General features: G+C 34.2%; 3 protein-coding genes and 3 long non-coding RNA genes across 6 annotated transcripts; 1 reads left to right on the plus strand and 5 right to left on the minus strand.

The window, feature by feature from the left end:
- Positions 1-16449: 16449 nt before the first annotated feature.
- LOC128173788 (uncharacterized) lies at positions 16450-22586 on the minus strand. Its single transcript, XM_052839459.1, has 4 exons — positions 22321-22586; positions 17074-17177; positions 16688-16854; positions 16450-16560 (listed from the first exon to the last, which is right to left on the minus strand). Exons 1-4 carry the CDS (start codon positions 22387-22389, stop codon positions 16451-16453), a joined length of 450 nt encoding a protein of 149 aa, XP_052695419.1. The 5' UTR covers positions 22390-22586; the 3' UTR covers position 16450.
- Positions 22587-22673: 87 nt separating this feature from the next.
- On the minus strand, positions 22674-24923 carry LOC128173786 (uncharacterized). The gene is made up of 5 exons (XM_052839457.1): positions 24801-24923; positions 24209-24494; positions 23299-23402; positions 22913-23079; positions 22674-22785 (listed from the first exon to the last, which is right to left on the minus strand). Exons 2-5 carry the CDS (start codon positions 24275-24277, stop codon positions 22676-22678), a joined length of 450 nt encoding a protein of 149 aa, XP_052695417.1. The 5' UTR covers positions 24278-24494; positions 24801-24923; the 3' UTR covers positions 22674-22675.
- Positions 24924-25408: 485 nt separating this feature from the next.
- LOC128173776 (E3 SUMO-protein ligase ZBED1-like) lies at positions 25409-28318 on the minus strand. The gene is made up of 3 exons (XM_052839442.1): positions 27948-28318; positions 27570-27819; positions 25409-27252 (listed from the first exon to the last, which is right to left on the minus strand). Exons 1-3 carry the CDS (start codon positions 28096-28098, stop codon positions 25728-25730), a joined length of 1926 nt encoding a protein of 641 aa, XP_052695402.1. The 5' UTR covers positions 28099-28318; the 3' UTR covers positions 25409-25727.
- Positions 28319-28488: 170 nt separating this feature from the next.
- LOC128173797 (uncharacterized) lies at positions 28489-92095 on the minus strand. Its single transcript, XR_008242567.1, has 5 exons — positions 91961-92095; positions 67657-67710; positions 35135-35206; positions 34753-34893; positions 28489-28574 (listed from the first exon to the last, which is right to left on the minus strand). It is a non-coding gene; the product is annotated as an uncharacterized LOC128173797 (long non-coding RNA).
- On the plus strand, positions 29381-33531 carry LOC128173796 (uncharacterized). Its single transcript, XR_008242566.1, has 4 exons — positions 29381-29915; positions 30379-30448; positions 31046-31121; positions 31687-33531. It is a non-coding gene; the product is annotated as an uncharacterized LOC128173796 (long non-coding RNA).
- Positions 36768-38445, minus strand: LOC128173801 (uncharacterized). Its single transcript, XR_008242572.1, has 3 exons — positions 38304-38445; positions 37466-37587; positions 36768-36886 (listed from the first exon to the last, which is right to left on the minus strand). It is a non-coding gene; the product is annotated as an uncharacterized LOC128173801 (long non-coding RNA).
- Positions 92096-143788: the final 51693 nt, after the last annotated feature.

Here is a 143788-nt window from a genome sequence, read left to right on the forward strand (position 1 = left end):
GTGAAGCTATTTCTACAATCCACTTAGAGGATAAAAAAAGTTACATGTTAGTTCTCTTGGCTATTAACATTGTCAACAGAGAGGATCACAACATTCACAACATTTACACATTAATATTTACATTAAGAGTATATTTCCCTTCATGTTTGCAAGGAAAATTTGCAATGTTCAATCTCATGTAAGACACACCCTATTAGGTAACGCAAATACATGCTAGGGCCTACATACACGAAGATGGGTGGATAAGGCGTGTAAAATGTCCATACATGGTGGGACAGGCTACTAAAAAATTAAAGGGTCAATAAATCTGATGGGTTATTTTTTAAATCATTATATAACAGTATATATTTAACGAATCATTGATTTTTAACCTGTAGGTATGTTTAATACTTAATTGGAATATGTTGACTCAAACAGGCTTATACGTATCAAAACCTGCAAATACTGTCTTTTTTTAGAACTTTAAGGCATTTTCTTTTATAGAGTGGGTCTGTGCTCCATATTTTTTTCAAAGTCTAATTAAGGTCTATTTGAAAACAAACCGATTTCAATTAACAAAAACGTGGAGAGATGACCCACTATACATTAAAAATATCATTTTGTATCCCAACAATTGAATGTTTTGAAAAAATAATACAAGTCCGGTAGTTCGTGTCCAAAGTCACACATAATATTTAAAAAGCCCACTTTGTTGTGTCTGAAATGGCTCAGTGGTTAGAGTACCTGACATAAGCTATCCTTATATTCCTAGGGTTTTTATGTTCGATAAATTTTTTTCCCCTTATATTTTGTTAAATGTATTAAAACTGACAATAGTAAGAAACTTTGCTTTTGCAAACTTGTATTATAATATATTTGAATAGATTTAATTGGGGGAAAATAAATTCAAAATTGTATTTTACTACTAAACCGAATGGGCATTTGCGCCATCTTATTCCCCCATCTTCTTTCTATTTATTTGGAACACCTCTAATTATACTGTAGATTTAATGTAAAAAATAGAAACTCTTAAACAAAATACATGAAGTCTGCTACAAATATTAATGAGGAATTTAAGTGAAGAGAAAATGGGTGATTATTCAAAAGCAGATTTTGATATCAATTTTGATGATAAGGGCATTCCATAAATGTATGGCTCAAATAACTGTAAGATTCACTGCTCCTTAAAATAATTGAGAACCAAAACCTTGGCTTCAACAAAAAGAGGTATAGCACCTTTTTCTCATTATTTCGCCTACACCTGTGTTTGGACATAAAGTACCTGTTTCTAAAAATAGCTTCAGGTACCTAGCTGTCGCAATATAATTTTCAGAAACAGGGATACACTGTACTGATTTTATAATGGTGTCAGAATTTTAGCTAAGTGGGAAGACACCTCTGTAACAACTGATTTGTCATAAATTCGGGAAACTCTGTACAGTAAAACACGCTTATAACGAAGTCCCAGGGACGGCCAATTTAACTTCGTTATAAGCGTAATTCGTTATATCCGTCAAGTTTACAACATGATATAGGGACTTGGGGAATGAAATTCACTTCGCAAAATGCGTCAATTCATTATAAGCGTGTTCGCTATAACCGTGTTTTACTGTATATAACAGTAGTTTGAGTATTCTGAACCGTGATAAGTTCAAGCCAAATGCAATGGATCTAAGTGTAAATAGAGAACATGTATAGTGTTAATGAAGAGATCTATATTTTTATATATATATATATTGGGTGTGCTCATACTCAGTCTGAATTAAACATGATAATTTAAAAAAAACCCAGAAGAATAGATACATGTAACTTAACCTCTCTATTCTGTTCATGTTTCAATATAAGTGAAAAAAAGATTATTACTTAGTGGATTCAATCCAGCGACCATAAAATTAAAAAGACCTCTGCGTTACGACTAGGCCACGCATCTAACATTTTCAGCAGATGCATTTTCAATATATATATGGCTATATACATGATTGGAATAGAAAAGCCACTAATTGAAATATTTGTCTAATTTTCAGTACGAAGACCACATTAAACCAAAACTAATTCAATCTAAACGTGTACTATAATACCTGTAAAACATACATGTAATTTTAATCAGATGTCTTTGGTTTAGAGTGATTCAAATATTCAAATATCCAATTTTTTATCGTATACTTACTACTTTCCTCTATATCCCCAACAAAACAGGAATATTTTAATGATGTCGTGTAAGATAATTAAGACTCTTAGAGCATAGTGATTGTGTAAGTGTGCTATACCTCTTTAACTAAAAACCAGAACAATCAGAATCTTGTGAACAGTCACATGCAAAGGTATTAATGAAACTTGCAATTTATTAAACATGTTAAAATGTTTCACTATGAGAAACATAATAAATCATAGTAATATACTATATAAAGAAAATAATCAGAACTAAAATGTAGAAAATAGGGATAAATTAGGCAAAAAAATGATTAAATAAATAATACATTTAAACATTTATTATTCCTTTGCACAAAATAGAATAGAATAATGAAATATTACACCAAATTTTTAACAAGAGGCTAAGGGCCACATCACTCACTTGAGCAACAATACTAAGAACTCTGATCAAATCAGCAATACGGTGAGTAAGTGCCTAAATCAAGCAGTATCAAAACCAATATCTCTTGACACTTAAGAACTAAAATAGATCTTGCCCAGAAAGTTAAAAATGTGCCAATTTTATTGACTTTATCGTAGATACCCTTTTGTTGCTTTAGTAATTGAGAAAATTCGTCTCTATTCCTTTGAAAAAAAATCCTGCGTTTCTGGCTACACTTTTCTTCAGGTAATCATGGCTTGATTAAACTTAAATTTAATATGAACAACCTGTATTTACACACAAGTTTGAGCTTTTCTGGTTGAATGCTTTTCCAGACAATTTAAACAAAATATTTCTATATTTTCCTATGTAAAAATTTAACAAACTTGAATCCTTTCCCCAAGTGATACTTTGTACCAAGTTTGGTTGAAATCGACCCCGTGGTTCTGGAGAAAATGAAAATGAGAAAAATTTACGACAATGACAGACACAGAGATTCAAAGCTCTAACAAATGAAGAATGGTGAGATTCTTTGATTTGAGCTCTAGACAAAAACAACTTCAGGTAATGTGAGCAAGCTCACAAATGATACCCTCCGCTAAGAAAAATCATAACTCAAAGTTTTTTTCTATTATAGAAAATATTGGATTCTCTCTATTTCACCGTCCATATTCTATATATAACAACTGCTTTATTTTTAAAAATTGTTACTGCTAATAATATGAGTACACAAATTAATTTCTTTTCTTTAAATTCACTTTTATGTAAACTTAATTGTAAATGCATGAAGACATCTGCATCCTCTTGAAAATAAATATGACTGGAATCAAACGTTAATCCACATGTCAAGCAGCCATTAAATCTTTTGAAATTTTGGAATACCGAGCCATATTTTTTCTCCAAAAAAAAAGAAGCATTTTCAGAGAAGTGGGCAGGAGTGAGAAACTAAAAATTAATTTCATGAGCCAAAACATATACAAGCTTTGTGTCAAATTTTAGCTTCTTATCATTTCCCTTATTACAAAACAAGACACAGACAGCTGGAATTATGCATTTTTAAAAACATGATCTTTAACTTGCCTAAATGCCTTGGGTCAACGTCATTACACAATAAGCAATATTTGTATGAAGTAATAACTTCTAATGTTTCTCCATAAAAAGAAACACAAGTGTTGTACTTTTCCTATCTCTGACCTTGCCCTTGCCCTAATGACCTTGCGTCAAGGTCACCCTAAGGTTATGAGTAATTTTTGTGTTAAGTAAGAACTTCAATTTTTTCTCCATAAGAAAGATACATACTGGACACAAATTTTGGACTTTTCCTGCCAGTGACTTTGACCTTGCCAAAATGACCCTGAGTCAAGGTCATGACACACTCTTTGGTCTTTAGCAATCTTTGTGTGAAGTAAGAACTTCCAATTTTTCTCCCCCCCCCCCCCAAAAAAAAATATGGACCAGACATAAATTTTTCACAGACAGATGGACAAGGTGATTCCTATATAACCCATCAAACTTCATTTCCAGGGTGTATAAAAAAAAACTAAAACAGCATGGGAAATGATGATTGTTCAAGATAAATGTGTTTGCTGCAATTTGACATTTGTATAAAAAGCTTTAAGAGTCAAGATTTTTTGCACAAATTACACAACAAAACACTAGACTCCGAAAGTTACACAATGTCAATTTCTAAAACACAAATCCCCCTTTTAAGATTGGAACATGCAAACAAGAAGTTCCATTAGTTCTCTAGGCTAATTATACATTTTACTAAAAGGATCACAACAGTTTAACTTTGGTATCCTATGCTATTGGTACAATCCACTAAGAAAATCACAGCAGTTGCATCACATAATACCCTAATCAAATGATAGTTCTCTGATGAGAGGGTCAAAACAGGTAGCCATAGTATCATATGCTAATTATACAGTCAACAGAGAATATCACATAAATACCCTCAGCTATTTATACACTATCAGTCCATCTATAGCACATAACAGTTACCGGTACATAGTTTTTGGTACTACACTACACATAAACCGCAAACGTTAACTTTCACCAGTCTTCCTTGGCCTGAGATGATCAAAGGTTTAAATTCACACACTACTGATACAGTCGCCTGAGAATATCATAACAGTTACAACATATAAGTACCTAGAGCTGGTGATACAGTTCCTTTAGATGATAACAACAAGTTAACATTAGTTCCCTAGGCTAATGATACAGTCTACTGAGAGGAACAGAAGATTTTCTTCAGATAAAACCCGTTTAAGGTGGCTCTATACACCACTTTTTGATGACGCAGTACGCAAAAAAGTAAATCTGGAAGCATGCAGTTCCGGCACTAGCTGATTTAAACTGAGGCAAATTGTATGGGGACCGCTCTTTTAAAAAAAAATGTTAAATGAATAGTTTTTGATTTAATTTAATTGGAAAAATCATTACTTACAAGTAATGAGACACCTTCACGTTTTGTCGCATTATTTATCGTAAAAAACAATAAAATCGGAAGTATAATTTTTTTAATAGTTTCTTTCCGATTTTCAGTATATTACAGCGTAGCTCAGTGGGTTAGTGGGTTCACTACAAATCTGAAATCATATACAAATCAAATTTGGTCATGAGCTCGAATCCCGTTCAGGACAAGAACATTTTTAAACATATTTTTTGGTTGAATACTCTAAAAGAAAGTTCTAAACTGGTGAAAGTATTTTAATTATACTAATATACTTTAATTCACATTAATATTAACAGATGTTCCTAACCATCATAAGGGGATGAGAGGGTGGCTTTGAATTTCTCTCTGGTTGGGATACATGAATCTTATTAGTTTATTTTCCCCTTTATTTATTTGACTTGGGCCTTTGGACTTAGGAACGATTACTCTTACCTGAGGAACTTTCATACCAAATAAAATTTTAATTATTTTTTGGGTTTATTTGCAATGATTTTTATTCAAATTTTCTATATCACAGTTATTAAAATACATTTTCTTATCAAGCAGCTTTTTCAGATGATTTGTCAACAGAGTAAGAAAATATGAAAATTTATATTTTAGGGAAATACTAAAAAAATTGCAATAATGAAATTTTTGAATGTTAAGAAGTTTTATATTCATTTTTAGGTGTCCGAAGGAAATATCCATCATATGACAAAAACATTTCTCTCAATTTGATTTATTTATTATTTTACAAAAACACAAAAAAAACTTTGGAAAATTCTTTTAAAATACCTATAGCATCCCTATCATCATTTTAATATTTGATAAGTATATGTTTTGTGATCTTCTATTAAAAATTGGAATAAACTGTGGGTGTATAGAGCCACCTTAAAAGATAATAATTTATATAATACTTACTTGCAATTGTTGGTAGTGGTACCACTGGGTAGTGAAAAGTGTCTAGAGACATGGATCGACCTATAGACCTACTGTCGCTGCTGGCTAGTCTTCTTGACTTGAAGAGGAAGGGGGCAGGGTTTCAGATTGCCGTTGGTCGTCTGCCATTTGCTGATAAAAATTGAAAATGGCAGAAAAAATATAAGAAAGCAGCCAAAAAGGCCTATATTTTAGATACTGATTAGAAATAATGGCTGATCAAATTCATCTTCTAATAGCCAGCTATGCTAGGACTATGTACAATGTAATATTTTTGTTACATTCCGCATCTACAGATTCGCCAGTCGATGAAAGTTGCGCATTTATTATTAATCTTTTGAGCGCTTATTTAAATCACATACTAATAATATGATATACCAAATGATAGCTTAGAATAATGTCCTCAAAGAAAAAGATAGTGATCAAAGCTGGCAGTAGCCAGCAAATGCTTTTAAATTTTTTCAATTCAAAATTAAAAAGCGTGTCTATTACCAAGTGTGACAGTGAGGAGGATGCTGGAATAAGAGGCCCATGGGTCACATTGCTCACCTGAGCAACATTAGACATTATAAAATCAGCTTCATTGAGTCATATACAAAATAAATATGGACAATGTAGTCTAACAGATCCTGTATTAAAAAAAATCAATTTTTCCCCTGGATATTCTGTTTATCATTGATCCCTTTTTGTCAAAGTATTGTCATTCCACATATTGAGCTTTACGGTTCTCAAGAAGATCTAAATCAAATGGGATATAAACGTACATCAAACTTGTGAAGCCCAAGAATTGTCCAGGGGCCAAATTCTTAACAATTTTAAAGAATCAACAATATGTTGAAGTGATTGCACATCATTAAAACCATAAATTATAACATTTGAGTTTTGGTGAATTTAAAATGTTTACTTTTGTAAAATTGGACCCCCCATGTGACTCCACCCTACTACTGAAAAATATAATTTGACAAATTTGAATCTACACTATCTAAGGTTGCTTTCACTAATGTTGCACCTTTTTTAAGAAAATGGTTTTTTTTTAGAAAAAGATTTTTCTCAATATATTCCTTTGTAAAGATTTAACCCCTCCCCATTGTGCCCATACCCTTCCCCCGGGGATAATAATTTGATCAAACTTGAATCTACCCTACCTGATGATACATGTACCTCACACAATATACAGCTTTTCTGGCGAGTTGTGTTCTAAGTAGAAGATATAAAATAAAGTTTCTCTTTATATTGCTATGTAAACATTTGACCCCCATTGTGGCCCCACCTTATCCCCATGGACCATGATTTGAACAAACTTAGATCTGCAATTTTTTAGGATGCTTCCACACAAGTTTCAGCTTTTCTGACCTAATGGTTTTGAGTAGAAGATTTTAAAAGATTGTGGCCCCACCTTACCCCTGGGGACCATGATTTGAAAAAAAAACTTGAATCTGCACTATCCAAGGATGCTTCCACATGTTTCATCTTTTCTTGTCAAATGGTGTATGAGATGAAGATTTATAAAGATTACCTCTATATACTCAGATATAAAACTTCGACCCTCTCCCCCCACCCCCAATTGCGGCCCCACCTTACCCATGGTGATCATGATTTTATCAAACTTAAATCTACACTATCTGAGGATGCTTCCACACAAGTTTCAGCTTTTCAGGCCAAATGGTTTTTGAGAAGAAGATTTTTTAAGATAAACTCTATATACACCAATCTGAAAATTCGAACAACCCCCCCCCCATTATTAAGGCCTGACCTCACCCCCGGGGACCATGATTTTAACAAATTTTAATCTACACTATCTAAGGATGTTTCCACACAAGTTTCAACTTTTCTGGCCAAATGGTTTTTGAGAAGAAGATTTTTGAAAAATTCACCAAATTTTCGATAAATCCTCATTATTTCCCCTTAAAATATGGCTTGGCCCTTTAAAACAAACTCCCTATAACCCAATGATGCTTTGTGCCAAGTTTGGTTGAAATTGGCCTAGTGGTTCAGGAGAAGTCGAAAATGTAAAAAATTTACGGATAGACAGATCAGAGATCAGAGGTGAGCTAAAAATACATCAAGAGTCTGAGACAATCACACGTATGACACACAAAAATTTCAAATGGTATGGCTCAGTCTATATCATTGGCTATGCTATAATGAGAACACCAATACTATGACATGTACCAAGACAAGTTCCTTAAAAGATCATATTTAATCATAAGACCATCAAACAGCTATGATTGTTCCTAGTCTACCAGAAAACTTGAAAAAATCACAAGACAAACAACTGTCTGGAAAACACAGTGCAGTTACAATTGCATTAAAAACAATGTATTGGATGGTGAAAGAAGGTTCAGCTTTGACAAAATTCAGATCTCCTTTAAACTTTTTTAAAGTAATGGAGTTAAAGACCTAGAAATGCTGTCAATTTCACCAGCTGTAAATTATGTAGGATAGCTCTTTGTACCAGCAGCAGAGAACATCCCCGCAATGAAGGAATATCAGGAATTGCTCACAAGTCTCTTCTACTACTTCAACTATTCACCATACCCAGTAGATTCACAGGATGTACTAGAATCACCTCAGTTGAAAGTAAAGGAAATACACTTGGTTCGATAGCTTCATTTTTAACTGCTTTGGAGACAGTGCACAAGTAATAAAAAGAAGGTAGCAGATAGATGACATCCTAGTACTGCTGGTTTATAAACATTAAAAGTAATTCATTCATTAGGATCAATTTACTGTACGTAAAGGCATTTATGGAATACAAATTGATAATTTATTTTCATTTCATTTTGAATTGTTTGAAAGGGTGTTGTGATTTGTTTATTTATAGATGTTTAATTACCTTGTTGAACTTTGCACAGACAACCCTATTTAACCCAAAAGTTAAGATTGAAAAAAAAAGGTACTGTGGTTTCATCAATATTTGTTGAATACCAATTTTCAGGAGATTTCGTTATTATGTTCTTCCATGAATGAGTGTTACTTGAAGTGCAATTTCTAATAACATTTTGTATTAATAGCGTCATTGGCCACGAATTTGCATATCCTTGAAACTGTGATTTTTACTTTATCCACAAAAATTGATACCCTTGAATATTAACTCTTAAACTGCGTAAAATTTATCTTTGTTAAATAAGTCGTGATTGGTCAGAAATGAATTCGTCACCTGATCAGAAAAACTAATGAGAGGGACAGAGAGAAATGTTAACTCAACCTATTTATAGCATTATTTCCCATATATAGCATTGGAAATCCCCTAAACCCAAGCTTAGAAGTGTGATAGATATTTTGAGCAAACAACACATAGTGAAGATGGCGGACAAAGACAGCAAGAATAATTCAGAGTTTTCTTGGGGATTTTTTGAGAATACTAACGATACTTTTGATGTTCCCCAAATTGGAATACATTTATTTCTCCTGTATCTACACAAGATCTTTCACTCATAAATTTGAGCTCAAAATCAGACAGTGCAGACGAAGATCTAGCATGGCAGCCTTACTTGAGACAAGTGAAAAGCTGTCAGCAAACCAGTTTTTCTTTTATGTGAACTGTATCCATAATCCATGTCAACCCTAAATTGATAAACATTACCTAGCATATCCAGAGAAATGGAGAACCCATAATCAATATTTTGCCCAAAAATGACAAAGTTCAAAAGCTGGTACTTTTTTCATAAATTATCAGAAATCAAAATCCTAGCAATATGCACACCTTTAATGATTGTACAATTGATCTGCAAAAGAACAACTTCTTATCTTGAAAACTGTAGGAGGATTTATCCATACAATGAGGATACCCTTTAACCAGCTGCCCACCCACCCGCCTGCCATTTTCACAATGCATTTCAATAACTGGAGTTTTCTGTTGGAAAACCTGGTTTAAAACCAAACAAATCGTTATTTACGGAGGCAGTAGGTGCAACTTATGAGCTCGGACTGTGAAAAATCAAACTTGATTTCTTTGTTAAATTCTTTACTGAAATCAAAGGCCAGAACGGCCACAAAGGCGTCGAGCTGACATTTTCTTTTATATAGAATATATATGATATCAATAATTTGAATTTCTCCAGTTCTCTACTAATAGTCGTATATCAAATAGTACTAGAATAAAAAAGTAAATGAATTATGTTTTGTGCTGCTTTAAAAACAAAAATCAGTATATTTCCTTATAAAATAGGTAGTGATGCGTTTATAATACAATAACTCATCATGGATACAAATATCAAAGAAATTTCAAAAGTTCAAAAAAATATTTTCTTTCTGCTTTAAACAGTCTTTAAACAATTTTTACAGGTTAATAATTTGAATAATTAACAGTGTGTCCCTAATTATAATGATAAAACATACTTTTATTTATATCAATTCCCGTTTGAAACAAGATTACCTATGGTATGATTGTTTACAAACAAATCCACAACATGTGCTATCTAAAATGCTCGACCAAACCAACTGCATTATCGTGTTTTCTTATTGCAACAAAATCACTGGATAATTTTATCGCCTACATTTATTTTGGAGACCGTTTTTACATATCAAATTTTATTTCTATCGGGCACGGTCTCCAATTAAAATGTAAGCGATAAACTTAATGACTTTTTAGTAAATGTTACCTTATTGTATTCATCCGCAATTGTTTAGCTTCAGCAAATACTTATGAAATGAGTTGTTAATAACCAGGGAGGCAAAGATGGGTTTTTGTACACAATTTAGTTGAATAAATGGAATAAAATTCTTGTAATACGTTTAATACTTAAAGGAACTTATTTCTTGTGCGCATTTTAAAGGCGGTGCAGAGCATTAATTTTTGGATGATTGCCAATCCAGACGATCGCTAGAAGGCTGCTGAGCAATAGCTCGACGCCCTAAAAATTGTTTGAAATTTTGGTGAGAGAAACCAATGCATATGCCGCGAGAGTCATAGAAACCAATCCCGACCATCAGTGGAAAGATGTAGAACTTGAGGAAATGAAGGCATTTTTGGGAATTTATATGTACATTTCCGTGATCAAAATTCCAAATTATTCCATAGCATGGACTAGTATGTGGGCATTTTGAAATCCATCCATCTCTGAAATTATGACTAGATCCAGATTTGAACACATCAGTAAGCACTTTCGCTGCAATGATGTGTCTCAAAATCCCCTACGAAGAGCTCCAGGCCATGATATTCAGGCAATACCTACCTGCCTAACCCACAAAATTCGGTATCAAAACAGCTATTGCCATGAGTTCCAAATATATACTGGAAAAGTAGAGGGTGGAATACCAGAGAAAGGCCTATAGGAGCAAGAGTGGTGAAAGACTTTACTCGAAGGAAAACAACAAGTCAAAGAGAGAGGTCATCAATACCAACTGTCTAAACAAGCCTGATGTTTAAAGAAAATTCTGTATTGAACTGAGAAACAAATTTAGAGTACTAGAAAACCTCGAGCAAGAAGAAGATAGCTCATTAGAAAATCAATGGAAGAATATCAAACAGGCCTACCAACAAACTGCTGAAAAAACTTGTAAATACAGAAAGAGAGCCAGGAAATGGTTAACCAAAAACACCAAGAACACTATCGAAGAACAAAGCTGAGAGAGAGAGTATTAACATCTAATCTGCATGAAAAAGAGAACAACTTTAACAATCTTATCTAAAGATTTTCTCTATATATTCCTATGTGAAACTTGATCCGCCATTGTGGCCCCATCCTACCCCTGGAGACCATGATTTGAACAAACTTGAATCTACACTACCTGAAGATGCTCCCATTTTAATTTGAGCTTTTCTGGCCTGATAGTTTTTGAGAAGAAGATTTTTAAAGATTTACTATATATTCCTTTGTAAAACTTATCCCCCTTTTGTGGCCCCACCCTACCCCCGGGGACCATGATTTGAACAAACTTGAATCTACACTACCTGAGGATGCTTCCATTTTAATTTGAGCTTTTCTGGCCTAATAGTTTTTGAGAAGAAGATTTTTAAAGACTTTCTCTATATATTCCTATGTAAAACTTGATCCCCCCCATTGTAGCCCCACCCTACCCCCAGGGACCATGATTTGAACAAACTTGAATCTACACTACCTGAGGATGCCTCCACATAAGTTTAAGCTTTTCAGGCCGAATAGTTTTTGAGAAGATTTTTGAAAAATACCAACAAATTTTCAATAATTCTCAATTATCTCCCCTTTAAAGAGGGTGTGGCCCTTCATTTGAACAAACGTAAATCCCCTTCACCTAGTGGTGCTTTGTGCCAAATTTGGTTGAAATCTGCCCAGTGGTTATTGAGAATAAGATGAAAATATGAAAAGTTAACGACGACGACAACGCCGACAACGACGACGACAGACAACCGACAAATTGTGATCAGAAAAGCTCACTTGAGCCTTTGGCTCAGGTGAGCTAAAAAAAACTTTGCCTCAGCTTTTTTCATGTACATCTTTATATTAATTTTGAACACATCTCTGCCCTAAAAACTATTTATTGCTTTGATAATTTAGCTAAAATAACCAAGGATAACTTTCATCCATGCTGTCAATCTGCACTTAGAAATCTTTAAAACGCTTTGATAAGTGGTGTTTTCTATTGAATTGTTACAAGCGTTTTTTAAACTCTGATTTGTAAAGACTCTATTGTTTAAACCAATTACGGTTGATAATCTGGATTTGGAATAAAAAGCGTTAGGGTCGGCGCATAAAAAATAGGGTCGGTCGGGAAACCGGAAACACACATATTTTTTTGTTTTGGCCTAATTCCCCCCAAAAATGAATACATAATTAATGGTTTAAGACTAATTTTAAAAATTTCATTTGCAATGGAACTGCAGCACTTTAAAATATTTATAATGTGAATGATTGTTGGGCCTATTTAAAGACTTACGATGTCTGCAGTCTCCACACCCAGAAATATAAAAAAAAAAAATTGCCTCTGCTTTCTTCTTGTACATCTTTATATTAATCTTTATCACATCACTGCCCTATGAAACTATTTATTGCATTGATAATTTAGCTAAAATAACCAAGGATAACTTTCATCCATACTGTCAATCTGCACTTAGAAATCTTTGATAAGTGGTGTTTTCTATTGAATTTCTATTGAATTGTTACAAGCTTTTTTTTAACTCTGATTTGTAAAGACTCTATCGTTTAAACCAATTACGGTTGGTAATTTGGATTTGGAATTAAAAGTGTTAGGGTTTGCGCATAAAAAATAGGGTCGGTCGGGAAACCAGAAACAGACATATTTTTTTTCTTTGGCCTAATTCAGTGTGACAATTCCATTAAGTAATAATTTTCCTAGCAAATGAGTTCAAATTAAATATTGTAGGCCTAAAATAAGGTGCCAAAAAAGGAAGAAAGAAAAGAAATTGCCTCTATTTATAAATATATGGAACTACAATTGACTAAGTTCAGTTTAATTGGCTATTTCCTTGTGCAAGATTTTTAGATCTAAGCCTGGGTGAGCCACTTTATTTGACTGACCTCAATACTGATCCTCCAACAAAAGAAAAAAATAACAGTAACCATCAAATCCTTGACATCAGGAAAAGCAGCAGGCATAGATAGGATTAAGGTAAGGTTTGCGGCTTGCATTTTTTAGAGGTTGTACCAAAGTTACATACCATTTGGTTCACTATACTAAAGTCTTTTTTCTCATGATATTCAAATGAATTTTGCCCATCCTGTTTTATAACTACAAAAGGTCAAAGTTCATGATTTCCAATTTTCATTTTGATGAAATGTAAACAATTTCGTGAAAATATGTACATTTTATATGTGACTATTATGGGGGTTATTTATGCTTAAAATGTTCAAAAATAATATCACTATTAATATCATGATTCACTTTTATTAATTTCTGATGAACTATCTAAAAATAGAATAAAATGCAACAAAAGTCTTAATTTTGGACTACTATTATGTAAACGAAAACATCTTATTTGAAACCTTTCCAAGTCCACCGATTTCAGGAAAAATGTATCTTAGAATATGTGTAATCTGATGTTTCTAAAACACTATTCAAAACCATATGATGCGGATTTCCTTTTCGTGGAAATTGATAAAATGCTTGTGTCCTCTTATTTTTTCATTGAAACTAAAAAAAAACCGCGAAATAAAAAAAACTGAAATCAATTATGACATCATATAATTTTTGACGTCATAACTGAAAAAAAGGGTAGTTGGTGTTACGTCACAATGAAAATGTGTGAGTTGTCTCCCTGTAACCGCAAACCTTACCTTAAGGTAAAACTCTTAAAGGTTGACTTGACATAAGCAACCAATAGTCTTGTAATATAATTCTTTTTTTATGCATTTTTACAGAAACAAAAGAATTTATGATATAATTTATATTTACTTAAAACAAGGGTTGTATTTTAATTGAGTCTGCTTTTTTTCATGTGATTTGATCTCAGGCTGAAATTTACTTGGCAATCGACTAAGGTGTGATGTAATGAAAACAATGTTAACAAATTGTACGCGGAATCTGTATCTGCGTATTTATTTATTTAACTTGTATTTATTTATTTAACTTGTATGTAATATAATTTGTGTTTTTTTTTATAGAGAGAAATTAATTTACGTTAGCTTTTATATTTATTTAGAACAGAGTTGTATTTCAATTGAACCAACTATTTTCCATGTGATTTGATCTTGGGTTGAAATGTTCACAGCGATCGGCTAGGGTGTTCATGCAGTAATGAAAACAATATTAACAAAACAGAGAATCTATAGATCATTTAAGTACATAATTTTTATTAAAAAAATTTAGCTGGTCATTTTTATACATTCTATAAATGATGCAGCGATGATTTTACAACCCAACATCTGTCATTTTAGATCAGAAAAATAACGCCTTATGCGGTTTCTAAGAGATAATTGATAGTAAACATACCTACCCCTAAGTACACGTGTGTTCCACATGTTGACAAACAGGCTCAGCACCATCCAGGAAGTTGTATCATGCGCATCTAAAAAAAAAATTCCATTGAAATTAGTGTGACAATTCAAATAATTCTCCTCGCCACTGAGTCCAAAATCAATACTATAGGCCCTAAATAAGGTGCCAAAAAAGGAAGAAAGAAAAGAAATTGTCTCCATATATATGGAACTATAATTGACTAAGTTCAGTTTGATTGGCTATTTTCTTGCGTAAGACCTTTAAGACAACTTAAAGTTTATGAAATTTAATGAAATTTGCAGAAAATGTCTAGTAGGTATCTATCTCTTATATGCTAGTGTATGAAAATCTACTTTTGACCCTAAGGGCTTAAAAAGTAGGAGATACTCTTCTTAACAGATTGCTGAATTCTGGAGTAAATTTCTGTTAAAATTCATCTACAGTTCATCTTTTCAAAACTCAATAAAATTTAATTAGTGAGATATTGAGAAAAGAGGTTGGAATGAAATGAAACCTGAAATGTTAGAGTTTATGTGTATGTGCTTTAAAAAAAATTCATCTCTAATTAATAGACATTAATTAGCTAAGAAAAAAGAAAATGACTTAAATATTGGAATTAATTAGCAAAAAGTTGTTAATTTCAATTCTAAGACAAAGACAGAGACTAAAAAAAATGGTGCCAGAAGAGTCTTAAATAATGTACCTTGGAGCTTAACGGTGGTCACTGATTAATGGCTAGTGATAAAGATAAGAGGTTCTTAAGCAATGGGGGGTGATATGAGGCTTTTCAATCAGTCATTAAAGATGGGGTTCCTCTTAGATGACATTGCGGCTCTAAAATGATGAAAGTTTACAATACTTAAAAATTTGCACCACACACAACATCATTTTATAAGAAAAAGTCTACAAGTGTACAGTTCAATATAAATCATGCCAAAGAAAGGACCAAATTGGCTGCATCAACATCAGTACAAAAAAGGAAACATTCCTCACAACAAGGGCCAGAAAAGTACAGGGACCACCAGCCCAGTACAATGTCTATGTCCTATAAGAAGGCTGAGTAAAGAAGAGTTTCAGGACGTCGTACAGCAGCAGAAGGATGGAATATTCACAATAAGCGATACTGAGCGTAGAGGCAGTCAAATGAAGATTTTGCGACCCGGGCCAAGTGAAGTGCAGCTGGTAGACTCCTACATGGATGCAGAGTCACCGAACCCCAATTCCAGACTTTTCAAAGTGCTCCATCAAGAAAAAACTGCTTAACTATGGAACCATGCATTTAAAGAGCACTCACAGAATTTCCCGGACTGTGACGGTTCACTGGACTGGAACCAGCATGGGGAGGAAAAGAGAGGCCTGGCATGGATCCTTTCAATTCGATGTAAGAAGTGCCATTGCACCAGTCACCGTGAAAAGCTGTACGAGGAAGTCAGTTGATCAGGAAGGGGACGGAGAGCCGCACAGTTTAATGTTGCCATGGCTGTCGGCCACTTGGGTACCAGCCTTACAACAGAGGGCATGCGTGGTATGCTTCTTTGCGCAAACATCGAACCAGCATCAGCCACCAACATTCATCAGACCTGCAACAAAGTAGGCAAAATCATCACTGATGTGAGCAAAAACAGCATGAATAAAATAAGGCAGGACATTCAAGAGCTTAACGAGAAATGTGGACTTGCCAATACACCTATAAGAGCGGAAGGAGATGCCCGGTATAACAATGCCACCTTCAGTGCGATAGGGAACACACCATTCCAAGCTGCCACACAAGTTACATACACATTAAGTGAAAATGTTACCAAGAAGAACAATGTTGTGGCAGTGTTTTGTGGCAATAAACTGTGCAACAAAGGCACCCATCTTAGAGCCAAGGGAAAGGAATTTACTTGCCCCGGTCATGAAGGCTGCACTGCAACCATTCCTCCAGAGACCACCATTTAAGACAAAAAGAGATGGGCTGCGGAATGCATCAGTGAGCTGCAAAGTGATGAATGTCCACTCATCATTTCCCATTTCACCAGTGATGGAGATAGTGCTGCTGCTTCCAGTGCATCTGAAAAGCAAGAGCATATGATTGAAAACCTCAAAGACCTGTGCCACTTATTTGAATCTCAGAGAAAACAGACTGCTAAGGCTCCATTCAGCAGCCACATGTTTCCTGGAAGAACAAAAGCTATGAGAGAATCCATGCAGAGGAGATTTGCCCTGGACCTGAAGCTTAGATGCAGGACGGAGTACGAAAACTGCTACAAACACTACTCCAGTGACTTACCTTTGATGAAACGGGCCATGTAAACTGCTGTCCGTTCCATCATCAGCTGCTACCAAGGACAGTGCGGAAAGTCCTGCCAACTTCATTCCTTCTCCTGTCGCGGACTGAAAAACAACAAGTGGAACTCTTCAGTGTTGCCTCGTGACTTTGAATTAAGCATGACAGAAGAAGACATGTGCTTGTTAAAAGACTGTGTAAATCTGACTTTGGGACCTAATAATCTTGATAGAATTTAATATCACACTTGTACACAAAAATCTGAATCTATTAATAGGGCATATTTAAAATCAAATCCAAAATGTATTACAAGTAGTAGAAATTTTGAAAGTAGAATACATAAAGTTGTGCACTCACTCAATCAGGGTCATGGAAATTCAACATTGGAACTTTGTGAATCTGTAGGGGCACCTGTTGTAAAAGGAAGTAGAGTGGTCCATCATCTGAAACAACAGCAAAATAGGCAAAATTACTTTAAAATGAAACAAAAACTATTAAAATATAAATTCCAAAAATTTTTTTATAGATCTAAAAGATATCAGCTCTATGATAAAAAGTCTAAAGACACTTATAGTAAGTCACTAACAGATCCAAAGTTAAACAGGAAGTAGCTAAGTGGGGGGGGGGGACCACCAGCCCAGTACAGTGTCTATGTCCTATAAAAAGGCTGAGTGAAGAAGAGTTTCAGGACGTCGTTGTGACAATCACTGTTCATATCGAACACACCCGATTTTATTTTTCACATAATTCTTTGCAACGTGCTTGGCCGACCCTAACAATAGGCGCTAAGTTATACCCGGCCGAGCTGTCCAGCGATTAAGACGTGCTTAGTGTTAGAATGGGGTATCGTGGTAGAAGCCTGTGTGGCATGTTTTAGTTTCACAAGTTCAGCATTTGACGCGGACACGGATAGCTGACCGTGGTAAGTATTTATTTAGTTTGGTGTAGTTTATTTGTAAATTTTTGCCTTTTTATTAGTTTTACACAGTCGTCCTACAAAGTCAACTTGACCATTGTTCACTGTAGAGTTACCTTGTGTTCACTGATGTGTGACTTTAGCGAGAGTGTTTAAATGGAATTCGTCTTTTTCTATAGTACAGTTTTTGCTATTGCTGTATAAAGAAACGGTGATTTAAAGGGTTATTTTCTACGCGTTATTTTATTTTACAATTTATTGTCACTTTTTCCACTTAACTACTTGGGCGGAAGTGCGTCACCGGAAGTTTCAGACGCCATGTTGTTTACTATAAACAAATAACTTAGTTACCATATACTTTCAATATTTTGAGATGTTGCCTTTAATATAATACTATTTATACATTATCATAGTTTGATACTATCAGTGAGATACTTATATAATGTATTATACAATATTGTTTTTATTATGGTGTTATGGTGTCACTTGTACACTTATTGTAGTGTCATATTGTTGATGTTGAGATGACGATGGTGATGTCGATGACGATGCGATGGTGATGTTGATGACGACGATGATGTTATGGTGATGTCGACGACTACGATGATAATGATGGTCATGTCGATGATGATGAAGTAGATGATGTCGTTCATGGTCGATGACGATGTGATGGTGATGTTGATGACGACAATGATGTTATGGTGATGACGACGATGATGATGGTCATGTCGATGATGATGAAGTAGATGATTTTGGTGATGACGATGATGTCTATTATGATTATGGTGTTGTAGGCGATGATGTTGACAATAGTGTCGACGATCATGATGATGGTGATGATGATGATTGTGGTGACGAAACTACTCTAGTTGTGGTTGTCCGTAGTTGGTCCAGGACTACAGCCCCGGAGATTCGGACACTCTTCTAATTTATTTTTGGTCATTTGTATAAACATCATATTTTTTCTTGTTGAGTGAAAGGTGTGTGAGTGTTTGTGTGGGTTAGTGTTTATATTTCTATCTTTTCTTTCTTTCTCTTATTTTTTTGTTAATAAATTTTGTTAAATTTAAGATGTCTTGTTGTTGTTTGGAGTAGCCTCCGCTCATCCCGTTACAGTCGTACAGCAGCAGAAGGATGGAATATTCACAATAAGCGATGCTGAGCGTAGAGGCAGTCAAATGAAGATTTTGCGACCGGGGCCAAGTGAAGTGCAGCTGGTAGACTCCTATATGGATGCAGAGTCACCAAACCCCAATTCGAGACTTTTCAAAGTGCTCCATCAAGAAACAAGAGGCCCAGGGGCAACATCGCTCACCTGAGCAACAATTGCCTTAATTCTGATCAAATTAGCATTACAGTATCAAAATATCTTGACAACTGAGTACAGTAGATCTTGCTAAAAAAAAAATTGAAAATCTGCCAATTTTTATCAACCTCTTATTTTTTGGTAAATACCAAGCCCCTTTTGTTGTTGTACCTGTAAGAAGATTTTTCTCTATTCCTATATACCCCCTCCCATTTCATGGCCCCATTTTTCTCTAGGGAATCATGGTTTCATCAGACTTAAATCTGCATAACCTTTGCTTTCACACTAAGTACTGAGTTTTGAACCGAACACTTTCCCAGAATAGTTTTAAAGATTTTCTCTTTATATTCCTATGTAAAAATTCAAACCGCCATCACGGTCCCGCCCTACCACTAGGGACTGTGATTTTGCAAACTTGAATTTACACTACCCGAGGATGCCTTTACACAAGTTTAAACTCTTTCTGGCCAAAAATTCTTTGAAAAGAAGATTTTTAAAGATTTTCTCTATATATTCCTAAGTAAAAATTCATCCCCCATTGTGGCCTCACCCTACCCCTGGACTATTATTTAAACAAACTTGAGTCTATATGACCTGGGGATGCTTCCACTCAAATTTGGGCTTTCCTGGCCTAATAGTTTTAAGAAGACTTTTAAAGATTTTCTCTATCTATAAAAATTCATCCCCCATTGTGACCCCGCCCTACCCCTAGGGACCATGATTTGAACAAACTTGAATCTACCTAAGGATGGTTACATGCCAATTTGAGATTTCTTGGCCAAATATTTTTAAGAAGAAGATTTTTAAAAGATTTCCTCTATATATTCCTATATTAAACTTGATCCCCCAATTGTGGCCCCACCCTACCGCCGGGGACCATGATTTGAACAAACTTGTATCTATACTATCTGAGGATGCTTCCACTCAAATTTGAGCTTTTCTGGCCTCATAGTTTTTGAGAAGAAGATTTTTAAAGATTTTCTCAATATATTCCTATGTAAAACTTGATCCCCCAATTGTGGCCCCACCCTACCCATGGGAACTATGATTTGAACAAACTTGAATCTACACTACCTGAGGATGCTTCCATTTTAATTTGAGCTTTCCTGGCCTAATAGTTTTTGAGAAGAAGATTTTTAAAGATTTTCTCTATATATTCCTATGTAAAACTTGATCTCCCAATTGTTGCCCCACCCTACCCCCGGGGATCATGATTTGAACAAACTTGAATCTACACTACCTGAGGATGCTTCCATTTCAATTTGAGCTTTTTTGGCTTAATAGTTTTTGAGAAGATTTTTAAAGATTTTCTCTATATATTCTTATGTAAAACATGATCCCCCTATTGTGGCCCCACCCTACCCCCGGGGACCATGATTTGAACAAACTTGAATCTACACTATCTGAGGATGCTTCCACTCAAATTTGAGCTTTCCTGGCCTAATAGTTTTTGAGAAAAAGACTTTGGCTCAGGTGAGCTAAAAAAGGTTAAGTTTACAATACAATAAGTTGTTAAAGTTGGTTTTTGGAAGAAGAGACTTTGAAAATTTTCTTATTAAATATTGACAATTTTTTTTACTTTTTTAATCTTTAGTTTTTAAGATCTGTGTACAAACATAGAATTGTAAGCAAATCTCTGTATCTTGCTTATAATTCGAAGCTTAACACTCAAATATGGTTAGTAAATAGAAATTGTAAACAATTAAAACACAAGAAACATGCACTATAACAAATAAAGAACACAAGTTATTTTTTCGAAATGAATCATATATATACATGTACATGTATATACCTACATATTTCCGACAGCGATATCAAACTCTATAAAAACTGAATAAACTTGAGAAAATGCCGAGCATCTCAACAAAACCTATTGCATTAATCTACCATTACGCAAAATATAATGCTGAATTACCGATAGAATGAATTGTATTTCAGTACTTTTTTGATACATCAGATTTTGCTTAATTTGCGCAGGTAAACAGTTAACTGTTTGATTTACCGAAGTCTCTGTTTGATTTGATACGTAAAAATCACGAAATACAGACCAAGTTCCCAGGTTACAAAGCATAAATAATGAAAACAAAACGAAAATCAGAACAAGCTAACACCAACGTCATGTGTGAAAACTGTCAACGCATTGAAATATTTAGCCTCAATTTACTTCACAAAATCAGCACCAATATATTTTGCATGTTTCAAAAATTTCCCTTCATTCGCGAACTGTTGCACAACAAGCAAATTCATCATAGTCAGATCGACCCTTTTTCGTATAATGCCATGGCTGCTTTAAACAAAGAACCTCGTTTTAGATGTATGGAATACGAGTCTTGGTAAAATGGGTTCGCAAACCTGGGCCGTGGCAAAATAAAAGCCGGGGCAGATCGGCAATCGTCAATTCCAAATACGCATTATTTTGCAGCAATATTAACAGCAAATACAAATATACTGGTCCATCAAATATCCTGAAATTTTAATGAGATTGGCAGATTAATAACTGCCAATCTTTTGTTTTGCCCAGGCCAAGTCTTGTCTACCCATTTTACCGGATGTCGAATCCGAAGCTATTAAACTGATTGAAACACACCTTTCCTTTATTATTATTTTCGTAATAACTCAGATTTGAAACAGAATTAGACCTTAATTTTTGCAATTTATATTTACCTTCCCATAAAGACAATTTATGCTAAACTACGTTGAATTGGAATCAGTAGTTCTTGAGAAGAAGATTTTTTAAAATGCACCCCCCTTTTTCTACAGTTTCAAGGTTTTCTCCGCTTTGAATACGGATCGGACTTTTATTTCTGCAATTTATATTCGCCCTCCCATAAGGATGCTTTGTGCAAAATTTGGTTGAAATTGGATAAGCGGTTTTAGAGAAGAAGTTCAAAATGTAGAAAGTTTACAGACGGATGGACGGACAGACGGACGACGGACAAAAAGAGATCAGAATAGCTCACTTGAGCTTTCAGTTCAGGTGAGCTAAAAACTGCTAAACTTTGGAACCATGCATTTAAAGAGCACTCACAGAAATTCCCGGACTGTGACGGTTCACTGGACTGGAACCAGCATGGGGAGGAAAAGAGAGGCCTGGCATGGATCCTTTCCATTCGATGTAAGAAGTGCCATTACACCAGTCACTGTGAAAAGCTGTACGAGGAAGTCAGTCGATCAGGAAGGGGACGGAGAGCCGCACAGTTTAATGTTGCCATGGCTGTCGGCCACTTGGGTACCAGCCTTACAACAGAGGGCATGCGTGGTATGCTTCTTTGCGCAAACATCGAACCAGCATCAGCCACCAACATTCATCAGACCTGCAACAAAGTAGGCAAAATCATCACTGATGTGAGCAAAAACAGCATGAAGAAAATAAGGCAGGACATTCAAGAGCTTAACGAGAAATGTGGACTTGCCAATACACCTAAAAGAGTGGAAGGGGATGCCCGGTATAACAATGCCACCTTCAGTGCGATAGGGAAAACACCATTCCAAGCTGCCACACAAGTTACATACACATTAAGTGAAAATGTTACCAAGAAGAACAATGTTGTGGCAGTGTTTTGTGGCAATAAACTGTGCAAGAAAGGCACCCATCTTAGAGCCAAGGGAAAGGAATTTACCTGCCCCGCACATGAAGGCTCCACTGCAACCATTCCTCCAGAGACCACCATTAAAGACAAAAAGAGATGGGCTGCGGAATGCATCAGAGAGCTGCAAAGTGATGACTGTCCACTCATCATTTCCCATTTCACCAGTGATGGAGATAGTGCTGCTGCTTCCAGTGCATCTGAAAAGCAAGGGCATATGATTGAAAACCTCAAAGACCTGTGCCACTTCTTTGAATCTCAGAGAAAACAGATTGCTAAGGCTCCATTCAGCAGCCACATGTTTCCTGGAAGAACAAAAGCTATGACAGAATCCATGCAGAGGAGATTTGCCCTGGACCTGAAGCTTAGATGCAGGACGGAGTACGAAAACTGCTACAAACACTACTCCAGTGACTTACCTTTGATGAAACGGGCCATGTAAACTGCTGTCCGTTCCATCATCAGCTGCTACCAAGGACAGTGCGGAAAGTCCTGCCAACTTCATTCCTTCTCCTGTCGCGGACTGAAAAACAACAAGTGGAACTCTTCAGTGTTGCCTCGTGACTTTGAATTAAGCATGACAGAAGAAGACATGTGCTTGTTAAAAGACTGTGTAAATCTGACTTTGGGACCTAATAATCTTGATAGAATTTAATATCACACTTGTACACAAAAATCTGAATCTATTAATAGGGCATATTTAAAATCAAATCCAAAATGTATTACAAGTAGTAGAAATTTTGAAAGTAGAATACATAAAGTTGTGCACTCACTCAATCAGGGTCATGGAAATTCAACATTGGAACTTTGTGAATCTGTAGGGGCACCTGTTGTAAAAGGAAGTAGAGTGGTCCATCATCTAAAACTACAGCAAAATAGGCAAAATTACTTTAAAATGAAACAAAAACTATTAAAATATAAATTCCAAAAATTTTTTCATAGATTTAAAAGATATGAACTCTATGATAAAAAGTCTAAAGACACTTATAGTACGTCACTAACAGATCCAAAGTTAAACAGGAAGTATCTAAGTGGGGGAGGGGGGGGGGGGGGCCACCAGCCCAGTACAGTGTCTATGTCCTATAAAAAGGCTGAGTGAAGAAGAGTTTCAGGACGTCATACAGCAGCAGAAGGATGGAATATTCACAATAAGCGATGCTGAGCGTAGAGGCAGTCAAATGAAGATTTTGCGACCCGGGCCAAGTGAAGTGCAGCTGGTAGACTCCTATATGGATGCAGAGTCACCAAACCCCAATTCCAGACTTTTCAAAGTGCTCCATCAAGAAAAAACTGCTAAACTATGGAACCATGCATTTAAAGAGCACTCACAGAAATTCCCGGACTGTGACGGTTCACTGGACTGGAACCAGCATGGGGATGAAAAGAGAGGCCTGGCATGGATCCTTTCCATTCGATGTAAGAAGTGCCATTACACCAGTCACCGTGAAAAGCTGTACGGGGAAGTCAGTCGATCAGGAAGGGGACGGAGAGCCGCACAGTTTAATGTTGCCATGGCTGTCGGCCACTTGGGTACCAGCCTTACAACAGAGGGCATGCGTGGTATGCTTCTTTGCGCAAACATCGAACCAGCATCAGCCACCAACATTCATCAGACCTGCAACAAAGTAGGCAAAATCATCACTGATGTGAGCAAAAACAGCATGAAGAAAATAAGGCAGGACATTCAAGAGCTTAACGAGAAATGTGGACTTGTCAATACACCTATAAGAGCGGAAGGAGATGCCCGGTATAACAATGCCACCTTCAGTGCGATAGGGAAAACACCATTCCAAGCTGCCACACAAGTTACAAACACATTAAGTGAAAATGTTACCAAGAAGAACAATGTTGTGGCAGTGTTTTGTGGCAATAAACTGTGCAAGAAAGGCACCCATCTTAGAGCCAAGGGAAAGGAATTTACCTGCCCCGCACATGAAGGCTCCACTGCAACCATTCCTCCAGAGACCACCATTAAAGACAAAAAGAGATGGGCTGCGGAATGCATCAGTGAGCTGCAAAGTGATGAATGTCCACTCATCATTTCCCATTTCACCAGTGATGGAGATAGTGCTGCTGCTTCCAGTGCATCTGAAAAGCAAGAGCATATGATTGAAAACCTCAAAGACCTGTGCCACTTATTTGAATCTCAGAGAAAACAGACTGCTAAGGCTCCATTCAGCAGCCACATGTTTCCTGGAAGAACAAAAGCTATGAGAGAATCCATGCAGAGGAGATTTGCCCTGGACCTGAAGCTTAGATGCAGGACCGAGTACGAAAACTGCTACAAACACTACTCCAGTGACTTACCTTTGATGAAACGGGCCATGTAAACTGCTGTCCATTCCATCATCAGCTGCTACCAAGTACAGTGCGGAAAGTCCTGCCAACTTCATTCCTTCTCCTGTCGCGGACTGAAAAACAACAAGTGGAACTCTTCAGTGTTGCCTCGTGACTTTGAATTAAGCATGACAGAAGAAGACATGTGCTTGTTAAAAGACTGTGTAAATTAGTGTTGAATAATCGGAATATTTTTTAAATCGATAATCGGTTAAAATCGGACAAGCATAATCGATCAATGATCGAAATAATCAGTAAATAAATTATTCACAAAATTCAATTTCTGTTTAGCATTTTTTATGCATAGAACAAACTAAGGACAACACATATTAAGTAATTTGAGTTTAATCTCAACATTTCAAGACAACTCTCTGTTGCATTAATAACAAAAAATAACAATAAAGGACTTGGAAAAGAGAAACATTTTTTTCCATAAGAAATAAACTGTCTAAAATGTTTGACTAGATCTGATCTGTTCAAGAATTCATAATGGCATCACACATCTACCAGACTACCAGTACTTCATGTTTTTGTTTAAAAAAATGAATAAGTCCACATTGCTGTGGCTGAGTCTGCATCTTTTCTTAGAAACAATTTGTCCCCCAAGACTAAAAACCCTCTCAGATGACACAGATGATGCCGGGATGGCCAGAAATTTTTTGGCCAGTATTGAGATCCTAGGAAAAAATAGAGAATTTTTCTTCCACCATTCCAACACAGTTAAATTATGATCAACTGCATCAATCTGACAACCTAGGTATCTTTCAATCTCATGCTCTGCAGCACTTCCTACATCTAAACTTTCTCCTACACATACCACATCCTCTAACCAATCATCAGTGTCGGCTGATTTCAGTTTTTTCGCAGCAGATGGCTGAGAAAGATCATGGACTTCATGGCCAGTCTCATTATCAGGTAAGTTTAGGTTTGGAAGAGCAGGAACATTATTATCTTTTTCTGCTGAGACTTCTCCTTCAGGTGCCTCTTGGGTGTCTTTCTCTTTCTTAACAATGGTAATTCCACATACCAATCCTCTCAGGAGAGCATGTGCCTTTTCTCTCTCTTCTGATACAAAGTCTAAGCCTTTTGTAAAAGGATTCAACAAACAGGCCATAAGAGAAATATCTTCTGATTGTGTTCTTTTGCTCATCTCTGCTAGCATTTTCTGTTTTATCTTCTTTATAACTGCTGCATCATCATCTGAAATCTCAGTTGCTCGCATAAGTTTTGTAACTATGGGAAGGACTTTGTGCATGGTGGGATGCTGATCTGCACAAACAAGGGTGGTAGCTTTTTCAAATGGGACAAGAATCTTCACCATGTTTTCAACCAAGGTCAACTCGACAAAATTGAATACAGAGTTCTTGAGAGTTGTACTGGCATGCTTGGGCAAGGATGTATCATTAGCTAAGGCCATAAGAACTGGTGCTTGTTCAAGGAGACGTTGTAGCATGAACAGAGTTGAGTTCCATCTGGTTGCCACATCAATCAGAAGCCTGTGTCCCACTTTACTGTCACTAAATAGTAATTTTTGCTTTTCATGCAGCATATCTGTCATGCTACTGGATTTATGGAAAAAACCTACCAGTGTTCTGGCCTTCCCTAAAACTCTGGTTACCTCAGGAAATGACAGAGAGTTTTTCACTATCAGATTGATTCGATGTCCATAACATCCAAATCTATTCCAACCAAGAATTTCATAAGCCTTTTGTTCATTTGCTGCGTTGTCTGAGGTTGCAGTTGGTTTAGGAAGGGACCAACGATCTTGTGTATTTTTAAGTTCGTTAGCTATGTTCTGACCTGTGTGACTCCCTGCAAGTTTTATTGTTCCTAAAACAGCACTTTGCAAACACCAATCATTGTCAATAAAATGTACAGTTGTTGTGTAATATGACTCTGTGTTCAAGCTTGTCCAGCCATCATGTGTTATAGATATATCTGCAGAGAGCTTCAACTGGCTTTTAAGTTTGTCTTCAACTTTCAACTTTTTTTCTTCTAATCGTTTGATGACAGTTGGCCGGGAAGGTACCTGGTATCTGAAATATGACATAAGGCATAATATTTTACCATCATGATTATCTCAAACATTCAATATTTATTTATTCTTCATATTTATAACAATTTTACAACATTTTTAACATGTTTTATTTTTATAAAATTTTAATGTGCAAATAATTTAATTTATTTTCTAAATTCTTGCACATAAATCATATATATTTATACATACAAGACTGTGATATAATATTATAACCGATATTAATTTCATAAAATCATATATTTAACCATTAGGCATTAGCCATTAATAAAATTTCATATATTTTGGAACATAAACATTCAACAATTTTACACATACCTCGGATCTAAGAGTTCCACAAAGGCCCTGAAGTAGATGTTGTCAACAATGCTCACAGGTAAAACCTTGCCAACGATCATTTTGTTTAATGCATCGTCAATTGTTGACTGCCTTTCTGGACTTATTTTCCCAACAGGTTTGTTTGTTTTGAGGAAGCTATCAAGACGGGGCTGACTCTTTTGTTTTAATTTAGGTTCTAAGTCACCGTAATGTTCGCCATCGATGTGCATTCGAAAATTCGTCGTGTTCCCTGAAAATCGTTATTTTTATAATTAGACATTAATAGTGTGTCATATAATATCAAATTATTTGCTTAAATAAATCGTTTCGTTAAGTGAACTTTACTCTAAATGAACAACGGCTTCGATCCACAGTTACCTTTGTTTGCATACTTTTTCTTGCATACTCGGCAAATCGCCGTAGTCATGTCCAAATTAGCTTTTATCGGTGGACCATCCGTCTTTTTGAGAAAGCCAAAGAACTTCCACACATCAGATTTTGCCTTCCCCGGGTAGGGATATATTTCCATCTCGTTGTTATTATCTCGTCGTCGACCTCGGACGCCATTTTCTCTTGTTTCGTTTTCAATTGTATCATGACTACCATCGTATTATTAATGCGTACGTGTTTGTTTCGTTTTACTCTTACACATGTTTATTGTAGCGACAATCGATCATAAAATTCGTAATCGATAATCGGAATCGGCAGCCCATAAACGATCAACAATCGATCGTCGGCGACAATCGTTTCACCATTAGTGTAAATCTGACTTAGGGACCTCATAATCTTGATAGAATTTAATATCACACTTGTACACAAAAATCTGAATCTGTTAATAGGGCATATTTAAAATCAAATCCAAAATGTATTACAAGTAGAAGAAATTTTGAAAGTAGAATACATAAAGTTGTGCACTCACTCAATCAGGGTCATGGAAATTCAACATTGGAACTTTGTGAATCTGTAGGGGCACCTGTTGTAAAAGGAAGTAGAGTGGTCCATCATCTAAAACAACAGCAAAATAGGCAAAATTACTTAAAAATGAAACAAAAACTATTAAAATATAAATTCCAAAGAAAATTTTATAGATCTAAAAGATATCAGCTCTATGATAAAAAGTCTAAAGACACTTATAGTAAGTCACTAACAGATCCAAAGTTAAACAGGAAGTAGCTAACAGGAAGTAGCTAAGTGGGGGGGGGGGGGTTATCATAGGTGGGTGGGTGGGGGGGGGGGGTGTAGTTAGCATGTTTGAAATGTTTGTTATATTATACCTATCATATGAATTTTGTATTACATTTAATGATTGCTCTGTTTAAGAGGCAGTCTACGATAGAACCATGCAAAATCAAAATTTTATAATGAAGGGTGTAGATTAATTTTCATAGTTTATCTGGATATATCTAAAGTATATTGTATATTTTATCAAATTTTCATGGTTAAATTTATCTGCACCACTGAAATCCCCCATTTCTATTTTTAGCTCATTATTCATGATAAATTTTATGCATGAATAAGGCTAATTTCAGATAGTCATTTAAGTATTAAATAGAGTTTAATCATACATGGAGTCAGATTCACAAAACATCTGATTCAAATACCTTTGATTTGGTGCACAAATACTTTTTAATTCATTCTTTGATTTTAAGCTAGATAATCAAATATTATAATAAGATAGCTAATGTCCAAAACACACAACTTCTCTTAGTAGGATATAAAACCCCAAGAAACGTTTTAAATTTAGAGTTTCTTGGTTCAAACAATAGAATTATCCATAAAATTATAAATTGGAATGGGAACTTGGTTGCAAATAAATATTAAGCTTATATTCCGGTGTTTAAATTCGGGATTTTTACAAATTAAATTATCTCCCTTTGTGGAACTCTCGTGTAAAGAAGATAAAGAAGAATGATTGGAGAAAGCCAAATGTCAACAAAATGGATGGTTTGAAATGTAGTTTTGGTGAAAATTGTAAAGAGAAAGCAGATAATATACTTTAAGATTGTAAGAAAGACACTTCAGCACACTTGAGATTTTTTGAATGTACATCTGAGTCAGATTCGATAATGCCCAACCTTGGTGCCAGGCACATTACTGGAAGAAGAAGATTTTGCACAAATACCAGAATCATTGTGCTGGTGTGCATGGGCTGAGGCTGTCAAATTTCAGCGGGCGTACATGTGCTAAACACAGGCAGGACTGGAATTCAGTGGAAAAGGAAAAGGAAAACATGCTGTAATTCACTACATAAAAAATCTCAATCAGACACAATCCCGAGTGGAATTACATTCATTCAAAGCCGAGAGATATGGATGAAGCTGAGCACACATTTTCCAACTGGTTCTGGTAAGAAAAAATTGCCTTTACCTAATGACATAATTCTTAACAAACCAAAAATATTTATATAACAGTACTCTTTTGTGTACCAGTAAATATTGCTAGGATCTACTACATGTATTTATGCATAAAATAAATGCACATCAATATCAGCTTAAAACTACCCCCCTCCCCATTTGATTAGATATCTATGAAAAGATATACAGTTCATTTTTTATAGTGGTATAGTGTTCTAAACTTAAAATTTACTTGTTGAAATACTCATACAAATTTGAAAACCTAATTTTATTATTCAAGAAATGAATTAGTGCTTTTATAAACCCATGCTTGATCTCAATTTTCTTACCTGTTGTCACTGATAAATTATTGTTTTGATTATGAACAAAAACTCTGTAAAATGAACCAACGTCTAGGGGAAATTAATGCATAATGGACACATCAGAATGATGTTTGGAATTTTACCATTAAATAGGTGTTCGCAGAAGACGCATTGAGAGAAAACTGTGTCAAGATTAATACAGATCTGAAGGAGGAGTTGAAAGGTGTGTTTTTTACACAATTGATTGACTGAATTATTATGATGTTTTCAACTCATAAAACTTTGTTGTACACTACATATGAAACAGAAAATATAAATACAAAGGAGTTGAGGAGTACATGTACTACATGTAAGAACAAATGTTGTCTGATAATTTCACACCAAAGATATGGGGGGGGGGGGGGGGATGCCAGGCCTGGATCTTTCATTGAAGTATTTAAGAGAAAAACAGGTTTATACATGAAAATGTCTTAAAAATCAAAGGGCATTTCAAATGGTCAATGTATTTGTCCCATTAAGATAGCAGTATAGTTTGTATTCATGCTAAAAACTTATTTAGCTGGACAACATTAGAATAACTGATAATAACAATGTTTTTAATGGATCAAAATCTTTAATCATCTACACTTTATATTTAGTTATATTACAATATGTCTATTGAGAGTTCAACTAATCAACATTTGGGATATTCAATTGATACTTGTATATGTACATTAGATATTGTGTATGAAAATCAGAAATAAGATTTGGCTATGTTTTTGTCAGTATATAGACTACATATACATTATATTAGATATACATTAAATGTACTCTTTTGTAGAAATATGCTGTTTATTAGAGAGAAACTACAGATTCTGAAGCAATGGATGCTGATATATCTTTTTCTAACCCAAGAGGTATAACAGTGAAAAAATATATGTTTTACAATTTAATAGAATTATTTTTATTGTCTAGTGTTGTGGCTGTTTATAAAAGTTTTATGTGCGCTAGTTTTCTGTGTACTGTACAAGACGATTAATAACGCAATCTTGGCATTATTATTATAGATTATCATAGATATTCCAAATATGAATTATTTGACCTTTTTCATTATTGCCGCATGGGTGGTATATATGTTTCTTGAACTGTATGGTTGAATTTCAGTTTTACAGTTCAATGAGTTTAAATGTGATTCAGGCACAAGGACAATGCTAAATGTAGATAAAAGTCACTGTGATCATCTTAGGGATCGAGGTCATTCAAAGATTGGCTGCCACTTGAAATGATTATCATATGTGAATTTTACAATGCATATTTTTTCTGAGATGTCATATAGTTGTTATTAAAGCTGTCAACGCTTTACATGTATATTATAGTGGTACATATATGTGTGTATCCAACAGCTGAGTTTAGTCTAATACTTTGAATATATATATTTTAATGAATATACCGGTATATATTTATTTTTATATTTATTTTCAGATTTTGATCTTCTGTCATCTCAGAAAACTGTGGGGTCTGATCAGTCCAAAGATGAAAGATCAGAGCATGAAATCTTATATAAATTGATTATTTTAGGCCATTAATAGACAAACGTGTATCAATTGAGGATGTAAACTAGATAATAGCACTTCATTATTGATTTGATGATAAGAGTTGTCTAACATCACTTGTATGAATTGATGATGTTATTTAGCCAAAAGTGCTACATGTATGAATGTTGGCTAGTAGCTCTACATGTATGAATTAATGATGTTAGTTATTTAATAGTGCTACATGTATGAATTGATAATTTTATTTGTCTAATAGTGCTACAAGAAGGAATTGATAATGTAAGTTTGCTAAAAACATTACATAATTATATGAATTGATGTTGTCAGTTCTCTAATAGCATTTCATGTATGAATGATGATGTTAGTCCTCTATTAGCACTACATGTATACGAATTGATAATGTTTTTGTAATAATAGCGCTACAGGTATGAATTGATTGTTATTTGGCTAATAGCGCTACGTGTATCAATTGAGGATATACATGTAAACTTTATGGATGATTTGATGATAAAAGTTGACTTATAGCACTTGTGTGAATTGATGGTGTTACTTGGCTAGCCAATTGTGCTATACGTTTGAATTGGTGATGTTCTAAGACTAGTAGCGCCACATGTATTAATTGATGAGGTTATTTTGCTAACAGCGCTACATGAATTGATGATGTTATTTGGCCAATAGTGAAACATGTACATACATGAATTAATGACCATAGTTGTCTTAAATTGCTACATGTTTAAATTGATGATGTTATTTGGCAAATAGTGCTTCATGTATGAATTGATGTTGTTTGGTTATTAGTGCTATATGTAGGAATCAATGATGTTATTTAGCTTTTAGTGCAACATGTATGAATGATGATAACAGTTGTTTAATAGCACTACATATATGAATTTATGATTTTATTTGACTAAAAGATAAGTGCTACATGTGTGCATTGTTGGTGTTTGGTTATTAGTGCTACATGTATAAATTGATGGTAATACATGTATTTGTCTAATAGTGTTACATGTATGAATTGAAAATAGATGTCTTATACGGCTACATGTATAAATTAATGATTTTATTTGACTAATAGCACTACATGTATGAATTGATGTTGTTATTTGGCGACAAGTGATACATGTATTAATTGATAATAGTTGTCTACTATTGCTACATGTATAAATTGATGATTTTACATGACTAATAGCACTACATGTATTATTGATGATGTTATTTGGCTAATAGGGATGCATGTATTAATTGATGATGATAGCTTTCTAAATTAAAATTAATTGCACATCTCTGTCTTTTTTTCGTAAGTTACTGAATAGTGAATATTTCAATTCACAGATTTTGTTTCTTTTTCTGAAATTAAAATTCTCTATCCGATGTATTCATTGAAGGTTAAATTTGGTTGTATTGCATATTTTATTTCATAGCTTTGTAAACAATGGCTATTCATATTTCATGAATATAACTGCAACAATTTGGTCTTTGCTTTTTGCTCCATTTGAAGCAAAGGCTCATTACAAGTATCTCTTATAAATGAGTGTTACATGTAGGCTTTTCAGGAGTTTTTTTTTCATATCAGGTAATATATGCACATTTTGAAGTTTATAACTGTATCAAATAATCCATGAATATTAAACAGGTTAATTATTAAGTTAAAGATTGTTATTTGCTGTGTTCTTCTCAGATATCATCTTGACAATATACTTATGCTGTAAACTCTGCTCAAAAATACAAATGTATACGATAAAAAAAATCGTTTGATATGTACACTCATTAAAATTTGAATACATGTAACATGTAATCCATTGTTATTGTATTTTGACAGTTTCATGTCAAAGCGGATGCTTATATAAACTGAGGTGCTGTGGGACATCTGTCGATTTTAATATGGATTAATGTTCATTATAATTGAAATACTTTCACCGGTTTAAAATCATCAAATTTTACATTTTACAATATTTAACCAAAAAGAGCTTTTAAAAATATTTGGAGAGGTAAAAATTGTAAAAACCCAGAGCAGGAGTCAAACTCATGACCTACAAATTCGTAGTACACCCTCTAACCCACTGCGCGTCGCTGTTAGGAGACAAACTTAATGGTCCAAGTTTCCTTTCAATTGCAGCCCCCTCCCCCCCCCCCCCTTCGACTGAGGGCAATTCATAGTAATTCTGTGTGTTTAATTTTTAAGACTACTTATTTCTCCATTACTACTTGTTTTATTTGGCAAGGAAAATCTAAAAAATTATGTAATAGCATTTATCTTACCCTAGATAATAGTGCACCGTGTCCACCCCCACCCCCTCCCGAATCCACCCACCCCCCAAAATTTCCACCGAATTTCATTTGCAACCAAATTCCCTCAACCAGATTAAAGACAAATAAAGACCATATAAGCTGACAAAATATTATATTAATTGATGCGTTTCTTGGGCAGTTATGCCAGTTTTAGTGCAAATAGGTCAAATTTGGTAAAATTTCAGTATTTTCATGAAGTTAAGGCCCACATATCTTTGTGTATTGTGTTTAGAAATTAAAATTCCTTATTATTTAGAATAACTATGGGTTTTCACAATGTGAAGAAATGAGTTTCATTCAATTGCAGTGTGTAATATTTCCAGTAAACTAAAAAGAATTGTATGCTGCCTAATTTTTCAAAAGTTTTATAAATAGAACAAGGGGAAAACCCAGGTGCCACCCGTTTCCATAGTTACTGATGTAATGTAATAAAAATCCTTCTCATTATAATCAAGTTAGGTTATCATGAGTATCTGTGCCAAGTCTCATGAAATTTCGATATACTTCCATTGATAGCCATTTGCATGGTTCTATCGTAGACTGCCTCTTAAATAATGTGCACTAAATGTATGGTAATGTGTGAATGATGAGAGTGCTTAAAATGTGAAATGTCCTTTTATGGGGTTTTCAGTTCATGTAAATATGTTATATTTTTCATTGTTTATCTGATTAAAATGATTGCAAACAATTATCTTGATTTTCTTACCTGTCTGATGTACACAACAAAGAGGACTGAGACGATTGATTGAAATACTGGTATACAGGTGTCAAATTTCACCATTGGTGACAAGACAGCATCCCGCATTGTTTATCCGCCATTGTTGATCTTTAACAAGGGAGACTACTCCTGAAATTCGAAAAAATGTAATTTAAATAAAAGTTCATGTTTCTCTTTAGGTCTCACACAAGGAATTAATTTCACTATATGTTACTATATAGCTTTAATTCAGTAAATTAATTAACTATACTCTCAGCATATAATTCATGAACGAGAAATTTTAGTTAAATGCTTCAAGAAAAATTTTAGATCAAAAAAATAACGCCTTATGCGGTTTCTATGAGAGATAATTGATAGTAAACATACCTACCCCTAAGTACACGTGTGTTCCACATGTTGACAAACAGGCTCAGCACCATCCAGGAAGTTGTATCATGCGCATCTAAAAAAATAATTCCATTGAAATTAGTGTGACAATTCAAATAATTCTCCTCGCCACCGAGTCCAAAATCAATACTATAGGCCTAAAATAAGGTGCCAAAAAAGGAAGAAAGAAAAGAAATTGTCTCCATATATATGGAACTACAATTGACTAAGTTCAGTTTGATTGGCTTTTTCCTTGTGTAAGACCTTTAACACGATTATAAATAAGGTTTATCATGAACATTGTTTATCCTTTCCAATGGTGTATCACTCCTAATGTATCGTGCACGTATAATGTTCTATCGTGTATTAATCATATCTGATAATGCGTGAATCCTATTCTATTGTTTATCTTGTAAAAAATAACTTTGTGGGTATTGAACAGCTAGATTATTGTCAGCCCTGTTAAAATTTAACCAGCCTGGAGAAAACAGTTGACATGTTTATTTTCTTCATTCAGAATCAGGTATTATTTTTCATATAAAACATTAAAAAATCAGTTTTCCATTTTCATTATGTCATAAACTTTTTTTTCTTTTATTGTTTTGTTATCTTCTACCTTTCTTGTCAGGGCTAGTTGACATAATAATTAGTCTGTAACATCATGTCTAAGAACTCTCACATGTCACTTGAAGTTACACTCTACTTGAATTAAATGCTTGTTTTGATAGATGTTAATGACCATTAAAGGAAAGCATAAGTGTGACTAAGATTTAATCAATTAAAAAGTCTTAAATCGCCGATCCCCACATTATATACGCTTTGCAAAAATAAAAAAAATACCACGTTCAGTCCAGTGCTCATATAAACAAATTGTTTGTCCGTGCCAAAAAAAACACTACTCCACTATACCTAAATTTCATAGATTTCAAGATAGCCTTTGACAGTATTCACAGAAACACACTTTGAAAATAGTAAGAGCTTATGAAGTGCCAGAGAAATTTGTATCCTTCATCAAGTACATACACATTTTGTATGTGCAGTCATTCTAACTAACAAGGAGACTGGTTCTCAGTCAAGTCAGGAGTCAGATATAGGGAAAAGCCTACCAATTATTTTCCCATAGAACTCCATACAAATGTTATGACCTCTCAGTACTTTACTATAATAGTTTCAGTCAAATCTTTGGTATCATTTGAAACTTCAATTCAAGACCTTTCAGGAAATGAAAAAAAAAATATAGGGTCCCGTGGCGTTTATAGGTCAAATTTGCAGTTGTTTACAACTTACAGCGATCGGCAGTAAATGTCACTCTACATAAAAAATCAACCCCCACCCCTACAATTTTTCCTAGTGTTGCTATATTCTTTAAAATATTCCCCCATTCCATCATTTATTTTAAAAACTAATAATTTTACTACAAAATGAGAATTGTCACATACCTGAATTCAGCCAATCGCCTAACGCCTACCCATTCATTCCTTATTACAACGTTCTATAACTTTTCTCTGATGTAAACATCTGGGGGTTTGGTACTCTCATTCCTATACTTAGAATCTTACCTACCTCAGAATTAGTCCATTTGCTATTTTTTAAAGACTTTAGACCTACCTGAGTTTATGTATGAAATTTGAGTCCCATGAGTCCAATGTCATGGATGTTGTCACTAGCTCAATTGATGACATCATGCTGCAGATGCTGGCGTTACAGGGAGTGAATGACATTCAGACCTCTGAATCTATTTGTATATAATTAGTGCCTGGAATCAATAAAATAGTTTGTTTACTACTTGTTTTTGAGTATTGGTATTATCTATATGATAAAATGTCAAAATTTTATTAATTTCCTAATAAGGGTATATTCTACCCAGGTTTTAAGAAAACCTCCTAAAATTGATGAAATCCTAGTAAATTAATCAAAATATACATGCTTTATACTGACAAATTGGTAAAAAATGTTCATATCATGAACAATCATCCATTATTGATTCTAATAAGCCAAATAATTCTAATCAGGCCTTTCCTGTTGATTGAGCATGTGCGAACAATATCACCACCCCCCAGTGTAATGCAGCTTACAGAACTAGCAGGTGCCCCCTTATCTTTCTTTAAAACACTATTCTAGCAAACGAAAAAGGACATAATTTTGATATAATATTAGAGCTAGGTACCTGGGGTAATGAACAGAACTGTTTAATTGTAAAATTATTGAAAATTAAATCTAGAAAAGGCCAAGTTCTTGCCAATGTCAAAAATCAAGAGGGGTAACTATTCTAGTGTCAAATCACAAAATGCGCCTCCAAGTACAGAGACAGAAGATAGTATGCTGAAAAGTTTACCTTCATTATATAGAAGAATGTCCATTGTGATGAATCAGATGGCTACCGACTGTCCGACAGCATCAATATGGGGCAAAATGACCCCACCGCCCTGCCACTATCATCTTCCAAAGCTGAGGCGGCTGAACAATGGAGATCATCATAAGTGCACGAATGAGGAAAAATCAGAGTTATAAGTTATTCATTGCACAAAACAATGTTAATACATCAAATTTTTTCATATATTCCTTACAAATAAAATATATACATTCTGATTACACACATAAATACAGAATTTAATGATCTGTCAAGGATGGGGTACTTAAATAAACACTATTACATGTAAATACATGTAATAACATGTAATGCCAAATGTGATTTATGCAGTCACAACATAATTCAAGTAACTCATCAAAAATTACATACAGTCAGTCCAAATAAATAGAATTACATCATGTTGAAATTCTGAATCACTCAGTCAGTTAGTCTAAGGGAAGTAACTCTAAAAACTGCTATCTTGCAATGGACACTGTTGACAGTTTCAAGCAATTTTAACCATGAAAACTTTACAAAATGCCCCTACTAAACTCATAAAACATAATCATTCCAATAACATATACCCCATACTAGGCTGACATGAGTCCAATGTGTCATAACCCCAATTTCCCATTCATGTGCAATAAACATGTGTAACACTCCCCTCCCCGCCCCTCTCTTAAGAGGAGTGGGTGGAGAAAAAAAGGGGGGGGGGGGGGTGAGAGACACTCATTCATGACCATATGTATGCCTAACATGTACTCCTGGCTAAACACTCACAATCACAAATCTAGGGATAAAAAAATGAAACATGGTAACTTACCAGGTGAAGGCACTAGATGTTGACAACTGCGGTAGTTTCAGGGCGTGTGGGTGAGACCGTCTTGTACATCAACCTTACTCAGGTCAAGACCATTTAGGCGAGGGAAAAGACTGCAGAACTCCTCTACGTGGATAGCTGGGAAGCATGGGAGGCAGTATTTGATCCAAATCACTCTGCTGGTCCAGATGCAGAATACCCGAACAATGAAGATCTGCTGAAAAATAAACATTAAGATGACATTAAATTGACATTAAATAGCATCAGGTCATCAATTTGAAAAGAATAGACATTTTTTAATGCATTGCAAATATGATGCTTACAAAAAATCAGAAAAACAAATAAAAAACCTTGTTTACAACATAATTGTTGTCCAAATTCTATTGACAGATGATCAGCAGACCTTAATTGAGCCCATCAATTATGAGTTAAATATGAATTTAAAAATTTAAAAAACAAGCAAAGAACTGCAAAAATGAATTGTTACACATGTAATCAACAATAATATTTTCTAATTTAGAATTCAAACCAATATTTCTTGCTTTTTCTTCTTTCCTGGTCCCTCTAATTTTACTCTTTACACATATACAATACTCCAGTCCCCCTCAATTTTAAATTACAGCCACTCCCATCTTAAAATTTAAATTTAATGAACTAATTTTACTGCAAGTGTATTGAAATGTCAAGTCTGTCCAAATAATCATGAAATATTGACATTTGTTTGACTTTAAAGAAAGAAAACATGAAAAAAATAGGGTCTCTATAGGGAAAAGCCTACCAATTATTTTCCCATAGAACTCCATACAAATGTTATGACCTCTCAGTACTTTACTATAATAGTTTCAGTCAAATCTTTGGTATCATTTGAAACTTCAATTCAAGACCTTTCAGGAAATGACAAAAAAAATATAGGGTCCCGTGGCGTTTATAGGTCAAATTTGCAGTTGTTTACAACTTACAGCGATCGGCAGTAAATGTCACTCTACATAAAAAATCAACCCCCACCCCTACAATTTTTCCTAGTGTTGCTATATTCTTTAAAATATTCCCCCATTCCATCATTTATTTTAAAAACTAATAATTTTACTACAAAATGAGAATTGTCACATACCTGAATTCAGCCAATCGCCTAACGCCTACCCATTCATTCCTTATTACAACGTTCTATAACTTTTCTCTGATGTAAACATCCGGGGGTTTGGTACTCTCATTCCTATAGATGGATTATCTCTGCCATTTTGTTTCTGATTGCCATCAACTGGGTATTGTAGAAAACAAGAGATGAGGCATTACTTGGTTCATAATGTCAATTTTAGAGGACCTCGATTTTGCCGATGAAATTGCACTACTGTCATCTCAACAAGACAATATGCAAGAGAAATCGTAAATATTTAGCCAGTCAAATTGGCCTTGAACTGAATACCAAGAAAACTAAAGAAAAGGGTTCTGAATCAATACTTTGAATCTGAAAAAAACATAGGTAATCACAAATTACAGATAATTTATTGTATCATATACAATATATAATGCAATATTGTATAATTAATATGATACAATAATAACAATTATATCATGTATTGCAATATCATATGAAATAATATCATGTACAGTAATAAAATAATAAATAATACAATATCATACAATATTGTATCATAATATACAATACTATACATAACAATATCATGATACAAACTTATATCATCAAAAAATTGATACAATATCATATCGTATCATATAACTTTTTACAATATAACATTTCATATTATATTGTATCATATTAAACAATTAGTGTATCATATCATAATTCATAAATAACCATATCATAGGAATCATGTTATATCATTTAACCAAACACATCTATCAAGTTAGTTTGAGTAAGGTTGGAGATTTTTTTAGCATCCTCGATAATTGAGATCAAGCGCTGCACCTGAAGCAACCTCTGCAATTCAATTACCGTAATGTCTTGTGTATAACACGCACTCGTGTATAATACGCACCCCCAAAGTTGACCTAAAATTGGTAAAAAAAAACAGCAGGTCCTATGTATAACACGCACCAAAAAAATGACAAAAATCAGCGACCGCCATACCTCCAAAACTATCGATGTTAAATGATAATATTAAAATCCAAGCGTAATTTCTGTAATTTTGTGATCGGAACATGGCAAATACAATGAAAATCGACGGCTGCCATTTTCCTTAGAACTATCGATGTTTAATGATAATTTTATAACCCAAGAGCAATTTTTGTAATTTTCCCACAGAACTATCGATGTTTAATAATAATTTTATAACACAAGCGCAATTTTTGTAATTTTGTGATCGGAACTTAGCCCAAGCGATATTAGTGTCAGTGTCTCATCTTAAAAAAACACAAGCCGCTTTTTATCGTAATGAAACCCAAGCGCAATTACTGCAATTTCGTGATCGGAACTTAGCCCAAGCAATATTAGTGTCAGTGTCTCATCAAAAAAAACACAAGCCGCTTTTTATCATAATTAAATGGGCGGAGTTACAAAATATGTATTGTTTTTCGTTCTTACAATTTTACATAAATATGGGGGTATGACTTACATCGGTATCAAACATCATCTGAGAATTCAATGATGGGTAAAGAAAGAGTTTCCTACACGACGGAGGAGAAGTTGAAGATCATCAAGTATGCTGAGACGAAAGGCAACCGAGCTGCGGGTAGATAATTCAAGGTCAACGAGGTGAACATCAGACAGTGGCGGCTGAAGAAAGACCGGCTTCAACAACTCCCAAAGAAGAAGATGGCAGAGAGACCTTCCACCCACAGATGGAAGAACAGCTCAACGCCTGGATCCAGGACGTGCGGCAGCAGGGGGTTGGCGTATCCATGGGAGAAGTAAAGATCAAGGCAAAGATCATCGCCAAACAGATGAAGATTGCAAACTTCAAGGCCTCCCAGGGATGGTGTTGCAGATTTTTCCGGCGACACAAACTGTCAATGAGAAGAAGAACGCAAATAGCCCAGCGCCTGCCTGAAGACTACGAGGAAAAAGTCACAGATTTCCAACAGTTCATTATACAGCAAAGAAAAAGGAACGACTACGCCCCTGATCAGATCGGGAATGCTGATCAAATGCCACTAACCTTCGACATTCCCTACACCACTACAGTCGCCACCAAAGGAGACAGAACTATCAACATTAAGACAACGGGAAATGAAAAGAACAGATTCACAGTCATGCTTGCGTGTACAGCCGATGGAGGGAAGCTGCCGCCATACGTCATCTTCAAGAGGAAAACTCTGCCTAAAGAGAAATTTCCTGACGGAGTGATAGTTTAAGTGCACGAAAAAGGATGGATGGATGGATGAAGACCTGACGCACGACTGGATCAAGACTGTATGGGGGAAGAGGACAAGACCCAGCGAGCCAAGCCTACTTGTACTGGACGCCTTCAGATGTCACAAGACAGAGAAGACAAAGAAATTACTAAAGAAGAAGAAGACGACACCAGCGATCATCCCTGGAGGAATGACCAGCATACTGCAACCACTAGATGTGAGCATCAACAAGCCCATGAAGAACAGTCTACGGAGAAAATGGAACGAGTGGATACTGAATGGGGACCATAGCTACACCAAAGGGGGAGTACGCAGGAAGCCAGATCTCCCTACCATATGCCAGTGGATTCTAGACGCATGGTTGGAGCTTCCTAAGAAGATAATAGTTAAAGCCTTCAAGAAGTGTGGGATCTCCAACGCCATGGACGGGATTGAGGACGACCTGCTTTGGGATGACAAGAGCGACAACGAGAAAGAAGAAGACGAGGATGAAGACGACGATCCTATCTACGCAGACAGCGATTTCCCATGGACAGAGGAAGAATACGAACATCTATTTGACAGCGACAGCGACTGTGAGAAAGAAGAATTCTACGGATTCACAGAAGAAGACGTGGCATTGGGTCGACAATGAAATAAACAAAATAATTGTTGAAAGCGTATTAACCGTACATGTACATCAAAGCTAGTGCTGAGTGTTTACGAGATACATAATGTTTGAGTGTGTCGTGTATTATATGTATACAATCAAGATATTCCTTGTCTTACCTGTTCTTATTGTGCTATTGTTATTGCTAAATAAACAATGATCAAGTATAACGGTGTTCTATGTGAAGCGGAGCGTATAATGAGTCCCTATCAGTGACACTGTCTATTTAATTACCGGTAAATATTTTAAGTTGAATTCATTATTCAATAACTAAACTCAAAAGAAATCGAACATAAAATGGGAAACACAATTTTATTTGAAAACTTCTTTTACCTTACTTACCAAAGTTCATGTAATATCACTATACTACATTATATCGTCGGGCACGAGACACAAAATATGCTACCGGAAATTGTTGCGTAACTATTGTTCACGCATCAGGTGCTTTGTCAAAATGGTGATCTTGAACATAACACAGGAACACAATAAACAACAAAGTTTGCTAAATTTATTTATTAATGTAGGTTTTTTTAAAGGATTTGTAAATATTCGTTAATAAGATGTTTTAATCTACCCGATCGTTAATAAGATGTTTTAATCGACCCGATCGTTAATAAGATGTTTTAATCGACCCGATCGTTTTGTAAACGGTAGATCACAGTACATGACATGATATGGGTTGTCTTAGTGTAGCTGGGGATAGCTGAATATGTCCTGAAAAAACGGGGTAGAAATTATGTTCTATGTATAACACGCACCCCCCTCTTTCGGGTGAATTTGGGGTGAAAAAAAGTGCGTATTATACACGAGACATTACGGTAGATTATAGTGAAATCAACTATTCAATTCCCTCATGAAAAAAAATTTCTGAAAATTTCCTTAAATTCACTGAAATATATCTGAATCATATCTGAAAAATTGCTTACTACCATTTTGTGCCTCTGAACCAGTTCTGAACACATTTCAGCAATATTGCTGAACTGTCTGAAAAATCTGAATTGTTCTGAATTTGTCTGAAAAATCTGAACTGCTTTGAAAATTGCTGAAACAGTCTGAACTCTATCTGTATAGTGCTAAAACAGTCTGAACTATTCTGAATATTGCTGAAACAGTCTGAACTATTCTAAATATTGCTGTAATACTCTATATTAAGCATTACCATAATCCTAATGTAATTTTTTGTCTGAGACAATTGTTTAAAATCCGTTGGAATTTTGATGCTGATCAATTCTTATAAATATGAAATTTAATGCTATTTAAATGCTGAAATATGTCTGCAATTGAATACCGGCATTCCAAACTGATGCACTTTTCAGAAAAGAATTAAATTTCACCAATATTTCATTTTAAAAAAACAAAAATTTCAAATGGCGCTGAAAATGTGTGAATTCACGTATCAATATGTACCATAATTTTACTAATTTAATAATTAGCTAACTGTTATAATGACAGTTATACCATTATAGCTCCTCTTTGTAACTTAGTTCTCTCTAGCAGATATACAAGTTAATACTACAGTATATAATTTGTTTCAGGAGTGATTGTTTACCTCGTTTATTTAGTGTGCAAGTTGAAACACAAAATTTCGTTTACGAGCGATTGGCATTGCTGTAGCAAAAAACTGATGAGCATTTAACAGACACGTAATAAAACTGTTTCTTGACATTTCCCAAAGGTCCATTCACAAAATCATTCATTTCTTATCTGCAAAAACACCTGCACTCAACCTGCAACTTCGCTCGGACTTTGAAGTGTCCGCCATTGTTAATGAGGTATCGAAGCAATTCGTCACCGTTACAAAACGCTCACTGAACTTCAATACATAAAATCAAAACGAAGATTTTTTTTAATCAAAATTACAATACAAATTATAGCAACAAACTAGGATGCGAACGTTTTGTTTTCAATGTTACCAAAATGAATTAAAAAGAAATTAAACAAAAAATTGGGGAGGGGTGAAATTAAATAGTAACAACTTGAGTACTATTAAACGCCCATTCTCAGTAATAAGGTGCAAATAAGCCTCACAAGATTTCAAAAAATAATATTTCGGATGGCACTTCAACTTATTCATTTTTCGAAAAAGCAAGGTTTCAACAAAATAATTTTAAAATATCAACAACACCATTTATCCGGTCTTTGAGAAAAATTACTGCAAAATAAGGTATCTGTGACATTATTTTTTCTCATTGATACATACGTAACCACATGTTATGTTCATAAATGTCAGAAATTATTTAAACTAATCTGATTTTTTCTTTTGAACATAACTATTAGAACAGTTTTCTATTTTGAATTTGTAACGAAAATATTATTTTACATAAACTTTGTTTTAATTTTACAAATTTATCTGTCATCTTAAAACAAGGAAGTGAAAATGTTAATGTACAGCTACTTACAGAATTATCTGTTAAGCTTAATATATCTTGAAATAAAAAAATATTGATGAAAATAAAAGGTATTTGATCTCTTCTTTTAAAACAATATCATATTGCACGTATCACATCCATTTTATAATCATTATACATTCCGTCAAAAAAGGTGATAAATGGTAACGTATGTATCACCAGGATACAAGACGGTGTGATGTTCGAGATTCAACTGACATGCCTACCCTGGCATAACATTTTTTGTCCTATATATTATAATTAATATCTATAATGATAACTTGAGTCGCTGAAAGAAATTGTTTTTGTAAAAAATTTAAACACTCATAAACTAACACTAAAATCATTTTTTTTTCTGCTTAAACACATATACTTTAATGATATCAGAAGCATTGATGATTATAATCAATGAACTATTACTGCATTTATGAATACAAATGTTCTTTAAGAAAATCCAATATTATTTTAAAGTACCGTTAAAGAACATCGCACTGGACAATACACAAATATTTACGTAACGTATGTATTTGTGATGAATTTTAACCAGTAAACTTTGATTCAATTTTAGAACGGTCAAATTTGTCCAAAATAAAATTTCGTGGTGATTTTCCTGATGGAATAGGCTGTGATATCTCGCACAGAACATCACTGTATGGTACCCAAATCTGATCTTTTCTATTTGGCCAGCGGTACAAATTCTTTGACCTTTCCATAAAATTTACTTCAAGTTCTTTGTCTTCTTCGTCAATATCTGTGATTTGGCCTATATACCAGTGACCACTGTAGGCACAAGCAACAAAACTACCAACTGCAGAAGAAATTGCAGATGATTCTGGTGTAACCACGGCAGGCATTGGTATAGAGGTCAAATCACTGATATTTTCAGGATTCATCACATCATCAAGACTCTCCTCGTGCCTCTCTTGTCTCTCTGGACCCCTTTCAACTGTTTCTTTATCAGCAACAGGAATATTTTCTACAGTTTCCAACATCGCAGTACCCCTGGGACGTTTTGCCTTTCTTTGTAGGGTTATGGAAACCCATGTGTTACAGTACATAACTGCCATGCAAAGTTCACAATAACAACTTGTAACCCTGATAAGTATTGCGTTTTCTGAAATCCCAGCAACAGCATGGAGCTTCATTGTGTCTTTAACCGGTTTGATTGGTTCATTTTTTATTTCAGTTTTCTTTTTCTCACATATGTCCTTTCCAACAAAGACGAAATCGACTTCTTTCATGTTTGACTTGCTTGCCCACTCATAGAAATCTTTCGCATCTTGGATCTCAACCTTTCCTTGCCGCACAGCCTCATCAGCAAGACATTTTGTTGTTCCTCCTAAGCCATCGCAGGGCCCTTTGCCATGACCAGCTTCGAAATAATTCCAAATAGCTTTCATGCCATAAATAGTTTCATGCTTTGCAATAGTTTCGAAAACGAATCTGTTCCTGTACTGACTCGAAGGTGAGTCGGTCCAATAATGAATGTTCTTTACTTGTGTGTCTAATTCTTTAATTCTGGGGACTATAACATCCAAAAATGCACAAACGGTAGATGCAGAATGATTGGTTTCATCTGAAATAATGACCAATGATTTATGTTTAAGTGTCTCATCCTTTCTGTAATACATCACAACTGGATGAAGTGTAACTGCCGTTTGATTCCAATATGCTGTTTGCACCTCATCTAAAGAACGACAGGAAAAATTTTCTGCAAAGTCCATTTGCAGAATGAATTCATGCTCTGGAAGACTTTCCTTTAAGCGTCGTAGTTCAAAAAACTGTTGCTTAACTCTTTCAACGTGTTCAGAGAAATCTGCCATTTCTGCTTGGAACATGAGAGAAAATGCTTCTTTGTCTTTTGTTTCTTCAACTATTCTCATTTTGTGGACACCGTTTTCCAATGGCACCTTCTTCCATACTTTATAAGGAATTTCGTCAGGCAATTTGCTCATGGTGTTACTGAAGTTATTCATTTCTTTTAAAGCATTCTCAGGATTTTTATTCATGTCTGCACCAAGTTTTCTCAATGACTGGACCTTGAGAGCAATGTTCTGATGTCGGATACACTGGCATGCATTTCTGGAAATGAATGAAGCAAGCAGAACATTCTTTGGTCGCATCCTACAAAAGGAAGCAAATGATACCTTTATTTCTGGGTTTTCTGACAAATATTTCGCATGCAGATTGCTCATATAGTCAGTGAGTATAGCTGTCTGTCGTTTATCCCAATTTTCATCTTTTTTGGAATCAGATTTCCCTGGCTGAATCCGACAGTTGTCTTCTCTTTGCAGGAACTCATGAACTGAAACAAGGATTGTTTTTGTCAGACTCTCTCTCTTTTCAATATATTTCTCCAGTTTCTTATATTTACACCTGTAAAGACTGTTTCTGCTGAGGCCTGTAGATTTACTTATTTCTGAAAGTAAGCGATACTTCCTAGTCACACGACCTGCCACGATATTGTGTAGCAGCGATCTTGATTTTCTGGTTGTGCATTTTTTACTATCATTTATTTCTTGTAAAACAGCATTTCCTAAAATGAGTTTTCTTCTTATCTTTCCTTTCCTTCTTGGTGTTAATTGGAGTTCTGATATATCATTGTCAGTCTCTTTTCGTGGAGTTAAATTTTTCTCTCCCGATTTTTTGTTTACTTTTGTTCTCATTCTTTCTATTTGTTTGCTTTTTGTTTTGAGCTTTTTTTTCAGTGATTTAATTTCGTCTTCCATTTTCTTTATTGATTTCCTAGCTCTAGCAAGTGCTCTCTTTTTTGTTTTCTTAAGCCCTAATCCCCTTTTTGTTTGCTTATAATTTGGTAGTTTCACTATTAGTGGTGTGGCGGATGGTGTTGATCGGGTTGACGGTCCTGGATCCGACTCCCTTCTGTCGGATAGTCCATGATCCATAGAGCCATAACCGCTAGTACATACATTGGTATCTGACTCATTTAGTAAATCTATATTTTGCTGTTGTTCTTTCTTTTTCAACCTTGATAATCTATTTCTAAGTTTCGCTTTATGATTTCTTTCTGTTAATTTTCGTTTGTTCATACTGTCTGCAGGTACATAATTACTCTGTGCTCTCTGTCTTTCCTTCTGTAGAAATGCTGGTCCTTTCGCTTTCTGTCGTTCCCTGTACGCCTTTTGAATTTCAGCACGACTTTTGGCCATCCTTAAAGATAATATGTAAAGTAACGTATAAATTGATACCTACGTTACCGTAAATAATTGGGGTTAATAGAATATTATCACGTATTTATAGTTACACACAGAAAGACACTAATGCATTTTATTGTATTCAGTAATTTTAGAATAAAAAATCGAACAAAACACTCAATATTTTTGTGTCACATAGTGAGCTTAGATCAAAGAAGATTTCTCTTATATCTGTTTAAAATATTCGTTAAGATTTGTAAAAATGAGGTCAAATTAAAAGAAATAATACAAAATCATTGCTTTGGAATATTAAAGAAAAAGGTAATGTAAACCAAACATATTGTAACGTTCATTTCATAGGAACAATCTTTACAATATCGAAGCACTAATATTTGTATACATACGTTACCTTATGTAACGTATGTATCCAATTTTTGAAAGTCATTTGTAACAAATTAAACTTAGAAAAGTTATAACAATCATTTGATTTACCATTGTAATGGATTCAAGAACCAGAAAATATATACCTTAAACATTTATCAATATTTTAAAGATATACTCACGTGAAGTCCGAGATAAGGCTATTTCAATTTTTTTTCCATCCAACTAGCGCAATGACCTTCAATTTTCCCTCGATGATAACTTTCACATGACGTAAGCAATAAAATTCAAATCACGTGGAACAATGATGTAAAGTTAGTTTGATTTATATCTGTTAGTTTCGTCTATATGGTAACGTAAGTATCGGTAACGTATGTAATTTTCATACTCTTATCAACAAGCTAACTAATTAAAAATCACTTTATTATTCTATTTTGTATTGATTATAAAAAAATGACGGATGTTAATCACATTATTTATAAAAAACCAAAAAACTTTCTCATTTAACCATCGGTGAAAGACTGGTAACGTGTGTATCACAAAAAATACAACCTTCGTTGTGTGCGCAATTGCCGATAAATAATTCATATTTTTGTATCATTACGCCTTTTTTGAGGATCCAACATGTTTTAGATAGCATGCTAGAAAATTTTGTCTGATTACAGTATAAATTGTACGAACATTACTGAAAGAAATGCAAATATAAAAATGTAGTAACGTATGTAATCGAGACTCGGCGACATCGAAAGTTGCAGTCATAAATAAAAAGTGCAGGTCTACATCTACATCTACATCAGTTCCCTGCATTTCTTTATACATATTCATAAGATAAAAGCAAAGTTTAAAATGACTGATAAAGAGCTTTATCTAAAAGCTCCAATTCTATAAGAAAATACGGAAGCGGCGACAGTAACGTATGTATCGTTTAATATACTTCAACAAGATTTTTTTTTTGTACACCAGACCACTAACTAGGTTAATGTTATTGTAACAAATTAATCACATATAATAGACATTATAAGCGTGTGGTATGTTTGTCCATCTCATGTTTTCCTCACTCTGAGAACCGACGACACTGATTGCACCTTATTACTGAGAATGGGCGTAAAAGACAACTAGTTTCTGACAGTTCTATGTCTGCTTTTAAAGCTATTTGATTCAATTTCCCAGGTGTTTATAATAGTTTTGCATATATTTAAACCAACTGTAAATGATTAACTTTTTTTCAATCCGGAATTATATCGGATTATCATCGAGTTGTTTTGCATACACTACGTCATTTCCGCCCAATGATGACGCACTTTTGATGGGAGCTACAAGCAGACGGATTTGAAAATTCAAGGATTTATACATCAATTGATGTTTTATAGCGGGATATTTCTAAAAGAGGTAGGGTACACTATAAATTAAAAGCCATTAATTGATATATGGAGACATTTATTCATGTGATAAATGTTTTTTTTTGTATTTAAAGATAATTTATAATGATTGAATTGTAAACAATGTTTGTAATCTACACACATTCTAATGTTATGCTACAAATAAGTCTTATGATTGAATGAAATATGCCAAGCTGTAATCTCATGTAATATATGATGCATAGGAACTTTACATTGTATATAGATTGTTTTTTGCACCACTCATAGTTGCTGATCATCTGCAGAAAAAAAATAGGGAAGCTGAGACCTGCAAAAACTGTTCCCAAAATAACGATGATAAAGGTGAGAAAAAAATGGAATGTATATTTATATTGTACATGTATATTCTAATTTGCATGTATAAATTTGCATTAAAGGTTAATAAATCTCTTAATTAAAAAAATAGCATTATGATTATCAGAAAACATGTAAAATCTTGTTAATTAAATCATAAATTCCTGTATTTCTGTTTCAGGATGGTAAAAAAATCAAACTGCACAATTTAGAAGCATTAGGACATTTAAAGAAGTTTCAGGGAGAGGCAGATAAGTGATGTGGGAAAAATGTATATTTAGAAAAATATGAATAAATTTAATTTGCTTGAAAATCCTATTCATTGGTACTTCTTTTCATTTTTGATAGATTACAGAGGTAATAGAATAGTGCTGAAATAGTGATGAATATTCACTGATAAGGTTCTGTAATATTGCTGAAAATTTTCTTAAAAGATGCTGTTATTTTACTGAAAATTTGCTGCAATATTGCTGAAACAGCACTGAAATTGTGCTGAAGAATTATTGATTTGTTGCTGAATTGTGTCTTAAATACTGCTGAAACATTGCTGAGTAATTGCTGGAAAATTTTCTGAACTTTGCTGAATGCTGAAAACTGTCTGGAATGTTCCAAATTCAGACAGATTTCAGAATTGTATTATTTGCTGAAAAAATACTGAAATATTGCTAAAATTTTGGCTGATTTTTTGTTCAGCACTTTCTGAAATCTGTCTGGAATGTTCCAATTTCAGTCAGATTTCAGATATAGAATTCAGAAAAATTTCAGATAATATTCAGAACAAAATCAGCAAGAAATTCATATATGTTTCAGCAAAAAATTTACATGAGGGAAGCTATTATTTATAAAATGTGACCTGTTCCAAAAAACTAAACCATCCAGCATCCGTAACTTATGGCTCAGATTCAGCATTCAAGCCTGTCAGGTGCATCAGTATCATAAGACGCATCACCCATGCAAGTTTAGTGAAGTTAGGACCTGTAATAACTAAGATTTATCTTTTAGCATCCTTGATAATGGAGATCAAGCTCTGCGTCTGAAGCTTCCTCTGCGATTCATTCATATTACAGTTTAATCAACTATGCAAGTTTGAAATAGTACTATTATCTATGTAACATGTGACCTGTTAAAAAAAACTTAACCTCATCCTGCATCCGAAACCTAGTCTGCCTCAGACTCAGCATTCAAGCCTGTCAGATGCATCAGTATCATAAAACGCACCATCCATGGAAGTCTGGTGAAGTTAGGACACATAATAACTAAGATATCATCATCAGAGGGCACCTGTTTCAAAAACTTTCACCAGCTCTTAAAACCTTAACCTCCTCCAGCATCCAAAACCCATGGCTCAGATTCAGTATTCAAGTCTGTCTGGTGCATCAGTATCATAAGACACACCATCCATGCAAGTTTGGTGAAGTACAGACCAGCAGTAACTAAGATATTGCTATCAAAGGGCACCTGCAACAAAAACTTTAACCTGCTCCAAAAACCTTAACCTCCTCCAGCATCCGAAACCTATAGCTCAGATTCAGCACTCAAGCCTGTCTGGTGCATCAGTATCATAAGACACACCATCCATGCAAGTTTGGTGAAGTACAGACCAGCAGTAACTAAGATATTGCTATCAAAGGGCACCTGCAACAAAAATTTTAACCTACTCCAAACACCTTAACCTCCTTCAGCATCTGAAATTTAGGACCCAGATTCAGCATCCAAGTCTTTCAAGTCCATAAGTAGGTCCACATAGCCACATATTATTCTTGGACAAGTAGTAGTTACCCCATATAATATTGTTGGTTATGTGCAGATACCCGATGGGCTTGGTCATAATGACACGAGGGAGCGTAGCTCCCGAGTGTCGTAATGACCACGCCCAGCGGGTATCTGCACATAATCAACAATATTATATGGGTTAAGTTACTTGTACCATAGTTTACGATTATTCATAATATATCTTATTATCATAGTAATATTGGGAGTGCATTTGCCTCTAAACAATACGGTGCCAATGCGTTGGTCTTTATATATGTACATTGTACTGCGTGAATTTCCAACATGACTTTCTATCCCTGACAAAGATTTATTATTCTTCATTTAAAAAAAAATTATAGCCCTAATGAATATATCGACTTCTCATTGTTATATATTTATTCATATTCATTCATTTTCCGACTTATAGTATCGATATTTGCTTCCAAGTGTACGAACAGTAAATTGTGCGATGCTTCTGTTTAAACAATTGAAATTAAATTAAAATTGATGAAGGTAATTAGTTTTTAAAATCTTATTTGATACTCTGTATCAATGTATGTTTTTTAAGTGGCTGAAAAAACATGTTCATATATATTTTGATCAAAATCAATCAATAAGCAACAACAACAAAAAAAAATTATTTGAGAAATGCATGCCACGAAACCGTGAATGGTTAATGTCGAATTCGATTGGCTACCGCTATTCACTCTGTCCACAAAACAAGTTTTCTATTCAACCGCTTTCCTATCACGTGATTGACTTTATATAAAACCTTTAAACGGGATACCCCTATTTCATTTAACACGCGTTTCTCTGCTTGTCCAAACACATGGAGAGGAATATTAAAATTAGAGTCTTTCTGACAAAGCCATTGCCGATATTGTTTTGTCTTGAGCTAAAAATGAGATTTATTCGACGAACTACATGTAAGTTAGTCGAGTCATTTATCCGTGTTGAGTTTTGGCAATTTATATCTGGAGGAAGCTCTTACTGTGGAGTATTATGGACGCCCTAAAAAACAACTTGTTGATGTTGTTTTTTCTCGAGATAGTGGGCGGAGTTATAAAAAAAAGTGTGGGGTATGTATATATAACTCACACTTTTAACAATCGAAAACTCGCAAAGCTATGGTACAAGATGAGTTTAACTACAGGCTAGGTTAGTTTTTATTACAGTTTGGTTAATATAATATTTTTAAATGACAAAAGAACCATTATATAATGTTGGGTCCACATGAACTGCATGTTTTTTTAGAAAAATGGTGTACAATTCATTCAAAAATGATGAAAATCTTAAAAATTTCTTAAAATCCTATGCAAATAAGGGTGTCTTATTAGCACAGTCTTATGAAAGAAAGGGTTAAGAGGGTTAAGACATTCCAGTTGCGTCGTTGTGCAACTGCTCATCGCCAAGGGCTATTAGGTCAGTTCCAAATGAAGTTAGGTACCCAAGGTCAGTCTCACCTGTAGAAAATCATTCTCTTGAGTATGTGTCAAGGGGGCGTCCAGTAGAAAGGTCTAGTAATGCTGTAGAAAAAAATACAGGACAACACCGCAGCCAGGTGCCATCTTGTGGTGTTACTAGTCAGGTCGTCAGTAGGATAGAAGGCGAATTAATTGTTATGTTTGTAAGCAGCCAGGTCACATGAGGTGAAACTATCTGCAAAAATTACCTAACAATTAATTATGCAATCCCCCCAAACCCCACTATTAAAAATACAGAGCACACTGAGCCAAATGTTTCTGTTACACCACCGACCACAAGGGGTTGGGTTACATTTGCAGAAAATCTGTCTGTAAGTGCTGTTTATGTTATACCTTCTGTTCAGTCTGGTAATCAGGGTGAAGGTTCTGGGGCATGGCATGCAGTGTTTTCAATAAGAGCCGGCAACCGGCAAAATTAACCGCCTGTATAATAAAATTTTCCAGCTGAGATTTCCGTCTTTAAAAAATTCTGCCGATATTCTCCCATAGGAGCTTGATTAGCCTAGTACCCGAGGCCTTCCGAGTGCACTCGGAAGGCCTCGGGTACAAGGCTAGAGCTAGTTAATATCAAAATCCTTATCGTTAATGCGTTTGAAAATATGGCATCAAAATAGTAACACGTCAATGACCCAGATCAACGAAGTCTTGGTAAAATGGGTAGGCAAACCCGGGCCGGGGCAAAATAAAAGCCGGGGCAGATCAATATTTTTTAATTTTCTTTGTGAACAATCAACCAATCTCATTGAAATTTTCAGGATATGACACCAATCAGTATAACTGTATTCGCCGTAAATATTTCTGCAAAACAATGAGTATTTAGAAATTTATCGACGATTGTTGATTTCCAAGTTGGTAAAATGGGTAGGCAAACCCGGGTCGACATTTTACGGTTTTGTGGACTTATCTAAGAAAAAAATGAACATTTTACGCTTAATTCCGGTAAAACATAAAAAATACTAATAAGAAATAGTCATTTATTGAACGGAAAGTAATAATTTTTCAATTAATAACAGTTTTTAACCGGGTCATAAAAACTGGATTCGATCACCCCGGACAAGCTTGATAATTCCGTAATAGTTGCGTGTCTATGTTATTCCACACGGATATTATTTATGTTATATTAATGTTACTTTTCATTACAATAATTCACATACTTAGAGAATAAAGATTACAGATACTGTGCCGTAATTTTAATATTAATGCTTGTAAGATATTGTTTTGTTTTTTTAGGCAAATTGAGTCTGGGCCCTGGTAGGGCGTCCCGATAAGAACAGTACTTGCTTACAAAAATAAAAAATAAACATAAAAAAACAATAAACAAAAAAATTAACTACAAAAAAAGCCAATCAGCATGCTTATTCGTTTATATTCGTTTATATTATCAGTTTATCACAGCTCTTTGAAATAATTACAGTAGTGCTATATAATATTTAAAAAACTAAAATTCAAAAAAATAGTGCTTTTAATGAAATCTTTAAATATTTATTAAAGGTTAAAACTAATGTGTAACACCAAAACATTACTCACCTTTTCAATTTAATAAATTAAGCTCTAATGAGGATACCTCCTATTGGTTAGAGCTGTGTTTATGATAGCTAGCCTAACATCCTCATAATTTTGGAATTTTTGAGTTTGTCTAGCAGTAGACATTTCATAAAACATATACTTTTAGATGGCCTTAGAAGCAGCAAAAGTACCTTCAAAAATGATTATTTTTGTTTTCGGCCGGGGGGCTTCGCCCCCGGGTCCCCCTACCAGGGCTCTGCCCTGGACCCGCTGGGGGCCTGAGGCTGCCCCCAGACCCCTCGCCGAGATAAGGTTGCCTGCTGTTCCAAATTTTTTTCCTTCTATTCAAAAACTTATTGAAAACACTGGCATGTGTTGGTTGAAATTGCGGGTATAGAGGTGAATGCCACAGTTGACACAGCCGAAGATATTACAATAGTATTACAATAGGTTTATGACTCTATGCAACCCAAGCCGCACATTTTTGAGGAGTCAAACATTCGACTTGCGGGTGAGGGAACTGCAGGTATGCCTGCTCAATTCTTGGTTAAGGTTGAGGTAACAGTTGGTGGATATAGGTTTGAATTATGTTTGTCCTTTGCAGGATGTTGTTAGGAATTGATTTCCTTAGGTCACATGGTGCACAAATTTCCTTTCAGACAGGAACTCTGAGAGTCAAAGAGGTACCAGGCATGATAGAAATGTCAAATGGTGTTGATTGTATCATCTCATCGGATGTGGATTCTTCACAGTGGGTGCTGTTGCTTCCAGGACTTACAATGCTTCTGGGAACAAGGGCAAATTGTGTGTCATGAATATGACTGACTGCAGTCATATTGTTAAAACAGGAAGTGTTGTCGAAAAAGCAACAGCAGCTTGTGCAGTCAAAAACAGTGAGGTTTCAGTGCATCGGGTGTCAACGGAGGGGCCAAAGGATTGCAAGGATGTCTGTTCTTTTCTCAGATATCTGAAGAAAAATGCTCTGCAGAAGTCTGCCAGGAAGCAGTCAGTCTTGTAAAGTGAGTTTCAGATATTACTCGCCGTCGGTGATTTAGATTTGGGCAATTTTGTAGAGAATGAGCATCGTATTGACACTGGCGATGCATGCCACATTAAGCAGTGGATGCACCGCACTTCTGCAGCTAAAGTGCTTGTTCGTTAAAAGGACAGAAGCCTGAGATGGTGCATTGACTATCGAGCACTGAACAAGGTCACAATCAAAGACAGTTTTTCTTGCCACTAATCGAGGAATGTATGGATACATTATCAGGAAACAAATGGATTTCAAAGCTTGACACTGGTGCAGCTTACTGGCAAATAAAGGTACACCCAGATGATATGAAGAAAACTGCCTTCATCACTAAGTACTGACTTTTTCAATTTAAGCGGATGGGGTTTGGTTTATGTAATGCCACTGCAACATTTTCCAGAGCAATCAATTAAGTGTTGCACTGCCTTAACTGGAAAATCGCTCCTGCATTCTTGAATGATGTGCTAGTGTTAGGCAAAACTGCAGAAGAACATTTGGACAATTTGCGCCAAGTTTTTTAGCGTTTCCGCAGTTTTGGATTAAAGTTCAAACCTTGCAAGTGTGAATTATTTTGTCCTAAAGTAGAGTTTTTGGGGTGCACAGTAAGCAAAGATAGTGTTAAGATGGGAGATCAGTATTTAGAGGCATTACAGGAATGGCCCATACCAAAGGATGTAAAAGCAGTCTCAAGGTTTCTCAGTTTTGCAAACGATCACAGTAGCTACATTCCGCATTTCTCTAAATTGCAGCACCTTTGTATGATTTGACTGGAAAGAAGGGGTTTCAGCTGGAAGTGGAACAACAAGAAGCATTTGATAAGCTGATTAATTTACTGCTCGAGCCACCAGTGTTAACAATACCAACCAGCACAGGGCATTTTATTCTTGACACGGACGCTTCAGATTTTGCTGTTGGTGGAGAGTTCAGTCAGATTCATGATGGACAAGAGAGAACAATAGGCTATGGAAGCGCAGTGTTGTCAACAGAGCAACTTATATATTGCACAACACGTGAAGAGTTGCTAACTGTGATAAAGTTTACTGGACAGTTTAGAGACTACCTTCTTGGTCGTGAGTGTACAATCAAAACGGATCACCATAGTCTGGTATGCTTGATGAACTTTAAAAATCCACAGAATCAGATCGCAAGCTGGCTCGAAGAACTGAGTCAATACAATATGTCCATCGGTCTGGTAAGAAGCATGTAAATGCTGATGATTTGTTGTGAGACATTGCGAATAGTTGTCAGAGTTATTCTTCACAAATTCAGTTGATCAGACTTGTCTTGTGGAGGATGTAAATATTGTCAAAGAGCTCTTGAACGCTGGAATGATTTCAGTACAGAGAATGTCGATGTGATACCATTAGCTCAGATGTTTGCTGAGGGTTTCACTGCAGATTAGGGTAATGCTAATGGTATGAAACCTTTAGGGCCAAAGATTAAAGAGTTGTTGGCATCAGGACCATACATGTTAACTCTACCAATTTACGCGGAAGTCTACCGCTTTTTAGCTCTGTCTCCCGCCTACCGCTTTTATTTGAAAATTTACCGCTTTTCTTCAAAATACTTTCCTTGTTTTGATAGATAGCCATTTTGGAAGCCATTGTGGTCAAAAATTCTCGTCGGGTTTGAAATTAGCGTGTGACTTTGAATCGGAGGCACACAAAGGCTTTATTAAGTCGCTTGAATGACAAGTTTTCATGCATGTGTTTTACATTGAACGATGAAAGAGGCCACTTCCTGTGATTACATTAGTTACAAGACATGACGATATTATCCTCGCAAAGGAAAAAGAAGCTTTGCAATTCCACACGTGGCTTAAACGAGGACTGAATATATCTTTTAACTTGGCCATATTTAAACAGTAAACTTGACTTGCAATTTATTGAATGCTGCATTTGTAATAAATAAGCATGTAAACATCGTTTTTAGTGCTGAAACGAATACCATAAATCAGTATTCATGAGTGCTATTCGATTCATATACGAATATTCATAGATGTTATAGACAAGGTATTAAGCATATTTGATAGTTTGTTATACTAAGTGGGTATATATCTGTAGACTTCTTAAACATGTCAGTTCGAAGTTGACACTTAATGCATGAGTATCCATTGAATTAGGTGCTCATTTATTTTTATGCAAATAATAATATACCGTATTTTTCGACGATTAGTCGGTATTTTTTTTCTCTGAAGCAGAGCACCCGACTTATCGTCTTGTTCGACTTGTCGTAGACTTGAGGTCAGAAAATTGTTAAAAATAGCATTAAAAATCTTGGTTTTAATCATCTTGAGTTGGCTGTGTGATTGAAAATTACGTTAATGAATTTACTGTTCATCTTTAATAATTATCATTTTCACTCATCTGTTAACACTAAAATACATACGGTAACAATAACAGTTATTAAAAAATGGTACATTGTCTTTAATCAATTAAAAGTTTTACTGTTCCGTTTTTAAAAACACACCGTCACATGGTTCTATGTATCACTAGTAGGAAGATAACATTGCGCAGTAAAATTGAAACCAAATTTGAATGGAAGAAAATATTGCAGTAGATCCGGGGGATGTTTTTTTAAATTTAATTATTTTATTAGTAAAGAGTTGTTAGTGGAAAGTATAAATCAGAAATATTTTATGGTCAAATTCGATCTTAAAATACGTAATCGGCAATTATCAATACTACTGTTTATACAATAGGCTGACACCGATTGTGTTAATAATCTTGCCCTAAGGCTGAGATCTTTACGGCAATTTCACTCCCTGTGTATATAAAGAGTACTGTTATAAGAGTGATTATAGTTCATTGATTAATTACTGTCCAATTCTTTGATTATTGTTAAATAAAAAATTTAGGAAATGTACCTATAATGTCGTATATATTGTCATTTTCAAGTCATACAAATGATCGATCGATTTCTATACTCTGTCCCGAGTTTTTGCTTCCACCACTTTTTGCTTGATATTTCAATAATAGTAAAAACTTTTGTGCTCAAACTACGTTCATCCACTAATATAAAAAATGTCCAGATTATCTGTTTTGAAACGCCCCCTCTACCGGGAAAATACTTTTTTATAATTTTTTTTTTTTTAATTCCATCAACTACAATCAAAAGATTTATTACTTCTTTAATAATATACTGCAGTCCTCACTCCTGCATCAGACCGATATGTAACTTCGTAAGTCATTCCAAATATTTCTGCCATGTTTGATATAGCTAGTATTTAAAAGAAAACCAATGACGCTTGAATTTCCGGAAATGTTCTGTTTAATTTTCTTTTTTTTTAATTATATCGAGGTATCTTTAAAAAAAAAACTTTCGGTGTATCTTTCGATATTAACTCTCCGTAGCTCATAGTCATTAACACATTTAAGAAAATTATTTCTTCATCGTCTGATATGAATTGAAAAATCCAGAATGTTTGTCTCTGTTCGATGTAAACCCTGCTCTTACTTTCAATTTAAACAAGCATGGCGGAAGAGTCTATTACTGGGTTAAGTTCCTTAAAAATAGCTTACCAGTAATCAATATAATGGTAAATGCATGCGACATTTTTATTGCTAGTGTTAATTAAATATTACTAAATTTCAAAAGTCTTTTATATTTTAGTTGATATCGTTAATTACTAATCAGAAACCCTTACTACATATGTAGTACATAAAAATCTGTGCTTTGAAATATACGCGAAAAAGGCCGCGCGCGATGCTACCGCTTTTTGGTTTAAAATCTACCTATTTTTCATCACTGTAGGTTAACATGTATGTTCAGGACCGGGCTTCGAACCTTTAAATCAAAGTCAGGTTAATGTGGATTTTCCTTCAGTGCAGTAATAGTTGTTATGAAGGGAAAGAATGGCAGCTCAACAGAGGTAAGTACATCTGGAGAGGACAAGTCAGTGAGTCAGCTTGTTAAGGCAAAGCAGAGCAAGAGTACTGATCAGGCAGCTGGGGAAGGGATATCTTTGTCTTCATATTCTGCAGAAGACATGGTTAAGCTGCAGAGTGCAGATAAGGCATTGACTTTTTTAGGGCATACTTGGAGTTTGGAGTTTTGCCCAGGGAGAGTGAATTGTTATTTTCTTGAGAGGGATTGTTTCATGTTATATGATAAGGGTGTAATTTGGTGGAAACCCACTGAGGAGAAAGATAAGCTGCACCTTCTTGTGCCTAAAGCTTTGCATGAAGAAAAGATGTACTAATGTGCCATGACATTCCTTCATCAGGACACCAAGGTATTCAACGCTCTAAAGACAGACTAAAATCGAATTTTTATTGGTGGTAGATGGTTGCCGACATGAAGAGTTATGTTCTCACATGTGATGTCTGTTGTAAAAATAATAAGGGTCCATTGCCAAAGTTGTTCTGCTTTGAAGAGTTTTCAAGCAGGTAGTCCCATGCTTATGGACACGGTACGCTGTTACATTGATGGCTGTCCTATCTAAGAGCTGTGATCAGTACTTGGGTCCATTAGCAGGTGCTTTGAGGTCTGCTATCAACAGGCACACTGGGTACACAGCAAACAAATTGATGTTAGGTAGAGAAGTCAATGTGCCTGTAACTATTCTATATCGACTCTCAGATTCCAATGATTTTCAAAATGGGGAGGAAGGAGAAGTAAATAAATATTTGTATGTGGGTATATCCCTCTAACTATTTTAAGAATCGGTAGGACAACAAAGTAGTGCCTTTAAGCAAAATAGTTCCTATACTTGCAGAGTGTATATACATTTATTGGGACATTTTAAATCGGAACGCTCGACACGTCAGAAAAGAGGATTTGCAATTTTAAAAGCAATTGTCAAAATTGAATTACCATTTGAAGAAAAGAATTGAAATTGTTTGATGTACATACTGCACCCTTTCCAAAACTGTGAAATTCCCTACTTTTTTTTCATTTTCAGAGTTTTTCAATACAGACGCATTTTGCCAGAAAACGAATCTGACTTCATACCACGAAATTTTAACAGGAAAGAGACAGTTTGATGAGAGGTCCCTCATTGCTCAACGAAAACTAGGGCCGAAGCTATGAACCCTATCGTTAACATTACCACCTATGGAAAAGGCATTAGTGGACTATACCCATGTGTGCGAGTTGCAAGAAAAACTAGTATGGGTATTACTGCAGAAACTGCAGAAAGGATACCTCGGTATAGGTACTTATGACACGGCCTTCGTATAAGGTGCAGTCATGTATGTTATAACTAAGGCCTGGAATAAGGCATGATTATGCATGTACTAATTTTGGCAGGGCTAAGTTGCCGGCATGGTTATGCACATGCATATTTTGACAAGGCCTATGAGAAAGGGCAAGGTCATGTATAAATATCAAAAGGCTTATGTGTTAAGCACGGAGAGTGACAAGCATGTCATCAAACATCATTTTTTATTTTAGTTTTTCAGATATCTTCAAGAACGGGAAATGGACTTCATCTTGGACCACGCTTGATGCTGATCTACTACCTTTGGCAAAACAGCTACCCGACATATGTTTGAGTGCAAAGGCTCCAAATACCAGGAAGAAATAGGAATATGCCTTAAATAACTTCCGTAAATGGTGTATCTCACATAATGTACCATTTGCCCCAGCTTCAGATTTCCATGTAGCTTTGTACTTGACTCATATAAGAAATCTAGGAAAAGCTTAAGGGTCAGTCAACAAAGCATTTTATGCTATCAGCTGGGCTTATAAATTGGCGGGGATGTTGGATCCTTGTTCATCTGATCTTGCAAAATCAGTTAGAGAGGGATGTAGCAGAATCATTGGACGGAAAACGTGTCATAAAAAGTTACCTATTACTCCTGACATATTAAGAAAATTGTGTGTAGTTTATGAAACCAATCATGTAAATTACCAGACATTTGTATTTGTAGTATGTGTTTGCATAGTTTTGCTGGTTTCTTAAGATTTTCAGAATTGCTTAATATCAGAAGATCAGTTATTATTTTTAATGATGATCACATTCTCTTTTTGTAGAAAAAAGTAAGACTGATTATCATAGAGAGCGAAGTTCAGATATTATGGCAAGTACTGATTAAGTTGCATGTCTAGTTAGAATGCTTACAAGATATCTCCAGATTGCAAATACAGTACAGGCAACGCGGATCCCGTGTTTCCCGCGCCCTGTCACGGTATAAACACATCGAGGTGATCGGCCAGGTGAGACAGGTATACCGCGTTCCCATCACCGTAAACTCATCATCTACCTGTCCCCGCCACGGTAAAATTATCGATGGAAAAGTATCGTATACAAGCGGGAGTTATCTCCCCGAATGACAAATAAATTGCGTGTTTCTTTATATTTAATGACGATATTTAACCAGATTTTGACAGAGATTATATAATCGAAATACTTTGAGTCTTTTTTACTATTTTTTTTTTATTTCATAGCTATTAAAAAAATTATTATAGTTTTTAATTTAATACTTGTGCAGCAATTGCAAATAAAATATTTTCGAATCCATTATCATATCTTAAGAAGGTCGTTAAATTAAAAATTATCATGAAATGATTTAAATTGCCAATAAAATCATAACTGTGTACGCAGTGTGATTGTGTTTTCTTAACAATTAATTGGTCCTACTACATTTGTATTGTCTGTTGATGAAGTCCATGCGTGTCAACTAATGATTAGCAAGTGATTAAAAATTAAAGCTTCCTATAAAATTACCAACCCGGTATTTTTAGCACGTTCTGTTCATTTCTTACAAGATCATCTACGTGAAAAGAACATTTTTTGTGAATTCACGTTTTAGTGAATTTGTGTTGCGTTAATTTAAGTATGGCTCGTCGTTTGTCATTGCGCAAGGATTCCCACTTTCTAGTGCGTTACGTTTGCTACGAAAATCTTTTAAATGCAAAGCCGTGTGTTCTTCAAGACTCAGTCTGACTTGAATATTCAGTGTGGAAATGAGTATGACGTTCAGTGGGGCCGGCCTTAGCTGTGGTCTTGCATGCTGGATGTGAGCAGGACATAAGGCCCAAGCTGCGAGAGATTGAAGATACCGAGTGTCTTCCAGCCTTTCCTTCCACATCAACTTCTTTGCCACCTTCGAATACGCCCCATCGTAATGCGAAAAATCAAATTAACGTGTATCTTTCTGAACTGAATTACATGTATAACAAATAGAGAGTAAGGGGCCTTAGAGATACCCAGAGTTGCATAAAATTATGTAATCGAAAGATATTGTGGGTATCCCTTGTCATGTTGTCATGATGGTGTACCAGCTACCCACCATGACGGAGGTTAATGTTCGCTCGCGACCGAGCCTCTCTCTCTCTCTTAACAGAATAACCAGATAATTTTTTTGAGAAGGAAATGTTGTTAAACCGTTCTTATGTTCTTACACATTTCAAAGAAATTAAGAAAATGCTTTGGAAGTTTTGCTGTTGATATTTCATGCTGATAAAAAAAAACATTTAAACATTTCATTAAATGTATTGCTATCATTTTATGTGTGCATGTACATGCAATCTTATTGAATATAAAGCTACTACAAATATGTAAACCCGTTTCCCGTTTTCGCAACTTTACCCCGCCACCATGACTGTCGAAGTTAACTTTATTTGACTTTAGTCCCAATTGTTTTACACAAAGGTGTGAAACCATTGCACTGACAGGAAATCACTCTACGCTTGAACGCACAGAATACACAGGAATGAGATAGGTAGATAATCTGTGTAACGATTGACCAAGAAGAATCATACATGCATATAAAACAATTTTACTAATATTTATATCAAATAATTGATTCATTTTACTGCGTTCTTTAATCGCTAAACGTGTTTAAGATATTTCTTCCCGCAAAAAACCTCCATTATTAACTAAACGAGAGATAGAGAAAAAACACAACAAATTTAACTTTCCAAACACAGTATATCATGCATCACGAACATTGTAAAAAAACATAACTGTTAGACATACTTCTTATTTTCTTTATTAAAAATAAAACTAATAGAATGAAACTTTATCATAGAGGGAACACGTGGTAGAGCTAGCGGGCTACATTGATTGACAGGTGCAGCACGTGGACTCAAATCTGAAATTGCATGATGGATTCAATCACAGTGTACCATATTCTTTATATGAACACTAATTTTATGAATATTTAGTATTGGATATCAGTATATTTCACATAAGTGTACGTTAAATTACGCCTAAACGCCTCTCTTTCTCTCTCTCTCTCTCCAGTAAGGTGTGTGATTAGACGAAGCCGTACGCGATATAGACTTTTCTTTTGTCGTGAATAGGTGTGAAAACCCTCAAGGGCATGTCATATTCTACCCTGAGTTTGTTAATCACTACATGTATACACAGAAAATAATCGTGACTTAAACTTTATATGTATACACAGGAAACGCATGTACTGATTACATGTTATGATTCCATGTGCTTTAACGCAGCACCAACTTTATATATGAATGATAATTTTATTATTGAATGGAAAATAGATTTGTTAGTTGATTCCCGACATTTGTTCATTTCTCAATTTAAAACATACACATGTATTGACAATTTACGGCACTATGCGTGTCAACTTATAAAATGAGAAGATGAAATTGCTCTGCATTGATACGAGTTAATCTAATGAAAATATTTAATTTTAAGACTGTTATAAAAACCGGATTATCAACTAATAGAAATAATAACTGAATAAAGCACGTCAAATACAATGATATGTGTTCTTATTTACACATCACAAAATTAAACAGCGAAATACTCATGTAGTTTCTGATTTCATGAAATTCTATTTCATAAATATGATTTACTAATTTTATAATAATATGGACCACAATTTAAATGCAGCTGTTATGCTTAAATCTGAAGTCGCATGTTTGACGTGGATTTACGCGACCCGCAGTGCCTGTAATGTACAGTACAGGTAAAGTAACAACAACAAGCAGCAGCAGGAATAACGGTAAATCACACCGTCGCGGTGTCATCACGGTCGCAATCCATACCGCGATCAAAAACCGTGATGGTGTATCGCAGGAACAATAAAAATACCGTGACGGTAACGCGGGCCAATACGGGATCCGCGTTGCCTGTACTGTACTTCAGAATTATCTCAACAGTATTTATTTCAGCCCATCAGTTATTGAAAAAAGAACAAGAGGCCCATGGGCCACATCGCTCACCTGAGCAACAATTGCCTTAATTCTGATCAAATTAGCATTACAGTATCAAAATATCTTGGCAACTAAGTACAGTAGATCTTGCTAAAAAAAATTGAAAATCTGCCAATTTTTATCCACCTTTTTTTTTTTGGTAAATAACAAACCCCTTTTGTTGTTGTACCGGTAAGAAAATCTGCATAACCTGTGCTTTCACACTAAGTACGGTACTGTCAGTTTTGGACCGAAAACTTTTCCAGAATATTTTTAAATATTTTCTCTATATATTCCTCTGTAAAAATTCAAACCACCATCACAGCCCCGCCCTACCACTAGGGGCTGTGATTTTGCAAACTTGAATTTACACTACCTGAGGATGCCTCTACACAAGTTTAATCTTTTCTGGCCAAATAGTCTTTAAAAAGAAGATTTATAAAGATTTTCTCTATATATTCCTATGTAAAAATTCATCACCCATTGTGGCCTCACCCTACCCCCGGTAAATGGACTATTATTTAAACAAACTTGAAGATTTTAAAAGATTTTCTCTAAATATAAAAATTTATCCCCCATTGTGGCCCTACCTTACCCCCAGGGACAATGATTTGAATAAACTTAAATCTACATTATCTGCGGATAGTCACACGCCAATTTGAGCTTTCTTGGCCAAATAGTTTTTATAAGATTTTTTAAAAAGATTTTCACTATATATTCCTGTATAAAAAAAGTATCCCCCAATTGTGGCCCCACCCTATTCACGGGGTTCATGATTTGAACAAACTTGAATCTACACTATCTGTGGAATTGCTTCCACTCAAATTTGAGCTTTCTTGGCCACATAGTTTTTAAAAGAATTTTTTTCAAGATTTTCTCTATATATTCCTGTATAAAAATTTATCCCCCAATTGTGGCCCCACCCTATCCACTGGGACCATGATTTGAACAAACTTGAATCTACACTATCTGAGGATGCTCCCATTTTAATTTTAGCTTTTATGGCCTGATAGTTTTTGAGAAGAAGATTTTTAAAGATTTTCTCTATATATTCCTATGTAAAACTTGATCCCCCTCTTGTAGCCCCTCCCTACCACCGGGGACAATGATGAACAAACTTGAATCTACACTACCTGAGGATGCCTCCACACAAGTTTAAGCTTTTCAGGCCGAATAGTTTTTGAGAAGAGATTTTTGAAAAATACCAACAAATTTTCAATAATTCTCAATTATCTCCTCTTTAAAGAGGGCGTGGCCCTTCATTTGAACAAACTTGAATCCCCTTCACCTAGTGGTGCTTTGTGTTAAATTTGGTTGAAATCTGCCCAGTGGTTCTTGAGAAGAAGATGAAAATTTGAAAAGTTTACAACAACGATGACAACGCCGATAACGACGACAACGACAGACAATGGACAAATTGTGATCAGAAAAGCTCACTTGAGCCTTTGGTTCTGAATGAATTATAAGCCGAAAGAACGGAGAGCGCAAGGTGAACGCTTTGTGAACACACGGTGAGCACTTTGTAAACGGTGAGCATGAAAGGAGCAGAGCAGAGAGCCAACTGAATGCACTGTGAGCGCATAAAAAAAATAGAAAAGTAGAACGTTTTTAGGGACTGTAACACAATTTCTACTTGCTTGCTATGAATTATTTAAGCGTTTAAGACAATGTCAATAAATTCCAGATAGTGAATCCACAGTACACAGTGAATTCACAATACACAATCTCTCTCTTTCTCTCTCTCTCTTGCATTATAGGAGTAAATGTTACATAAGATAATTTTTTTTGAAATTTCAATTGCTAAATTGCTTTTTCTGCCTAAAAACCCTGAGTTTGAGTTCAATGAGTTGACACAGCTTCACAATGCAAGAATTTAATGAATTTCCAGTCATGCCTAGGTTTATCATTTCATGGCTTTTCTTTGCAAAAAGCCTTACATTTTTTTATCAAATTGTGCCATATTGTATACTCTGATTAAAAAACACACAATGTTTACATTTTAGTAACTTAAGTATAATTGATACTCTCCCCTGAGAGATTCACAACAGTTACACATTAGTATTCTTGGCTATTGACATTGTCTACCAAGAGGTTTATATGGGTCAGACTCCCGAGATGATCACAACAAGTTCACATTAGTACCCTCCGCTGTTGAGAAAGTCCCCTGACAATATCACAATAGTTACACATTTGTAAAGTAAGCAAATGATAAAGTCCTCTGTGATAATTGGAACAGTTACTCATTAGTACTAACCTTTACACCTTAGTGCCCTGAATACTGATAGTGTCTTCTGAGAGGATTATAACAATTACACATTAGGATATTGCATGGGCTATAGATAAAGTCCACTAAGAGGATCATAATAGTTACACATTAGTAATAGTTTCACATAGTACCCTAGGCTATAGGATTTATCCTTTGAGAGGATTACAACATTTATACATTAATACCCTATAGGCTATTGCCCTACCCCTTAAGTTTCTTTGGGGCTATATGCATCATTCCACATTTTTAAATATTGGACATCTAGATTTGAAGGAGTTAAAAGTTAAAAGTTAACACACAATGTAAAATCTGAGCGCATAATGACGGACGAAAACCAATTGCAATAGGTCACCGGAGTCATTTTGGGTGACCTAACTAATAAAGCTACTTTTGGAGATTCATGCAGGCTCTAGAAAGAATCATCGCAGAAAATATTTAGATAACTCTCTAATGCAGGTTATGTATTTTTTCTGCAATGCAAACTAACTTCATTCCAGCATGAATCACCAAAAATAGCATTTCTTTTTTTTAAATGAAATCTATAATTTCTACTCAAAATATAGTTTTTGACTAATATATCTCAAATCATGACAGTGCAAAAATCTACAGCATACCTTAACAATACTGTATGGACTGGACTGGACTGCTTTGAATGATTGTAATCGCATCTACAATATACAATTGTGTAAAAAGTAAACTTATAGTACCAAGTAGACTTCATTTCAAGGGTGTTATACAATCATACATAGACCATGACATTATTACTTCAACATTCTTCAACCTCTGTTACTGTTGTACTAAACAGTTTTAAAGTTAACAGTAAAACTCGGTTCAGTTATTACAGAGTCCTAGGGAGCAAAGGATTTACTTCGTTATACTTCGTTATATCTGTCTCACTTTCAAGATTTTTATCTAAATTAAAACTTTGATAGAACCCCCCCCCCCCCTAAAAAAAAACAAACAAAAAAAAAAACATAGGTAATCATAGATTACAAAGCTCACCAAGATGATGCATCATCTTTCTAAGAACAACTTGATCATAAAACATGAATTATGAAAATCATAGTTAATGATCTTTTATACCAAAATATAATACAATATCAAATCAACAGATCATATGCTATGATATATCATATGTTATTATATGATTGATTAATTCCTAGCTCTCTGATTGGCTCATACCAAACAATGTAGAAAAAACAGAACGTTATGTTCACCTGCACGTGAGGAGGTCAATATAACATTTGATTTTTGTTACTGTAACATAGGACTAAAAATAGATCGGTGATTTCCAAACTGATATGATTCGTTATCGTTATTCTATGATCCAATGAAATTTCATGTTTCTCACTGCATTCAGTTGGATCATTTGCAGGCAAAACAAAATGGCACAATTTGCATCACTTGATGAAGAGCAATTCGATATACTTCTTACCAATAAAGATGCCGACAATAATCAAAAGGCAACAAAATTGGCAGTTAAAACAATGCGAAGTTATTTAGACAGCTGTGTCTGCCAAGGTTGATGTTTAATCATTTGAATTTCACAACAAAACAGATTCATTGTATCAAATAGATATTACAAGGTTAAGAGGAATGACAGTGTTGAAGTTAGATCTCAGTGCTATATTATTATATAGATTTCATCGAAATAAGAATTTGTTTTCGGTTTGAAATAACACATACTTGTTTCCTTCAAGCCTTTGATGAGACTGCTTAAACACACTTTTTGTAGTTTCATGTTGTTTGATTTACTTTTAGTACCTTTATTACTTTTATCATTTATCACAGTGCCCTTTATATAATTGAGTTGTACTTTATATACGTGCCATCTATAGCAAACAAATTATGGGAAAGTGCAAAAAAATATAACAGCTGATTTAAAGAAATGCACAAGAGCAAAATTAATATCAATATAAACGTGAAGGGTGTCAATCAAAATCGCAATGCAACTTTAAATGAAAACATGATCGCAAGTTATCTACAAAAAATTACGCAAGAGCTAGGTTGCAAATGTCCACTATCTTGTAAATTCGCAAGATAAATCGATATATGATCAGTGCAGATATGTGGGTATAATGCCTATCTTTGTACTTCGACCTACTGATAGAATAAAAAATTCTCTTTATAGAGGTGGGCAGACGTGTCTTTATGATTGTTTTGCATGTCCACTTCACTGGAAAATAATGCACATCTACCAGCTGAAAGATATGGACCGGACATGAATTCTGCACAGACAGACGGACGGACAAGGTGATTCCAATATACCCCCCCAAACTTCGTTTGTGGGGGCTATAACAAAGTCCTATTTTACAGGAAGTTGACGTCCGATTGGTAATAAAATATATACCACGATATGACATGCCTAAAAAATAGTGTGTTAAAATGTCAAGCATCTGCGATAAATAGTTGCTGAGAAATCTTTGACGAAAATGGTTTAATAATTCTGGTTAGAAATAAACAAAGTCATATTTAACAGGAAGTTGACGTTTCATTGGTACAAAAATATATCCCACAATATGGCATGCCTAAACAAATAGTGTTTTAAAATTTCAAGCATCTGCTATAAATAGTTGGAGAAATCTTTAACGAAAATTTGTTTAAAAATTTTGGCTAAAACAAAAAACCTGTCATTTAACAGGAAGTTGATGTCCGATTGGTACAAAAATATATCCCAAGATATGGCATGCCTAAATCAAAAAGTTTGTTAATACTTCAAGCATATGCGATAAACAGTTGCTGAGAAAAATGCGACAGAAATGTTTGTTACGGACAGACAGACGGACAGTCAGACACAAAAGGATAAAACAGTTTACCCCCTTCTCCTTCGGAACTGGGGTATAAAAATCTCAACTCGCTTTTAAGGCTGCAACCAAAGAATCAAAACTAAACAGGAAGGGAGAATTTGACATTACCCTACTATTGAAAAGAATGACTTAAAACTGATGTACCAATCATCTGATTTAGAAAACAACTTAAAACTCCTAGAGAAATTTTTTGTAAATGTTGTTCTTTATTTTGGCGGTCAAGGTCGTAAAAATTTACAACAGTTCAGGATCTCAGATTTCAGCGCTGGGCATGATGCCGAGAAGCATCTTTACATATACATGGACAAGGACGAACTCAGGTAAAACCATCATCTGGAAGCCAACACAGCTGAAGGAAGAATGTACGCAATGCCAGGTTTGTAAGCTATTTATAACAAGCATTCTGAGAGTATTGCATAAGCAATACACGTCCCCTACCGGTAACCCCTTTGATTGAGAATGGCAAAAGTTTGAGACCCTGTATATTAAATATCCCCTATCATAAATGTAGTAATTGTTTAGTATGAAATTAAGAAAAATGATAATAATAAACAGCAAACAATCTCAAAAATCCATTAAAAAAATACATATTTGAAGCAAAGCAAACTATCATTCAACAGCCCAAACCCGATAACGAACCCGATTTTAATAATAATAATGATAAAACCCTACCGTTAAAATTTACACAATATTTGACACCATTTTACAGAACTTATTTGTTTGTTATTAGAAATGATAAATGTAATAATACAAATAATGCACGATATTATTTATTATTTTACTGACCACATAATGTCCTCGTTCATTTAGTACACACTGAGACCGATAACGAACCCGATCAATAAAACAAGAGGCCCATGGGCCACATCGCTCACCTGAACAGCAGTTCCTTGTAACATTACATTTCGTAGCATATGCTTTTTCTATTTTAAACATTGAACCCCTTTCTGGGGACCCAGTTATGGTCCGAGGTTTACGGTTGGCTTGAACAACATAAATAGTAACATAGGAATGAAAATGTGTAGCACTGCGGTGGGACCGCAGGTACACAACCTGAAAAACTGAACGTAGAAGAGTTCCACTTCAAGAGGAATAACTCTCAGACTGTACAGAACATCAAGAAAGATAACTCTTGGTTCCACTACATTAGAGTTTACACAATTTGAGGATCCTTGCATAGTAATCTCACAAACTGTAGCATTATAGTTCTCGAGAAAAACGTTTTAAAAACATTTTCAATATATCTTTCTATGTTAAACTTTGAACCCCTCTTGGGGCCACAGTATTAGTCCAGTGCTAAAGTTTTAATTATTTGGAATCTACATTATTTAAGGATGCTTGCATAGTTATCTCACAAGCTGAAGCATTATAGTTCCCTAGAAAAAGATTTTTCAACATTTTCCCTCTATATTTCTATGCTAAACTTTGAACACCTCTTGGGGCCCCAGTATTAGATTGAGGTCACGGCTTTTATAATTTCGAATCTACACTATTTGAGGGTGCTTACGTAGTTATCTGACAAATTGATGCATTGTAGTTCTCGAAAAGAAGATTTTTAAACATTTTCCATATATACCGGTACTTCTACATTTAACTTTAAACCCATCTTGGGTCCCTAGTATTAGTCCAGGGGTCACTATTTTAAAACTGTCGAACCTTCATTATCCAAGGTTGTATGCATGATAGTAATCTCACAAATTGAAGCATTGTAGTTCTCGAGAAGAAGATTTTTTAACATGTTACCTTTATATTTCTATAATAAACTTTGACCCCATCTTGGGGCCCCAGTATTGGTCCGGGGGTCACAATTTTACCAATTAGGAATCTATATAAGCGAAGGATGCATGCATAGAAATTCCACAAACTAAAACATTGTAGTTCTTGAGAAGAAATTTTTTAAACTTTTCCTTTATGTTTTTTAAAATGTTTAAATTTTGAACCCCTCTTGGTGCCCATCAATTGTCCGGGAGTTACAATTTTTTGAATCTACATTATTTAAGGATGTACATGTATGCATAGTAATATCCCAAACAGTTGCACTATAGTTCTTGAGAAGAAGATTTTAAAACATTTTCCTATATATGTTAAAATCTAAACCCCTACTGGGGCCCCACTTTTTGTTCGGGGCCAGGGTCACGATTTTTACAATCTTCACTATATATACAACCTTTTGTGTATGTATTGGCATGTTTGGTGAAGTGGTTCTTGAGAAGAAAATTTTTAAACATTTTTCATATGTATTTCTATGTTAAACTTTGAACCCGCCTGGGGCCCCAGTTTTGGTCCGAGGGTCACGATTTTTACAATTTAGAATCTTCATTATACATACAAGCTTTTGTGTAAATATTGGCATTTCTGGTGCAGTGGTTCTTGAGAAGAAGATTTTTTAAACATTTTCCTATGTATTTCTATGTTAAACTTTGAACCCGCCTGGGGCCCCAGTTTTGGTCCGAGGGTCACGATTTTTACAATTTAGAATCTTCACAATATATACAAGCTTTTGTGTAAATATTGGCATTTCTGGTGCAGTGGTTCTTGAGAAGAAGATTTTTTAAACATTTTCCTATGTATTTCTATGTTAAACTTTGAACCCCGCCTGGGGCCCCAGTTTTGGTCCGAGGGTCACGATTTTTACAATTTAAAACTTCACTATATGTACAAGTTTTTGTGTAAAAATTGGCATTTCTGGTGCAGTGATTCTTGAGAAGAAGATTTTTTAAACATTTTCCATATGTAGTTCTATGTTAATCTTTGAACCCCGCCTGGGGCCCTAGTTTTGGTCCGAGGGTCACGATTTTTACAATTTAGAATCTTCACTATATATACAAGCTTTTGTGTATGTATTGGCATTTTTGGTAAAGTGGTTGTTGAGAAGAAGATTTTTTAAACATTTTCCTATGTATTTCTATGTTAAACTTTGAACCCGCCTGGGGCCCCAATTTTGGTCCGAGGGTCACGATTTTTACAATGTAGAATCTTCAATATATATACAAGCTTTTGTGCAAATATTGGCATTTCTGGTGCAGTGGTTCTTGAGAAGAAGATTTTTTAAACATTTTCCTATGTATTTCTATGTTAAACTTTGAACCCAGCCTGGGGCCCCAGTTTTGGTCTGAGGGTCACGATTTTTACAATTTAGAATCTTCACAATGTATACAAGCTTTTGTGTAAATATTGGCATTTCTGGTGTAGTGGTTCTTGAGAAGAAGATTTAAAAAAAAATATCCTATGTATTTCTATGTTAAACTTTGAACCCCGCCTGGGGCCCCAGTTTTGGTCCGAGGGTCTCGATTTTTACAATTTAAAATCTTCACTATATGCACAAGTTTTTGTGTAAATATTGGCATTTCTGGTGCAGTGATTCTTGAGAAGAAGATTTTTTAAACATTTTCCATATGTAGTTCTATGTTAATTTTTGAACCCCGCCTGGGGCCCCAGTTTTGGTCCGAGGGTCACGATTTTTACAATTTAGAATCTTCAATATATATACAAGCTTTTGTGTATGTATTGGCATTTTTGGTGAAGTGGTTCTTGAGAAGAAGATTTTTTAAACATTTTCCTATGTATTTCTATGTTAAACTTTGAACCCGCCTGGGGCCCCAGTTTTGGTCAGAGGGTCACGATTTTTACAATTTAGAATCTTCAATATATATACAAGCTTTTGTGTAAATATTGGCATTTCTGGTGCAGTGGTTCTTGAGAAGAAGATTTTTAAAGACATGCACCCTATACTTACTGTTTCACAATTATCTCCCTTTTGAAAAGGGCTGTGACCTTTATTTTAACAATTTATACTCCCCTTTTCATAAGGATGCTTTGTACCAAATTTGGTTAAATTTTGCCCAGTGGTTTTTGAGAAGAAGTTGAAAATGTGAAAAGTTTACAGACGGACGGACAGACAGACGGACGGACGACGGAATACGGGTGATCAGAAAAGCTCACTTGAACCTTCGGTTCAGGTGAGCTAAAAATTGGAGTGAAAAAAATTAAATTTCTGGAAATTGTGTTGACCAGATGCTACAAAAGTATAAACTTGGTCTGCTATTTGATATTTTTAAGCTGCTCAGCAAGTTTCACATCATTCGTCAAACGCATGCAGAAAAAAACAACGGAAAACTGAAGTAGGACAGACAGACGGACGGATGGACAGACAGTTGGACGGACAGACAGACGAACGCAGAGGAAAGCTATAGTCCCCTCCGGTGAAACCGGTAGGGGACTAATAACATTTTTCTAGATATAAGAACCTATAGATGAATAGAAGTTAATTAAGTATCAGAATTTGGTCATTTATATATACATTTAGGCCATATTTATGATTTATTATGGTAGTACTCCTAATACATTATACATAAAATATTCAATGTCTTCTAAAAGTTCTCAAAATTTACATGATATTTTATAGATGATGATACAGTGAAATAGTTCATGAAGTACGAAAGGCATTTAAATCCAAAGTGTGATAGATTTTTTCAAAGGCCACAAAGAACATTTAATGTAAATTCACATATTTGGTACTACATGTATAACATACCTCTGGGACACAATACTCTAGGAAACATGATGTCAAGGATACCTGAACAAGAGGCCCAGGGGCCACATCGCTCACCTGAGCAACAATTGCCTTATTCTGATCAAATTAGCATTACAGTATCAAAATATCTTGACAACTGAGTACAGTAGATCTTGCTAAAAAAAAATTGAAAATCTGCCAATTTTTATCCACCTCTTATTTTTTGGTAAATACCAAGCCCCTTTTGATGTTGTACCTCTAAGATTTTTCTCTATTCCTATATACCCCCCCCCCCCCCCCCATTTCGTGGCCCCACTATTCTCTAGGTAATCATGGTTTCATCAAACTTAAATCAACCTTTAATCTCATAACCTGTGCTTTCACACTAAGTACTGAGTTTTGGACCAAAAACTTTCCCAGAATATATTTAAAGATTTTCTCTATATATTCCTATGTAAAAATTCAAACCGCCATCACGGTCCCGCCCTACCACTAATGACTGTGATTTTGCAAACTTGAATTTACACTACCCGAGGATGCCTCTACACAAGTTTAAGCTTTTCTGGCCAAATAGTCTTTAAAAAGAAGATTTTGAAAGATTTTCTCTATATATTCCTATGTAAAACTTGATCCCCCAATTGTGGCCCCACCCTACCCCCTGGGGACCATGATTTGAACAAACTTGAATCTACACTTCCTGAGAATGCTTCCATTTAAATTTGAGCTTTTCTGGCCAAATAGTTTTTGAGAAGAAGATTCTTAAAGATTTTCTCTATATATTCCTATGTAAAACTTGATCCCCCAATTGTGGCCCCACCCTACCCCCTGGGGACCATGATTTGAACAAACTTGAATCTACACTTCCTGAGAATGCTTCCATTTAAATTTGAGCTTTTCTGGCCTAATAGTTTTTGAGAAGAAGATTTTTCAAGATTTTCTCCATTTATTCCTATGTATAACTTGATCCCCCAATTGTGGCCCCACCCTACCCCCAGGAACCATGATTTGAACAAACTTGAATCTACACTACCTGAGGATGCTCCCATTTTAGTTTGAGCTTTTCTGGCCTGATAGTTTTTGAGAAGAAGATTTTAAAAGATTTTCTCTATATATTCCTATGTAAAACTTGATCCCCCTCTTGTGGCCCCTCCCTACCCCCGGGGACCATGATTTGAACAAACGTGAATCTGCACTACCTGAGGATGCCTCCACACAAGTTTAAGCTTTCTCGGCTGAATAGTTTTTGAGAAGAAGATTTTTGAAAAATACCAACAAATTTTTAATAATTCTCAATTATCTCCCCTTTAATAAGGGCGTGGCACTTCATTTGAACAAACTTGAATCCCCTTCACCTAGTGGTGCTTTATGCCAAATTTGGTTGAAATCTGTCCAGTGGTTCTTGAGAAGAAGATGAAAATGTGAAAAGTTAACAACGACGACGACGACAACGACAACGACGACGACGACAGACAACGGACAAATTGTGATCAGAAAAGCTCACTTGAGCCTTTGGCTCAGGTGAGCTAAAAAGCAGGCTTATCGCATAGGTACGCTAATCATTCAACACTGGTACACACCCTGGACTCAACAGGTTTGTTTGCAGGTCGACACATTAATGTGCATCACGGGGCACCGAGCAGAGTCCAGTCTTAAAACCTACTCTGTTCAGACTGATTAAACGCAGGATGCCGGATAAAATATCAAAAACTCTCCGTGCTGAAACTTGTGTGAAAGAGGTAAAGGAAGGAGACCAATTACCCGAAAATCTCAGCACTAATTTTGATGTGTCAGAAGTGGAACTGAAGGTGTCATCAAATTCTTAGTATGACCATGTTTTGACTGATTTGTTGGACGATGACTTTAATAGTGTTTTGAGTAGTTTGATTTACTCATGGAATCATATAATAAAACAAGTGAAAAGCTGTCAATGTGACAGCAAACGACAGCAAACCGGGTTTTCTTTTATGTGAACTGTATCCATAATCCATCTCAACCCGAATCCAGTGAAATGGAGTAACCTATATGCAATATTTTGACAAAAAATATTCAAAAGCCGGTACTTTTTTCATAAATAATCAGAAATCAATATCCTAGCAATATGCACACCTCTGATATATGTACAATAAATCTGCAAAAGAACAACTTCCAATCTTGAAAACTGTAGGAGGAGTTATCATTCCGTACAATGTGGGTACCCTATATGCAATATTTTGCCAAAAAAATGACTATTTAGAGTTCAAAAGCTGGTATTTTTTTCATAAATTATCGGCAATCAAAATCCTAGCAATATGCACACCTCTGATATATGTACAATTGATCTGCAAAAGAACAATTTCCTATCTTGAAAACTGTAGGAGGAGTTATCCGTACTATAAGGGTACCCTATATGCAATATTTTGCCAAAAGATGACTAAGTTCAAAAGCTGGTATTTTTTTCATAAATTGACAGAAATCAAAATCTTAGCAATATGCACACCTCTGATATATGTACAATTGATCTGCAAAAGAACAACTTCCTATCTTGAAAACTGTAGGAGGAGTCAGTGATTTTGCATTGCGGTACCGCCATGCAGTGAATTTCCCCCGCCATGCATCACACAGTGCCGCCATGCTTCCCGCTATGCATGTTTATTTCAAAGCAAAATTCTTTTTCCCATTATTACACATCTTAACTGTAATTAGTAGATATAAAATTGTCGTTTCTCCGCTCAAACTTCAGAAAACCACTTGCACCCGCAGTGAGCGCAGTTAACTTGGACATCGATCTCAGCAAGAGTGCACACGTGGTTTACTGTTAAAGGACTTAGCTTATGATTGAAATATATTAACACTGATTTTATAAATTGGTGATTAATGCATAAATAGAAGTGATTACTTCTTGGTTTAATATAATATGCATTTTTCGTCATCTCCGTCATTATCGAATGTTGTGGATTTTCCAAGATCTAAAAAGAGCACATGTTCACTCGATGGTGTTAGCTTGGATTCGATATTCTCTTTATTGCTGCAAGGATATTGGAAACTTGATAAAATGTACATAATAAAGAAAAAAAAACTAGTTATTTGCAGTCACATGACTAGAAACATCGTATAATGTATGCCTATGAAATGATTGACTGTGTACATACATGTAAACGGGGAAGGGGACTCGTGTCAAGGTATCACAGAAACTTGAATTCATATAAACCCCCAATTTATACAAGAAATATTAACTGCCCAGAATATGTTGAATCAAGTTTGCAGTAATTGTATGGACTTCTGCTTATTTCTTGTTCAACACCCCCCTAAAAAATCTCCTCTATATAATATGTAGAAGAAGGAGTGGGGCAGAAGCTGATGTTGAACTGCAATGTGAATCTATATTTCTTGTGTTTTGTGAAAACTTGTGAGGACCAACCTCTTAAAAAACTGATTTTAAAAAAAAAAAGTTATTAGTTTTGCCAGAAAAAACCAGCAAAATTGTATATCAAATATAGTTACAGATATCAAAATATAATTATAAATTGAAATGATCCTTGTTGATGTAGATTTCATGACAATGCATCAATTATAGTACATATCATGTAGTACGTTTCATCAAATGGTTATATTATTATTACGCAGAGTGATTTCGCGCCGGTTTAGGCGCGTTGATGCCGCACCGCGCACTTACTGACACCCCCCCCCCCCCATGCTTCCAAAATTTTCTGGTGAAAACACTGGGAGTTATCCGTACAATGAGGGTACCCTTTTGGCAGCCGCCCACCTGCCCACCCGCCTGCCCGCCATTTTCACCATTTTAATAACCGTTTTTTTTCCGTTGGAAAACCTGGTTAACAATTATTGCTGTTTTTTGGTCTATATGATGATTTTGCTACCCTCAAAGTGCAATATTCACCTCATCCTTTGGGTTCGGTGAATATTGCACTTCTCAGGTAGCAAAATCATCTTACTGACCTCAAAAACAGCAATGATATTATACAATATCATATCATATTATACAATATATATTATATGATTTAATACAAAAATAAATCAAAAATCATATTGTTACACTATGATTCATATAATATTTCAAAATATCATATCTTATGATACAATATCATATCTGATAAAATATCATATCACATTATTCATTACATTGTCAATTAAAAATAGGATATGATAAAATATAATATATCGTAATCAGCAATCACATCTATCAAGCAAGTTTAAGTGAGGAAGGACAAGGTTTACTTAGCATCCGATAGGCCCTTTATCTGGGGCTTGCCTTATTTTGTCAAAACAAAAGTTAAATGTACTACAGACCCTGAAACGTGCTACTACACCTCTAAAACGTACCGTTTGTGCAAGAAACAAACCTTACCGTTCACAAAACGAACCGTACAATTCACAAAGTGAACCGTCTCTTCACAAAACAAACTGTACTGTGCAAAAAGTGTGCTAGATAATTTATGCAAGACCTGCCTTAAAACATCCAAACAAGAGGCCCATGGGCCACATCGCTCACCTGAGCAACAATAGGTATGATAAGTCAGCTTAATGGAGTCATATTGAAACTATCTGGACAATGTAGTTTACATGTAGACCCTGTATTTAAATAAAAATCCATTTTTTTTACCCTGTATATTTTATGTTTATAATCAAGTCCTTTTTCTAATAGGATGATTTTATATCTTTATCACTTGCTGAGCATTGCAGATCTCAAAAAGATCCGAAACAATTGTTTATATATGGGATATAAACCTACATCAAACATATAACAATTGTAAATTGGAATCCCAATGTGGCCCCACCCTACACCTCAAGATATTGATTTCAAAGAATTTGAATCTACATTATCTGAGGTTCCTTTTAGTAAAGTTACAGCTTTTCTTGGCATGTGCTTTTTAGAAAAGATATTTTAAAAAAAAATCTATCTATATTCCTATGTATATTTTTGCCCACCCCCCCCCCCCCCTGTTGTGACCCCATCCCACCCCTGAAACGTTCAACCCCCCCCCCCCCCCCCCCATTGTGGCCCCACCCTTCCCCGGGGATTATGATTTTAACAAATTTGTATTTATACTATATAAGGATGCTTCCAAAAAAGCTTCAGCTTTCCTGGCTGATTTGTTTCTGAGAATTTAAGACTTTAAAGATTAACTCTATGTAAAAATTCGCCCTTCCCCAAATGTGGCCCCACCTTACCAAAAGGACCATTATTTTAAACAAGAGGCCCATGGGCCACATCGCTCACCTGAGGAACAATATGTATGATAAAATCAGCTTAATGGAGTCATAATACAAACAATCTGGACAATGTACAATAATACATGTAGATCCTGTATAAATAAAATCCATTTTTTCCCCCTGGATATTCTTATGTTTATAATCATTAGTCCCATTTCTAACAGGATGATTTTATAGTCATATCACATGTTGAGTATTGATGTCCTCAAAAAGATCCTTTACAATTGTTTATACATGGGATAAAAAGCTACATCAAACTCTGAACCTTCTTGTGAGGCCGAAGAATTGTCCTGGAGCCAAAGTCTTAACAATTATATAGAATCATCTGGCTGATTAGTTTCTGAGAAGAAGATTTTAAAAGATTTACTCTATATATTCCTATGTAAAACTTTAACACCCCCCCCCCCAATGTGGCCTCAACCTACCCCCAGGGATCATGTTTTCACAACTTTGAATCTACACTACCTGAGGATACTTCCACACAAGTTTCAGCTCTCCTGGCTGATTAGTTTCTGAGAAGAAGATTTTTAAATATTTACTCTATATATTCCTATGTAAAACTTCGACCCCCCATTGTGCCCCACCCTACCCCCAGGGATCATGATTTTCACAACTTTGAATCTACACTGCCTGAGGATGATTCCACACGAGTTTCAGCTTTCCTGGCTGATAAGTTTGAGAAGAAGATTTTCAAAGATTTACTCTATATATTCCTATGTAAAACTTCGACCCCTCCCCCCATTGTGGCCCCACCCTACCCCTGGGGGTCATGATTTTCACAATCTACACTGCCTGAGGATGCTTCCACACAAGTTTCAGCTTTCCTGGCTGATTAGTTTCTGAGAAGAAGAATTTTGAAGATTTACTCTATATATTCCTATGTAAAACTACGACCCTCCATTGTGCTCCACCCTACCCCCAGGGATCATGATTTTCACAACTTTGAATCTGCACTACCTGAGGATGCTTCCACATAATTTTCAGCTTTCCTGGCTGATTAGTTTCTGAGAAGAAGATTTTAAAGATTTACTCTATATATAAATTCTTATGTAAAACTTTGACCACCCATTGTGGCCCCACCCTACCCCTGGGGGTCATGAATTTCACAACTTTGAATCTACACTACCTGAGGATGCTCCCACGCAAGTTTCAGCTTTCCTGGCTGATTACTTTCTGAGAAGAAGATTTTTAAAGATTTACTCTACATATTCCTATGTAAAACTTCGACCCCCCATTGTGGCCCCACCCTACCCCCGGGGGTCATGAATTTCACAACTTTGAATCTACACTACCTGAGGATGCTTCAACACAAGTTTCAGCTTTCCTGGCTTTCTGGTTCTTGAGAAGAAGATTTTTGAAAATTTCTCGAAATTTTTCATTTATTTCTAATTATCTCCCCTTGAAAACGAGTGTGGCCCTTAATTTTCACAACTTTGAATCCCCTTTGCCTAAGGATGATTTGTGCCAAGTTTGGTTTAAATTGGCCCAGTAGTTCTTGAGAAGATTTTGAAAATGTGAAAAGTTTACGGACAGACGGACAGACGGACAGACAGACAGACGGACGGACAGACGGACGACAGACAAAATGTGATCAGAATAGCTCACTTGAGCTTTCAGCTCAGGTGAGCTAAAAAAACTTGAATCTACACAATCTGGGGATGCTTCCACACAAGTTTCAGCTTTCCTGGGCAATTGGTTTTTGAGAAGAAGATTTTTAAAGATTTACACTAAATATTCCTATGTAAAAGGTCAACCCGCAATTGTTGCCCCATCCTATCCCTGGGGGTCATGATTTTCACAACTTAAAATCTAACCTACATGAGGATGCTTCCACACAAGTTTCAGCTTTCCTGGCTGATTGGTTTCTAAGAGGAAGATTTTTAAAGATTTACTTTTTATATTCTATGTAAAATTTCGACCCTCCCCCCCCCCCCATAGTAGCCCTACCTTACCCCCAAGGACCATAATTTGAACAAACTTGAACCAACACTATCTGAGGATGCTTCTACACAAGTTTCAGCTTTTCTTCCTAAATAGTTTTTGAAAAGAAAATTTTTTAAAAATATCAGCAAAGAATCTGGGGGAATAAGCTGAGGCAAATGCCAACGTAGGTCCATGGAAAAATCAAAGGCCTAAAGGCCTGAGCGGCGCATCGCATTGAGGGTAGATTAGCTGCAATAATGGAGCCCTCTCCCCATTTTTTTTTTTTGGAGAGGGCCACAACTCCATATTATCTCCGTAATGGTGCAAGTATGATTCACTCCCACAACGATTTCGTCTCAAATCGTATATAAATGACAATAACATTTGCATTTCTTACCTGAACTCAAACATTGTAGATGTCTACGGCATAAATTAATCAAAAATATCAAGTATAGTCCATATATCGGTTATTTTTCGTGTATGTCAACAACACAAGTTTAATTTGTCTGCCATGTTTACTGACCTTGACCGGGATTATTTTTGGACAGCCAATGAGAATTCAGGAGCGGATCTTGAACTGAATATAGGAATTCCCCTATTATAAACATAATTAACACGGTAGATATGAATTTCTATTATATACCATTTCCTTAAATGATGTTTTAGTGATAGAAGGAGGCAAGATCTACACTGACATTCACACGAGAACTGTGAAAAAAACGACTGGTAAACATGCTGATGTGTTTTATCTGGTTTTGATTTATATAAGGAATAAGGAATCATTCTTTGAGCATTATGAGGTGATAATTTCGGTCGGGGCACGATCCGAAATTATCATCTCATAATATTCAAAGAATGATTCCTTATTACTTATATTTATATAATTTTAAGCCATCGTACCATTATATATTTAAATGATAGATACGCAAACCCCGCTGGCGCCTCGATTTGGCGTCATTTGTATTATGGTTTATATAGTACAAAATTGATACGTAGTGTTATCACAGGCGAAAACACTGGAAAATGTAAATATATAGGTTAGTTTGTTCAACCTGTATTAAAAAATCATTTTATCTAAAGGAAGTCAAATATAAAATCGATCTTTTCAGACTGAAGTCAGTCGCATTAAAAAATTAATTTTGCACCGTTATGGAGATCCTATGGAATTGCAGACCTCTCCAGTAAAAATCAGATATTAAAAAAAATCGGAGAGGGCTACATTATTGCAGCTAAGGGTAGCTAATTTAAAAAAGCATCACTACAAGTTGTTAAATATCGCCATTCTACATGGGGAAGGTGGCGCGCTTTTCCTCATTCAGTTGGAAATCGTCTTATTCGTTTTATCAAGTGATAAAATACGAAATTTGTTCCTAGCTATAGGAAGACAGCCACTTACTCTCATTCTAATATAAAGATTTTATAAACAAAATTATTACATTCTTTTACCTCCGATATTCAAACAATTAACGTCACCGCTTTTAAATTGAAGAACGAACTGTTGTTATGCAAATTAACTCATCGGTTGACTGGTCCTCTGTCCCTATCATACATCAATCGGCAATCCTCGGTTGATTCCGCTACGCTCCATACAAACTGTCGAGTGCGCGAGACATCCGAGTAGTTCCGAGTAATCATACATTGCAGGCATTGCCAGTCTATCTCACCTGTGTATTAATCTTTGTTTTGTTCTTTAATTGATGTTGATGTTTTTTAAATGTGTAAAAGAGATATCTGTAGTAATGATTTGTTGATATTTTTAAAACGCGTACTGAATATATGTTCCTGGTTGAAAATACGTAACAATCAGAACGGCACTATATATTTATTGGCGCATTGATACTTGAGTTCTATGACGCCGCTTGTATATAAGCCGAGAGAAGCGAGCTGACAGCAATGAGGCTACATCGCTGATAGCGATGCGCCTCAAAAACAAAATTATTTTTCTTACAAATTTCACTTTAGTTACATTTATAAAATATAGGTAATCATATACATTCAATATTGCCAAAACACACAAAAAGTAACTTCACATTTAATTGATATTTAGACAACAAAATAGTTATATGCTTATTTAGCAACAAAATAGTAAAGAAATCGGATATTCAAACTATATTTTTCCATAGAGTGGGTCATCGTACCACTTTTTAAAATACAAATATTGATAGCACATGTAAACGTTTATCTTTTTCGACTTTCGAAAAAATGGTACGAAAACCCACTCTATGGTAAAAAGTAAGTTTTCTTCTTTTAATTTTTAAGATCGGTCTTAAAATAGCTAAGTCCAGTTGTTCGCGTAATACCGATAACATTACAATACACTATTTTGTAGCTTTTAAATAAGCAAATCGGTGGTGTAGTGGTAAGCGGGGAGTCTTTGAACAAATGTAATTATGTGAAAGCGGGTGTTCGAATCATACGCGTGATCGATGGGGTTTTTTTCGGGGGGAAGGGGGAGGGGATATGTTTTGTTTACATTGTAAAAATTCGAACGTTTTTTTCCTTTTTACTTAATAATAAAAAATTGCTAATAATAATTAAAATTGAAATTATTTGATATTCGTTTTCTACTACTTTTTGTTAAGTATGAAATGTATGCTATTCTCTTTGAGACTGCAAGATTTCACATTGTAAACAGACATGGGCCGACCTTTACGATACGGTTGTTGTGTATGCAAGAAACAATTAAAAGGCAAGACAAAACGTTACATCCCTCAATCCTTGAAAGCCTTGTTAACACAACAGGGACATACACTGGACAAAAGCAGTCAAATATGCACGAAATGCAGAATACAAGCAAAATCAAAGGTACAGTGTGCGCCTAAAGGAAATTCAACAACTACCTCGCCATGTATTTCACTTCTCATTGTATCAGCAGGAAAGTCACATAACTAATGCGTGTTTTGTTGCGAAAGAAATAACATAGTAGTTGTACCAAAAGAAGCACAAATGGATGCATTCATTCACTTTCAATTGCTTGTACCAGTTGGGTTCAAATGTTGTCGCAAGCATTTACTTGGAAAACGGCTTAATATTGATCATTTACATATTGACTTTGATAAATATAAGAAACGCAATTCTGCACTGTCATCTAAAGAAATACAAGATTTACTCGAACACGTTCGCTTAAGAGCAATGGGTTCTTGTAACACTTACAACCTAAGTTTTGATAAACTTATCAAAGATGAAGATTACAATTCTTTACTGGGAATCTCCAAACTCAATTTCGACGATCTAGTTTTACATGTAACGTCAATGAGAAATACACAAAATCGAACAGTTAGAAACGCTGTTGGTATTCTTCTTTTCAAGTTGAAGTCCGGTTTATCGAATGGGTTGCTTGCTATTCTTTGTGGATTTCGATGTAGGCGACAGGTAGCCAAAATCGTTGAAAGTGCTCGAAAAGCGATTATGAAAGATTTTGTTCCACACAACCTTGGTTTTGACCATATTACTAGACAAAATGTCATAGATAATCATAAGACAGATATATCAAAACAGCTGTTTTCAGATCCCATATCAGACACTGTCATATTAGTTCTAGACGGTACGTATATATACATACAAAAAAGTTCAGTGTATAAATTCCAAAGACTTTCTTATTCTATGCACGAAGGACGGCCTTTGGTGAAACCATTTTTGGTGACAACAACAACCGGATACATTTTAGAAGTTTTTGGGCCTTACTTAGCAAATGGTAGAAACAATGACGCTTCTATAATAAAAAATATAATGGAGACAAATAGATGCAATATTTTGAATTTTCTCAATGAAAACAATGTTCTGGTAATTGATAGAGGTTTTCGTGACTCCATTGATTTTCTAAATGAATGCAGGTTCAAAACACAAATGCCAGTCTTTTTACCAAAGTCCTGCACACAACATTCTACATCCGATGCAAATTCATCACGATCGGTTACTAAAATCCGATGGGTAGTGGAGGCAGCAAACGGTCGACTTCAAAAATGGCGATTTTTGGACAATGTGGTGTGTAATTCACACATTCCTTCCATAGGTGACTATGTTAGAATCTTATGTTCTTTGATCAATAAATACAGACCACCCTTAAAATCAGATGATCTAAACGATCTTGGTAATGGTTTCCAAATGTTAATTATGGCTAAGTAAAAATGAAAATGTCTTGAAAAATCTCTGTGATACGGAACCACATTACAAATATCGTGCTAACTCTAAATCCTGGAAGAGAATCGATGCACATGATGCTGCAGTTAATTTTCCCACTCTGTCGGAAGAAGATGCTAGATAATTAACTTTTGGAACCTATCAAATTCGCCAGGCAAACTCATAATACATTAGAGAACATGTCGATGAGACTGGTCAGTACGCTATTGATGTGTCACAAATGGAATCCGACCTGATTCACTGTAGGCTTCAATCTAGACACTCGAGCAGTACCCTGTACAATCTGTGGATTAAGTTCACAGATTGTGCCGTGACATCATGGTACAGAGGGTTCCACTTAATCTGATCGCGGTTAATCTGATAATTCGGTTAATATGATATAAAATCAAAACACCGATCCATTTGCTATATAAGCCTTTGTAATTTCTATGGATAATCTGATTGGGAAAAAATGTCATTTCGGTTAATCTGATACGATTTCTGTCGGCCGATCAAATTTCAGTTAACATATTCACACCTCTTCCACCATGTCCACTTGAGTATATCTCTCCATGTGTAAACAGCTTGGCACGTGCCTTAAACTTGCAAATAACGGTGCTTTAGGGGATTAGTCACAGCTCAATGCACACAGCTGGTCGATAGATGAAAAATACCGACATCGATAGTTCAGCCCACCCTCTAACACCTCTATATTCCTTTGTTTAATTAGTTGACACCCCTTTTGTGTACACAGTAACTCTTTACAGGGCATTAGTTTCACTTCAACACACAAGGGTAGCTCACTTCTTCGTAGATGAAAGCTACCGACATCGATAGTTATTCCGGATGACCGCACACAGGACTGACCTTACCTGTGTACACATTTTACTGTTTTTTCATTTACCAATTGCCTGTGGTAATTTCATGCTAGGCTTGCATCATTAAGAATTATTTAAACATGTAATTTCTGAATCAAAAGTGCTTGGGAACATGTGACATCGAGGAAATTCTGATTACTCTCAATTTTACATCGGGGGTAGAAAACTTATGAATAAAATTCAAATAATTTGTTATCATGCATAATTAATCATTTAAGAGCATTCTATTATACCAGAAAAAGAATTAAAATAAATTGTCCAGGTGAAAAGAGGGAATGTTCAGACAATTAGCCCTTATTACTTCCTGTTAAAATGGCCGCCACTCTGAAACCATCGTAATGAACAGTGATGAAGGGAAACATTTTCTTTTGAGCATTTACAAACAAAATAATGGCTAAAATGCTATTTCATTGTTAATGCAAGGTAAATTATTTCATTTCAAACTATTGAGAAACAAATTATATCTTTTTGTTGATAAATTATGTATTGAAACAAGTTGTATTTTATTCTATACCAAAATTAATTACCACAAAAACGCTAAATTGGTTAAATAAATGTGATATTTGGTTAATCTGATAATTTGAGTATCAGATTAAGCGGAACCCTCTGTACTGCCAGTGCAAGAGCGGAGCAAGAACTTTGGGTTGTTGCTCTCACATTTGTAGTGTGATCTGGTACCTGGGTTGCTATCGTCATAACTGTAATGTAATTGAAACCAGGGGGTATGAAACAAGTGTTGATGATGCAGGGGAATACGTTGATGAATCTGAATGATAAAATTATTAACTGATCTTTGCTTTGTTTATATATTTAGGTTAAAATATCTTCAAAAATACTGTTAAATTGATGCGGGGATGCAGATCATTCCTTTTCAACTGCATCATTTTTATTATTTACACTGAGATAAATTATACGGTTAATAAAATATTGTTAGAAAGTAATCAACATTACCATTTAATTAAACTCTTTAAATGAGTCAGTTATTGTCATTACAAATTTGCCAGTTTTAAATTATATAAGTATATATAGATACTACAAAATTTAAACGCACTTACGTCTTCCAAATGTTGATTACTCATCTCTCGCAGTTTTGGACATTTTCATTTGGACAATACTGTCCTCCGTTTAAACGCCTAGTTAACTCGTACGTTTATAAATTCGTATAAGACGTACGAGAGGGTCTAGGGCATTTGCCTCGGCTTATACCCCCAGATTCTTTTCAATAAATCCTAATTATCTCCACTTGAAAAAGACTGTGCCTTTCATTTATAAAAACTTGAATCTGTTTTACTCAATGATGCTTTGTGTCAAGTTGAATTGAAATTGGCCCAGTGGTTCTGGAGAGAAGTCGAAAATGTAAAAAGTTTACAGACAGACGGACGGATGGATGGACAGACGGACATCAGACAAAAAGTGATCAGAAAAGCTCACTTGAGCTTACAGCTCAGGTGAGCTAAAAACTAAACATCATCCAGCATCTGAAACCTATGCCTAAGATTCAGCATTCAAGACTGTCAGGTGCATCAATATCATAAGACGCATCATCCATGCAAGTTTAGTGAAATTAGAACCAGTAATAACTTAGATATCATCATCAGAGGTCACTTGTTTCAAAAACTTTAAAGAGACTTGGACACGATTTGAGATCATTTTAATTTTTTATGTATAAAATGGTTAACTGGTGCATTTTAAATGTACAATAATACATGTAGGTCCTGTATAAATAAAATCCATTTTTCCTCCTGGATATTCTTATGTTTATAATCATTAGTCTCTTTTCTAACAGGATAATTTTATAGTCATATCACATGTTGAGTATTGCAGTTCTCAAAAAGATCCTTAACAATTGTTTATAAATGGGATAAAAAGCTACATCAAACTTTGAACCTTCTTGCGAGGCCGAAGAATTGTCCTGGAGCCAAAGTCTTAACAATTATAAAGAATCATCTGACTGATTAGTTTCTGAGTAAAAGATTTTTAAAGATTTACTCTATATATTCCTATGTAAAACTTTAATACCCCCCCCCCCCATGTGGCCCCAACATTACCACAGGGATTATCATTTTCACAACTTTGAATCTACACTACCTGAGGATGCTTCCACACATGTTTCAGCTTTCCTGGCTGATTAGTTTCTGAGAAGAAGATTTTCAAAGATTTACTCTATATATTCCTATGTTAAACTTCGACCCCCCATTGTGGCCCCACCCTACCCTCAGGGGTCATGATTTTCACAACTTTGTATCTACACTACGCTTGACTGATAATGACCTTCAGTAGTCTTGATCATCAAGACATTTAGGCTTTACAGTGAGGATAAATAAAGATAAGCGTCTGAGTGATCAACCTAAATACAAACATTCGCACAAATTTCGAAAAAAAAATGTGTTGGCATCAGGAATTGTTTAATCGCCATGTGGGCCCCTGGAATTGCATTTTCAAATCGCCCACACGAAAACTTAGTTGCAAATGGCGAGTGGGCGACTGTTAATTTCAAACCCTGTTACACAGTTCCGACGACACATCCCTTGCTACAGTGAATTGTATCCAAAAAAACAGTCCCCTGCAACTTAAGACCATTGCATGACCCTGATCTAGGGGTCTGAATGAATTTCATATTTTAGGTGGGCTTCATGAATGGACATTATAACCAAAAGTTTGGGTTTTTTTCCAACATGTGTGAACAGATTTGAGTATTTGAATTTTTTGGGCATATCTGCATGGCTCTGACAATGACCCCCTGGTGGTTGTCATTTTCACAATTTAGAATCCTCTTATCCTAGAGATACTTTAATTCAAAGTGGTAACAAATGGCCCGGAAGTTATCAACAGGAATTTAAAAATGTTAAATTGTAAACGCACAACGTACATCCATGGGCGAAGACCAATTGCAGTAGGCCATCTGAGTGACTCAGATGACCTAAAAGCAATACATATGAAACGATATGGCATTATATAGAGCATATATTAAATTAATACGGCACATATTAAGCGCCCACGATAAAAAGTGGTTTAGTCATGACTAATACTTTTAGACTTCACAGTTTACAGTGATTATGATATGAGCATTTAATATAATGAAGTCTAAGATTTAATGAACTTGAGTCTCGACATTTCAAGATATAAGTCTTAGAATGGATTCTAAAGGCTATCAATTATTGGGACTAAAAAAAAGAAGAGTACGACTGCTTGATCGGTGCTTCATTTGTTGAAGTCAATTTAATCATGTCAATAAAATCACAACTCAAATTATTAATATTCTTATCATCCCTTCAAGATCAAACTTATAAACATTTGCAATGAAAGTTGTTATAGGTATATTGGTAATACAAAGTTGTTCATTCTGAGCTTATTCATTGACCTTTGTTTTGAAACTCAAATTCTTGGCTTGTGAAGTAACACAAAAATCTCAAATAATTATAACTTGGCTTTGTTTGTGTACAATAATCAACCTCATCATAACATACCTGTTAACCCTCCCGCATTGCGCGGGAGACTCCTGCAAAACGGCCTAAAAATCTAAGATCCCCCGCATCCAACCTATCTCCCGCGCGGGAGACTAATAGAATCATTCATTAATACGAGTGTGGGATAGTGAAATTCCACCGAGGGGACAAGATTCACTGTCTAGGACGAGGCTTTGCCGAGTCCTAGACCGTGAATCTTGGCCCCGAGGTGGAATTTCACTATCCCACACGAGTTTATAATGAATGATTATTTTTCTCGCATTATATTAGCTTAAAAAATGATGTTTGACAACTTTCTGTTATGACATTCAAAAGATTACTTTCGGTTTATCCCTCCGCGTGCTTCAAATAGTGCAAGTTAAATGAAAGCATACGACAGTTTTTTCAATTAAAATATGAAAAATTGTAATTAATTATGCAACACAATTACTTAATGGATAATATCAATGCACTATTTTGCATTTCCCTACAGCAGACAACGTTTGTTTACGTTTTAAAACGGCGTAGTAATACACAGTGTAAGACAGAAAAATCTCACACTGCTGTCTCACACCGGACAAACCGATCTCACACCGGTGATAATGCGAGAAAAATTTCTCCCACAATCAAATTTGTCTTCCCCATACCCCCCCTCCCAATTCTGAATCTTTACATGCAAATTTCAACAACCATTGTGGGTTTTTCTCTGATTTTGAGCTTAAAAAAAGCTGCTGTGTAGCTTGAATATATTAAAAGCCATCCAAGTACTGTCTACCGTGATCATGGTACGACATGTTATAGTCCAGTTTACTTTTTTCGATTACTTCCGGTTTTGACTTAAATCAGTTACGTTTTTAGTTATGCATAGGCCTTATAAAAAAAATAAGTGAAAGCTTAAAACATCTTGATTTTACTCTGTAACACCAAAGAAAACAATACACAGCCAGTGGTGTCACTTAACAGGTGCACAGGTAAAGCACCCAAGCCACGTGCAGTGAGTCGTGACTAATTCTGTCTGGCCAGCACCGTCGGTAAAACTCAAAGTGAGTTTTTGGAACACTGAGTGTTTATACAAGCTACCGATAAAAGTGAAGCTCGAGGAAAAAGTGTAAAAGCATTTCACAAGAGTTTTTAAAGTTTATAGTACCGGTACTATGATTTACAGGGATGCTATAGACATTACAACAGAGATCATTTTTAAATGACACTGGAGAAATACATGTTGTTTTGTGAATTAAAAATCTTTCCTATATATAAGGCAAAAAATAATTTTAATGAATATTATTTACTGGTATTTTCTTAACTGGGTTTCACTGCATATTCAAAATACGCAAAATAAATTTTCTGTGTTTACCCTAGATGTCAGCATGCAGTGATGGTTCAATACTCAACAATAAGAAGACTTAAGTTAATATAAAAGGTGGCACTATTGACTTCTTGTATTGTACCATGCAAACAAATGAATAGTTTTCTGAACACAACACAAGTTATAATTGCACACTGGTAGTCATAGAAATAATAAAATTTAAAATGATTGCAAATGCATTAATTACAATGGTAAAATAAGGTGTCTAACTGTATTTTTAATATATATTTGCATTTCACGTAATAAAAAAAACGTCGTTTACGCAAAATTTCCCCCTTAGCCAAGTTGGTAAGGGGGAGATTCTCCTACATAGCAGCTTTGAAAGGTTAACAGGTATGTCATAACATATCAGCAGACATAAAAATGTATGATACACCCTTCCACATCTTGCACTCAAAAAATCACAAATAATTTTGTGATGTTCGTAATACGCGATTCGCAATGAGCTATCCATCACACATTAAAATAAAAGGACGACTGGGATGGCGACAGCCATTGCATGCTATCAATTTGTGACGTCATATGACACGTTTAGCCTAGAATCAACTTGAATATGCAAAATTCGGTCGAAAAAAGAAACCTGTTTAATCAAGCCTAACCAAAATAAATAATACGATTGCACAATATCAGTATTAGTACAGGAAATACTCCCTACCTTCCAAGGGTCACCTTGAACCTGTTTGTCGAAGCGATGAAATATGTTCAGCTTCCCCGCCATGTACATTCGGAAACCTACGGGTTTTTTTAAAAAGTTCCGAAATTCCATTTACCATTACGAGCCCGATTTAATTACTCCAGTCATTAATTCAGTCGTTATCCCTATGAAGCATTTGACCAAACATTATAAAAAGTAATCTTAAAGAAATGGCATTACATCTCTCTCTCTCTCTCTCTCTCTCTCTCTCTCTCTCTCTCTCTCATTTTTAGTCTGTCTTTTTGCTTAATGCTTAAACATTATTTTATATATTTGTTTTTGAGGAGTGAATTTTTACAGATTCTCAGTTTATGTATTTTTTATTAACCACAGGCTCCGCCCGCTCCATTTTAAAATTTTCTCTTAATGAAAAAAAATCCGTGTAAAATAATCCGCCGGTGCCTGAGTCGTGACGTTATATTTTACATTTGCTAGAACCTCAACATATCAATGCAATATACACATTCATCATCAATGAAGATCTTATATTTTCAAAAAAAAAATCTGAAGAAAAAAATCTTTTTACTCTGTGTGTGTTTGTTTAATTTTGGGGGGTGTTTTGTTTGTTTTGTTTTGTTTGTTTGTTTTTTTTTTTTTAAACAGCCTTTATAAAGGTAGCTTTTTCTTTCAGAAATCATTCATTCATTTATTCAATCATTGATGTCAGGCTTAAACAAATAAAATATTTTCATCAACAATTCGTCTATTTAAAGCTAGTTCTAAAGACTTTAAAATTTGCATGTTTGTTGAAAGTTGCGCTCTTTACATGTATTTGATTTTCCTCAAAAAAGAGAGAATAAAACTTGTGCAACCATTTGACCGATTAAAATGATTGAGTTCTGCAAAAAATAGCTTCACTCCTTATGTCATACAATGTAAGATACAGGTATATAGACGAAAAATATTTCATGCCATGTACTAGTATGTATATATCCTCTCTCTCTTTCTCTCTCTCTCTCTCTCTCTCTCTCTGCATGTTTGTGTTGTAAAGTCTCATCTGCATGTCTTTCTATTCATCTGTCCATCCATCCGTCATCCCCCTCTTTCTCTCACTCTTTTCTTGTCTACTTATATCTTTTACTTGCTACCCATCTCTCTCTCTCTCTCTCTCTCTCTCTCTCTCACTAGCTCTCTCTCTCTCTAGCTCTCTCTGCATGTTTGTGTTGTAAAGTATCATCTGCATGTCTGTCTATTCATCTGTCCATCCATCCATCATCCCCTCTTTCTCTCACTCTCTTTTCTTGTCTACTTATATCTTTTACTTGCTACCCATCTCTCTCTCTCTCACTCTCTGAGAGACTCTCTCTCTCACACACATACATACACACACAAACGTACTGTATCTCTCTCTCTTATCATTTTTTTTCTCTCTAAGTCTGAATGTCTGACTGTCTTTATTAAAGTAAATGCTGTTTCTGTTCATGTTTACACTTATTCCTATCACATTTCTTTCTTTCTCCTTCTTTTCTCTGTCTTGGTATGCCTTGGTCTCTCTCTCTCTCTCTCTCTCTCTCTCTCTCTCTCTCTCTCTCTCTCGCTCTCTCTCTACATGTTTGTCTCTTAATGTCTCTTTATTTGTTACCTCTTTGCAACTGCATGTCCATCTATTCATCCATCTGTTTGTCTCTCCTTCTCCTCTCTCTTTCTCTTACTCCTTTTTCTTGTCTACTTATATTTTTTACTTGCCATTTATATCTTCTTCTCTCTCTCTCTCTCTCTCTCTCTCTCTCTCTCTCTCTGTATGTGCATGTATGTTTAAGAAATAAATGGTAATTTAAAAAGTTCATTGGGATATGAACTTGGTTGGTCACATGATCAAATCATGTAAAGCTAGGAGGGCTTCTCAGAAGATTTGATCAAGTACCATCCAAATTTATATCCTGGTGAATTACTTAACATTGCTTACATTGTATATATGTCTGATAATACCAAATCATTAAAATGATGTTTTTTGTTTACAAATTTATGCAATTGTCAAATGATAAGCATGTGCAATTATCATGAAAAAGTTTACACAGAATTGATAAGTTCATATAACTAAAGGAAGCAATTTGTAAATGTAGATATTTACATTTCACATTGTGTGGAAAGCTACTAAAGATATAAGCACCATTACACAGACTGGGTACCCAAAGGTTTAAATGATGAGTTCCCCGGTCGACAGTAAATTATGCTATGGAAAGTGTCTACTGTCAACTGAGAAACAGGTTGATTGTTGACAGTAGACACTTTCCATAACAGGTTGTCAACCCTCAACCTGTCCCTCAGTAGATAGATCAATAGAATATTTCATTGAAAGTGTAAACTGTCAACCCTCAACCTGTCCCCCTGCATGTCAACATGAAATTGTTTCTCTGTGTTGTACATGTTTATTTATTACTAAACATTTCTTGTTATTTTTTCAGCCTATTGTTCTATTAAATATGTATGTATTTCCCCCTTCCCTTCTGCTTTCTGACTGCATCTGTCTGTATGCTCTATCTGTCTGTCTCTCTGTCTTTGACACTCTCACTTTTACAGTCTCTCTCTCTCTCCCTCTCTCTCTCTCTTTCTCTCTGCATGTTTATTCCTAAATACCTCTGCATATATCTGTCTTTCTCTAACTCAGACTCTCCTTCTCTGTCTTTCTCTCTGTCTGTCTGTTTCTCTCTCTCTCTCTCTCTCTCTCTCTCTCTCTCTGCATGTTACTGATGCCTGTGTATAAAAGCTCCATCTGTCTTTAATCAATTTGATATGTCTGATATGATCTGAGTATAATCCATTTCTCTCTCTGATATTTTTATTTCAAATATATGACGTTGTCTTAATGTTTTATATGATGATAAATTGAACAATTTTTATTTCTTATATTTCCAGATGGCCTGATAATCTATTATAATACTGCAGCTTAGCATGCACAAATATCAGGCAGGTTATATATAAAACATTTTTATTCAATATTAATGATTAATGTTAATCTTTAAGATGATCAAGGATGACGATAAAATGTACATATATTATGGTTAAAATCAAGCTAAATAAATTACAGGACTTAGTTATTATCCAGTATGATTATCTATTTGAAACTATTGCTAACAGCATTCCACTGTCTTGGTCATTTCACACAATGAAAATCTGTTTAAGTTTTTTTATTAATTTTTTTTCATGTGTCTTATTTTTTCATCATCCTCTCTTGGGCCCCCATTCTTTACTTTTTCTCTGTCCCTGGCTCGATAATTGCCACATGTGTGTTTCAGCAGAGTATCATATTTCTAGTCTGACTCAGTTTTAGCACAACATTCCAATGTGATTAAATTCATGAACTAGGCTAGTTTCACCAGACACAAGAAATGAGTTTATGCCCCCCCCCCCCCCTCCCAAGAAAAAAAACAAATTTAATGTTAATACAGCAATAAAAATATAGTTCTACTGACAATAGAATGCAAGTTCAAAGAAAACATTCATTGATCCTATTGAATATATGATAAAAGATGGAAAGAGATTTACTTTGGCTTTAAATTATTAAAATGTACTTTTTGTTAAGTTAATTTTGTTAATTTATATATTTTGATAAAAAAAAAAAATTAAATAATTTAAAGCATTTAATCATACATGTAATTGCATGCTTTAAAGTTTACTAAATTAATACAATTTATTTCTCACACAACATTAGAAACTACCCATGGATCACAGTTCTCTCTGAGTAATCAAATCATAATATTTCCTTATTAAACACCCGAATAAAAAAATTATGTGATTTACACTGAATTAGCAATTTAGGTTAAAGATGTTATCTCATATTTCACCCAGAACAAGCAACATAACTGATGAAACATAAGTTTATATGTACATGTACATGGGAAGAATAAATGGGTCAAAATATACACTAATTATTAATTATCAGTAAACCTGTTGATCTCACTATCTTTTTATTAATTCTTTTAGGTCAATGTTATGCATGTCCTCTCTCTCTCTCTCTCTCTCTGGAATGAAAATGATAAAATAACAGACAATTACAATTTTATGATTTCTAGTAAAGATCTAAATTGTTTTTCAACCTACATTATTTGTTTGCAGGCATAAATTGTTTATGTGTCTATAATATGATGCATTTTAAATATGAAATTATATATAATAACACATATACCAATGACAGTGAAAAAATTTGCAAATTTACAGCAAAATTCATCAATTTAAATAGTTGACTCTGCTGGCACGAGGAAAACAAACTCCAATGTATTACAGAGATCTATTGAACTAAAATTCAAGCAGCAAGGACAACTTCTAGCTATAGTAGATGCAATTACCTGTTGCAAAACTTGGCAATTTGTTGACATCTTTAAATGTGCATCTTTTAATATGACCTGAAATAAAAATAGCTTTGACCTAAACCTATATGAAGTGCATGTGCCAGCTGCAGCATGCATGGTTAGATTGACTGTTTATGGTGTTATAGTACTGCCTATTTTTGATCATAAAAATATACATGTATTTGCATTCACAGTATTTATCATCCACCAGACACTGCAATTATATTAATGATAATATACATGCATCACTGAATTAAACCTTTAAGACATACAGGTTACTGTGACAACTACTTTATAATGAGTACAGTGGGCTCTTAATTCCAACAATTAAGCTCTCAAAGAAATCATCGTTCATATCTAACAAATTAATAACTGTCTATAAATACATGTTCGTTCAATAGTTTAACCATTTTTGTAATATCCATTTCTATGCACTTTCCATTCTAAACTGCTACACAGTTGTAAATTGTTATACATGTACTTGGTAAGAACCTCATTAGTTGCTAGAACTTGTGTTTGAACTATTTATATATTATGTTTATGCAATAATTTCAAATATGTTCAAACCAAATTAATATATGTAGTCCCATTATGATGCTGATTTTTCTGTTATGAAGTCTGATTGCAACTAATACCGCCTTATTCAGGTTTTGTTCTGTAACAGTGTAATTATAAAATTTCTATACAATGTCAGTATTTTTGGTCATTGTTTTAGACATAATTATAAGGAATTAATTTTACATAATATAAACCTGATCACAATTCATAATGTCGCTAGACATTAAACAGATATGAATAGACTTTATATTGTGTTCCTTTAATTCTTTATTATTAAACTGGTGTACATGCCTGAGTCATCTCTTTTTTATAATTCCTGTACATATGTACTAACAATTAAATTTTGCTTGCATGATATCTATTTTGAACTGATTTTATGGTAATATAATAACAGTGGGTATGATATTCTAACACAATGAGTTCATGGATACACATGTACACCAAAGTTGAAAGTCTTGACATCTAAGAAAATCAACATCATGTATTGCTCAGGTCCAGTTCCCTTGTAATACTTGAAAACCAGCCTTTATTCCCACCCAAATTCAGATATCTAATTCCATTGATCAATATTGCTGGGTGTCTCTCAATATGACAGTTTTAACAAATACATTATATGCTAATATTTCAAACTTTTACTTACGGTGTAATGAATCATACATGTCCAATCAAATTTGTATGGGATGTACCCCTGGATCTAAAATCAAGGGTGTATTAGAATTGATTCTGGGATTAAGGGTCACTAAATTAATCCCACTTCACTTTTAATTAGATCGACTTGGATAATAACTGAATTTCTATGTATTAACTGAATGGAATTTAAAATCTCATAAGTCTTCATGCAGATCATTATGTAAACATCTCATTTTGCATTTAATTCTTTTCTCTCATATACTTTAATGTCATGCAGTGACTTCACAAAATTTAACCTTTAATGTCTTTAGCAAGATCTTTAATGAAACTCCAATCTATTCAATGCTGTTTAATCAAATTGGGTAACTTCATTTGGGTTATAAAGTAGGACTGAACTCCACTAATCATACAAATGCATGTGCTGGTAAATGAAAACTGTTTTCATTTGAATCTGAGATTCTCTCTCTCTCTCTCTCTCTCTCTCTCTCTCTCTCTCTCTAACACATGTTAGGGTTTTTTCCCATCAATTAAAAATAAATGAGAATACCTATAAGATTAATATTCATATAAACATTCCAAGTTAAAAATTATACATGCAGGCTAATATTTAAAAGTGCAATACATTGTAGATGTATACAAGGGGCACCTAAAGGGAATTGTTTTGAATTTTAAGCTTTGTCACAGCCTTGGATTCCATTGACTTCATCATAATGTGATTGTGCATGTTTGTTTTATTCTATTGAATTGAGAAACTGTTATCTTTAATTGATAAGATTGAAAATCCAAAGAAAAATCAGATAATAATTAATTAGATATGCAAAATCTATATGTAAATGCAGAGTTTCAATGATGTTCTGTGTACTGTGAGAACATTGGTAATTAAAATTTAGATTTAAAAATGATGTTATCCCTATACATTAAGAAAAGGCTATACATGTATATGACTGTACCCATCTTTTAGTCTTCACAACAGCAACCACATGTGCATTTCAAGAGTTATTTTTACCCACCTTAAGGATTGTTTTGTTGTTGTTGTTCTTAAGCATCAGGATTTATGCAACCCATGGTTGTGTTCATTTATTGTATGTTTATATCAAATTTGAACACTATCATATATCTTTATAATTAGATACAATATAGTTGTTCCCATCGTAGATCCTTCATCAGAATGGTAGATGGTAGTCGTCTAGGTTATATCAATTTACCTTTGGGGGGGGGGGGGGGTGTCATACTTTACTGTTGTTGAAACAAAAAGGTCTGTAGGACATATTGATCCCTCACTTGAGTAATAGATTTCTTTATGTGTACATACAAATGCAGCTGCAAATTTATCAACAAAATTTATCAATATGGGTATAATATACAGGAAAATCTCAATATAAAACTCTTATAATCAGGATAGAAAAATTAAGTTGTGATCAAATGAATCGACATTATGCTATGAATACCGGTAAGTGGCTGTGACTCTCGTTACCAAATAAGATTAAATGGAATTTTCACTTATTATAATAAATGTTTGCTTTCTCGGGCAAAAAAGTAAATAAACATGTAACTTCCTTTTTTGATAGTACAAGACATCTGAACCCTTCTTTGCTATTTATATGGGGTGTATTCGTTTCCTACCTCGAGAAATAGTTCAGGATATCTTCAGTGTATGTACTTGCTATTTTAAAACTAGATGATAGGAGAGACATAAATAACAAAATATTTATGTCTCTGATGATAGAGATTTACAGGAGATCTCCGAACCCCAAACGAGCAAATTAGGATTAATGTTGCAGCTCTCCATCCACTTAATCAAATACACTCATTGTCTCCAGTATATTTCAAACTTGCACAAACTTGCACACGAGTTCTTGGCGAGCTACATGCCGATGGGGCCACTTCGACCTTCGCACTTTCGCCTTTAGGTCGAAGATGCGAGAGTGCAAAGTTGCGAAGGCGAAAGTGCGAAGGTGCGACGGCGAAGGAGCAAAAGCGCGAAGATGCGACGGCGAAGCGCGAAGATGCGATGGCGAAAATGCGAAGGTGCGAAGGCGGAGGGGCGATACTACTATCGCTCCTTCGCCTTCGCAACTTCGCACTCTCGCCTTCGCAACTTCGCACTTTCGCCTTCGCCTTTTTTGATAGCATTCAGAAAGTCTCGGTCAATTACATAGAATTTGATGCAGGCACCGTACTCGCCAAGGTTTTCCGATTAATCCATGTAATTATTGGTACGCATGCGATAGGCCATTGTGCTTACTATGAATGTTTATATATATATTAATGTGTATATGTTTACCAGTGCTGGCTATGCCTAATCATTATATACTCCGTATAAAATGTAATGTCCACCAGAATGTATACATATGCACTTCCAGACTCCTGCCACTTACCAGCTGTCTGTTTACCGTGGATCAAACACAGAAACATTCTAATTTCATTATGCGACACTCCTTGCTCATGTATGGACCTAGAGGGGGAGAGGGGGTCCGTCCCCCGGAAAATCCAATATTAATAACTTCACACATGCAGTAAAGGGGGATAGAGGGTCTGGATCCCATCCCCCGGAAAATGAAATTTTATTAATCATACATAATAAAATCTCTAAAATAATATGTCTCGGACCCCTCCCCTCTTAGAAAAAGTTGTGGATCTGCGCAGGGTGTTGAAAATAAATTCTAAAAAGTTCATCGTCTACCTCATATGTCCTTTTATACATCTAAAATTGTCTTTAAACGATAGAGAGCTCCACAATTATAACAAGGCGAAGGCGAAAGCTTTCGCTCCTTCGCCGTCGCACCTTCGCACTTTCGCCTTCGCAACTTCGCACTCTCGCACCTCGACCTAAAGACAAAAGTGCGAAGGTCGAAGTGGCCCCATCGGAACACCATAGTATGACGATTGTTCTACGAGAATGTACGAATGTAGACGACCTATTACGACTTGACTATTCATTCGTTTGTTGGCTCTCATGGATACTTATATTTATAGTCCGTCAAAGGTTCAGAAACCTATTCAATAGAGGTAGGCTATATGCAGCTAGAGATGATCGGATGATCACCCATAAAATAAAGTAATTAGAGAAAAGATGAAATAAAATAGAACAGCTCAATCACCGTGGCAACTCCGGGGAAATATCGATCAGAGCACGTACAAATCAGTAAAAATGTTGAACGTTTGAAACTCGTTGAATTTCGGATGCATGTTGAGCAGAGATCGTGTATATGCCTTCAAAACTCGCTAAGCAACTCTTAAAATGTCAAACTACTTTTTCAAACGGGGAGAATCGCCGACATACTAGTAATACAATAAATCGGCGACATGCACACAAGACTGGACAACAACAATTCAATATGTCTTCGACATTTGTTCGAGACTAAAACTTGCACAAGAATTCAAAACCGTTTTGAATTCTTGCCGCTGCTTGGCGAGCAGCGGCGACATGAAGAGACAATTATTCAACATGCACAGAATTATGTTCGAGTCCTTCACGACACCTAAAGAGTTTATAGAGCTAGAGATTATTACATGTACTCGCTATACTATAAACTCGTAGCTCCAAATCGTGACAGTGAGACCGGGGCTATAAGACTCCCTGCATGTGGTTTGGCCGCTTGTTAGGACATTAGGCTCCTGTGTTAGGACCTGCTGCACCATCGTTAGATGTCAAGATACCTAATGCATCAAAGGTATCCAATGTTAGGGCATTAATTAGGCTCCGTGATTAGGGCCTTTATGTAACTAAATCAATTTTAATTCTTCATCCTACATATGTAACACAGTCAAAACAAAAACTGATAATTTTAGGATAAATTTAACAATTTGTTTAAAAAAAGATAATTACACAATGTAAATGAAAAAATTACAATAACAAACTGTCAACCATTTCAAAAGTGTATAAAACGAAATACAAATTCACAGTAGTGCAACACGGACCTCTAAAAGTCAGGTGTCATGGAGGAGTACATGAGCATCACCTGCGCGGGATATATATCAAAGAAATACTCAATTAGTAAAGAATGACTGGATGATTTCTCCCATGCTGACCGGTCACACCCGCCGTGTGCTCTTTGTCGTAATCGAAAAAAACAACCGGAATACTCCGTAGACAATGAGGTGATTAATTATGGTATAACAATTAGTATGAAAAACGTCAGTCAGCATGCAACCCAGTGGAGGATTGTATTTGCTGACAAGGTCGTTGTATCGACCATAGAACTTACGAAAAGATTACTTCAAATGAGACTGTCGACAGTCCTGTTTTATCAACTTGTGTGTCAGTAGCTTGTCTCGCCTTAAAAACTGTTCATACGAAGAACATGCCTTTATGTATAGAATTAACTGAGAGACAAAAACACCATATGCAGGTGACGAAGGTATATTACTACATAAGTAAGGAAAGTTGACTATAGAAAAAGTTATCGCGTTTATCATTCAGTTTTGTTGTTAGATTACCATCAATGTCCATTTCCAGTAAAATATCCAAATATGAAACAGATGACACAGACTCTGTGGTATCTTTTATTTCAAGTTCACTGCATAGGATATATCAAGTCTAATAAGTATGGAAATAATGATTGTTAATTGATAATAGGTCGTCGATATACCTGAATGTTGAGTTGAAGGCCACAGCGAGTGATTAATTTTTTCACGTACAAGTTTGAATAAATTCTGCTTCATAAGAATACAAAAATAGGTCTGCTAACAATGAGGCACAATTGGTACCCATGAGAATTCAAACGGATTGTTGGAAGACCTTATTTCCAAAAACTACATAGATGTTGATGTTGTCTATCATAAACTCAAGCATCTTTTAAAGTTACATAAGTTACAATAACATTCACATCTCTTAACACTAGTCCAGATTCCTTCATCAACAGAGAAGCGAAGTTTTGTAGTTCGAATTCTAACTAGTATTTTTCTTAATTTACTGGGGGGAAAAAAAAATAAAAAGCATCGTTCACATTCAAAATTTTATTTGATTTATAAATTTATATATAACTTTCTGAGATGATTCTTAAATATCATTATGCAAATCTTTCATGAAACAAAAACAAAGTTGGAATCTTCAGGAAAAATAAGGAACTCTGTTCATATGCATAGAAGACAAAAATAAGGAACTCTGTTCATATGCATAGAAGTATCATTAGATGCATATTTCCTACCCCCCCCCCCCCCCCGGAGGTATGCAAACAACTTTACAGATTACATCTTTGCCAAAGTAAAACAAAACCCTGTTTTACTTTATCCACACATTAACAGGTATTTACAATATCTTTGATAGCTACAATTATCCCTCTCGATCAAATATTCGAAAGTCTGCATCTATACATGTATTTTTCATATCAGATACAAACATTAGGTATTTGGATAGCATCAGGGTCATCTATGTTGGTTTCTGGGTACAATATCAACATTTCTAATAATATTAACAACTTCATTGTAATGAAGTATATTCAATTAAAAAAAAAAATTAACTATAGACCGAATCTTGCCACACTAGGTTTGCTCCCCAGCTTTTGAATGATCTTTTTCTTACGTTTTGTAATGCAGTTATACGTTATTCATATTTTTAGAATTCATTAATTGCACATAAATGTTTTCACTTTTTTCATTTCATCAAACCAATATATTGATAAATCAGTCCCAATACAGTCTGTGTATAGAAGGAGCTTTGAAAAAAAAGATATGAAATGCACTACCTTCAAATGACACGACCAGGTCATTAATTTCCACAACATGTATTAAAAAATTAATTCTTCAGTTTTTATGCCTAATAAAAATGTTGGTTTTTCCGTGTTCTACACAGCATGTACATGTATATTGAATTATAATAAAATGATGCTGAAGACACCAACCATTCATTTTGATATGCATGCATGTATATGGTATTGTGGATGTCTATCGAAATATACTCAATGAAATCGATGATTGTGTCAATGACATTGATTATTCATTTTCTTAATCGCCGATTTTGTTTAATCCTTATAACTAATAAATGTATGCATCTGATCATACACCAAAGAAGTTAACTGAAAAACATATGTTTATATCATGATTGTTCTGAAGTTTCCAATTTATAAGTAAAAAGGAAACGGTCTAAATGACACGCTTATTTTATCATATAACTCTTCAATGTAAAATAAACAGTCGCCATATTCAGTTTGTTCCTAAGACATCGATTCACCTGCCTACTTTAAAGTAGTCATGTTCTATATTTTATATGATAAAATGAAATATATCAGAAAGGACACTTTGATAAAACTATAATCATGTACCAATCATTACTAAGTATCTGAAATGTGTATGTACATACATTAAGATTTAGCATATTGCCCGCAAATATTTATTTTAGAATAAAAATTAACCTCCTATTATACTGCACTATATATCTATGAAAAAATAGACGGGCGTTGATCCTATTAACTTGTAATGATTGCAATAACATGCATCTTAAGATATGTCATAAGATAGTTTTACAGTAAGAAAGTTTTGTGAATTAGCTACATGATAGAGATGATAGCTACATGAAAGCAGAGGATGCTCACTCCTCCTTGGCACCTGAGGCCCGTTTCACAGCGGCTTCCTAAGATGTTTCCTAAGATAGAACTTAAGATATGCCTAAGTTATAACTTAAGAAGTTCCTAAGATTTGTCATAGCTGTTTCACAAAACTTTATTAGCGTAACGCAGTTGACTAAATCGTATATTAAGATACATTGTAAGCCAGTTTTTAAATCATTTCGTTAATTCCTAACTTACTAGTATATCGATCATGTAAATTCTTTTTAATATGTTACGGATGTAAACTTTTTAAGTAAACGTAAAAACACATTCCCTTCTTCACCTAGAAACAAATTGGGAAAAAAATTAAACCGTGTAAATAGTGTAAATAGTGTAGTGCCTATGATGTTAATTGAAGAAATATATGTATATTTTGATAGTTCTAGAGTTTTCAGTTAAACCCCTGTCACACCGGAGCGGCGTCCTAACGGCGATCCCGCTGCGTCCTTAAAAAAAGTAAAACGCCAAGGTAAACGCAGTAGAGTCTCCTACAGCGCCGTATCAACGCAACAGCATCTTCGTCCGTCGCAGTGGGATCGCCTTGAACGTTTTAGAACGCCATGCGACGGCGCGCACTTTGAACATGCACAAAGTACGCGCGGTGGCTCTGCAGTCTGATAAACACGCCCTAGAAGTGTAGTGAGGTCGCCGTGACAGCGCCGTAAGATCTCCAACAGCGCCACGAGAGCTCCATGGGCGCGCTTAAGAAACGCAGCTATTCGACGTGTAGACGCAGTGATAAGTCAATTGCGCTTGCACGGATACCTCACGGAGTCCTTTGGGATCTCACTGCGTCTCTATCGCGCTCTCACTGCGCACACACAGCGTTTGAACAAGTTGTTTTTCATTTTGCTGCGTTCACACAGCGATCCCAAAGATCTGTTGCTGCGTTCATCACGCTCTCGTGACGTTTCTTCTGCGTTTATACTGCGCTCCCACGGCGTTTCTTGTGCGTTGTCATCAAGAACACGAAAACTCGAAATATGGCTGTTGTACAATAGCAAGCGATGTAATAATTATCAAACTGGATGTAGATGAAAAAGTAGCATTTGCTAATATTCCAAGACCTAACGTAGATGGAATTCATGCCATTTGGTTCTGATGTTTTCACATCTTTTCTTTTTCTAACAACTAATAACGGATCTTTTTTGTAGACCTGACTACTTAGAGTTTTACCCTAGTCCTTCACAAATTGGTTAGAAGTAGTTATGTTTCAATTACAATGTACCTTTTCATAAAATCAAAACAATTTTTAAATCATTTATTTACTAATTGTAAATTCTTGTTTGTTTCCAATACAAAAGTACAAATTGATATTAACCTACCAAGAAGTAACGAACGTCTTGTGCACACAGTCAGCGCGCAGAGCACGCCGTGGACGCGCGGTGAAAACTCTAGAACGTCATGAGCGCTCGGCGAAAACTCAGCGAGAGCGCTAGCGCAGTAAATCGCCAAGTAGAACTCCGTAAGAACGCCTCAGTCGCCGTCAGGACGCCGTGACATCTCCACTTGTAAAATTTTCAAATAAAACTGTACAATTTTTCTCAATTTTCCTTGCAATCCTACGGCGATTCCATTTTACAACGCCGTGAACACGCCGTGGGGACGCAGCTTGGTGTGACAGGGCCTTAAGAAGTAAAGTGAACAAGTCCTAATGATTTGTGTATTTTTGTATTTTCGTTCAACTTTAATGTGCATGTAATTCATTTCAATACCAAATAAACAGTCGCCATATTGAGTTTGTTCCTTAGACATCGATTTAGCTGTCTTAAAGTTAAGACATACATGTAATTTAGGAATTTCATAAGATAAGACAAAAATAATGAAACAGATAAGTAATGAACTTAGGAAAAAGTTTTTTCCTAAGATTTAACTTAGTCCTAAGTATGCTTTGTGAAACGGCCCCCTGATCCTGCCTCTGAGGTTTTCCAGAGGTCCGTGATTGCCCTGCTTTCGACTATTGATTAAATACCGAATTGTCCATGTATTTTTCTCTGTTTTTCCCGATCATAATATTTCCCACAAATTACGACATTTTCTCCGATAATGACATTTTTACCGATATAATATTGGGCTCACGGCTATTTTGAGGTCCGTGTTGCCCTGCTTTGAATTTGTATTTCGTTTTATGGATTTTTGAGATAGTTCAAGGTTTGTTATACCGTATTTATTGTTTGTTATTGTGTTTTACCACTTTACAACTTCCAGATCAATCCGAATGCTCCGAGACAACGACTTTACTCAATTTAGACATATAACTGGAAGCAGCAGACCAGACTGGATATGAAAAATTTCTAGCGACGTTCAGGAAGTTACTCTTTGTAAATTTATTGTTAAACTTTGGAATCTCCAAGACCTTCCCCCGCACATCTGCAGTTTATGTCAAAAATTGTTCACAAATATTTTTGAACATGTTTCTACTTCTTGTGATGGAACCTTTTTATTTAGAGAAGCCTGGTGGCAAACTGTTATAGAAAATTTCAACATTAACTTATCTGCTGACCTATGTGGACTTAGTAATAACGACATCTATTTGTTTCTTTTAGGCGCAAGGTCACTCTCAGGCCTTTCATTTACAGATTTTTCTTAAAGTTTGCACCTTCTTAATTTTCGGCTAATTAGGGATGCAACAGCATGTTATTATAGAATGTCACGTGTAATATCCTGTCCATACACATAAATGTCACAGGATTACAGTGTTATATAAATAATAATACTTTATATTTTGGTATTGCCTTATAGAGTGTGTACACCTGTAAAGTTGTTGGTAACTAGGTATTATATGTACTGGATCTTTGCATCATAGTAGACCTATATTATCTCGTTTTCTCTACAATTGTCTATATGTTTGTATTCTTGTTAATATGTTATGATAAATTCCTTTGAGAGGAAATAAAGAAAGAAAGAAATGTATGACATATCTTAGGAACTTCCCAAGTTATATCTTACTAGGTATCTCTTAAGTTGTGTCATAGGAAATCTTTATGAAATGGGCTCCATTACTTGAGGTGCCTCAATATAAATGTATTTTTAAAATTTTACCATTCAATAAAAGCGAGCTATCGTCATCTTACTCAGGTATGCAATGCTCTGCGACAGAGTTTCAAACAGTTCAAATCATTACATTTCATATCGTTCATCATGCATTAAATCAGTTTTGAATTGCGTCTCAACAACTGCTTTTGCCCCTATTTATGGAATAAAATGTAATAAGATACAAGTATCTCCTATTTGTAAGTCTTTCTGATATAGTAATGAAATATTATTTTAATCTATCAATTACATTTTTATAATTTTTTCCATTTCAATCCGATCGCATATAGTTCACCGCTAAATACTCCCTTGATACATGTACAATACAAAAGGCTAAATTACATAAAGAAATTATAGATTTGAAAGGAAATGGGAAAATAACAGAGAAATTTTCAAAGCGGGGTGTTGTACTCAATAATTTTTAAAGCACACGTAAATGTAAACACAACAGGAATAAGGAATCATAAGTAAAATGGGGTGATAAATTTAGTCGGGGCGTGATCAAATCGAATAAAGCCCTGATAGATTTGATCACGCCCCGAACGAAATTATCACCTCATATTAAAATGATTACTAATTACTTAATAGATTTGTACAATTTTCAGCAGTTGTACGATTAATATTAGAATACTCAGTGTGCAAACCTCGCTTGCGCACCAATACTACGTCATTTTAATGTATTGGACTGTATGGTACAAAACCAGTTCGTAGTGTTATCACAGAAAAAGACTGTGGAAAATGTAAATATTCATGTATATTAACCACATTTGTGCAATGTAAATGTATAATGTACCCGTATATCTGGTAATTTTTGCGATGATCTAATTTTCGCTTTCTTCGGGATCTCTTTTAAGTTTTGAATACGCAGAAATTATACTCTATATTATTCTCTATGAGAAACTTTTTAAATCGCCAAAAAAAAAAAAAAATGACCGGCGCAAATTAAAAATGCTACAAATTTTTCCCCATTTTTGCAAATTTTGTGACACGCCAAAAAACCGGATATACGGTATACGTACACATTAATTAAACTTGACCTTTGTAAACAGAAAAAAGATATATACTGGCCGTGCGTGTTTTCCAAATATTAGAAATAAGTCGGTCAGAAGTTATAGACGGTGGGTGTTTTCTATTGTTTGGATTAAGTAATGCTGATAGAAATTTTTGTCTGTATTAAAGAATTTTTCATCCAATGAAGTGGTACAAAATGTTTTACTCTTACAGAATCGCAATAAAAGGAATGGTAATGACAAACATATACTTGTGGGGAAAATGTTCATCTAAACAGCTTGATGGTCATCAATTTACCCATCTTTATTAAATATTTAATATCTTTCTGGTAATCCTGAATAATACAATATGCTCCAAAAGTATTTAGTTCCACTTTTTTGATTTTTTGTCTTTAAACTGAGCTTTTTCCTTCAAGTTTTTTGTTTAGAAACATTATCACAAACCCTTAGAACTTATGCTTTGTGTTGACTTAAAGTAAAGATCATACAGAATAAAAGGGGTGCTTTTTTCAATAAAGTATAAAGAATATTTGATTCTACACTAGAATCAGGAGAATTCGTACCCTGGAGAGCCCGTGCTTTGGAAAACATTTACCCTATTGATAACTTTATATTTTCCTGTTATCAATAGGGTATACTGCAGGTAGATGCATTTTAAGTTTACATATTTAATAACTACAATCATTTCATAGCACTGTTTTGGTCTTTTATATAAGGGAGAACCTCTTTCTCGATGAAAGAATACATGTGTATAATTATTTTTTAGTTAATGAAAAAGAAAATGAGATATTTTTTTTAAATTGTAATAAGTGTTTTCGTTTTTAGAATGGAATTATTCAAAAATATCGAATACAATTAAACATTAGTAATGTTTTACTTTTCCTAGACATACATCTAAATACTTACTTAAAACATACCTGTATAGACAATCTTTATTGTCTAAAACGCAATGTGTAATTTCTGTAAATACATATATGTTATAATTGTATTTCAGTGGCAGATATGCACAATGGGCCGGGTGTTTCAATATTCATTTTGTTTTACAGTCATCTAATTTGTTATAGCACATGTCACTATAATAATTATTCACTTTATTGCTTATTTACTTAATATAAGTCCGTAATTAATTCGTGGCCAAAGTCGCATATTGCGTTTATAAACAATGTACTTTTTGCGACTGAAATGGCTCTATGATGAGAGCATCAGATGAAACGTAACCTTATAAAACTAGGCTTTTTAGGTTGTGGGTTCGTTGCCACCCACACTTTCTGAGTTTTTTCTTATCGTTTGTTAGAATATTCAAAACTGAATATAGTTCGACATTGTCCTTTTGTAAACTTGTATTATAATATTACATGTATCAAATACATTTATAATTAATTAAAAATTGCATTTACGACTAAACCAAATGGACATTTGCGCTATCGTTTTCACTCATTTTCTTGAGTAATTTTTGTGAAATCTAGAACAAGCAACCACCGTTTTTTCTATGGGGGTTGTTCGCTGGAGTAATTTACAACCTCACGAAAGAATTACAAATTGTGGAATAATAATCAAATAGGAGACGAGTTTATATACCTGTTAAAATGTATCATATTTTCTTTGATTAAAATAAAAAATCAGAAATATCATGTCCAACCGAATACTCTAATGTTCTGTACTTAATTGTCAAATACTAACTGCGTACTAAAAAAGCCCTCTGCATTTTCATGACTAAAATTAATGAGGTTTGTTCTTCACGAGCAAATTGAGCCAGCTCTGCTCATCCAAGCTGTTTGTACATGTATATCCATGTGTTGTGCTTCTTGTACCTTTTTATGGTTTAAAAAAAATATAAATTTTAAAAAGAAGAATTAATACAACGATGCGATAAAATTAAAGAGATTGTCCTCAAACGTTATATGCAGAATCATACTAACTGTTGTTGTTGTTTTTTTAACAATTAAAAGAATCAATGATATTCTTGTTAAATAGTTTGATTATTGGTTATTTTCTTAATTTCTTAATACAAGTTTTCATTCTACAATTTTTTTCTCCATTTTGAAAAAATCAAATATACTCTAAAACATGTCAGATTGACGAACAATTAAGGTAATGTAATCTGGAAACAGGAAGAGGATCTTATACCGTCCGGGAGGGGAGGGGGATATATCTAATGTTTGATGAAATAATATGCTAGGGCGCCTCTTTTCCACCCGGAGGGATATTGCACACCAGGACTGCGTTTTACAAAAGAACTTACGACTAAGTCGTATATATTTTTTGTCTCATAGAATGGTCTTTAATGAACAAAATTTATATAAAACCATTTATGTACAACTGTTTTGATATCCATAATTATATTTTACAGCAATTAGAATAAACCATTGATCAGTGAGTGATTAAATAGCATTCATTAATTTGGTCGCAAGTCATAAGTTCTTTTGTAAAACGCAGCCCAGACCCATTTTTCTGTGGGAAAGACTATGCGGGAATGAGGGTGTGAGGGGGGGGGGGGGGATATGCTTTATCACTGGTACCAACAAGTTTTTCTGGAAAAATCTTTTTATTCCCAATGGAAAATGTGGAATCATTAGATTTCGTGGTTGCTCAATGATTTTTGTGGAATACGTGAGTATCTCTCATCCACGAATTAACATCCTCCACTAATTAATAAGTTAGTGTTAAAAAGTCATACCGGTATTTCATATATAGAAGAATACACGAAATTACGTTCCCGGGAACCAATAAAATTTAAGCAATCCACAAAAATTGGCCCCCACAAATTGTAATCAAATGGCAATACATGTAACTATAAGAATGAAAATCTTAGATTGTTAGATAAAGATATTTCGTCTTCCTAAATCATTTTTTATGGCTGGGATTAGTTTTTCACAATACTTCTATTTCATTTTTCTACAGGTCAAAGAGGAGATAACTCGTTGGGGTCATGTAGTACATGCGTTGGAATGTAAACAAGAGAGAGAGAGAGAGAGAGAGAGAGAGAGAGAGAGAGAGAGAGAGATTCATTATTAATCATTAAATTAATTATTGTGGATTTAATCGGAAAGTTGTTCGAGCAGTAGTATAAATCACCTAAACTGAAGTTATGAAATTTTAAGATTAATCGTCTTGATATTTTCATAATAATGACGTGGTATTAATTTTTTTCAAAGACAAAATCCAGTATAGAAGTTTACGAATGGTGCTGACAACAAAGTGCGCTATAATTAAAGAAATTTTACTTAAATGGCAATTGTCTAATTATATAAAAACCATTGTATTTAAAAAATGATTGTTTTATAAAATGAATGTTTCTTGATAAATACATGTAGTTTGATTACTTTTCATTTTAAGAAATCAATTACACAGTAAAACACACTGACAGACGATTTCGGCGATATAATGTAATTTGTTTCTGCTTGAATACTTCATCCGTGGTTCAAAGAGTAACTCACTGGGTTTATGTAGTACAGACGTTGGAATGTAAACGAGAGAGAGAGAGAGAGAGAGAGAGAGAGAGAGAGAGAATATGAATTATTGATTGCATGTTTACATGGAGCAAATGATAAAAAAATGCATGACTATTAATTATATGTTATTTCAATTTTATGACAGATCATGAACACAATTTAATCAAACACTTCATTGAAAAACTAGCCTACAAATATTTCATGTAAACAAAAAAATGAGGCTTGAAGGACAATTCGCAGACAATACAAATATGATCGAGTTGTGCAAGTTTAGGAGCAATGAATTCCAGATCTTGAGTTCACTTATAAGGTAAATTTTGTCAATGTTGAAAAATGAGTAAGTACCTGGTGTTAAGTCTCTCATTCATACAATCCAGACTAGGATTTGAACCTAGATACCCCATAAAAATATGGTTGCTTTTCATTAAGCTACCTGGATTTGAAATGAGAAGGAACTTTACCATCAGATAAATTTAAAGCAAATCGAGACATGTCTACCACAAACTTTTGAAATCAAAATTTAAAAAAAAGATCTAACGGATTATAATGTTGAAGATCTTACTGTATATGACATTGTAAAGATTTGTTTTGAAACAACCAAAGATTCTTGTGTATAGTGGTTTCAAATTTGAACTTTACACAAAATTCTTCCAGTTGGATACCTTAAAAAATCAATATCAAAACTAATAACAGATGTGTTTTGTAAAAATAAAGTGGAAACGATAATTTATGTTTTTAAAATACATACTCTGTGGAATGAACTTAGTTTATAAATTTATAGAAAGACCTCTGAAAGAATTGGATTTAATATGTCTAATATTATAATTGGCAAACTTCCATCGTCGTTTCATAACAAAATCGTTAATTTTATAATTCTTCATATGAAACAATATATATTTTGTTGTCTTATGTCAAATAAAATTCCATGCTTGGTTTCCTTTGTCACTTAAAACTAAATTACAATATTGAAAGGTATGGTGCAATACAAATTACTTGTATATTCAATATTTTGAAAAATTATGGGACATTTGGAAAGGTATCTGCTGCTGACATCTGTTTTATTTTTATTATGACCATTTTTTCTATTTCTTATTTTTTTTAGTTATTTTTTTTCTCCACGTAGGCAAGTAAACACAAAGTAATATGGTTAGGTGTTTATTCATAAGTGTGCGTAGTCTGCTTTTTCAAAAAGAAAGAAATTATAAAAATAAAAACCAAAATAAAAAACACTTCATGTACCTTTAATGTTGATTGTTGATCTAAAAATCTTTATCGTTATGAATTTAGTCGGCATTCCCCAATTCTGATTGTCTGTGTTTTCCATATGTTTAATGACATCTGGTTTTTCTCCGTTATCAGTAACACAGCCGCTGAGAGAAGCTAACATGACCTTGGCTGTAAAATGTAAACAAAGCTCTTCACGAAATTGATATGATCAAGAAATCAATCACTGTCTGTATCTGTACTGATATTAATTAGATGAAACAAAGTAGTTTGATTAAAATATGTATCTTGATAAACTATGTCGTGCCAATACACGATATATTTTAATAAACCTAATTACATTTATTATATTAATACGTCTTTTATATAAAAGGATATAGACGTATGTAGTATTACAAGAACAATTTTGATTATTTTGTATTTATCTCTCAGATTTAAGAATGTGCATGGGCTAATCATCTTTTAGGAGAATTTAAAAAAAAAATAATCAAACTGAGATAAGTCATGGTACTATTCTCATCTCATTGTGTTTTAAAACAAGCTTGGTTAGATTTGTTCAGATCTTGCGGAGTATATTTCAAATATTCTAAGCACCCACATTTTCAGTCAGTTAATTTTTCTTTTACAACTTTTTCATGTTGACAAACAATGAGCAAGTTTTCTTACCACATATCCACACGCGACGTTTTCGTTTAGTCCAACACAGAATGAAAACCGACAAAAATATAATCCGTTAACCTAAAGTACAGCTCTCTTGTATTCACTTTCTTCACTGACACATCTTTATTACAAGCCGTAATCGGGTACAGATCGGTAAAACCATACTTAGCCGAACATATCGATCGCCATTTCTTTCTCCTTCTCGTTCACATTATTGGGTCAAGCATGCGTAGAAGCTTAAAATTATATACAAAAACAACACAGCTGAAAATGAGCACTAAAATTTCTGTCGACGGCGATATCTTTTGAAAACTAGATACATATGCATAGCGCAGTACCTCAAAAAAATAAGTCATAATAATAGCCAGTTGCTCTGAGCTTTTTGTTGACATATGTATCAAAGTTTAGAAAGAAATCTTCCAAAAACCGACGTTTGCTCCTAAATGACATCTCAGACGGAATCGCTCGGCCGGAGATATATACTCCCTGAATGGGTACCCTCAAAAACTTTACTGGCTTTAAGTTATTATGTATCAAATATTTATTTCAAAACTGAAATTTAACGTCTGAAAGAACTCTCCTTATCATGATTAGAGTTTACCTGGTGTCAGTTCGCGATTCGCCGAGTTAGAGCGATTTAAAAAACCCGATCGGACATAGGTGCAAACCGTTTTTTCGCCCCAAGTCCCGTTGGCACCTAAATGACACGTCAGACGGTTTCGTTTGCAGCTATGTGATAACATTCGGTTATATATATATATATATATATATATATATATATATTTTTTTTTTTTTCTTCAAGAATTAAATATTTTTCTAATCTAACGTACTGATGTACATTGACAGTTATTATTATTTTTTTAATTCAATGTACTATTTATGTCTAGTATGGTGTTCTATTGATTAAAAAAAATTAATATAGACAATAGCTTTCTTCATGATTCACACGGGCTATAAAAAATAGATATGCATTTTTTTGCAATGTTCGCTACGTTCATATGAATCATAAAAGCATTTTATTGTTTAAATATTCAAAACATCCGGAACGATGTCATTAGCTTATTTTTTTTTAATTTGGTTTTAGGTTTATAGTTAAACTTCTTTAAACCGACAGGTTGCAGGGGCAGACAAAATGACCAATTATCAGGGGGTGCTGATTTACCGAGGGTAAATAATAACTAGGCATTGGAAAAAGAGTTTTTGTAAATATAAACACACACACACACACACACACACACACACACACACACACACACACACACACATATATATATATATATATATATATATATATATATATATATATATATATATATATATATATATTTATATATATCTTTTTACTTTTTTTTATTTGGAGACGAATATTTGGGGATTTTTTTCAAACATTACTCATAGATACGAGCAAGCTGCTGGGAAAAAATGAAAGTTGCAAGATACAAGCTGCTGGGAAAAAATGAAAGTTGCAAGATAGATATATATGTATATATACTGTTCACATTGATCATGCTTGTAAACAAGTGTTCCATTAATTATCTTACTATCAAACTGCTAGTAAAGATAGATTCTTACTAATAATAGATACAAAATTAATTCATGAAAAGATTTTTACATATACATAGCATTTCATGTACTCCGAAGTGCTATTGAAGGACCGCCTACATGAAGGAAAGTTACATTAAACTTTCTTAGAATATCTTTCTTAAACATCGTCTAAATAAAACTGTTTGTAATTTACATGTTTGCTATTGACACTATGTCTAGTCGATATACATTTTTTCACTCCCATAAAACCTTCGTCCATATGAGGTACAGGTATGTCTGTACCTCTGTCTTTATGCCGGTTTTGTGAAGTTAAATTTCACATTTGCCAGTTTTCAGATGATGTTCTTTAGCTTTATTTAGAAACAAAAATAATAGGGAGCCGGTAGGGACTTTTAAATTAAGACGATTGTGACGGGTGTTGATTTTGACAGGATCCGGTACATGTATTTAAAAGGGTTTTTTTTGTTTATAAAAAGAGAAGGTACATGTAAAACCTTGGGATGTCTTACTATTCTTTTCAATGTTTATGCAAATACTTGTTACCACTTCGTAATATCATTATCTAGTCATCAATTAAATACTTGTACACTTATAGAAATTTGCCTCAAAGTTCGGAAATCCCATTAATTTCATATTCAAATGAAACAAATTATAACGTTTACACAAGCGTCATTTAATCGAATCAAGTAGTTTAAGATTGTCCGATCATTTGCTTTTGACTTTATGTAGAACTTTTGCATTGACTACTAAAGATAAATGGCCAGTATCTCACGAGACGCTATTTCTTATAGTATATCTATTTTAAAATTATTAACAATGCGTTTTATAAATACATTTGCATATACTTATACATATTGTTATGGCAATAGGTCGAATGCATGTGTTACTTACTGTAAAACGAGAAAATTTGGCGCCTACGTATTTTAGCGCACACGCAAGTGCCAGTACATTAGCGCCAATTTATTTTAGCGCATGCATCTTTTCTTTTAAAAAAATGTTATTGTTTGATAAACAATCACGCCCAAAATTTAGTTCTGTGTTCACTCAAGCACGTGAACACAACAACTTCGTTTTCTATCTCTCATGCACGGTAAACTGTCGTTGAGAACAACATACTTACTTTTGTGTAAATCGTCAGTAGATAGATATGAAAACCTCATTTATTGGCGATGATGTGTAATTTTTGTTGGTAAACAAATTTGAGTTATCGGACTTTGAATTTAACGTGTCGACTTGGATAACACTAGAAGAGTCCCGAAACTAAAAGTAAAATCGGATGCTACATTTACCATAAGTTTTTATCACCATGACAGAATCTTTTTCACAGTAATTTTACATTTAAAAAAAATAGGTATCGTCTTGTTATCTTTATATCCACTAATCAGAGATCAAAGAAATTATGATCAATCATGTTGTCAGCGTTAACGATCGCCACGCTTAATCACATTTTCACCTCGACGCGCTAAATGGAAGTGGCATGGGGAGAAGCCCAATTTTCAAGGTGCTAATGAGAGATATTAAAAAGCAATTAAAACTGAATTAATTAATCCAAGTTTAGGCACTTATACCCAATAAGCCATATCGTTTACCTGGGTAATTGTTTAAACAAACAGAACCGACAGCATCTGATATTTAAATGAACACTTCTATATAGTCTTAAAAATGGACTGACGTTATTGTTTTGCAACTTGAAGAAATTTAACACATATGGAAAATCGTTGGCGCACTATTAAGTTTAGCGCTCAGAGGCAGTTGCGCCAAAGGCGCTAAAATTTGTAGTGCGCCATATTTTCTCGTTTTACAGTATTCATTCCAAAAAAGAAAAGTTCATAAATTGTAATTTCAAATGTTAAATTATGAATTTTAAAAGATGAAAGTTATATATATTAAGTAATTGTTTTAAGGCGTATGTCAAAAACATTTTAACTTTAAAATAAAGATGTTTACTCACCATAAGCACTTGTGATCGCCAAAACTCCGACACCTAAGTACAAGGATCTCATAGTCATTACGAAGAAAATTAAATTGATTTGAAACACAAATTACAATCTATATAATTGACTGAAAATTACGAAATCACTGATAGGACTGGATACTAAAATAAGCAACAGTATTGATGTAACAGAACATGCGTATCGGTTGTTGACTCTATTTTTAGTTTAGTCTTGTTTAAACAATACTTTCAAAACACATGAAACAATCAAATAATGTACTGAATTATCCATATTACTATGGTTAAAAAAAGAGATATAAATTGCCTTTATATATGTTGTGCTGAAAACCTTTACGGAAACTATTTGTAATAGTCGACTGCATACGTAAATAAAGTCATGGCAATGGTATCCCTTGTAACAATAAAAATTATAAGTTATTAAAGAATATATTGAACTTTTTTTAAACTGTGCATACATTCGTTTGCTAATTTAATCTAAAAGAATAAAAATATGTGTTTCCTTAATCAGATGTAATGTTTTTTAGTATAAAAATATTAGTATTTGAAAACAAATTCAATGGGTTTTTGCGCTTTTTTACATGTTTATTTTACTTAAAAATAATTGTTCCACCTTGTTCACGTATGTCATTTTTTCTGTTTTTGTTTCATTATTATACTGTCTTTTTAACTATATATTCTCTAAACATATGACATTTTCATACGAAAATGTGCCTTGTGTTGTATTTGAGCAAGATTTTCTCCTCTTTTCATCATCTTTGTGAACATCTTTAACAAAAAAGGTTTTTGAAGCATGCAAACATAAATGAAAATAGACCAACATTGGACTGTATGCGTTATTTCGGCTTGTTTTGTTCTTTTTTATCCCATTTTCTTTAAATTTAAAATTGTATTATAATTAAAACTTAGATAAAAAAAATACTTCACTTGTATTTTATTTGTATGAAGGTTTCTTGCAGTATGTAAATACGAATGTTATAATTTCATAACAATTTTAATCAATGAAATTTAAATGTTTTGCGATATTACATAAAAATGATTGTTACAGCATTTTTGCTAAATATTTGAATATTCACACAGCTGGATTTAAACAAGGAAATATATGTTTCTTATCAGTTATGATTATCTATCTAGGTTCTCGTAATCTAGTGTGAACAAGGAAGAAACCAGTCATCGTTGATTACAAAATATATGTCATCGATGTTAACTGTGTGAAATTGTTTGGGGAATGATCAGAAAATAAAGGAATTTCTCACGATCACAGACCTGTCAACTATATATCAGTCTGATTACGAGAAATGGTTGCGGATAAAATAGTACAAATGTCAAGTTAATGGAAAATTGTAAAACACTTTAAACATTTTAGAAACATCATTAATTTAAAAATATTTAATAAAATGGTTATTTCTTGTGACTAGATGAAAGGACGCGGAATCGCGGGAAATAACATTTTGCACATCGGTGGGCGTTGTATATTAAACAGCCTTTTTACCTTTATTTTAAAAGTATTTACAAAGTTTATTGTAACTGGAAATATTTTCATATTTGTAATATTTATTGTAATTAATGTCAACTTTCCAAGTCATCTAAATTCCTGCTTTAAAATGGGATGGAGGTCTAAATGCATTTGTGTCTCTTTTATAAATATCTATGTTGTGGCCTTAAAGTGCAAGAAACTCGTGAACATCTTTTCTTGACGTAAACAAAATGAAACGCCATGTTAAGATAAAAGCCCGTATTCACATCAAGTAGGAGTTAATTCCCTTCCCCCTCCTGATGCAATGTGTGTTCCCGTATTTGCGTAAATCCTTTATTATTTAAGATGTCATTTAAACTGTAGTGTTTTCAACAATTTTAATGGTTTATATATTAGTACTTAAAGTGTACTAAATGTCGGTGGTTTGAAAAGGGAATCATACGTAAATATGAAAACATTTTCAATAAAATAGAAAATCTCTGCACCAGAGAAACTATTTACAAATAAACCTTTGCGTTTTTAACACGTGTGAGATGATGTCTGTAAACTTAAAATGAATTTTACCTAAACAGTAACTATTTTGAAATAAATCAAAACATTTTCTTTTTCCTAAAAAAGCTTAAAATAACAAAAATGAGTGTAAAGTAGTGGATTAGCTTTAAATCCATGTCAGTGGGAATTTGCGCTCAAAAAAAATACTTGCAATTAAATAATATTTAATGATTACGTAAAGAGTGAATATATGTACTAGGAACTTTTTTAGAGTATACATAGACATAGACATTTAGAGTATACATAGACATTAAAACTTGACAAATATTGAATAAGTTAAATGAGCAAAGTCGTTACTTGATTGCACGATTGTGGTTTTCTTAGATAGAACTTTGCAAAACTGTGATTATTAAACATCATCAGAAAGTGTAGGCCGAGTTCAGAATGCATCGCGGGCAGATACCTTGAATTTGACATCTTCGGTTCATTCAAAAAGGCCCCACAAGTCACTTGAGTACCAAAGCTAGTAGATTGACATGTCAAGAGAGTCTCATGTTCGCATCTTAAGCTTCATTTTAGGTTTAAGGCTTTATCTGAGATTCTTCTGACTGTTACTCAGCGTTTGGTACCCTGCTTTTATTATGTAATGTTTGTGTTCTATTTAAGGTAGTCTTTTTTAATATCTTGTGCATTGTATACATTTGAAATAAGCTGTATGCATGCATTTTGTTTGCATTATATATCAAACTGATTATTATAATGCCTGCAGGTCAGGTATTACAAAAAGGTATGATTTTTTTTACCTCTGTATAGTCAAAAAGTCCTACGACTCTTGACATCCTCCTATTTAAGGTCTTCCGTTTCCAACGGAAGACCTTACTATTATTATGAAAAAATTTCAAATTTCTTATTATTTTTTTTTTCTTCTAGACGCCAACTTTGATCCTTAATATCTCGCTCGTTTGTTCACCGATTGTTTTGAAATTTTCAGGACTGACAACATGCCGCGTGATGTTGTCGTTGCATATTTTAGTTGAGGAAAATCCCCATCCGGTTTTGAGTTATTCCCCTTTTAGTAAAATTTAACGACTTCTTTTGTCCAGGGGGGTTTAGCTATAACGATGACTGGCAGAGTCTCAAAGATGGGCTGGTTTGGAAGCTAATACATTGAATTTGTGCGAGATATATTTTATTTATTATTTAAATGCAAATAAAAGGGGTGGTATAGATGTTGAAACAAAGGTAAGAAAAAAATTCAAAAAAATTCGCGTATTTTCCGTGTTAGTTTTTTACCTTATTAAAATTTGTTATAACATGTATTTTAAAAGATCTTGGTCTTACCAAGACCTTTCATTCGGTATACAGAAAAAGGGGCTGGCCCCTATAATTAGGGAGTTAGATGCGTCAAAAGTTTCTTGTCAATAACTTGTAAAGGAATAAAAATTTCTAAAGCATTATTGAAGCAAAGTTGTAAAGAAATTAATTTTGAATCCTTCCGTGGTATTCAATTTAATGTTTTCGTAATTTATAGCCAGTATTTACAGAAACAATTGTTGTCAGTTCGGTCCATTTTTGTGGGGGTGTGCACGTTTAGGAGGTTATGAAAGGGCTTTTTGTAATGCACTAACTGATACATGCAGCGCGCAAAAATAATTCTACATAAAGTTCCCAAATGTTTTTATTCATATGTACATATTCATTTCATAAAGATGAACCTCTTTGACCTTATTTTTGTTGTTTGTTTCATAACTGTGCCCCTTTCTATATTTAGATGCATTACGAGACTCAGGTAACCGATCGATAGAAGAGTCGCTAGCTGTATTCAGGCCGTCGCCTTGACGACAGTGCATATGCTTGTAGAGCTGGACGTACACACGTTTAACGCCCCACTGTGTTACTGTAACAGAGACATTTTGAATTGTTTCAGTACTGGGAGATGTGTTAATAAAATGGTTCGAATGCATGGTAATTAAACTCAACTTTTCTACAGTACGCATACACGGCCGTCATATAAAGCACAATGGTATTACTGACATGACAAATGTACGCTGGCAATTTAAACGAACGCGGGATTGCTCCCGATAGAACATTTCTTTTAAAGCAAAACAAAATACTGATTTCCGATGGATATAATATTATCATCGTGGAGATGATTTTAAAAAGTGAACTTTATATTCGTATACGATAATATTTGAATCCAAACCCGCTATTTTTAAGTAACGGTTATTAGGGATATTAATTATGACTTGCCCCGCGTTTCACGTTTTTTTACTTGCAATGCATCTACAAACGAAAATACCAAACAACCTTCGGCAGCAATTTATAAATTATTTATTACATACTAGTACACAATATTAAAGAGATAATTAACTAAATTTTGCTTTATAATTGTACTCGCTATCTTCCGTGGAAATAATGGCATGGAAAAAATGTTGTTCAATGTTCATCAAAAACGATGTGTAGCCTTAGCAATCGAAAATAATTAACAAACTGTATATTGATAGATTGACACATTAACAAACATTCAGACCCGCAATGTATTTTTTGCAAATTCTATAAAATGTACTCAATAAGTGAATTTTTCCGTTTGGGGTATTTTGAATCACATGTGTACGCTATGTGTACATGTACATATAGATTAATAGCCATATAGATAAACACTTTCAGTGTTGAATTTTTAAAAGATATTTTGTATTTGCAAAGCAATGCAATGCAGGGGCTATTAAATTCGAACAATGTACATACGGTAGGGATCGAACTGATACTGGTTCTGCTTGTTCTACAAACAGCGAATGAAATGCGAAGTATTAGGGTGTCGTTTTTTAAACAAAGAAGTATTGCTCTCTTAAAACCTTGCATTACTAAACAAAGTATTTCATCGGAAGCATTATTAGTTACCTTAGCTGCATATATGTAGCTCTCCGTCTGGAAAAATTGAGTACCATCCGAAATTTTTCATACAAGGGCTATACAGACATTAACTAAGAATTTGCCGCTGTTCATAAATTCATTAAAAGACGCGCAGATTCAAGTGGTTATATGTCGTTTGATATGGGATTTATGATGTCTATTTATATTATTTTAATTAAGGACAGACGAGACGTTCCTCAATTTTATATAATTTTCCTTGATATTTCATTCCTTATTTATTAACATTTAAACCTGTTAATTAAAAAAAATTTAGAGTACATTACCAGGCTCGTTTTGGAGCTAGAGTATTTCGAACTTTCCTTAAAATAGCACGCAAAATGCATTTGAATGCTAATAAGTAAAGTCATACTATATATTTTAATTTGAACACTTTATATTCAAACCAAAAAAATCATATTACATAAAGATTTAATTATGAAATAACAAAGTGGAAATCTTCACATTGTGGAGATAAGAAAAAATGGAAGATACATGAAGGTCGCGTCTGACCTTAATATTATACAAGCAATAGCTTTCCAAAAAGCTTGCCTGACTACCCAAATTTATTCAATGGAAGTTAGCATGCATGTATCAATTAGGCTATCTTATAAGAAATGAAATTTAATTTTCGCTGCGGATCATAAATTATTAAACTGAACGTGCAGAGTTTAGAAGCAATTTCAATCTTTTTCTTCGATCGAGTGCATGTACCTGTACATCACTGGAAATTAAATCATTTCATTATTTTAAATCATTTTAGGAATGTACATGTATCCAGAGGCGGATCCAGCAATTTGAAAAAGGGGGGGGGGGGGGTTCCATTTGATAAAAACCAATATGTGCAAAATTCATCATTTGTCAATAAACAAGGACTTTTTGAACGTTTTCCGTGCGTATACAACTGTATTTAATAAACATTTATCTCATCACTATTTAATTCACATCTATTTCAACAGCAGAGTGCACTGCATTATTAAGCGTTTTGCCGTTTAGGTTTAGGTAAGAAAGATTTGCATAATATCTAACCTAAAAAAACTCAAGTCTCCAGCAATGAGAAAGTGCGTCTATGTTTGATAGAAAAGAAACACTAAGAAACAAAAAATAACTCAGAATATTTACGACAAACTATTATAAAAATTGATATTTTGGTAATTTTTTTATGTCTTTGATATTTATAAATTCTGAACTGTTTATCGATTTTGATGTTTTAAATAAAGGTCTAAATGATAGGATATGACAAAAGAATGAGAATATTTTATCTGCTGAATAAATGATGCGTGTGTAATACAATGGTAAAAGCTATTGTCGTCCCAGGGAACTTGATGTGACCTCTGTAATGGGTGCGCTACATCATATGGCACTAGTACAAATGCGATCATATTTAGAAAAGTTTTGGAAAGGTGGGCATTTTAAATAAAAGTAAATATTCCAATTATATGAATTTATATTTGTTTTAATTAATCCAAACTGATGATTCTTTGTTAATGATGATAATCCAACAGAAACTATTACTTACATTGTACTACTTAGACAATGTGTATCATCTTGTTGCGATGACACCTCTCCCCTTTTTTTTGGACCTTTCAAATATGGCAATCTATTTTTAAATCAGGATTACACACGTGCAATGTGAAAAGCCCTTTTAATTGAACACTCTTGCTCATTGTTGCTTATTACATCCCATATAACGTTTTCATCAATTATGAATATAAATGTTGACACATTAAAGATGCATCGTCAGGCAATTATTAATTCAAGCTTGTGGGTGCCCCACCCCCTCCCCCCCCCACCCCACACACACTTTTTCTCACAGCAACTAATTTTTTTAAAATTTACTTATAAAAAATTGAATTATCAAGGATGTAAAAAATTTATATAAAAATAAGGAAATTAGGATTGAAATTGAAGTTATATACATACTACGCCAGCCCCCCCCCCCCCCCCCCCCCCCCCCCCCCCCCCCCCCCCCCCGCGGATTAGGATTTTGAAGATTTTGGGAAAGTCTTTTTTTTTTTCTTTTTTTTTTGCTTGTCAAGATTTTTTGGATGAGTCTGCCCCCCCCCCCCCCCCCCACTTTCAAAAAGGATGCTACGTGCCTGCATAAAGATAACAATATTCAAGGGCCTTCCGTCATTTTCAAGCCATGATAAACATGATAAAAAGGACTCTCAAAATAAGAAAATAGACGCAAAGTCAACTGCATTCACGGCATATGTTCACATTGTATGATGTGTCTCAAAATTCCTATTTTGGACTCGTCCACTATAACTACGAAAAAATTAATGAATGAGACATTCTGATTCTGGCGCGGAGTCTTGTAAATGAAATTTCCATTGATCTGCAAGTAAACTGCATTCACGGCATATGTTCACATTGTATGATGTGTCTCAAAATTCCTATTTTGGACTCGTCCACTATAACTACGAAAAAATTAATGAATGAGACATTCTGATTCTGGCGCGGAGTCTTGTAAATGAAATTTCCATTGATCTGAATGGATTTTTCCGTGAGGGTCGGGGTAGGTATAAAAACAAATTTAATCGTTCAAAGTTTTGAATTGTTAACAACGATATATAAGATCGAATGTTTTAGAACGATTTATAAATCCAAAATACAGTCATTTTTAATCGGTTGACGCGTGAGCATATGTATTAAGTAGGCGGGCATCCTTACACCCTATTAATTGAAGACAAATGAAATCGCGTCCAGCAGAACTCCCTGGCATTTTAGTGTATGTTATTATGAATTTATGATTTTGTTTGTTAATAACAATTCAACATCAATTATTAAATAACAATGTACACTCTAGTACGCTAATACACAATTTTGTTGCGATGACCCCCCCCCCCCCATTATACCTATTTTTAAATCAGGATTACACACGTGCTTGCATGTGCAGAAGACAATCTGGAACTTAACTGATAACTATATCATCTCTTTGGAAATTTATTTCTCCGTAAGCAAATACGTGTAGTAACTGATACATGCAATTGTGAAAACCATAGAGGAATGCATGATCTGCGCATAATAACTAACTGCTTGATACAATATTTCTTTTTTCCAACATGTTTTAAGTCAATGATAATATGAAAATATATGCTTGACTTCATATCGGAAATTACTCATTTTCTTTATTCCCCTTTTCAATAAACAAAACAAACCAACGGACCAAATTGATCCAGATAAATATAATTATCAAAAATAAACCTAAAAAACAAACTACACTTTCATCCTTCACCCACAATATTGCCTTTTCGATATTTGTCATCGTGGTAGATCCGTGTAACAATCTATTAAGTAGGTGCTTGCACGACATAGAACCGGCCCTTGCTGATCAACGTTTTCATTAACGCATATAAAGGAAAAAAATATTTAGATTTTTTCTTGGATTTATTTTGATGTAAATAAAAAAGAGAAGAAATTAGTTCTCAGTCTCACTTTATGCTTGTTTGTTAGCGGTTAATCTAAGTTCATTTTGTATATCCTTTTGTAATTTAAAAATATGTGATGTAAATCTTTTTTCCATGCAATATTTCGTATAAAACAACGAAGAGTAGTATCTTGAAACTTCATTCAAAATTTTATTAGACCTTTAAATTGTAAAATGCTAACATTGAAAATTGTGCCCGATTTCTGTTTTTTTTTTTTAGGTAAAACTTTATTGATTAAAAAAAACTGATTCTTTGAGACAAAATAAATTGACATAATCAGTTTGACATTCTCTAAGTGCAGGTCTGTAGCTCTTAGTCTGAAAGAGAATCGGATGGACGACCTAGGACCCAGATCGTCCATCCAAATTTCTTGAATATTGCCATTTCTTTCGTACGCGGACGCAGGTTGGCCGAATACTCACCGAGACTAAATGGTTCGTATTTTAAGTTTTAACTGCGTTTAAAGGTAATATTGTAATTCCGATAATTTTGAAAATGATTAATTAAATAAAAATGGTTAAAATTACCGTTAAATTACCGGCATCGGTCTTCCCCATGCGCGAATCTAGAAGAGTAGGGTGAGGGTTCCAGACCCCACCCCAACCCCCGCAAAATTTCTTTCCATTACATGTACAATATAAAATTACAAAAATATGCCTCGGACATTCCCAGGCAAACTCAAATAACCGTCAGACACTCAACCCCCACCCCAGGAAAAATTTTCTTATCCGCGCATGCCCCCTCCCCCCCCCCCCCCCCTCAAAAAACAAAATTATTCTTCAGAACCCCCTGTTAAATTTCCAGGATCTCCGCATACATTCTAAAAGATTCATTGGCACTTGCTTTTGATAAAAAATGCGAGTAAAATGTTTGGTCTTTTTACGTTCATACCGGGCATACCCACTATGTGATTATAATCGTCGTCCATATTCTGTCTATATTGAGTCAATAATGATGATTAGATAAGTTTCTCAAAATAAAATGCACATGCAAAAAAACAACATGCGGCGAATCAAACTTCAGACAACTTTTAAAGATCGGTATTTGCTTATATACATGTACTTTGTTTCTTTTACACAGTGTTTATACATCTAATATTGCACCATGGTCAGGTATCAATTTTTGTATTACGTCACAAGTATGACGCAGCTACGACGGAAGACCTAATCGTTGCTTGCAACGAGCTCGTCTCTAGTTTTATGAATGTATTTCATTTATTCAAATACTGTCAAGTGACCTTTTTACCATAAAGTTTTCAAAATGAAGTTTAATTTTTTTTATGAAAAACACACCAATTGCCTTAAATAAAAGTACATGTTTAATACATTGTCACATTTCCCTCAAACCCCACTCCAATTAGAAACTTGACATGAGGACATTATAAATATATTAACAACTGAAGTACATGCATAAACGACTGCTGTAAAACCTATTAATCTGAATTTTATTTGAGAAACCTCTAAGGACAACTACTTATATTCAAGTGGTTCTTCTGTTTGTTGAGAGTATTAAGGCGTGTGGAGAACCTTATTTAAACTATTAAGAAATAAAAGTATTGAAGTGTTGGCTTTTGAATGAACTTTAAAACTTATAAAAGGTTATAACATTATTTTCATGTTTAACATCAAAATTATAATTACAATTAATAAGCTGCCTACTTTAGTAAAGCCACTCTTGCTTAATAATGTCATTTTTTTTTATTTCAAAGCAATATACCATACAGTCTAGAAAAGAAAATAATTCATTTTGTATCCATTTCTGTTTAATAGATAAACACTATCAATGTCAATGATTACAAGTTTAAATTCATAACACATTCTTATATTTACTTTATACTATTAACTCTAATATTTACTAAACTAAGTCTTATGTTGGATTTGAAACAACATTGTTCCCCATATTTCATTATAAGATTTACAAAAACTCAGATATGCAAAGAGGATCTGTAGGTTTTTGTGACATCTTATAATGACATAATTAATCATGTTTGTGTCTCAACTTATCTTTCCATATCACTGGACTAGAGAAAAACTGTCAATTTGACAACAAACCGATTTTCTTTCGTGTGAACAGTATCTATGATCAATTTGTCAACCGTGAATTGATGATCACTACTTATCACGAGAAACGGGGTACTCTCTATGCAATACTTTCCCAAAAAATGATGACTAAGTTCAACATCTGGTAATTTTTTTTTTATAAATAATCAGGAATCAAAAACCTAGCAATATGTTTAGCTTTGATATATGTCCAATTTATTGGCAAAATCTTGAAAACTGTAGAAGGAGTTATCCGTACAATAGAAGTACCCTATTTGCAATATTTTGCTTAAAAAATACTAAGTTTAACAGCTTTTTTGTTTTCAAAAATTATCAAAAATCAAAATCCTAGCAAATGGCACATTTCTGATGTATGTATGTCCAATTGATCTGCAACATAACTTCCTATCTTGAAAACTGTACGAGGACTTATCCGTACTTTACTCTAAGGGTACCCTCTTGGCAGCCGCCCGCCCGCCATTTTCACCATTTCAATAAGCGGATTTTCCTCTTAGAAAACCCGTATATAGATACATTTAGAAGCTACTCAGCGTTTAATGCGCAACGATGTGGTGTGATCTACACAATTGTTTAATATCATTTTTTTTCAAAATATATACTAAAAATTACTATTCAATGATTTACTAGTAAAAAAAAAATTGCACACATTCATTACATATCGGTGTGTAGTTTTGTAAGAAAAACATAGATCGTTAAAAAAAATTATCCCTAAAACAGGCCAGCACAAGAACCGCGTGTCAAACAGACATCCCGTTTAAATCTCGCATTTTTCGTTAAAACAGTTTTGACACCATCATTGTTAGCATTCTTGTTATAGTCATATTCACCAAAAGTCTTCTTTAATTGACCCAGAAACCAAATACAAGTCTATTCAACATTGATAATAACATATTCTGATCACGAGATATTTAAATGGACGGTTTTCTAAAGAGACAACAACAACAAGGCATTGTAGTTTTGATTTTATTCATAATTCAATGTGTGGATAATATTTGGATTTCCGATGTATAATGTATGTTTAGTTATGATCGCAAAACGATCTAAATGTCGTTGTGCTTTTAAATGGGATTTGTGTAGCATATTAACCAAATAATTTTACATTTCTTAACTAACTAGTAGCTAATTAATTAGTATATTTAAAAAAATGTTTAAGTCACATCGTAAATATTGACAAAAAAAATTATTATCAATTTCATTTCTTATTTTAAAAATAAACAGCAAATCAAAACACGAAGCCCAGGGGCCACATCGCTCACCTGAGCAACAATAGCCTTAATCCTGATCAAATTAGCATTACAGTATCAAAATATCTTGACAAGTAAGTAGAGTAGATCTTGCTTAAAAAAATTGAAAATCTGCCAATTTTTATCCACCTCTCTTTTTTTTTTTTGGGGGGGGGGGGGGGGTAAATACCAAGCCCCTTTTGTTGTTGTACTTGTAAGGACATTTTTCTCTGTGTCGAGGATCCTTTTACAATAGTTTGAAAAAAACACCAATATTTAAGTCTAAATTTTTAAGCAAAACTTATTTTGTATTAAACTTTAAAACAGAAATCTGAATGATGATATATCCACAATATTTATTGTAATTTACAATTTATATCGTACTTATTGTGATAGTATTCAATTAGGAGGTCAAATATTATTTAAGAAATGCTGTCTATAGATAAATGCATTTAAGCGGTTGCATTGCATATCATACAATTATCTGAACAAATAAATGAATAAGTGAAATAAAACCAAAATATCAAATTTGCCAAATCATGTTGACTAACTATATAAAACTTTATAAATATACTCGCACGCTACGACTTCTTTTAATAAAACAATCCCAAAAAAGTTTGATGTTTAACCTGGCTTAATGAAGGAAAATCCGATTTTCTTTAAAAGGTGAAAATGGCAAGCGGATGGCTGACAAAAAAGTGCCCTTATTGTACGGATAACACCATCTTTAATTTCAAGATAGGAAGTTATTCTTTTGCATGTCAGTTGTACTTATATCAGAGGTGTGCATAATGTTATTAGGCTTTTTATTTCTGATAATTTATGAACAAAATACCAACGGTTGAACTTAGTTAGTTTTTTGGCAGAGATATACAGTGGTAGCAACGTTATTGTTGACAAACGACACGCACGATTCTGATACACGAACGAATACGCACGATACATGAACGATCACGCACGATACACGGACGATCACTAACTTACTGAATTTTCACGATACACGAACAAAAACGATAAAACACGCAACCGAACGATTCTACACCATTAAACACGCAAAATCAATATTAAGTTTTAAGACTAGAATTAAGAAAACGTATTGCTTTAATTTGTATCGCTTTATGTTTGTGTTTTATTGAAAAGCGGCATATACAGTAGCTATGCACTGTTTTTTATTTTACGCGTAAACAATTTACACATCCAAACAAAAAAAATATGATTCATACACAAATTAATTTTGTTGTCTCCATAACGAATAATTACTTAAGTGTAAATGAAATGAAGATAATGCATCAACTATACGAAATTATTTACATACGAGTTGACTGTTTATGTAATCCAGTTCCCCTACGTACGATTTGATTATGCGGGATAAAGGTAAATTTGTTACCTTGTTCTGATTTTACAAATTGAATATTTTCATTATTTACAGTACATAATTGATTCATTTCTATTTATTCTAAATTTTAAAGCGTCTATAAAAAAATTATTTCAAACAAATGTTTACACTACGTACCCGATAGGAATGCGTATCGTATTCTCATTTGAAAGAAAAACGTTGGGGATACTCGTTTAGTTTAAAACGGGGAGTGGGTAAGCTTGACCGCTTTCATTCAATGTGTTGCTCTTGCTAATATGATTAAAATTATGTGTCAAGACACAATGGATGCTTGATATAGGCTGACTATAACATTATGCAAAACTACCTCGACCGAACAAAGGACTGAATGAGCTGTGGAAATACTTTATAAATGTATTTAACCACGAAAGAGAGAATAAATGTTAACAACTGTCAATGTTCTTTTATAAAAAAAAAAGTTTAAAATTCACATTGTTTTACAATAACTACTTGTCGTTGTTTTAAGAATAAATCCCGACATTCCGTAAAAAAAGTTACAAAACAAAAAAACCGCACGATCACGCACGAAAAAAAACGCAAACTATTTTTCCTGATACACGCACGATCCCGCTCGTTACATGAACGATCACCCACGTTACACGAACTATTTAACACGATTGGCTTGTCAACAATAACGTTGTTACCACTGTAGCATATAGAGTACCCCTTTTCTCTGGTGAGGTAGTGTTTATGAATTTAGGGTTGACAAATGGATTATGGATACTGTTCATACAACCCGGTTTGCTGTCACACTTACAGTTTTTTCTCTTGTTTAAAAGCTTTGTCGGGATTAGTTTTTGAGTCAAATCTAAAATGCTATGTCAATATTCATTCATGTTTTTTCTAGTGTGTTAAAAAGGTAATATTGCTCATGGCATGAGATTTTATAATTATACGAATTTGACATATTGAACTCCGAGTTAACAACATCCTTAATCGCTAGATATGGAGATAAAATGCCAAGAAAAAAATATTTGATAAACCCTGGCAGTCAACACTCTCTTGTAAAGTATACGGTCTTGCTAAATTAATTGTCGGCTCTTATTGGAAATTTTTTAACACCAGTGTGCTTATCAAGCCGTGTGCTTTTTCGTGCTCATTTGGAAAGATTTTATGCTGATTTTTATCAAAAAATGTTCACACGCGTTATATTACTGTAACAGAGACACTTATTGCCTCTGCTGGGGTTTGAACCCGGGTCCTCTGGCACGCCAGTCCAGCACTCTACCGATCGAGCTAAAGGGTTAACCCGCTAGCCAAAGCTAGTAGGAATGCCATATACTTGACTCTACCACATTGTCCCCCTCCAAGGAAAGAGGCGTCCCGACTCTCCTGGAGTGCCAATGCCTGTGGGGCAAAGTTCTGGAAACAATCTCTCTTTCCCGCCAGATAATACGGCCAGGCCCCACGTTGGGCGCCATTTTTGTAACGGGATTTCCCAGCAATAATGAAGACAATCCTTTCTCTTAATTTCTTTAATGATGTATTTTTATACTCGGTAATATATTATAATAAATATAACTTAATTGCATAATATCAAGTCATAAAATACATTTATACATTATTACAATAGAATTATTTTTTAATACATTTCCATTGAAATATACACAATTTACCATTCCAATATACATATAATTTCATTCAGTCCAAGATCAGAAAGACACAATTAAGGGAAATAACTCTTATCGATTTTAATATACAAAAGTTATCTTTCTTTTACAAGAAAATATTAAAATTCACAATTATAAAGCATACCAATTTATGGAATTGAGTCCGTTTCCAAACCGTTCAATATCTTCAATTACCGATGTTAATTGATCTGAATATTAAATATATATCTAAATACATGTTCCTTACATATATTTCCTATTCACAATATAAAACACTTTAATATTACCTTAGAAATATTTACTATTATATATTAAGTTGTCTTTCATATGCTAGTCAATCAGATTTATCTACATCTGATACAATGCAAAAATACAACTTTACTTATCAGATTTATCTACATCTGATATATACAATATTTACAAAGTAATTCCTTCCAAATTTTTAATCCTGATAGTTCATAATAAAAACTCAATTTTCTATAATATTAGTAAATGGTTAAAAGAGAAACTTACATTGTCTGGATGTCTTCAAGTCTTCAGAATAAAAGGAATGACAAAATAAACATATTTGTTCAAATTCTGAGAGTGTTCTACCTGAATACTGTTCACAAGACAATGAAAACTCTTGACCAATAAAACCCGAGAATTTACAGTATCAACCAATGAATGCAAATGTTTGAGTGTGTGTGTGTGTGGAACTAAAGGGGTGGAAGGCTATAACTAAATACCTTGTTAGTAGAAGAAAGAATTAGAATTTATTTTATTTTAATTTGATAAACTTTTATTTATTTACATTTATATTTTATTTTTATTTATAACTTTTAAATTAAACACATCTACTTCAATCTCGGAAAAGATAATCATCTAAAAAGAAATAAATGATAGAAATTATCCCAAATTATCACCCCAAAAAGTATTATTTTAATAATGAAATCCAGTTAGTTGACATTTCTTTGGCATCTTATTAATTTATTAAAGGTCATCAATTAGTCCCCAACAGTAAGAATTATACAAGAACATGTATACAAAGTGAATAAGAAAAAAAAGAAACTAATATGGATTTATATTTAATAGTCAATCATTGATGTTACATTTGGCATTTACTAGAATAATATAATAGCATCAATTATCTCATCAGTCATTTTAAAGATCAAATATATTACAAGACAAAATGATAGTTAAACATTAGATAGTAATTTAACATATTAGGAACTAAGTTGTTACGATCAACCCAAATTAAAATTGATGTGGTATATGTTAACTGTTCCAATAATAATAACAAAAACTGTAAGAAATGCATATAAGTAGATTAAACGTAATCACTTTACGGTGATTAATATATTGTTTCATTTAGAATTCGTTGAATTGTTTATTTTTTTTGGTTTTGTTGTTGTATTTTTTTTTTTTTTTTGGTTTTTTTTGCCAATTTTTTTTTTTATTTACTTATTTCTTACTTTGAAAGGAGACCAGTTTTGCTGGTAAAAATAGATGAAAGTCTATTGATTTCTAAGATGAGTGGCTTGTATTGAAAATGATTTGATTCTGTAACACCCCCCCCCCCCCCAAAAAAAAAACCCCAAAAAAAACCAAAAAAACAAAACAAACAAAACAAACCAAATCAAAAAAAAAAAACCTAATAAAAGTGTAGACAATAATGCAGGCAAAATTAAATATAATATAATAATAAAAATAATAATAATAATTTTTAACTTTCCTTGAAGTGATAGTAAAAAAGATTCAATAGTATGTCTTCTACACTTATAACCAAAAGTCTAAGTATTTTACTGAATCAAATTTGTCCTATCAATTCCGTATAAACCAGAGTAGACATTTACCAATAGCGAAAACGGCGACTTGAAGAACAAATCTGGAATTGATAAGATTTATGCCACTTGACGTTCCTGAAAAAAAAACAATATAAGGTTTTAATAGACTTGTCATAGTAATTGAAATATATTTTTTACTATATGCATGAACAACATAACTATATGAATAGATATTCCAGGTATCGAAAATAACAAAACACACTTTATTATTCCTATTTTATAATTCCACACTTGAACTATAGTTTAAAAACATTTTTAAACGTGATTTTACACACCTCCACACAACGGACCGCTCCATCCATCTTGACAACCTTCATCACATACTCCTGTGATGTGATTGCACGAGGCATTTCCTTTACAAAAAGCGGTACATTTGTGAAAACAGTTAATTCCAAAATAGCCAGTGGAACATGCTATGGAAAAATATCAAAATTGTTAGGAATTTATGATGTTAACCTTTCATCTATCAAACATTTACATGATTATAAGATTTTATATTTTTATACAGGTACGTTATCTTAAACTATATGATACTAGAAGCACGTGCACGCTTTGCATCTTTGTCCTTTGTATCCTGATGGGCACCCTTTTAACCCTCTGACTGCGGCAGGGACATATATGTCCTTTTACCGTTGGCTGCGAGAGGGACATATATGTCCTTCACGACGTCATCAACGTAAAGTCACTTCTCCCTTTCATTTTCAATTATTTTCATGTCATTTTTACTCGATTTTTACTATATAGATTGATTTTAATTTTTAGAAACATCAACCTTTTGTTACAGTTAATAAAAATTATTGATCTTTTTGGCAAAAATTTTTAAAATACGCAAAAGATACAGTAACTCGCGACGACTTGATGTCGTGTGTAATGAGTGTTATAGCAATATGAGCTGCTATTTTCATGTTCAAATTTTTTATTACGAGAATGTTATTTTCTACTTAAATGACAACAAAATATCATGGTTTTTAAAATATCTTTTAGCCATATTTTTGTGTGAAAAGGCCGTTAAGAAGCCTTATTTGGAGCATAATTGAATTATTGTATTCCTGTACAAAAATTAATTTGCTATATATTCCTTAGAGGAGAAATATTTCCTCTGACAAAAATTAATATTTTTTTTCAAACCTTATTTATCATTAAAGTTTAAGTTATATGCAAACTTACCATACTAGCAGCTTTTTTACAGCAAAATAAGATTCTAAAAAATACAGCTCATATTGCTTTAACTTTATTGCGGTTATCATCTCCGAGAATCCATCAGCCTTCAATGTGGATTATATCAGACTAATGTGAAATAAAAATAAAAGACTGGTTTGAGCTGATATATATCTGCGACTTTGCGCTTCTTGCGATTCTCGTGAAACTGAGTCGCACGAAAATAAGTTTAAAGTATATCATACCTATACATTTCGTTCTCCTTTTCAATTATCCCGGTTATGAGTATGAAAACATCATACAAACTAAGAAAAAAATGAATTATTCAGTCGCCATTACCAACAAATAAATCATTCAGTCGTCATTACCTCTCCAACCCCCCAACCCTGTTCTTCATCAGAATAAAAAAACGGTAATTAATGCATGCTGTTTCTCGCAAATTGTAAGAGTACATTATAATTTTAATTATTACACTTATTACCGATATCGGAATGCACACCATGATTCACAACTTTAGTTTTAATCCAAGTGATAGAAAGTGTTATTCCTCTGCTATGAAACAAAATGAAGAGTAAGGTTTTCCATGTTGACTAGCGGTATTTGCAAGTCATCAGATCGTTTTCAGAAATATGGACTTTCCCTATCTAAGATTTTCTAAAAGTACATGTATGTATATGAAAGGCCCTGGTAGAAGTCTGATATAAATTTTGCGAGAATCAATTGTAAGCTCTGAATGAACTACCAAACTATCACGATGAATTTGCAGTTAATAAGAGCCTGAAGTTTTGAAGGGAATAAGTGGAGAAATCCATAAACGATTCTTTCTGACATAAATTATGTCTTGTAGAAACCTTCAAACATACTAACCATATATACAAACACATGTATCATTGGATGTCGTCTTGGCCGTCATGCAATGGTTTTGTGATGGTTTATTTGTACGTAGATACTCCTACCTGTACACATACTCGAACAATTATGTACATTCATCCACTTTTGATGTAAAGCAGTTAGCACAACTTTCAAAATTAATTTGAATATTTTTGAGAAAAAATTGTTTTAAGGGGGGGGGGGGGGTGTAATTAAATCTACGTATTCTTTTTCAGATATTAGTTTAGTAAATCAAAGTACTGAAGTACTGAAAGCCGGGCTCTTTTGGTGTATCTTTATGCATATTGTGTAGTAAAGACTGAATATCTCTCTCTCTCTCTCTCTCTCTGCCTCTCTCTCTCTCTCATGCTTTTAATGTCGGCAAAACATCAGAGAGCGACCAAATTTTGTAAGCGGCTATAAACAAAAAATATGTCTGTCTAGTAGAAGTTAAAAAGTTCAACAGTTGCTGCCTTGAATTTTGCTACAAGCATTATATATTTAATCCCCATTTCTTTATCGGGCAGCAAAGTAGTTCATGGAAATTCATGCGAATTGTATGTGTCCAAAATGCATAGTAATGTTTTAAAAACACGTTATTAATAAGAAAACTAAAAAAGATAAACAATTCATTCGAAATTAGAAAAAAGAAACAAAATGCCAACACTTTTGACAAAACGACGCTCTTTGTGTAACTATTTGGTATAGCGGAAGATTTACCTTGACGCTGTTTGGTTTTGTGTTTACTTTTGAAGTTGTGCTATTTATAGTAACATTGGCGATTTGCCTGCCTATAGCCAGGACTCTGGTTTCAGCAGAGCCCGGCTAAAAATGAAACGAGTATCATCATTTTGACCGTTATATACATGTATATATAGCACGCTAAGCACTGGATTTGGAGATCCCTTGAATACACAATTAATGCTTACAAAATCTCACTGGAAATGTACTCATTTAATTTGTAGCAGTGGTGTTTTTTTTAAATAAATGTCAACAAAGTAAAAACAAAATCAAGGTATTGATTAACTACGTATATATCTATTTCTTTAAATGTTTACTTTCACAATTTATCACATACGTTGATGTTTGAAATGCGATTAAATTTTGCAAGCAACTTCTACAATCATATAATTATCATATGATGGACATCATTATATGTGCTAGTGCTATACCTATTATACTAGTCCAGTGCTTAACCCTAAGATTTTTTGTTTTTAAGACAATCTAAAGTATTCCGATGTGTTTAATCATTTAGTTGTCGTAGTTTAAGTACAAAATAATTTTTGAACCTAATAGAAGAGCACATTTTGGAGCATGAAACAGCCATAGCAAGCACACATACGACGAATTGACAAATTGCTATTAGTTGATACTTTATATTCTAAAGATAAGATGTTAACATGTTTCAAAACATTTGATTTTAAAGTTGTTTTTATTGGCCAGATATCAGACACAATATCTTTTAACACAATTAAATAACCCAGTATTTTTTTTACCTTATCCAGTAAAATTAAAAAATTATCAAGAATAAAGAATTATACTTATATATATATATACTAATAAAAGTTAAAGTGCACAATGCCAAAGAAATGAATCGGACGGTAAACAATTGCTATATTCTTATGATTTAAGGGGCAACGAATTCTCTCTCTCTCTCTCTCTCTCTCTCTCTCTCTCTCTCTCTCGTGCAGGAAGGAGGTTTTGGGAATTCTCTTTTTGTTCAATGGAGTTCTGGAGAATTCTGGAGATGGAGTGATATGTAGTTTTTGTGCACTTTGATTTATGTATATGTGTCCCCCCCCTCGAAAAAACCCAAAGACAAATTGGTTGATACAATAAGAAATGATATCGGATTTAGTATATTTTCTAAGAATCATTTGTTTACATGCTTAGGAATATCTAATGATTGTTCTTCAACAAATTTATAAAGATCATCAAAAACGTACAGTTATTATGCATGTATATATACATATGTTCTTGCATATAATAGACAGGTGCCTTATAATCTACTCATAGTTTTCGGTAAAGGTTATCGGGTTCACTGCGCAGACTTATTACACGTACGAAACGGTCTGTGTTGATACTATATATAAAGTATATATATAAAGTCCCACATTGACTATATGCTATGGTAATAGAAAACAGTTACACATATGTCAACGCTTTTCAATACAATTATTGATGAACATTTTTTAAAACCTAAATATCCATCAAATACAATTCTACATGTATCTAGTTCTTCTCATGTAAATACAAGAATCAAAATAAAAAAAACCACCATATTCAGAAGATTTCCACAGCTAATATGAAACGTACGAAACCATGAAGTATTGGGCTTAAATTTTGATAAAATTTAAAGTGAATAGTTCTTAGGGATGTTTGATTATTTTTTATATGTATTTGTTTAAAATGTCGCAGAAAACATGTAATTCCCATGCAAAAGACTACAACGGAGCTATTAATATGTTTTCATAGTCAATATTAATTTTGTGAACAAGATAGGTGATCCTGCTGGTCCGACAAATTGCTAGATGATGATGGCCTGATATACTAAGTAGATCCAACAACAATATAAAAACAGTCCGCTTTATATGTAATGACTATTGATGGATACTAGTAATACATTCGTTTGAGTACCCATTCGTAAAAATAATAAATTTTTGAATTGGGCATATTTCTTTATATGGTAGGAAATGTCAATGTCCCAGCTGCAACTTCATGTAATTATCCTGAAAAAAAGTTCATATTTATAAAGTACGAAGTCGTTTTCATAAGAAGTCGTCATTAGACTTGAATCTCCATAGGATAATGAGGACACCCACTTTTTTCAGACTTAATAAATTGTCAGCGCATGTTTTTCTTTTGTTTTACTTTTAATGATAGTTGTATATCTATATCTATAAGATTTTGTTAATAGGAGATCAATTTTAGACAAACATGCGCTCATGGTTAAACAGAGGAAAAAGTACGCGCATTGATGAAGTTTTCCGGTCAATTTTTTCTTTGATACGTCGATCAATAGAAAAATTATTATCTTCATTTCTTAATTGACAATAAATTTCTATTGGAATTTTACCAAACTTTTTCAAAAATGACGAAGTAAAATTGAGCAAAGAATTAACGCAACAAGAATGACCGAAAAAGGACCCAAAATACGGCGATCAGTGCAGTCATCCTTTTCTGATGTTCTTTTAATTGTAACCTATTACTACTTTTATTAAATTTGAGAATATTGTTGCTATTAGTATTAAGCCTCACATGCATTTATGATCTTTTATAATTATGTATCAAACAAATAATGCTTCTGCTTCTGAAAAACAGCAGTAAATCCAAGGATACAGTCATGAAATCTGGGAAAATTAGTGGAAAAGACAAGTAAAACATTACGGCATTGTAATCCGCACTTCGAAATAGAACGCGCACTTGTTATATTCCTTGAACTTTGAGAAAATCCCGCGTAAAAAACGTCAAAAACTTATGACGTCGTTTTTAATGTCGCAGTGACGTAAAGTTTTCTGTTCAATAACGTCGCAGCCAGAGGGTTAATATAATTGCATTGGTCCTCTCCCAGACAATGCCCACATTCTTGGCGACAGTTTGGTCCAAAAGTTCCATTAGTACATTCTTAAAAAATAACAAAATCTATACTTAATTATCAATCATTTGGAATTGTTTTTTGTTGTTGTTTTTTTTTTCATTGAACTTTCACATATTCACATACCATAGTATAAGTATTGCACATAAACATATATATATATATATAAATGGCTAACGACACGAACATTAGATATTGTCAAACATTAGATATTGTCAAATTTTCTGGACAACCAGTCCCTTCTTCAAGACAAAAGAACTGCGAACGCTAACGCCCGTTTCCCGCCTACATTTTACATCCAAATATTTGGGAATTCCTGTCAGATATTCAAAAACTAAGTTTTCTACTAAAAAGTATAATCAAATCCTAATCAATTTATATCAAAATAAAATTTGTAATCAAATTATTCATTTTTAAACAAAAGTTTTGCTAACACGGGGTCTATAAACATTTCATTGAAATCGGTCTCTATGAGTGAGGAAAATATTATTTAGCGACCAATATGTGCATAAAAACTTAATAATAACATATTAACGATATATATTTAAGTAAAAAATTTTTGCAGGAACAGATGTTACGTTGTTACTTTCTTGGATTTACCATCATTTAGCTACTGTGTTGGATGTAGTGCCACCGGGGTTTTCATAAAGATGTAGACATTATGCACTCTGTATGAACGACCAACGTGTTTGATGTGCATGCGAAGTAAGGCAGCACTGTCAGTGCAAAAAAATATGGATACCTGCGAAATCCTTTCAAAGAATAAATATTTTTTGTATTTCATTGATTGTTTCTTCTCTTATTCTTTAATTACAAACATTTAACTACAATGAGTAGTTCATGCATTTAAAAGTCCGTGCAACCTGAATGCCTCGATCCAAAAGCAACCGACCGTAACTTTCTCAACCGGTATATATACCCCAGTGACAGTAGAGGAGCGATCAAAAGTAATATGGCGACCAAATGCTTTTATGAAAACATGTCAGCAATAAGAACCTCAACAGCATCTTTAGAAATAATATGCCTATTCTTTACACTAACGAAAGAATGGCTGATCTTTTCAAGGATTCGCTTATGGCTGCGTTTAAACGCCCGAGGAACTTAAAGGACATGGTAGTGAGGGCGAGATTAGACAACCCATTGCAAAATGGTGGTTTTAAAACATGCCTCGATGCCAGATGCCTTTTGTGCAAACACAGCACCAACGCGGACAGTTTTAAAAGCCCCCTGACGGGTCGCATCTCCAAGATATTTGGCAACACTTCTTGTCGCACAAAAAACTGCGTCTATATCAATATTTATATCGTCTATAGTTGCAAAGTTTGCTCTAAGCAATACGTTGGTAAAACATGTGACCTCCGCAGAAGAATCAATAAAAACCGCTCTACCATAAAGACCAAAAAAGTCAAATAGCCCATCGGGCAACATTTTAATACCAATGGCCACATATGGGAAGACATGACAGTATTGGTTATTGACCAAAATCCTCATTGGACAGGCGCGGAGAGGAAAACCAAGGAAAGTTCTGGATGCACAGACTCAAATCATTCAGATCTGATGACATAAACAGACAAATGGACTTCATTAAAGGGACTTGGACACGATTTGTGAAAAAAAAAATATTTTAATTTTTTATGTATAATATGGTTTACTGGTGCATTTTAAATGATTGATCAAAATAGTGAATGTTAAAGTCATGTTATAAGCGAGATACAAAGGTAAAAATTGATTGTTATGTAAACAAAGCTGGAGTCTTATAGTTGTTTACAAAAAAAATGTAATGTCGAGAATTACCAGTTTTTAGACAAAATGACAAGTAAAAAACATTTTAAAGTAATTCAGTATCTTCATAAATACTATTATCATTATCAACACAAGAAAGATACATTTGATTGAAACTTACACCAATACTATACATATGTAAAAATGACAATATTCGAGCTTTGTTTACAAAACAAAGAATTAGTAACTCTGTATCTTGCTTATAACTTGATATTTGACTTTCAAATTTTGACATAGCATCATAAACTTCTATATGTATCAATACATGTATAAACATTGAAAATGGAAAAATAAAATTTAAAATTTTAAAGCCAAATCGTGTCCAAGTCCCATCTAAATGAACGGCTCATAGCCAAGCATCACCTGACACCCATATAGTTATTTCATCAAATCTGTCAACTGCGCCTCTTTCAGTTATTAGTTTCCTCTACTACCTTTTATTTTTAAATCTTTATTTTTATAATTTCTTTATTTTAATATTTTTATTTCTCTTTTTAATCAAATTCTTACCAATTATAAACTAAATTGAACAAGAGATGTTTGTGAAACACTTATGGCCCCCTCCCTTGGAAATATCCACAAAGAAAATGAACGTAAACTGCATATATTTGGAATTTGTCTAAGTCCAAGGGGCATAACTCTGTCGGAAATTGCTCTATCATACCAAACTCGACCTAGATATTATTTAGATAAACCTGCATACCAAATTTCATATTAATATGTGCACCCTCTGCAAAGAAAATGAGCGGAAACTGCAAATAACTCGATTTTTTTAAAGTCCAAACGCCATAGCTCTGTCGAAAATTGCTCGATCGTACCCAATATCGAACTTGACTTAGATATTATCATGGTAAACCTGAATAAGAAATTTCATTTCAATATGTGTGTCCTAAGCGAAGAAAATGAGCGGAAACTGCAAATAACTCAAATTTTTCTAAGTCCAAGGGCCATAACTCTGTCGATAATTGCTCGATCGTATCGTACGAGTTAACAACTAGGGCTCATATTTTAATTTATTAACTCGGACGTCAATCTTAATTAGCTAATTAAATTAACCAGGCGTAATGTTGGCAGTCGTTTAATTACATTAGAGCGATCGGCGGCATTGTCAACACCTTCTTTAAGATTGTGAACTAAAACTGTTTATAATGTAGCTGTTCTGTTTTGTGATCGGCTTCAGCCGATCACAGTTGTGTCCATGTGAGGCATCCGCCAAATTTAACTATATGCGCACGCATTGCGCCTTGCACTATTTTGTTTACTGTGCAATGACAACCTTATTAAAATCTATAAATAGACGTAGATTACTATAAACGTTACTCTTATCATTTTACCCTGAAAATAAAACATTTATAGGGTTACATACATAATGATTCAAATAACGTTTATTTTTTACAAATGCGTAAGAATATTAGTCCGAAGTATGATTCGCCTACTAAGTGTAAAGTTCATTCATGCCTTGCTATTTCGGAAATCATTATGTTTTATATATACTTATCAAAATAAGTTTAGCAATTGCTTTTGCATAACTATAATTTTAAAAAAGAGTTCTTGATTTGTTTACTATGTATTTCTCTGAAGTCAATAGAATTATAGGAATCAATATTGTGAAAATCATGACCTTCAGGGGTACGATGGGGCCACAAAGGGGGGGGGGGGTCGAATTTTAACATAGAAATATATTGAGTGAACCATTTAGCCAGGAAAGCCGAAACCTTTGTGGAAACATTCTAAGGTAGTGAAGATTCAAGTCTATTCAAATCATGATTCCCGGGAAAAAAGCGGTCACAATGGGGGGGGGGGGGGGGTTAACAACTGAATGTATAGAGAAATATCTTTAAATCTTTTTCTAAAAAACATTTGCCTTGAAAAGCTGTTAATTAAGTGAAAATTTTGTGAAAATAACCTCAGATAGTGTAGATTCAAATTTGTTCAAATCAAAATCGTTAGGAGTAGGATGGGGCCACATTTGGGATCTAGTTGTACAAAGGCAAACATTTCAATGATTCAAAAAACTCAAATGTTATTATACATGCTTTGACTTATATGCAGGCATTTTTAAATATTACTGATCCTTTAAAATTGTTTACACTTTGGTCCGTGCCTGATTATTGGTCGTCACAAAGGGTTCAGAGTTTGATGTAGGTTTTTATCCTGTATATAAACAATTGGTTAGGTTCTTTTTGAATACTGCAATGCTGAATGTGATATGACTATAAAATCATCCTGTTAGAAATTGGACTTGATTATAAATATAAGAATATCAAGGGGAAAACGGATTTTTAGACGGAGGCTCTATGAGCCTCCTCTATTGCTACCGGTGAGCTCACATATGACGTCGATAGTGGATTTGACGGACACCACCTAGTGGCAAAAATTGCAATATTCGTTTGGGATTCATATTTAAATATTATTATTGAAATAAATATCTTATTTGCAATAACAATAAATAGGACCATACATATTGCGATCAACAAACATAATTTCTCTCGAAAATTTTAGTCCATATATCAAATTCCAAGTAAGTATGAATATGCATCAGTTTAAGAATAGCAATGGCGTGTAATCGTTTATTGGCTATTTATATACTTTTTATGCAGCTTCCTGTCCCTGACGTCAAATAATGAGGATTCCTCAAGAACCATCTTGTGTTGACCGAAATATTGAATAATTATGAGATTCAACGGATAAACACAGCGTGGTTCTTAGTCTGTATCGTATATTACTTGCGCATTATCAATTAATCTCATGCGGAGAAAAAATGTATAGCTACACTCCCGCCCCCGGCATCGATCCAATAAAATGATTATTCATTTGAACCACTCCTATGTGAACTTGAGTATTCCCCCAATTAAGTACAGACAACCGTGATCGTAGCATGGCACATTTTAGTTTAATTTTATTTGGCACGCATACTAAAACAAATAAATTAAACATCCAGATTACACCCTTTTACGCACCTCCCCCCCCCCCCCCCCCCCCCCCACACACACACATTCAGTGTGTGCATAGGTAAAGTACCCAGGCCATGTGCTGTGAAGCTTGATTAATCCTGCATT

This window comes from Crassostrea angulata, chromosome 2 (genome assembly GCF_025612915.1).
Source record: "Crassostrea angulata isolate pt1a10 chromosome 2, ASM2561291v2, whole genome shotgun sequence".
Taxonomy (NCBI): domain Eukaryota; kingdom Metazoa; phylum Mollusca; class Bivalvia; order Ostreida; family Ostreidae; genus Magallana; species Magallana angulata.

Bases quoted from the DNA above. Each gene is read 5' to 3' on its own strand.
- LOC128173788 (XM_052839459.1), bottom strand. From the start codon at position 22,389: ATGCCAGGCCTCTCTTTTCCTCCCCATGCTGGTTCCAGTCCAGTGAAC. The intron at 17,178-22,320 runs GTGAGTGCTCTT...GTTGTTTTTCAG, and splicing joins GTCACAGTCCGGGAATTTCT to TCCGCGACAGGAGAAGGAAT. The intron at 16,561-16,687 runs GTAAATTCCTTT...CTTGTGTGGCAG, and splicing joins AGCCTTCATGACCGGGGCAA to CTTGGAATGGTGTGTTCCCT.
- LOC128173786 (XM_052839457.1), bottom strand. From the start codon at position 24,277: ATGCCAGGCCTCTCTTTTCATCCCCATGCTGGTTCCAGTCCAGTGAAC. The intron at 23,403-24,208 runs GTGAGTGCTCTT...GTTGTTTTTCAG, and splicing joins GTCACAGTCCGGGAATTTCT to TCCGCGACAGGAGAAGGAAT. The intron at 23,080-23,298 runs GTAAGTCACTGG...CTTGCTTTTCAG, and splicing joins CATGGCCCGTTTCATCAAAG to ATGCACTGGAAGCAGCAGCA.
- LOC128173776 (XM_052839442.1), bottom strand. From the start codon at position 28,098: ATGGAAATATATCCCTACCCGGGGAAGGCAAAATCTGATGTGTGGAAG. The intron at 27,820-27,947 runs GTAACTGTGGAT...AACGATTTTCAG, and splicing joins GAAAAAGTATGCAAACAAAG to GGAACACGACGAATTTTCGA. The intron at 27,253-27,569 runs GTATGTGTAAAA...GTCATATTTCAG, and splicing joins GTGGAACTCTTAGATCCGAG to ATACCAGGTACCTTCCCGGC.